Source organism: Sturnira hondurensis, unplaced genomic scaffold (assembly GCF_014824575.4).
Source record: "Sturnira hondurensis isolate 20B ecotype Veracruz unplaced genomic scaffold, ASM1482457v3 Scaffold0024822, whole genome shotgun sequence".
NCBI lineage: Eukaryota > Metazoa > Chordata > Mammalia > Chiroptera > Phyllostomidae > Sturnira > Sturnira hondurensis.
In genome coordinates this window covers 2123963-2268141 of record NW_028097453.1, presented here as the reverse complement: position 1 = coordinate 2268141, position 144179 = coordinate 2123963, and the positions used below count along the sequence as shown (strand labels likewise).

At 44.0% G+C, this 144179-nt stretch overlaps 1 protein-coding gene, 2 long non-coding RNA genes and 1 other non-coding gene across 4 annotated transcripts; 2 read left to right on the top strand and 2 right to left on the bottom strand.

Annotated features, from left to right (window-relative positions):
• Positions 1 to 43130: 43130 nt before the first annotated feature.
• Positions 43131 to 43289, top strand: LOC118982037 (U1 spliceosomal RNA). Its single transcript, XR_005065459.1, has one exon. It is a non-coding gene; the product is annotated as a U1 spliceosomal RNA (small nuclear RNA).
• A 1129-nt stretch (positions 43290 to 44418) lies between these two features.
• LOC118981997 (uncharacterized) lies at positions 44419 to 51785 on the bottom strand. Its single transcript, XR_005065450.1, has 3 exons — positions 49478 to 51785; positions 46917 to 47019; positions 44419 to 44955 (listed from the first exon to the last, which is right to left on the bottom strand). It is a non-coding gene; the product is annotated as an uncharacterized LOC118981997 (long non-coding RNA).
• A 27499-nt stretch (positions 51786 to 79284) lies between these two features.
• On the bottom strand, positions 79285 to 84340 carry LOC118981996 (uncharacterized). Its single transcript, XR_005065449.1, has 3 exons — positions 84023 to 84340; positions 80604 to 80681; positions 79285 to 79629 (listed from the first exon to the last, which is right to left on the bottom strand). It is a non-coding gene; the product is annotated as an uncharacterized LOC118981996 (long non-coding RNA).
• Positions 84341 to 84449: 109 nt separating this feature from the next.
• On the top strand, positions 84450 to 124498 carry SLC16A1 (solute carrier family 16 member 1). Its single transcript, XM_037038898.1, has 5 exons — positions 84450 to 84638; positions 107720 to 107980; positions 114104 to 114247; positions 119523 to 120389; positions 122599 to 124498. The coding sequence occupies exons 2-5, from the start codon at positions 107764 to 107766 to the stop codon at positions 122859 to 122861; spliced, it is 1491 nt and encodes a 496-aa protein (XP_036894793.1). The 5' UTR covers positions 84450 to 84638; positions 107720 to 107763; the 3' UTR covers positions 122862 to 124498.
• The last annotated feature ends 19681 nt before the right edge of the window (positions 124499 to 144179 follow it).

Below are 144179 nucleotides of genomic sequence, written 5' to 3'. Positions count from 1 at the left end.
AGATTCTCGCCTGCAGGAGAGAAAAGCCTCAAGACAAAGGCCCCAGCTTGCTCACTCACATGTGGTCTCCCTCTGGGCAGCAGCCTGCACCAGGCCCTTTCCTTTCTCGCCCCCCCCACCCCACTTCTTTCTTCACAGGAGCAGGTCTCCTAGACTCTGGCAATGGGCAGCTGGCAGCGTGTCCCAGGCTGGTCCCCCAAACCCATCCCTATGGCCGGCCCCTTTCCTCTGACTTCCCAGTGAACTCAGGCAGCCCAGCCCAACTGCCCCTGTTGCTTCCTCTATGCTAAGCCCTTCCTTGTTTCATTGTCCCAGCTCTAATAAATGCATCCTCATAGTCACCTGGACTCTGAGCTGTGAAACCTTTCCTACAGGAAGTCAAGAACCCACACACCACAGCCGGCCCCAGGCAGACCCGCCCAATGCTGGGCCCCTATTCTGTAACAGAGTGTTGCCCCAATATGCCACAGCCAGGCTGGATCCCTGGGCAGAGCACATGAGAATCAACCAATGAATGCATTAATAAGTAGAACAACAAATGGATGTTTTTCTCACTCTCCTGCTTCCTTTCTCTCTTAAATCAATAATAATAATAATAATAATAATAATAATAATAATAAAGACTCTTTGCCAGGTTTGGGATCTCATTTGAGCCTCAGATAATCATGCAGTTAGAAAAAGCAAGCATTGTCTTTCTGTTTTGTTTTGGGTTTTTTTTTTAGATTTTATTTATTTTTAGAGAGAGGGGAAAGGAAGGAGAGAAATATCAATGTGTGGTTGCCTCTTGTGTCCCCGCTCCTGGGGACCTGGCCCACAACCCAGGCCTGTGCCCTGACTAGGCTTTGAACTAGCCAGGGCTCAATCCACTGAGCACACCAGCCAGGGCTGTCTCCTCATTTTGGGGGTGATAAAAAGGAAGTTAACAAATGCGAGTGATTTGTCCAAGGCCACAGTGCTAGTCAAGTGGAACTCTATGGGTCCCAGTGGAACTGTGAATCAGTGTTCTCTCCCTTGCACTACATCCATAACTTTCATATGTTTGTAAAACCGAGGTGTGGGTGTGTATAGGTATAAACACTAAGTGTACAATGTGTCATTTGTGAATGCATATTTGGATCATACCCATGTTCTCCCTGTACTCATACACTGGGTGTAATCTCCGTGTGTAGAACACAATGTGTGAAAAACTGTGGTAGATGGGCCCTGACTGGTGTGGCTTAGTGGATTGGGTGCTGGCCTACAAACCAAAAGTTCGCCGGTTCGATTCCCAATCAGGGCACAGGCCAGGTCCCCAACTGGGGGTGTGAGAGAGGCAACCAGCGGATACATCTCTTACACATCGATGTTTCTCATTCTTTCTCCCTCCCATCCCCTCTCTCTAAAAATCAATAAACATTTTTTAATGTGGTAGATGGCACACGAGACACTGGAGGTGGTTTAAAAGCAAAACCTCCGTTAAGGACACCTTGCAGGCCCTGACAGAAGTGTCAGAGACTAAAAGGGTTGGGAAATGGACTACAGATGAGCTCTCTCATGGTCATGGTGGCAGGGGACTCAAGAGTTGGAGAATTTTAGCTTCAGGTAAATAGTTATAAACCTAGCCGGTAATGCATATGTTAAAGGTTTTGTTTCAGATCCTGCAGAGAAGGCCCATCCTGGCTCCTGGGAAAACAGCCGACCTCTGACCTCCAGGGGCCCTGCTAACTAAAGATTACCACCTGGGGACAAGGGGAGGCATCAAGGCCTTTGTGTTCCAGGGAGAGACAGAGGACCACCCCACCACCTGTCCCTGGGAACAGCTAATGCCCAGGGAAAGAATACTGCAGTTTTTTAAATAGAATTTTTCCTGAATTTCAAAACCCCTCACCATACTTTGTTCTCTGTTGTGTAAACACTGTGTTGGAAAGAAAATGTAAGACGGTCTGTTAGGGTATGAACCCGCCATCTTCTCAGATCACTGGCCGTCTGAGTAAAGCGCCCATAAAGATTCAACCCCTGTCTCTGCTTATTGGGTTTGGTAGTGACAGGCAGCCTGAACACCAGTGTCATTTCCGGTTTCAATGGTTCTGGAACAAACAGCGTGTAAAGGGGGCTACACGCACAAGGGATTTGGAGTCGGAAACACCTGGGTTCAAGTCCTGCCTTAAGCACACAGTAGGTGCTTGGCTTTGGAAAAATAAATTCACCGGGCCCCGAGTTCCTTGTCTGTGACAGAGATAATATCCTCTATCTCATAAGATTCTGAGTGGATGAAATGAGATAATGTACGCAAAACATCTTGCAACATGCCTGGAACATAATACATCTCAATAAATGTTAGTTCATTCTTATTAATTTTAATTATATTGTGGGGGCTAAAAATATATTAATACTTTTCCTCACACCTTATAAGTTCTGTCTGAGCTAATAATCAAATTAACAGGGACAGATTAACAGGAGAGAAATAGAAGTTTTACTGCATGCACATGGGGAGTTCACATAGGCAAGATAATTCCAGAGACAGTGGGGTGACATTGGGTATAGAAGACACTTTTGGACAAAGGAGAAATGGGGGAATGGAGTCTTAAATTTCGGAAGTCAGAACAGGTGTTTTACAGGGAGGTGGGAGTGAGCAGCACACACCTGGCAGGAAAATTCTCGCCAGGTGACTCAGAAACAAGGGTACCCAGGGGGTGTCTAGCTAACAGAGCCTGCCTGAAGCACTGCTGTTTACCAAACTTAATTCAAATTCGGCTAAGGCCACACCCTAAGACCACCTCCTGGAAGCAGGTTTCTCCATCTGAATATCTCACACAGTTAAGGGAGGAGGGTCAAAGGTCCTTTTGGAGTCTCGTTTCTTAATAAACAGCTGAAATCAATGTCCCCCAAAGCAGCTCTAGGACAGCAGGACTTTGGTCCCTTTGACTTGTTTACCCAAGTCTTCGTACTTATTTAGATTCAACGTAATTCAGCTGTACATAAAACCAAGCCTACGACGGAAGAAGAGGCAATAATGAAAGATTAAGCAAGGATCCTCAGCCCTGGTTGCCCACTAGAATCATCTAGTGAGCAGAAAACGAAACAGTAAGGTCTAGGGCAAAGAAATCACAATCTCTGAAGGTGTTGAGAATCACTAAATTAAATAGAGGTTGCCATGAGTGTGAGGTTTTGGGGGCTACTGAGAATTAATGGCCCTTGCCAGGTAACTCAGTTGGTTAGAGCATCGTCCTGATATGCAAAGGTTGTGAGTTCGATCCCTGGTCAGAGCACATATGAGAATCAACCAATGACTGCACGAATAAGTAGAACAATGAATTGTTATTTCTCTCTCTCCCCCACTTCCTCTCTCTCTCTCTCTCTCAGAAATCAATAAAAAATTAATTTAAAAAAATAAATGAGGTTATATGGAAATCAGTGCTTTGATTGAGCAAGTCCACTGTACCCCTGATGTCTGACTGTAGAGGATGGCTGTTGGTTGGCCTGTCTCTACTTCCGAGCAGGCCTGTTTTACACTCGGAGGTCTGCTTACTCCTTCCCGGACTTCAGAGGTCAAGCAGGAGACCCCTGAAAGCTAAGGTAATCATTGCCACTGAGGTAACCATTTATCTACAGCTACTGAGATGCTTGTACCAAAGCTGTTGTCATTGATCAAAGTGACTCTCAGAACTATTGGTGGGAATTCTCCAACGGAGGCGTTACCTTTCCTGCTGAGTGTGAATGAGAAAGCAGGCAGCCCTGGGAGCTGTTTTGGGCCAGCTTGGGACCCCAGAGGGGGTTAGCTGTGGGAGAAACACCAGAGAGAAGACAGGCAGGCATTGTTTTGCTGCTAAATCAGGCCTCATCGAAAGCTAGCTGCCCCTGACTTTCTCACATCATGAGCTGATGAATTCCATACTCAAGTGTATTCTTCTGTTAGTTGCTCTCGAAAGCACCCCATTAAGTATTCCTGTGTAGGTAGCAATAACAAGAGACAAGGAAGCATGCCTGGTGTTTCCTTCTATTTCACAAGAAAATAGCAAATATTTTGCTAGAGCCCCTTCCTGTCACTTCTAAAACCAAAAGCCCAAGGCTGACTCCCCTAAGGAGAAGCAAATAAACAACCAGAACCGTAAACTCCTCCTCTTTCAAAGTCATGACTGCTTTGAGCTCAGGGTCTCTTAAACCTGGAGCCAAAGTCTCAGTTTCTCCTTGTTCGGTTGCAGAGGCGGAGTGACACCATGTCATCCCATCAGCCCCGCAGCTCCGCCCCTGTGGCTCTGCTCACACTCTTCCCATGGCTCCTCAACACCCATGAGGCCTCTCCCGAGCTGCCCCCATTCTCATTGCACCCGGCACCTCTCCGTTTGCTCTTCAAATCACCTGCTTTTCCTCAAATCTGGTGTGCTTTCATGTTTCATTCCTCAGTGCCCCTCGCCTACCATCCTCCTTCCCCCTTCTCGACAAGGCACACCCCACCTATCCTTCAAGGTCCAGCTCCACTTTCCCCATCTTCCTGAGGCGGGGCAGGGGTGACTTCCTTCGTCCTTTTGTGGCACTGGCCACACACCTTTCCTTACAAGGCTCATCACATGTTAGGGTCAATGCGTTTCTATGCCAGTCTCCTCGACAAACCATGGGAGCTTTAAGGGCAGGGCCTCTGTCTTTTTCACTTTGGTATAAAATGATGGCTCAGTAAACTGGTTCTGAAAGTAAGCTCCCAGCTTATTAGCTCTTTCACCTTGTGTAAGATACTTAACTTCTCTTTGCTTCAATTTTCTCATCTGTAAAGTGAAGAGTAAAAATAACATCCATTGTCGGCCCTGGCCCAGTAGCTCCATTGGTTAGAGCATCATCCCCATACACCAAGGTTGCAGATTTGATCCCCAGTCAAGGCACATAAAAGAATCAACCAATGAATGCATAAATAAGTGGAACAACAAACTGATGTCTCTCTCGCTCTCTCCCCACTTCCAGTCTCTCTAAAATCAGTCAATAAAATAATAATATCTATATCTATATCATGGATGACTGTTAGGATTAGACAAGATATTCTTCTAAAGTCCTCTGGCGCCCTGGCTGGTGTAGCTCAGTGGATGGAGCACAGGCTCCAAACCAAAGGGTCACCAGTTCGATTCCCAGTCAGGGCACATGCCTGGGTTAGGGCCAGATCTCCACTACAGGGCACCTGAGAGGCAACTGCACACTGATATTTCTCTCCTTCTCTGCCCCTCTCTCTAAAAATGAATAAATAAAATCTTTAAAAATAAATAAATAAAGTCCTCTGGCGAGTGCCTTGCACGGATGAGTTATGCCGATGCCATCACAACGAATGATGAGACAATTAGACCCATTCTAGTGCCCGCACGTCCTAAGTATTAAGTACTTGCTGTTGGACGTGAGCAGCAACCGGATTTCTTGGGCCAAAGCCCGCTAGCCCGACCCCAGAGAGGCAGCAAGCTGCTCCCTCAGGACTGCTGATCCCAGAGACTTAGACTCCCAGGGAGGAGGATGGAGAAGAGACCTCTGGAAGAGCTTCCAGCTCAGCCTCTGTAGCTCTCCGACTCCAGGCCGACTCCGGGCAGATCTCACAACAGCTTTTCTGTTCTACATGGGGCCATTCAGAAGTTTTTCCAAATCCATTAATTTCTGGGCTCCAACTAGACTGACTTTTTTTTTTTTTGCTTGTGTAGTTTTACTTTTAAAACTTTTATTTTTTACTTCTTTTTTTCCATAAAAATTTAAAGAGCACGAAAAGGGAAAATCAAGTAATTCCTTCCCCAGTCCTAACTTCAGAGGTAATTAATGATTACGGTGTCTTGTATGGTTCCTTTCCCACATTTTCTTTTTGAAATTTCAGCATTATTGAGGTATAACTGATGTGCCATAAACTGCCTATGTGTTTAAAGTTTACAAGTGGGTGAGAGTCGACACAGGCACCTCCACCTGCGAAACCACAACATGACAAAGATAACGCACCTTCCCTCACTGCCCAAAGTGTCCCCATGTCCCTTTGTCGCCCATTCCCAACACTCACCAACCCCGTCCACAGGTGACCACTGGATCTGCCTTCCATCACTGTGGGCTACTTTACATATTCTCGAGTTTTACGAAAATTAAGTAGCACAACAGGTACTTCTTTTGGTCTGGCTTCTTTCATGTTGAGATCCGTTGTACTGTGTGTATTGATATTTCATTTCTTTTTGTTGCTGAGTAATATTCCATGGTATGGATATACCTTACTACGTTTACCTATTAATTATTGATGAACATTTGAGCCATTTCCAGTTTCTGTCTATTACAAACAAAACTGCTCTGAGTGTTGTGCACCAGACTGTGTGGAGGAGGTGGAGGAGGTTTGTAAAGGGGGGGTAAGTGGTGATGGACAGCAACCTGACTCGGGGTGGTGAACACACAGTACACTGGACAGATGAGGTGTTGTGGAGCTGTGCACCTGAAACCTGTATTGTGTCACCCCAATACATTCAATAAAAAAGGATTAAAATAATTAATTAGTGAATTTTAAAAAGATTACAAGACATATAGCGGCCTCATGTGAGTAACTTTTAAAACAGCAGCAGCGACAACTGTGAGTGACGGGAGAGGAGAAGTGGGTAGAGACTGGCAACGCAGGAGCTATTTCTTCTTAGTTCGCATAGCTAACCTTTGCATAAGCTCTTAACATTCGCATTTTCAAAGAGGAGTCACTGAGTTCACTGCACCGCTTGGAATTCACCAGTCCAAGTTTCCACCTAGCACAGTCCCAACTCGGATGTCATCACTCTGGGAGGAGCCCAGAGTGACTCACCAGCTATCCTGAAGACCCATTGCGAGAAACTCTGAAATACTGGCAAGAAACTCCGGGAGGGCGGGGACTTTGGTGCCCACTTTGTTCCAGCAACCTGAGTAGGGGCTGGATGCGCACGTGTACACACACGTGCACACACACGTGCACGCCTGCTTTCTTCCTAAGCGGCTCATGCCATTTTGGGACCGTTCTAATAAGCACCAAGTCTTTCCTGATGTGTAGCAGATAGTGGTCAGCTGTTCTGTCCTAACTATGCCCTCTGGAGACACGTTTTCCCCATGAAACTAAAAATAGTTTAAAATGCAGATCCAGACTCTTGAACCATTTGTGTAAGGCACAGTTTAATTTGGACTAAGGAGGAACAGAGTTTGCCACCACAAAATATGCCTCTTTGGGGTGTCGACTATTTTAAGCCAGTTATTTTTAAGAAACAAAAGACTCAGAAAAACCTTTGACCTTCCCCCTAAATGCCTAAAAGAATTTAGATAGCGGACCTTCTCCAGGACCATACAGAACCACACGGACCCGTTTACACTTCTGAAAGGCAGTGTGCAGAGACGCTGAGCATATGGGCGGAAAAATCTGCCAGATCTGTGTGCAAATCTTAATTACAGCGGTTTGATTTAAAGCAAATGCTTCATCTCATCGTGCCCCAGCTTCGTTTATCATGGAATGACTGTAATAGCCTCCGCACAAGATTGTTGTGGGAATTATACGGGGAAATGCAGGCGGAAATGTTATGCGCATGCACAGTGTCAGCATCATTGACTATCCCAGTTTTTTAAGGATCTTCCTAAAGAATGGCACACCGACCCTTATACAGAGCTCCAGATGTGGCCCCCCCAGGGCAGAATTCTTCCTTTTTTTTTTTTTTTGCTTGTGTTTAGCAGTTATACTAGTAGTAATGGAGACCCACCTCAGGGACTTTCATAGGATTTTCTTTTGAGCCATCACCCAAAAGCTCATACTCATTCAATCTGTCTGTAGATTTAATTCCAGGGTATAATGATATTCTTATTTTGGGGGGGTACTTATTGAAAAATAGCAAGATCTTTTAAAGTCTTGACTCTGTTATCTAATTCATTACATTTTTCTCCAAAATTTGCCATTTACAAATTCCTTTTCACATTCTCAGTCATCTGCAAATTTAAGAAAAATACTTTTTTTTAAAGATTTTATTTATTTGTCCTTAGAAGGGAAGGGAAGGAAAGGAGAGAAGGAGAGAACTATCAATGTATGGTTGCCTCATGTGAGTCCCCTGCTGGGAACTGGCCTGCAACCCAGGCATGTGCCCTGACTGGGAATTGAACCGCGATCATGTGGTTCGCAGGCCGGAGTTCAATCCACTGAGCTACACCAGCCAGGACAAGAAAAATACTTTTTTAAGTCCTTGACAAAAACCCTAAGCAGGATCGGGTCAAAGGTCCCAGATCAGCGCACATGGACACAGGCCATTCAACCCATACAGCCCTGTGAACGGTATCAGAGTCTCATCACGTCTTCCATCCTTTCCTCAATGATACCAACTTACTCTGGAAATGTCTTGCCAAAATCAAGACAGAGTGTAACTATTGAATTGCTGTAATTCGCACGGCTAGTAACTTTATCACAAAATAAAATGCAGATAACTTGATAGGAAACAGTTCTGGAGAACTCCCACTCTTCCCAAGTGTCAACATCTTTGCTTATGAAGTGTCCACAAAACGACCATTTAACACACTATTTGGGGGATCTTCCTCCTGCGATCAGCACCCTACTTCCTGATCTGAGGTTCCAGACTCCGCCATTTTCCCACGCATGACATTTACAATGTTTTCATGTTTCCATCTGACTCCCTTTTATTTTTACCATAACTTCTCAGGAATGTTTTAATGCTGAAATATGTATAACTTTGTGGTCAAAGACAGAAAATTGCTGGTAGACTCATCATCCCGTCAACAAGTTATTTTACTCCACAGAACAGAATTCCCTGAGCGCAGAGGTCATGGGGCTTCTTTTTAAACGCTCGTTTACCATCTCTTTACTCTCTCCGGCTCCAGCCTCTCACCACATCCCTCTTCTGTCTTACACTCACTACGCTAGCCCCTTTCCACCCGGCCACATCTACACGGGCTAGAGGTCTGGTCTCAGCCCTTGCTCAGTTGGCGAAAGAAAAATACAAAATGAATGAACAAAAATCAGACCCAGCCCACACTCCTCCTTGTTTTCTCTCTCCGTTAATGTTGAATTTGATCACTTCCAATTTATTTGCCAGGTATTTGATGTATAATGTATACTGTCTTGAACTGTTTGAACTACCGACATTTAAATAAATAATACCATGTTAATATCTAGGGATGCTTCAAAAATGTATTAACCGGGATTGACTTCAGGCAAATTACCCTCTCTATGCCTCAGTGCCTTCATTCATGAAAACTGAATAACAGTACTGACTCGATTAGGCTCTTTTGAGTATGAGATGAAGTTGTGCGTATGAAGTGCTTAAAATAATGTGCCACACGGCAAGCATCGTGTGCTATTTTATTCATCGCTGGGCCAAGGTATTTGTGTGCATAGCAGGCCTCATGACAGATTTGGGGAGAGAAGAGGGTTTACACTGCAGGAACCCAAAAATGCAGGCTGCACTTGGTCACCGTTTCTTCCCCAGGAGCTTCCCTGCTTATCTGGTTTCAAGCCTCCCTTCCTTTGACCTCCCAGAAAGTCGGTCCACCCCCTCCCCCACCCCCCCACCTCCCAACCCCACCCCCGTTTCACAAAGCAACTGACTTTTCATGCTCAACCCAACTGCAGGCCTTCTCTGAAGAACGAGGCTCATGCCTGCACCCTGCACTTTCCTCAGATGCACGCAGCCAGCCCCTCAGGGCCACTCAGAAACCCCTTTTCCTTTCTCTTTCCCCAGGAGGCCCCAGGAGGGTCAGATTTATTTGATCCAAGAGAGAGATTTATTAGCCCTGGCTGGTGTAGCTCAGTGGATTGAGCACGGGCCTGCGAACCACACGATCGTGGTTCCATTCCCAGTCAGGGCACATGCCTGGGTTGCAGGCCAGTTCCCAGCAGGGGACACACCAGAGGCAACCATACATTGATATTTCTCTCCTTCTCTCCTCCCTTTCCCCTCTAAAGATAAATAAATAAAATCTTTTAAAAAAAGAGAGAGATTTATTTCTCTATCAACTTGCAGTTTGTCACCTCCCTTAGAAAGAAAGAAATAGCAATAATCCAGTCTTGTTTTAGATGTCCATTTGGATCATTGAGACTTAGAAATATTTAAATACATATTTTAACCACATTTAAAATATGTGTTGAACGTTTAAAAAGATACTTTATCTTCCTTAATATTGAATGTCATTTGCAGGCTGCGGAGGCCTTGACTAACAATGGATGTCTACGGAAAAGTGAGGTTTTGAATGTTCTCAGTGTTTCCTAACTCCAAGGAGGAGGTCAGGAAGGACGCAGTTGGCTCATTCACCCACAAACAGAAATAGAACGTGGACTCGGCCTGGATGGGAAGGAAGGAAAGCAGAAGTCGAGGGGGTGCTGCTCTCCTGACCCTGGCGAACACCCAGACAGCGTCCCTTCTGCTCTGAGCTGGCTGCTGTTTCCCCCTGTTCTCAGACAACTCAGAGGGGTGACAGCAAGGTCTCGAAGGAAACACTGAACTTCCCAACACTAAAAGCAATTGGGGGCTCAAGTGATTCACGGAAAGCTAAAAGATAAGACCACATGTATTTACCAGTATTCCCCAAGCCACAAAGTATGTCACACCACATTCTCCTGAGGATGCAACCAAAAATGTCCCAAGCCTTCATTATCCCCGAGACTACAGAATCAGGTCACATTTCAGTGACTCCCAGTTGTCTTCTCTGAAACAGGACAGATCCCTCTATCTCATGGGATCCCCTCTACTTTCTGCTTTGTTTGTGGCAGGAATCCTGGAAGAAGGCCACCATGATCCTGGCGTTTCCTCCCCAAACACATTTGTCCCCCTTGCTGCCGCGCCACAGGGCCACCTGATGCCCTCTGGGGACTGGCTCCTCCCCGAACCACTGCTGCTCACCCCTTGGGGCATCTCTGCAGCCCAGACACAAGCTCCGCACCGCCCTTCCCAAAGCGTAGCTCAGACCAGCAAGGGGGCACGAAAAAGGGAGAAGCCTCAAGTACAGCAGAAGAAACGACACTGAAATGGAGGGAAACCAATCCCGAGGGGGTATCACCGCTCCCCGAGTTCGCTAGTCCACACCCTCCCTAGGGGACCCTCTATCCGAGATGGCTCCAGGGGCCTTCCAGCTGTGCCATCCCCAGGCCCCAGGCTGACAGGGGCCTCGCACTCAATGTTCTGCTGTTGCCCTCTTGAAATCTTAGTCATTTCCGAACAAAAATGAGTGTACTTTCATTTTGTTTGGAGTCCCACAGATTGTGTATCTACTCACACCTTCTCTTTTTTTCATTGAGATAGAATGGACATTAGTTTCAGGTGTACAACATAATGATCCAGCATTCGTGTATTCTGTGAAATGCTCCCCAGAGTAAGTCTAGATGACATCCATCACTACACAGTGTTACCATATACCTTCTATTTGCCGTTTTTCTTCTTAATCCCCTACCTGCCCGTTTGCAGAAACCAGACCATGCTCAGCAACCAAAGTATCTACAGTCACGCCCCTTCCCCTTGGAGTCCTGCTCTCACCCCTGGCACAAGCTGGCTTTCCAGATGCAAGCCTACTCACAATAAGGACAACCAAGTAGATTGCTAACGCAAGGTGAAATTGTCCCGCAAGTATCATAGCCACAAGGTAGTGCATAAGGTACTTTGATTTTAATACAGGTAGATAACAGCATATATCGGGGGCTTATAGAAAAAAACTATCCAAATGTGGTTATCTGAAGATCCAAATATTTGGTCTCACGTGGACCCCAAACCAAGCGAATAACCGAATTCTTAATCTAAACATATCTGGGCTGTGGGACTTGGTATCACGCACATCAACTTACCCTGTGCCTGAGGGTGCTTTGGGGAGAACCAGAGTGCTTCACTACATTCCATCTCCACCTCCACTGTCCATCTCCCCCGTCTCCCCCGCTGTCCTCCTCCTTCCCGCCTCTACCCGTCCTAGCTCCTTTGGGGCAGTTTCAGTAATTTTCCAGATCTGGCCCTGACAGTATCTCCCCAGAAGGGGTCCTATGCTCTGCAGAAATCCGAAGGCTGAGGGGGCAGGGGTGTGGAGGTGGCCGTCTCCAATCAGAGCTGGCAAGGGGCAGAAGGACTGGGAGGAAGTGGGTCACTGCCCTGTGGCTGGCAACAGCCACTGCTGCGCTTGAGCTTTTATTCTGGGAACAAATCTTTGCTCTCTTCACCAGTGACCCACATGAACCATGACTCCCAACAACAATAAAATGGAGCAATAAAGGAGGGCTGAGTCCACACCCTGGGGGTCAGAGCTCCTAACAAGAGAAGGAAGACAGAGAGATACAGAGTTTTCGAGGAGATAAAAGAAAGAGATTCTTTCTACTCATTTTCTCGGTAGAAAATGAGATTTCAAAAAAGTCTGAGCTCTGATGCTCTGCCCCTGGGTGCCTCGACACCAAAAATATTCTATCCTTTTTTTTAAAGCTCCTCTTTCCTACTTTAAACACTCCTTCTTTTCCAGGTGAGGTAAGGGTGAGTAAGAAGGGGGAACCGTGGCTGAAGGGCCAAATCAGGCCAGGAGCTTGGAACCATGGGAGCTGGTGGAGACCTTGGCAGAACCCCACTGTTGGGGTTGGATAGGTTCTGGAAACACCCAGTGAATGGCTACTTCTTTCTTTCCTGCAAACCAGATCTAACCGGATTCTTTTACTGCCAGAAGTGGTGACTTTTTGACCTCTTGGCCTTAGTCACGTCTTCTCTCCCACCCCCGCCCCAGGGACTTTGCCTTTTCCTTGGCAGTTCCAGGGTCTCTGAGGGGCATTATTTATCAGTCGGCAGCAGAGGGCGATCTGGCCCTGGAGAATGACCAGGTCATCTCTGCACCACGTGGCCGGATTGCTAATGACTTGCAGCTCCATCAACATAAAGCTAACTCTTCACAAAGGGACATTGTCACTAAATATTTTCTTTTTCATTCTTGGAAGCTCCACTGCCTTCGCTAGCCCCTCCCCCCTCCCTACTGCCTTCATTCTTGCTCTTTCCTGTCCCAACTTCTTAGAAGAAGCAGGAAATGAACTAGGTCCACAGTGGAGAAAAACAACCTCCAGGGCCCTGCTGAGGAACTGCAGGGAAATGACCAAGAGGCACTGGCAGCTGCGGGGAGCTGTAGGCAGCTGCGTGTGTGTGTGTGTGTGTCTGTGTGTGTGTGTGTGTGTGTGTGTGTGTGTCTGTGTGTGTGTGAGAGAGAGAGAGAGAGAGAGAGAGAATCTAAATCTAACATAGCAGTATTCTCCAAAGTTTAGTCCTCCAATCACCTGATTTAGTAGGTCTGGAGTGGGGCCCGAGAATTTGCATTCTTAACACTCCCAGGATATTCTGATGTTCCCGCCATGGACCGAGTTTTTGGTAGCACCGTTACACATCAAATGCACCGAGTAGATGGAGCAGATCCGGGTTAGGGGCTTGCCTGGATCAAATCCTGCTAAGATGAACTCACCCAGAACAGTCAGTCCAGATCCTAAATCCAGGCCAGGAGACTTCATAGAGGAGCCTGCTGCTGCTCCCTCCCCTTGGAAAAGGAGGGGGAGAATGTATCAACCCAGCATTGTTTGGAGGGGGCTGGTTTTCCAAGGACTGTTTCTGTCATCTCAGCTGGCAGGATAATCACAGCAGGCGCCCTCTTCACTCCTGGGCAGGAGACGAAAAGTCTACCCACATGACCCGACTGTGTTCAACAGCTCATGCCCTCTGGCCTCTGCCATCCCTCAGTGCCCTGAGAACCTCAGAACCTCTAGCAGCACAGAGACTGTGGAAGGAGCTCTTCATTCTCAAGAGAGTTAAGCACGCAAAGGCACTTAGACTGATTCAAGGCTCTGGCTGGTGTGGCTCTGTGGACTGAGTGCCGGCTTGTGTGAACCAAGGGGTCGTCAGTTCCATTCGACAGCCACTCACTTCTGTTCACTCAGAAGATAACAAGACAGAGAAAAGTATCATTGGATACTTCTTACCCCCTCACCCCCATTATGACACAGGCCAAAATCAAGGGGATACTTCTATTACCTGTTTTCACTCTAAGTTTCTCCAAATGGCGTGGTCTTCCATTCAGCAAATATCCTCTGAGCGCCTGTTCCGCGCACGGTCCTGTCCGACCTGGGGGTGTACGGTCTCTGGCAAACCTATCCCTAGGCCTCAAGGAGCCACGTTTAATTGGAGAGAGACCAAGGTGGGAAGCAAATGCACCGACAAGTAGTAAGAGCTCAGAGAGAGTCCCAAACCCCCAAGGCCTTCGGAAGTCAGGGAAGGCATCCGAAACAGAGGGTTGCTCTGAGGTTTGAAGAGGGAACCCGAGTTTACCAGGAGACCAGGAGCGAGGCCAAAAGAAGGTGCTATCTGAGTCTTGGGGTCCGAAGGCAATCGGGGTAGTGCTGAGACACAGAATACAAGGTGCGGTCTGGGATGGGACTCCTTTCACAGAACCTGTGACTTGGGGCAGCTCTGAGCCCTCACCACCACCCCTAAACCAAAAGGGAGAGAGACCGAGGGAGGATCTGTACCATAACCCCACTGAGAGCCGTCAGCAGGCGGTGCTTTCCCCGCTAGGTCACCCTCATCCCAGAGAGACTCTGGGTGGGGGTGGGGTGCTTTTCTCTCTGGAGAGCCACTGCTGGAGCCAAAATAGCCTCCGGGAGGGCGGGGGTCTGAAGCTCAGTTTCTGCACAGGGGACTGTCTGCCTGGCCCAGCGGCTAGGGGCTAGGAACTCTACAGAAAGTGAACCAACCAGGCAGAAACCTCAAAAGGGCCAGGAAGGCAAGTTTGTGAGCACAAGAATGCGACCCTCAAGGACTCCAGAATGGCTCAGGGGACCTTGTAGGCACTGGAGGTTGTGTAGGTCCCCTGGGCAGGGAGCCCAGCGTGCTGCTTGCTCACTGTGACCGTGACCCTGTTCCCTCCCCTGAGCAGGTGCAGGGATCTTTTCCAGGGCCTCAGTTTCCCCGTGTCCTTCCCCGAAACTGATGTGCCTCAGTGGGCAGCACAGCCCTGGCTTTCTTTTCCCACCTTTTTCTCTTGCCACGTTACACACACACAAAAAGTGTACCTCTCGCTCCTCTCAAATCCTGCTAAATGATGCATTGCCCTAGTCTACTAGGGTACAGAAACCACTGGGACACCAAAGGGACAATTCCACAATTATTTCAATTAAGGAACCACACACACCTCCTCCACTCTTTCGCTCCCGAAGAGACAAATTTCCAATAATGTTCACTTGAGAAGTAAAACAATGCTTATTAATTATAAAAATTTGCAACATCTGTTTTGATAAGTGCTACTACTACTACTATTTTTCTAAAACTAGAGCTTTCTGTTATTGCAAATATTTTTAAATGAATTTTAATGTATTTTTGTTGTTGAAAAGCATGCATAATAGCAGATGAGTAAAATGTTTTCAGTTACTAAATTATATTAAGACAAGATTACATGGAAGAGGAATCGAAATATGATTTCAGAGAAAAAAGAAATATAAAACTTTCAATTTAGAGAGTTTAGTGACAAATTAGCTAAATCATGATGGTAATATCAAATTACTGGTATTTACTGGTATTTAAATGAATCCTTTACATTCATTTAGAAGACTCATTTCATAGTCTTATTATATTTATATTAATATTTCCAGAAGGCTAATAATTGTGTTTTGCAACTCTTAGAACTGTTTGAGTATATGATGAAAAATGTTAGGTGTCAACTGTAAAATGTGTAAGTGAGAATCCTGGGGGAAAAAGACAGTAACATTTTTTTTTAAAACTGCTTCCTGTATAGTTAGATAAAAATGTGTGGGTATGTGGTTCTTTAAAACTCTTTTAGAAAGATAAAGGGGAAAAACAGTGCTAGGGTAACGTCATTTCCAGAAAGAGCAATCTGGAAGGGCCGGGACTGTGAACCACTACAGGGTTCTTCCTAGGAAAGGGCCACTCCCCGCCCCCACCCCCTGCCTCCGCCCCGCTCCACCCCCGCCTCCGCCCCGCTCCACCCCCGCCTCCGCCTCGCTCCACCCCTGCTCCCAGCAGGGAACGCAGTTACTCACTCTGGAGTCACAGAGCCTCCAGGAGGCGCAGCCACCACCTGGGTGCCCTGGGGAGTGGGTTTGGTGGGTAATGGGAAGCACTTATGACTCTCCTGACCTCTCAAACCCTCAAACTTTTAAAGCTCATGATCCCCTTTGATTATAAATAATAAACTCTTACACCTTCCTTTAATGTGAATTGAAACAATGTCTGGGATTAAAATATATCTTTTCAATTTGTACTGATATACCTCCTTGGGAAGATCTGGGTTCCTGCAGAATATCATTCCACCCTTTGAACCAACCTGCCCCAGACCCTAATCCAATACACTCTTCTTTTTTAATCCTCCCCTGAAGATATGCCTATTGATTTTAGAGAGAGGGGAAGGGAGGGAGAGAGAGAGAAACATCAGATGTATGGGAAACATCGATCGGTTGCCTCCCATACCTGCCTGACTAGGACCAAACCAGCAACCAAGGCATGTGACCTGTTGGGGAATCAATCCTGCAACCCTTCGGTTTTAGGGATGAGGCTCCAACCAACTAAGCCACATTGGCCAGAGCCCAAGACACACCCCTTGGCTCCAAAAGTGTGTGTGTTTGGCGGGGGTGGGGTGTGTGTGTAACATATGCAGACCACCAAAGATAGCTAGAAAGAGGTGTGAGCCAGACATCCACCAGTAATTAGGCCCAGTGCCTACATATAAGAAGTCTGTCCAGAAAAAGTCTAGCTGTTGTTAATATTGTGAGAAAGGTTTGCACAATTTGTGTGACATCAATGTAACCCGGCAGCCAAGGTGAGTGGACTGGAATGCACATGCATGAACAATGATGACTTCACTGTACTAGTCGTGGGGGGTGGTAGGTGCTGTTTAGTGGGCATATGTACTGCGTGGCCATTGCATTCAAAATGACTGGACAAGTAGAGCAACAAATCTGCATCAAACTTTGTGTTAAGCTTGAACATTCCTCATAGCTTGAACACAGTGGAAACTAGGTGAGTGATTCAGAAGGCTGCAGGTATGGGCAGCTGGTGATTGACAGCTTCATTATGACAACATGCCTGCTCACGCAGCACATCTCGTGCTGGGATTTTTGGCAAAACATCAAATCACCAGGTGACTCAGCTGCCCTACAACCCAGATGTGATGCCCTGCGACTTCTGGCTTTTCCCAAACTAAAATCACCTTTGAAAGAGAAGAGATTTCAGACCCATGATGAGACTCAGGAAAATAAGACAGGGTTGCAGATGGCCATTGGGAGAACTGCGTGAGGTCCCAAGGTGCCTACTTTGACTGAGGTCTCATTGTCCTACGTACAATATTCCTTGTATCTCATATCTTCTTTTTTTTTACACTTTTTAAAAATATATTTTATTGATTATACCATTACAGTTGTTCTATTCCCCCCCTTCATTCCCCTCCACCCGCACACTCCCTCCCCCACCCTTCTCCCCCTCTTAGTTTATAACCACGTGTCTCAAGTTCTTTAGGTTCTATATTTCCCCTACTATTCTCGCCCTCCCCCCTATCTATTTTCTACCTACCATCTATGCTATTTTCTGTGCCTTCTCCCCCCTTCTCCTCCTCCCACCCCCCTGTTTCTAACCCTCCATGTGTTCTTCATTTCTATGGTTCCACTCCTGATCTAGCTGTCCTCTTGGTTTGCTTTTGTTTTAGGTGTGGTTGTTAATAACTGTGTGTTTGCTGTCCTTTCACTGTTCATATTTTTCATCTTCTTTTTCTTATATAAGTCCCTTTAGCATTTCATATAATAAGGGCTTGGTGATGATGAACTCCTTGAACTTGACCTTATCTGAGAAGCACTTTATCTGTCCTTCCATTCTAAATGAAAGTTTTGCTGGATAAAGCAATCTTGGCTGTAGGTCTTTGGATTTCATGACTTGGAATACTTCTTTCCAGCCCCTTCTTGCCTGTAAGGTCTCTTTTGAGAAATCCGCTGACAGTCTGATGGGTACTCCTTTGTAGGTGACTGTCCCCTTATCCCTTGCTGCTTCTAGGATTCTCTCCTTCATTTTAGTCTTGGCTAATGTAATTATGATGTGCCTTGGTGTGTTCCTTCTTGGGTCCAACTTCTTTGGCACTCTCTGAGCTTCCTGGATTTCCTGGAAGTCTATTTCCTATGCCAGACTGGGGAAGTTCTCCTTTATTATTTGTTCAAATACATTTTCCACTCGTGGCTGTTTCCTTCCCCCTTCTGGTACCCCTATAATCCGGATGTTGGAACGTTTCAAGATGTCCTGGAGGTTCCTAAGCCTCTCCTCATTTTTTTGAATTCTCATTTCTTCATTCCTTTCAGGTCGGATGTTTTGTTCTTCCTTCTGGTCCATTCCATTGATTTGAGTCCCAGTTTCCTTTCCATCGCTGTTGGTTTCCTGGACATCTCCCTTCATTTCAATTAGTTTAGCCTTCATATGTTCCTCCAATTTGTGACTGTACTCTACCAATTCTGTGAGCATCCTGATAAATAGTGTTTTAAATTGGGCTTCTGAGAGCCTGGCAATCTGTTGGTTGCTTAGAGTTATTGGCTCTGGGACTTTGAGTTCTTCTTGAGCCATCCTTTGGGCTGTTCATGCCTGTTAAGTAGCAGGAACGGAGCCCTAGGTGTTCCCCAGAGCAGGGCAACTCAGTCGCTGGGTTGTGACGCTGTATATGGGGGCAGGATCAAAGAGGGACAATGGCTTCCCTCTGGCACCCGCCGCCGCGACCCCCACCAGCACTGTAGCCACCACCGTCACCAGGGCCATGTGCCCCGCTCCACGGCCCGCGAGTGTGCCACCGCTGTCAGCCCTCCACCACTGGGTTTGCTCCCTGGGGCCTGTGTGGTCCCTCTCACTGCGCGCGAATGTGCGACCTTGGTCAGTCTGTTCCGCACCCCGACTAGTTCTGGGCTGCCTGCGCTCCTAGGTCTGTCCTGCCTGACCCAGCTCCGCTGCTGGCTCCACCTCTCACCGTCCCCGTTGAACGGTTCGTAGCTGTCGGACTTCCGTGTATTTCGGTTTTCTGGCCTCTGGGTGTGTGTTAGTTCTCCAAAACTTTTGTTGTATGCAAACTTGGTTGTGGGAGAAGGCACAGTGTTTCCACCTATGCCTCCATCTTGGTGGAAGTCCCCTCATATCTTCTTGTATAAGTGCCTTCTTCATCTATTTTTCATAGTACATGGCTGGATACCTTCTGGGTGGACCCTGTACATGTAAGTGCACCAGGACCGGGGGAGGAAGAGAAGTTATATAAACCAAAGGAGAAGAGCAGGGGTGTGGCTGGAGTGAACAGCTCAGAAAATGCCAGCGGCCCTCCCAACCCAGAGCAATAAAGGCATCAGACAGGTCAGAGATGTGAAACCAGAAAGGTGGGGAAGGATTCTTTGAAGGACTTCTGTTCTGTACCTTTCTGGTGCTGTTCTCTTAGTTCTCCTTGTTCTGTAGCTTTCTTACTATTTTGTGCTATTATAAATGATCTCTCTTTCATTCTTGCCAGTCCATCTTTCCTCTCCTGAAAAATAATATGAATGACGTCCCTTTAAAAGGGGGCCGGAGCTGCCAAACCAGAGGAGCGGCCTTGCACGTCTTACTCCTCAGACCTCTGGGATGTTGGAACCTGGCAGGCAACGCTGGGCTGGGCCTTGAGCGGCCCTGCAGCCCAGACAACTGTTCGTAACGATGACAAGAAAGCAGATGTGAATACCAAATCGAAAATTAAAGGCATTCCTTATAATTAGCATCACCGTTGCCCTGGCTGGGTGGCTCAGTTAGTGGGAGTGTTGTCCCATACACCAAAAAGTTGTGGGTTTGATGCCCAGTCAGGGCGCATACCTAGATTACAGGTTCAATCCCTAGTCAGGACACGTACGGGAGGCAACTGATCGACATTTCTCTCTCACATCAGTGTTTCTCTCTCCCTCTCCCTTATCCTCTCTCTAAAATTAATGAACATATCCTCAGGTGAGGATTTTTTTTAAAAGTTAGCAGCCTTGACTGGTGTGCCTCAGTTGACTGGGCATCATACTACAAAGCAAAAGTTGCCAGTTGGTCAGGGCATCTAAATAAATAAATAAATACTTTTAAAAGAAAAAAATTAACATCGCTGTTATCTTATCTGCACCTATAGAAATTACCTCATTTTACTAACAGTCAGAAATTTCTTCCTTCTATTCATGTAATTACTCCCCCTCCCTTACTTGTAAATACCTCTTGCCTTGGCCTCCTACTGGAAACACTATTTGGGTTTCTGCCTGAGTCGGTGATTCCTCAATGGCTATTCTTTTGGACTCCAAATAAACGCGTGTTGCCTTTCTCTTTGGCCTTTTACTTTCAGGTTAACACATAGGGTGTCAGAAGTGAGATCTAAAGTGGCCTCGCCTTCGCAGACCGGGTCCCCTGGAACCAGGCAGCACCAGGCAGCACCAGGCAGGGTGCCTACGGAGCTGCCTTGTTCGTGCTCACCATTTTCAAGGGCCTGGACAGGCAGGAGAGGTTGGGCCATATCCAGGACCTGGATCGGGGACTGGATTTGTTTGGATAGGCTCCTGGCTCCTGGGCTCAGCATTGGCCTCAGGTGATAAAACAAAACAAAACAGGAAAGTCAGAAAGAAGCTTGGAAGCTAAAACTAGGCCCTTGAAATATCAAGCTTGACAGATAATTTGTTAGCTTTGTCAACATTCTATATCCCCTGAGCATAGGCAAATTCATTAAAGTCATGCTCTTTCTGTTTGGCTGACCACTCTCATGTACTAAAAATATCTGGGGCCTTTCTAGTTTATTTCAATGATTACTTCTTAGAGATAACAGGCTTGAAATTCATAAGAATGTGTGAATTATGCAAACTGTCTAATTCTGAGGCTATTAAATCAATACAAAATGATAGTTCTCAAGACTTGATAGTCTCTCTTCAATGCCTATTAAGCCAGAAATTCTTTTTTACATATTCTATCTCATATATAGGGCTCCCTTCCATAGCTCAGCTGGTAGAGCAGAGGGATATAATGATTTCTATCTCACACATAACAATCCTAAGAAATAACTTGAGATCCAGAAGTTATTCAGGCAGTAAGAAAGAGCAGGAATTGCAATCTGCATGGGACCCTCTTCAGAATCCTACCTCCCACACTACCTTAATACCGGAACCGAAACAGGCTTTAATTCAACTCATTAGTCAAAGCTACAAGCATCATAACTCAAGGCAGAATACCCCAAACGTCTCTCTTTCCCTCCATGTTTCCTTCTCTCTCTCTTTCGCCATCCCTTCCTCTCCCTCATTTCCTCGGGTGCCTGCTCTCTCCTTCACTCCCTCCGCCACCGCATGGGGCTCCCTAAACTACAGACATTCGAGCACCCCCACACACGAGGCTGGAGCAGGGATCCCCAACAGTGGTCCAGAACTTCCACTACCCTCACCGCAGAGCTCCGAGGACTGAGAGCTGTTCTTTCCATCCCAGACAAGCCACATAAGAACTGTCTTTCCAGGCTACTCAGATCCCTTTGTTTCTGTCATCAGCTCTGTGCAGTAGGCCGGGGTGTCTTATGGGAAATGAAATTAATTAATAAATTATATTTGCCTGGCAGGCTCAGGTCTTCTGGAACATGAAGACCTACCCCTGAGAGCTACTTAGCAGTGAAAGGTTGGGACTGTGCAGTTTAATCACCAGTAACAAAGTCAGTCTGAAGGATGAACTTCTTCAGTAAACGGCGCTGCTGTGTTGGAGGAGTGAGGTCTGGATTAAAGGACTGATTCAAGTCCTGAGCCTGTCACTTGTTATGAATTGTGACCAAAATCCGAACTTCTCTGGGCATCAGTTTGCTTATCTATGAAATAATAGTCACTATCTCACAGAATTGCTAATGGATATAATGAGATAATGCATTGGAAGTGCAAGATGCCTAACATAATAACTGCTCAATCAGTGCTGTCTTAAAAATTTTTAAAGGACCATAATCAGTCTTGGCTGGAGAGCTCGGTTGGTTAGACCGTTGTCCTGATAACACCAAGGTTGCGGGTTTGAGCTCCGGTCAGGGCACAAATGAGAATCAACCAATGATTGCATAAATAAATGGAACAACAAATCAATGTTTCTCTCTCTCTCTCTCTTCTGCTCTTTCTAAAATCAATAAAATACAAAAAAATTAAATACAGAATAAAATAAAGAGCCACAATCCAAAGCTGGTCTTGCACTCTGACACATGGGTTCATCTCTCCTCCCCCATTTGCCTACCTATTATTTCCTTTTTCACCCTCAGAAGTAATGGATGCTTTGATGTTGAAAATGTCTGAGACAAAAGCAGAAAGTGTAGGCTGGGCCTGGAGGCCATGTGCCCCTCTCTTCACCCGAGTTATGGCTGTGGCCAGCCAGGCCATTGCCAGAGGGTATTTGGGCTCCTGGCACAGACAAGAAAGATGAAGTTTACTCTCTAATGGGCAGCCAAGAGTCATGCTTGGGAAAGAAAGACCCACTCAACTCAGCTGTGGGTGTGGGTGAGTACAAATAGTGAATATGTAAGGGCAGGAGGGAAGTTCTTTTTTTTTTAAAGATTATATTTATTTATTTTAGAGAGACAGGAAGGTGCTGTAGGGAGAAAGAGAGAGAAAAACATCAATGCGTGAGAGATACACCGATTAGTTGCCTCTCAATCCACTTGTTGTGGGTGACTAATCAAGGAAGGCTTTGTGCCTCCCTCGCTGCCATTGTGAGCACACGTTAGCTAGATATTAATAAAGGAAGAGAGCAAAGGAAATCAGGCATTATTAAGTATAATTAACTAGGGAGCATAGGCTTGCTTCCCTAAGAAGTTGCAGCTTCACACACTCCCCATGGAACCATCGGTTAGTCCCCGAAGATCACTGGGCTTGGGGGGGGGGACCAAAAAAAAGGGCGGTAAGCACGTGATCAGTAGGATCCCAAATGGTGATCCTAGGGGGCGTCAGTCTAGCCTGAGAAAAGATGGTGGACCCTCAAAGGCCCATTAAAGCTTGAGAAGTTGGTTGGTTATTTTGAAAAAGCTCCTGGTCCTTCCCAAGATAATACAATCCCAGCTAACAAAGAGCTTCCTCTCTCTCTCACTGGGTAACACAACACACTCTCTGCAGCAGCCGCATGGCCCTGGCAGCTGCCTGGGGCCCCGGCACGGGCTGCGCGGGCTCCGGGTGCAGGCCTGGACACCAGCCAGCCCGGCGCGGCAGGGACGCAGACTGAGCCAGCCGGGTGGCGAGAAAGGCTAGACTGGACTAGCCCTGGCCTGGCACAGAATCTCCGGCTCTGGCCCCATTTCTGGGCCTGGCGAAGGATTTTTGGTGGACTTCTTCCACCCCAGGACAGAGACAGGCTATTGGAAATCCAGGGGCAGTCCTTGAATTTTGCATTTGGCACCACAGATAACTCTTATCACTAGACCACATCCCCCTTTGTGAGTCCCCCAAAATGCTTTTCTCATGACACCCCGAGGACCCCACTCTCACCAGCATCACCCCCACCCCGACTCGAGCACCTGCTCCTTTTATCCCCCCCTTGTGTGTCCGCCACCGCCACAACTGCCACAGACACCGCCTTGAAGCACGACTGTCATCAGGTGGCTCCTCCGCTGAGCACCTGCGAGACCTGCGAACTGAAGCGCAGACCCCGACTTCACACCAATGTGAGCCAGCGCGGGGGCCCGCCATGCTGGCACCAGCTGTACCCGCCATCCTCAGAACGCAGGCTGCGTCGGCCCCTCCGCAGCTTCCTTCATTCTCCACCTGGACTGTCCTCTGTCCCCTCCCATCTCAAATGCCACTCCTCCCTGCGAAGCTTCTTCCCCTGAGCCTCTCACTCCTTCACAGTCTTCCCTGCAAAACTTGGGCTCTTATCATCTGCTATCTGGGGGTTATGGTTCTTTGTAAAACAAATTTTTAAAAAATTTTTAAAAAGAGTTTATTTATTTACGGTTAGAGAGAGGGGAAGAAAGAGAGGAAGAGAGGGAGAGAAACATCAGTGTGTGACAGAAACACCACGGGCTGCCTCCCGCACGCCCCCAAATGGGGACGTGGCCCACACTGTGGTGTGTGTCCTGACGGGGAATTGAACTGATAACTTTTCAGATTATGGGATAATGCCCAACTCACTGAGTCATAGCAGTCAGGGAGTAAAAAAAAAATTTTTAACCAGTTATCAGATTGTTAACCCCTTAAGGATAGGTACAATGTTTTAGTCAGGATAGTACGGCCTACCGGCACTCAAAATGTACTCAGAAAGTGACTGTTGAGTTGAACTAGAGCTGAATAACCTCTTCCTTCTCCATCAAGACCTTACTCAGCCCTGGCTGGTGTGGCTCAGTGGATTGGGCACAGGCCTGTGAACCAAAGGGTCCCCAGTTTGATTCCCAGTCAGGGCACATGCCTGGGCTGTGGGCCAGGCCCCCCAATAGGGGGCATGCAAGAGGCAACCACACATTGATGTTTCTCTCCTTCTATTTCTTTTTCCCTTTCCCCCGCTCTCTAAAAATAAATAAAATCTTTTTTAAAAATCTAATTCACATTTCTTCACCTACCAACACCCCTCCAACCCTCCAAGTGAAACCAAATTGGTTCTATTTTACTGAGCAGGAAACGAGACCTGGAAAATAAAAATAATTGGTCCAGCGGGGGTTGGGTTGGGAATGCAGCAGAGGCCAGTATGCAAACATCCCCACCAACGCAAATCAGTGACTACTCTGCTGGTCCGTCTCCTGCTCAGTCTCTCTCACCTCAGGGCTGCGGTGACAGCCTGGAACGGGTTAGACCCTGAATAGCAACAGCAGGTCTCTGGGCCTGGGGTGAAGTAATAAGTCTCTTTAACTCTCTCCTATGATAGACTTTTTAAAAACGAAAAGAGAAAAAGGAAGTTTAGCCTCCAAGAAATTTACTGCAATGTCAAATGACACACAGCTTTAACATTCAGTGTTTTTCTTCTCTGGAGGTACCCTGGACAGTCTGTCTGCTGTTTTTCATCATATAAATTGCTTTGCTTGAAAGGCAAGTGCAGGTAAATATAGCAGCAGTATCTCTGATGTAATGTTCTCTGACTGGGCCTGAACATGTCCTTGACACTGGCCCTTCCAAAGGAAAGAGGCAAGAAAGTATGTCCTTTCTAGACTGTATAGAAAGAGACACTCCTCTTCCCAGCCATTAGCAGGTATGGGGAAGACTGGTAAGTAATAAAGAATAAAAGGAGTGGAAAATGCTAGTGAGCTGCCGGGTTTCCTGTGCTGGGCCGCCTCTGGCTGGCGCACCAGAGCCAGAGGCAGCCAATGAGCAGCATTCCCCAAGGTGGAGGTGGCCTGAGGCCCTGCCCTGGAAACCACACGCAGCTTCCAGTTCTGCCTGGTGCATTTTGAAAAGGGTCCTGCCTAAAATGTGTTGTGGTTACTGAATCCAACTTGCTCCTCACTCTTTCCAGTCTCTTTTTTTCTTAAGGCAACGACTTCGTGTAAGCCAGAATGAAACTTTAATTTTAAAATGGCCTGGAGCCCTGGCTGGTGTAGCTCAGCGGGACTGAGCGTGGGCCTGTGAACCACACGATCACGGTTCGATTCCCAGTCAGGGCACATGCCTGGGTTGCAGGCCAGTTCCCAGCAGGGGACTCACGAGAGGCAACCATATATTGATATTTCTGTCCTTCTCTCCTTCCCTTCCCCTCTAAAAATAAATAAATAAAATCTGTAAAATAAATAAATAAATAAAATGGCCTGGAATACACATCAAAATGATACTAACTGTGGGTATCTCTAGTGACAGGACTTGGGTGGGTGAGGGAGTGAGGCAAGGGGTTGGGGGCTGGGAGGAGGACAGGGTGGGGAATGGACCGGACCCTGTGCTCTGTGTCATTGGACTCTTTCGCGATGAGAATGACTTAGTGAATTACATGTGTCAATCTGTTAGGTAGGGAAGGGAGGGAGGGAAACAAGGAGGGGGGGAGGGCTAAAGGGAGGAAGGAATTGAGAAACAGCTCACCTGTAATTTACACATGAAACTGGATTTAGACATATTATGAACTCTAAATTACTCCTAAGTAAAACTTCTGTTTTGTAGGTTAACTGTGATCATCTTATTTCTAGTGTCTAGGATAATGTCTCAACTCTTGTTTTAAAAATTTTGCACCCCTAATGTAAAATTTAAATTATGCACCATACATAAACATATAACTTATGCATAAATTATTTATAATTATATATGAATGCCATCTGTACACACATACACACACACTTCTCCTCTGCCTATGGATTACTTTGTTTGCTTGTGATGGCTTGTGTGCTGACCCATTTGAAGACCAAGAGTCAGACAAACAGGGCAGTTCTGTGCCAGGAGTTACTGTACACGTTGACCCGCACAAAGCCCCTCACACGGTGCCTGGCGTATGGTAGTTTCTCTATCCAAGCTAGGACACTTCATTCCACAACCCCCGCCTTGTCCAGAAGAGGACAGGGCTGACCCTGAAAAAAACCTTAATTTGAAAGCACCTGGCCTAGGAAAGTTGGAGCTAAGAAGTGTTAGATACCATGTTGCCAACTCTCATCTGAAGACAGGGAAACTGAGGCCCAGAGAGAGCTGCTAGTTCAATGACGTTTCCAAATCCGCTGAGTGGCAGAGCCGAGTCCCTTAATGAACTCTTCTGAATTTCCACTTGCACCTCTGGCTCATGTCTAAACTAATTACAACGACTAAATTACGAGTTTTTAGGTTAACAGTCTTCTCTTTTCCCTCCTCTCACTGTGTCTGGTTCAGAGCTTTAATTTACACCTTGATGCGCCTGTAGAAGTAAAAGTTCCGAGGAGGTAGACACGCAGTAAAGTCTTTCATAATCAAATCAAACCCTGGGCTGAATGCATCCTGACTTCTCTCAGGTTGTGGTGTGGGTGGTGGGCCGCAGGTGCGGTTAACAGTATTAGCAACATTAACATCACCATCCTCATCAGTGTGGCCTCCCTGTGTGAACTGGGTTTTAGTCATGTGTTTTAAAAGGCTGTGCAGCTTCCTTTGCCCTGGGGGAGAAGCCAGCCACCAGGGGGTCCCTCAAAGCAATACCCAGCAGGCTCCCGATGCTAACTAAGCCCCTCCTGGTCGTGATGGGGAGGACTGCTGGAGGGAAGCCCCAGCCCCAGCATGCTGTGGGGTAGAGCTGTGGGGTGGAGCTCCTGGCAAGGCTTACCTAATTTCCATCTAGATAAACAGAGCTCTCTCAAGGCTTTCAAGCCCAATTTTGAGAGGTCAAAGAAATTAACAGCCCGGGGCCCTGTGTCTGCCTGGTGCCAAACCAACCACATACTCTGCGCTCCAGTTTACTAAGCGCCCCGAGAGGTAAGGAATCTCAGTAACAGGCAGGTTTTATAAAGTTAAAAGAAAACAGAACAAAACGGAAAGAAAAGACACTAACATGGCTTGACAGCTGATGTGTCCTGGACACATCTCTTATCTCACTTTCTCCATGTCCCCTACGACAAGATGCATCTCTGTTTTGCAGAAACTGAAGCTCGCAGGCCCGGCCTGGCCAGTATCCCAGTATCGGACAGCAACGAAGTGGCAGAACCAGAAGTCGAAGCCCCACCCTTTGACTCCTGACCTAGTAAGTGCACCTTCCACAGCCCCACAAGAGGAGGCTGAATCCTGGAGTGTTTTTTCATTCAACTTATTGGAGTGACACTGGTTAATAAGATTATATACGTTTCCAGTGTACATTTCTATACCACATCATCTGTATATTGCATTGTGCACTCACCACCCAAAGTCACATCTTCCAGCACCATGTATTTGACCCCCTCTACTACCCCCCCCCCACCCTCCAGAATGTTTTACGTGATCTGCAAGGTCACAAAGCCACTAAGCGGCCAGGCTGGCATCTGCCTGTGATTCTGATCTCAAGCTTGAGGTGACTATGTATCTAACAAGATATTTTGTTTGCTGATAAAAACAAAAGTGCGGTGGAAGAAAAAGAGATAGCACACATAATTGACCTGCTCAGACTAGGTTAGTTAACTTAGATTGGGGGTGTGGTTTGCCAAAAGAGGTCCCCACACAAAAATGTCACAATATGAGGCCACAAATCAAATAAACAAATAGGGTCTGGCCTTGTCCAGGAGGCTTGGGTAGTTGGAGCATCATCCTGTGCACCTAAAGGCTGCAGGTTCCATTCCCGGTTGGGGCACACACCTACCTAGGTCTCAGGTTCGATCCCTGGCCAGGGTGCATACAAGAGGCAACTGATCAATGTTTCTCTCTCATATCAATGCTTCTCTCTCTCCCTTCTTCTTTCTCTCTCTAAAATAAACAAACATATCCTCAGACGAGGATTAAAAAAGCACACAGAAACAAACTGGGTGACAGGATAGAAGTCAGCACCACTTGCTACTGTGGCACCATTTGCCTGGCAGGCCCATGACCTGGTTTTACCCGACGGCCATTTTGCTCTTCTGAGCTCGTGTCCCCAGGCTCGGAAATTACCGGAAGAACAGAACTACCTGCTCCCTACAGCCACAGGCAGGAGACAATAATGGAACAAACTGCAGCCTCCTGTTACAACACCCCAACAGCCCAGGGGCCTCACAACAACACCCTCCTTTTCACTCCAGTTACAATCCACTACAAGCTCAAAGCCCCAGCCCCTCACTGCTGGTGTGTCTGTGTCTCTCCACACCACGTCCCTCTCCTCTCCCTGAGAGTGGAGAGCGAATACACTTTTCCCCTCTGCACTTTCTCCTCTGCGAATTCTCTCACAGCCTGCATCACTGACCGCCCTAACACTAGGGTCTGAAATGAAGTAAATCCAGGAGTTCATGCTGACCTAAGAACAAAACCCAAATTTCTCTTCTTGGCCTTAATCACGTCTTCAAAACAACAGCTTATTAGTATTTTTAAAGATATTTTATTTATTTATTTTTAGAGAGAGGGTAAGGGAAGGAGAAAGAGTGGGAGAGAAACATTAATGTGTGGTTGCCTCTCCTGTACCCCCTACTGGGGACCTGGCCTGCAACCCATGCATGTGCCCTGACTGGGAATCGAACTGGTGACCCCCTGCTTCACAGGCCCATTCTCAATCCACTGAGCTACACCAGCCAGGGCTAACAATTTATTATTTTTTAAATAAAACAATGCATGTTCATAATCCAAAATTCAAACAACATAATAAGAAAAGTCACTTTCTCTCCCTGCAGTGATACCCCACCCCCTGCCAGCCCACCTGACCATCATAAAATACCCAAAAGACCTGGATTCAACCTAAACAGTTAGGGTTTTAGGTATTAGAAGAGACAGGAATGGAATCTTCATGGGCGCTTTATTCCTATCGTCGGCGATCTGAGAAAATGGCAGATTTGTACCCTCGCAGACCATCTTACATTTCCTTTCAAGCCAGCCTTTTTATAAGGAGCAAGTGGAGGTAACGGATTTGGAATTCAAGAGAAAAAAGTGTAGGTAAGGGATTTGGAACTCAGAAAAGAGGTTAATCAGATAAATGCTGTGGTCCAGCAATTTCCCTAACATCCTTTCATCCATCGACTGATTTTCTTTATCTCTGTCCTGTGTCCAGGTGTCCTGTTTGATTTTCTTTATCTGTGTCCTGGGAGGCTATCACTCCCTGTAACACAATGGCTCAGATGCCACCTTGATTGCCTGTGGTCTCTTCGGGAGCACAAAGGTCAATAGCCTGTGGTCTCCGGGAGTCAGCGTGGGGGCTGTACCTGCAGTTCCTGAAACAATAGCTTTTCACATGCCTTAACTACCAGGCTTATTAACTGTTGCCTTAAACTATTTTGAGAAGTGTGGAAAGATGCAAAGCTTTGTCTAAAATAGATCTGCCGAGGCCTGGCACCCCCTTCCCTTGGGCCTAACAGGAAATTCCTCCCAGTGAGGGGTAATCCCTAAGGTAAGCAAAGAAGGGGGCATTGCTTCCAGAACTTCACAGGAAAAGAGTGACTGCCAAAGTGGTCATTTTGCCTAAAGGCATTTCTGCTCATCAATCTAGTCGCTGTTTTTTCCAGTGATTTTGTTCTCTCCACCCACTTCCTCAGGACAAACACCCTCCTGGGAAAGCTCTCGGGGACCCTCGCTGAGGCAAATCTGATTTCCGGTTCTGAAGTGTAACTTACTTTTCTACAGCCCCCCATCTTCCAGAAGAGCCAGCATGACACAAACAGGTGAAAAGTGAGGCATTTCCAACTAAGTGGCTCTCTCCCTTCCCCAGTGCCCTGTTTCTGACTTCCCGAGAGAGCATCATTTATGAAGACTCTTGCCCTGCGCTCCTTTTGAAAGAAATGGAAGGGAAAAGGTGGAGAAGCTCTCTTAGGTGCTACCAACTCCCCACTGTTGGTCCGGTCACCTTTAGGCTTACAGCTGAAACAGCCAAGGGGGCAGAGCTCGCACCTGTTTGGTCTGTGCCTTTCTAACAGCGAACTCAGGTTTTGCTCAACTTTATCGCTCTTTAAAGATTCCGTCCTGTTTCTACCTGTCTTTGGCAAACTCCTCTGACGATGGCCTGCCCTGGCAGTTACTTTCGCCTTTTCACTTGGTTTTGGTCTCTACTGAAAATGTAATCAGGAGCAATTTCTGCGCCTCAGTGGGCAATTCAAACGCCCCTGCTGAGTCTTTACTGACTTCCATCGTGCCCTATTGAATTTGTTACCACAGCCACACCCTAAAGGATGGTTCTTTTTCTTAATAAAAAAAGATTAATTCCGTCAACAGTCCAGCAACATTAACACAGTTCTAAATAAAAGATAGGAAAGGTCACCTACAATGCAACTACTCCCAGAAAGATAAATATTTATACAGTTTATCTTGTACAATGTTAAGCAATATTTGAAAACAATGAGATAAAATCTATAGGTATGAAAAAAACCATAGTAATTACAAAGTGAATAGCATGATGGATAACAATAATCATCATGCACTACTATGTGTGTATTTTTAAAATATTTTATTTATTTATATTCAGGACATGGTAAAGGTGGGAGAAGGAATGGGAAACATCCATCAGTTGCTTCTCACATGCCCCCAACTGGGGACTGGCCTGCGACCCAGGCATGTGCCCTGACAGGGAATTGAACCAGCTCCCCTTTGGTCCATAGGCTAACGCTCAATCCACTGAGCCATACCAGCCAGGGCTATTTGTGTATTTTTATAGCTATATATCATGCAGGGGTATGTATGCAAATTTTCTTGAAGGACACACAAGACACTGTCCACAGTGGTTGCTTCTGGACTCTAGAAAATGAGAATAGCTGGTAAGAAAAAGGATTTTACTTTTCTGAATTGACTGATGGGCTTGTTAACCATGTGAATGTATTTAATTTAAAAAATACAAACATTTAAAACAAGAGTTGTGCTTGTGCATATTCTTTTGATCAATAACATTTTAAATTAAATGTTATTGTTCACTAATTATGAAATTAATACTCCAAAGAAGTCTTATTACATTTGAAAAGTATTTGAAGTTCAGATTTTAATTTCATTCTATATAAATTCACAAGATTATATAATATTTGACAAATGATAACCAAGCATAAATTAAACATTATTTATTCATAGTTTAATAATTTCAAAGGAAAATTACACAAAATTCTGTCAAAATTTTGCAGCAAAATCTGATATTTGCTTTGGGATGTGATTACGTACTTCAGTGTGTATATATGATACTACGTAGCCTCTCCAAAGGCATCAATGTCTAGAGCAGAAGGGGCACTTAGCATGGACTTGGGCAGCACAGACTCCAACCACATAAAAAATAAGGGTGTGTCTGAATCTGTCTAGGATACCTGATAAATGACTCTCTGGTGTGCATGAGGAATGACAAACTAAAAAATGAGATGAAACTGTTGAAAGGAATCCTCTACCTCTGATTAGACAAAGTCAAGGCCTTGCTTCTTTCTGCCTCTACATATCTGCTCTCACTGTTGCCTTCCATCCTGACCTTGGCTTTGAAGCCCAGGCCAATCTTTGCTTCTAGAAAAAAGCAGCATATCTGCTGATGAACCACGTAAGGTGCACTTTTCTTTCCATGTTCTTTATGAATCTACCTTTTTTTTAAGTGGTAAGTTATATTTCAGTAAAAAAGAAAAAAGATAATTTTCATGCTGGACGAGGAAGAACAAGCACAGGTAGGAAATTTTTAACATGTGCAATAATGAGAAGTTCTGTCTGACTTCCGGCCAAGACAGAGGTATAGGTAGACACACTGTGCCTCTTCACACAACCAAAAGAAGGACAACAACAAATTTAAAAACAAAAAACAACCAGAACTGCCAGAAAATCGAATTGTATGGAAGTCTGACAAACAAGGAGTTAAAGAAGAAACACTCACCCAGACTGTTGGGAGGGGCGGAGACGGGCAGTTTTGGGGAGAGGACTCGCAGCCAAGTGGCAGCTGGTGGAGCAGACGGTCCCACATTTGTGCACAGATAAACTGGGAGGAACAACTGGGGAGTGAGACAGACCACACAACCCAGGGTCCCAGTGTGGGAGATAAAGCCTCAAATCTCTGACTGAAAACACCTGTGGGGATTGAGGTGGCGGGAGAAGATCCCAGCCTCACAGGAGAGTTCACTACAGAGACCCACAGGGTCTTAGAATGTACACAAGCCCACCACCCGGGAATCAGCACCAGAAGGGCCAGGTTTGCTGTGGGCAGCGAGGGAAGTGACTGAAATCTGGCAGAGAGCGGAGCAAGCGGCTCTATTCTTCTTGACTCCCTCACCAACATACAGCGTCACAACACAGCCACGTGGGTTGCCTTACCCTGGTGAACATCTAAGGCTTCACCCCCTGACTATGTAACAGGCACACTGAGACTGAAAAAAAAAAGGTCCAAATGGAAGAACAGATCAAAGCTCCAGAAAAAATACAACTAAGCAACGAAGAGATAGCCAACCTATCAAATGCACAGTTCAAAACACTGGTAATCAGGATGTTCACTAAACTGGTTGAATATGGTTGCAAATTAGAGGAAAAAATGAAGGTTATGCAAAGTGAAATAAAGGAAAACGTACAGGGAATCAACAGTGATGGGAAGGAAACCAGGACTCAAATCAACAGTTTGGAACAGACAGAAGAAATAAACATTCAACTAGAACAGAATAAAGAAACAAGAATTCAAAAAAAGTGAGGAGAGGCTGAGGAACCTCCAGGACAACTTTAAATGTTCCAACATCCAAATCATAGGGGTGTCAGAAGGAGAAAAGGTAGTGCAAGAAATGAAAAACTTATTTGAAAAAATAATGAAGGAGAACTTCTCCAGTCTGGCAAAGAAAATAGACTTTCAGGAAGTCCAGGAAACTCAAAGTCCCAAAGAAGTTGGACCCAAGGCAGAACACACCAAGACACGTCAAAACTAAATTGCCAAAGATTAAAGATAAGGAGAGAATCTTAAAAGCAGCAAGAGAAAAGGAGACAGTTATCTACAAAGGAGTTCCCATCAGACTGTCAGCTGATTTCTCAATAGAGACCTTACAGGCAAGAAGGGACTGGAAAGAAGTATTCCAAGTCCTGAAAGGCAAGGACCTACATCCAAGATTGCTCTATCCAGCAAAGCTTTCATTTAGAATGGGAGGGCAGATAAAGTGCTTCCCAAATAAGGTCAAGTTAAAGGAGTCCATCATCACCCGGTCCTTATTATATGAAATCTTAAAGGGACTTATCTAAGAAAAAGATCAAGAATATGAACAATAAAATGACAACAAACTCACAGCTATTAACAACTGAACCTAAAAAGAAAAACCTGAGCAAACAACTAGAACAGGAACAGAATCACAGAAATGGAGCTCACATGTAGGATCAGTGGGGGAGGGGGAGAGAGGGGGAAAAAGTTACAGAGAATAAGTAACATAAACAGTAGGTAGAAAATAGACAGGGGGAGGGTAAGAATAGTACAGAAAACGTAGAAACCAAAGAACTTGTATGTACGACCCATGGACATGAACTAAAGGAGGGGAATGCAGGTGGGAGGGGGGTGTGTGGGGCGGAGGGGAATAAAGAGGGGAAAATGGGACAACGGTAATAGCACAATCAAGAAAATGTATTTTAAAAAAAAGAAGTTCTGTCACTTGGAACAAATCAAGACTTCCAGTCCCAAACACTGAAAGATAGTGAAAGAAATTGCCAACGTGATTGTAAACCACAAATGGCAATATAACCATTATTGACAGCAGGGAAAGCATAAGAAGGTGAAATGTATTGATCTAGTGTGAAAAAAGGCTTCTTTTAAGGATAGAGGATTGACCATACCTGCTTAGTTTAAAGCAGTTACCTATCTAGAATGTCAGGGGAGTAGAGCCAAGTTGTTTCTCATTATAAATACTTAACACTACTTTAAGATTTTTATCCACATAACACAATAACTAAATTTTACCCAACGAAATGTTTTTCGTATTGTAAAAAAAGAGAGAGAAAGAGACATTAAGAACTATGGCCTGAAAATCTCAGTGATCCCTGGGAGATTAGGGCACGGATTATTAAATGATGTTTTATGAGCATTTAAAGGAGCTGACCCTAAGTGTTAACGTGAGTCCACTAAGGGCGTGTTCATTAACAAATATTAACTGTGCACCTACTGGGTTCCAGCTACTGTGCAAAGCACTAGAGATGAAGCAGAAATCAAAATAGGCCTGTTCCTGCCCGCTGTGGGACTCTCATGAGGAAGACAAATAACAAAACTGACAGTGTAATGACAACCTGTGATATGCGATGAAAGAAAACACAGGGTCTACAGCCATACCACCCTGAACGCGCCCGATCTCGTCTGATCTCGGAAGCTAAGCAGGGTCGGGCCTGGTTAGTACTTGGATGGAAAACACAGGGATTTACGTGAGCAATTAATTAGAGGACGTAGCCTCATCGTGGGAGGGGGCAGCTCGGAGAAATCCTCCTGGGAGGAAGCAGCGAGTAATCTGGGCCCCCAAGCATGAATAGGATTTAGGTGGGCAAAGAGTGGGCAGTGCTGCAGGCAGTCCGAAATCCCAGTGAGAAGGCGTGGGGCAGCGACCAACACGGCAGGTTGGGAAAGGAAGAGGCCGAGGTGGCCAGGACAGTGAACAATGGGGGGGGGTGCAACATGAGACTGTGGACGTGACTGTGGGGTCCCGTCACACAGGCACTAACTGATGTTATTTCCTTTTTTAAAAAATAATTGATTGATTGATTTCAGAGAGAGGGAAGGAGAGAGACAGAAAGAGAAACACTGAGTTGTTGTTCCACTTTGGTGCGCACTCATTGGTTGATTCTTGCCTGCACCCTGACAGGGAATCCAACAGCACCCCTGGCATTCAGGAAGGACACTCTAACCAACTCTGCTACCCGGCCAGGGTGTGATCTCCTTTTTTGAAGTGATTACTGGACGGGAAGTGTCAATGAATACTGCATGGGTACAAAGGCGCACAAATTTGTTTTCAGGGAGACGACTGATCAAAGCACTTGGGGTGAAATACACTTAGTTCTACAACCAAATTCTATCTGAAGACGGCTCACTTCTCCCAAACTTCTGGCCCCTCCCTAGACCAGGACACAACCATCTCTACCAGGGCCACCATGTTTTTCCTTTTCCCTCCCACAGTCCATTCTCGGTACAGCCACTGGAGTGATCTGAAAACTAAATCATTTGAATTATTTACTTACAACCAGTCAGTGGCTTTCCATTTGTTACAGGCCGGGTTCTCTATAGACGTGCAGACTGAGTTTGGGATCCGGAATGTAGATTAGGGCTTAACACCTGTGAAAGGAAAAAGGAGGAAACCAGACTGGATGGAGTGAGAAATCATCGTGACTCAGACCCAACGAAGCTCTGGCCAAGCCTTCGGGGAACCCTGAGAGGAGCACTGTCCATCAGACCTGTCCGATGCCAGACCAGAATGGTGGGGCCCGGAACCTGTGGAACATGTGCTCTGCCCGCCCCCTCCCCCCACTCAAGAATGTGTGCTCAGGCAGCGACGCTCGGCAGCTGAGAGCCTGAAAGAGCCGCCGGCTCCAGGCCGCCCGCTGGCCACGCTCTCCAAGGCGCGGCCTCAAGTCCTCCTTCAAGGGAGCTCTGGGTGTTGCATCTCCTTCTCCATCTCATATCAAATTTTAGGACTTCCAGACCCTAAATGACCCAGCTCCGGTCCACCTCTTCTCCACTTGCTGGGTCCTCGATGTGCTCTAGGTTCACTAGCCTCCCTCCTCTTCAGGGCCTTCACTTGCTGTCCCCTGGGTTGTCCCAGGGCCGCTCTCCCGGGCTAGCATCTTCTACAGCGGTCTGTCTCCCTGTCGTGCTGCCTGTTTTCATTTTCCTTAGGAATTTAAATAAAATTATCTAAATTGTTGTTTGTTTGCATGTGTCTTACTAACTGGAACATAACTTCCATATAAGGGGGTGGATCTGATTTGTTTTGTTCGCTGCTTTATCGCCACGTTGTGCCTGGAACATTGTAAACCTTCCATAAATATTTGCTAAACTGACATGGATAAAGTACAGAAATGTGTGTTCCATGATACTCCGAGTATCTACAGGTTTAGCTAATTGAACAACTTGTCCAAACAATATTGATCAGTGTATTGGGGTCGACCTGCAGGAAGGTCTCCGGTTGGCTGACACAGACCTGCCTGGTCCTGTCACCGGAGTGAAAGTCAGTGGTTTGTGAAGAAAGAAACAGTGTAACCATCCAAATTGCTGACACAAAGCTGGTGGTATTGGTGGCTAACATATTGGATCCAGTTTCAGATGCAAAAGGACCTGAAAGACTATCAAAAATAGAATGGACCGTTCATTGTGGGATATTATTTATAAAACAAACTGTTGTGCAGCAATAAAACTGAGTGAACTACTACTATGGGCAACATGGAGAAACTTCACAAAGACAACACCGAGGGAACCAAAGGAGACACACACAAGAGTACAGACGCATGACTCTATTTCCGCAGATTTCAAACCCAGGCAAAAGTATCCTGTGGTTCTCTTGAGCAAGGAAGAAGGGGGCAATGATTGGGAGGGGCACGAGGAGGGCTTTTGAGGTGCTGGTAATGTCTGTTTCCAGCCTGGGGGGTGGTGATATGGCGGTATTTATTTTGCAGTAATTCATTGATCCGGGCACTTATGACTTGGGCACACTTTTACATGTGTATTATACATCAGTTTTAAAGTCATGAGTCAAAAAGACCTGGGAGATGTATTGAATTAAAAGCTCACCCTGGCTGGCGTAGCTCAGTGGATTGAGCACGGGCCTGCGAACCACACGATCACGGTTCGATTCCCAGTCAGGGCACATGCCTGGGTTGTTCCCAGTAGGGGACTCACGAGAGGCAACCATACATTGATATTTCTCTCCTTCTCTCCTTCCCTTCCCCTCTAAAGATAAATAAATAAAATTTAAAAAATTAAAAAAATAAAAGCTCAATGTGTGGCTCCTGATTTTGTATTCAAGTTTTACTTTTTTGCCAGTTAGGATTAGAATTCCTGGTGAATTGCAGTAAGTAATCTTTATTATATTTTTAAGCACAGTAGCTTCCTTTGATTGCTGTGTCGCTGGGACTTAATCAGAATGCCTGCTAAACACACTGTAATACCCAAGGCTGCAGAGACGTGGGGTGAAAGGTATCTTCACGTGCTGCTGTTGAAATAGAAAATGGAAAGCAATCTGGCAAGAGCTATGATTTTAACAACATTTGTACTCCTTGACCCAGTGATCTCAGTTCTGAGAATCCTACTGAAATAGAAGCACTGGTTTCAATAACACTATTGAAGTAAAAACATCAGGAAACATAGGTGCAAGGATATTTTTGGAGCAGCGTTTTATGTGGCAACACACACAAACTGTAAACACTACGCCTGCCCATCCACAGGGGAATGACTGCCAAGTTACAGTACGTCCACATTTCGGGACATTAAAAGGAACGAATTTGTACTTGACCAGTGGATTTAGAGGGATTTTATACAAGAAATTGTTTTGATTACAAGAGGCAAAATGTAGTCATTTTTTAAATGACAAAAACATCTCTATTGAATATGTGATTATAGGAGTGTGGAGGAAAAGGTTAACAGCTAGGATGATAAAGTAATTGCTGGGGGTGTAAGAATGGATGGGGTGACGGGGAGGAGGGGAGAAGAGTGAGTGAGTCAAGGCGAAAAAAAAAAAAGAATTTTCTGAGAGCTCTACATGAGTCAGCAACCTCAAGTCACAGGTGAAAAATCAAACACAGTCCCAGGGACATTGCTAGACTGCACTGTGCGCAAACCCAAGGACGTAATAACCGTAGTGTACTTCACGCCGCTCAGATCAAACCTAGCATACCATACTAATTTCGGGACACCACACTACACATAAAACAAACAGAAATAAGTGGTTTTTATTGTTATAACAGGAATGGTTCAGAGTCAGGCAAACCTGGCTTCTGATTCCTTTTCAGACATTTACTTAGCTGTATGCCCCGGGCAACTCACTTAACCCCTCTGTGTCCTTGTTTCTGCCTCTGTGCAAGGGGACAGTCATAGTTCCTCTCAGGGTTATTGCAGGAAAATTATATATGTGTGCCAGGACTGGTATCTGGAATAAACTCAATAAAAGAATTAATGTTGTCATTGTTACTAAATAAATATTTACTGTAAAAAAATAAAATTTTATTTAAGAAAAAAACAAACACATAAGCATAACCTTAACTTCCAGAGTTCACCATGGTAACTTTCAAATGTTTGTGCACTTGTTTCCTCGGTGCGATTCTTCAGATCGAGACCTGGTGACGCCTTAACTGGGACGTATTAGCAGCGGCCCAATGTGCGAAGGGTTGGGACACAGAAGGGGCGCAGCTATGCCCAGTGAGGCTCCCAGGAACCGCAGCAAGCAGCCCTACGAGAGCTGCCCGGCACCGAGGTGGGCTGCCCGGCACCGTGGGGAGCTCCTTGAATCACACATAACAAAGTCTTGGCCAGCGACCATTCGTCGGAAGAACTGCCTGTGCTGGACCCGAGGTCAAGCTAAAGACCTTCTAAAACTCTTCTCGCGCTAACATTCTATGACCAGGAAACACTTGCTGGGTGTACACGTACATACTAGATTCGGAGACCTCATGAAGCAATTGGTGTCGTTCCTACTGCAACGTGGGGTGGGAAGGACAACTCCCCACTTGCCCCCCGAAAGTGAATATGAAATCCCTCCTCGCACAGGTCAGGCAGGGGCCTCTCCCTCAGACAAAGGGCGTGCAAGTCCACTGATGACCCCGCTCAACGTGGAGAAAGAGATCCAAGAGAAGGGTGGGCCTGACAGTTTCCATCTTATTGGCAGGTGCTGTTTGTCTGCTTTCTTAACACTCGTGGTCTCTTCCTGAGAAAAATTCCTGATCTTGGCAACAACTCATAGTAATTACTCAGGGGAAAGGAAAAAGAACAAACAAACAAAAAATACATTAATGTGTTTGGGGAAAAATAGGGACATGGCGTTGGTGGAAGAGAAGGCTAATGGTCTATGTCAGAACCACCCAAGTGCTTTTGATGTTCGACCAATATTATCTCACTCAGCTTCCTGCTATAGGTGGATGCAGCTGCGGCCTCTACGGCAGGATGTTTAAAAAGATTAAAGGGAAGCCGTCGTGGGGTTCTGAGGTGGTAACAGCCCCTAGAATATGTATTTTTGGACGTTTAGACTATAAGTTCCTGTACATCCTTAAAATAAACTCAATAAAAGAATTAATGTTGTCTATTTATTTTTCTTTTTTTCTTTTTGAAGAAACAAGTAAAATTTATGTTTCAGTATGGCTGCTTCCTGCCCACCAGTGACACAGAAATAATAGAGCAAAGAGAGGCTGATGGTGCTTCAATCTGATCCATGTTAGTTTTTAATCAGCTTTGACTTTTATCCCTGTATTAGATAATATGGTACCTTTATGGTAGATAACTGTCTAGTGTTTATGGGGATTAAGCTTGTTTATTAGAAAATGGAGTATTCTGCTGTCTAAGCAGGAGAGTTGGGTAGAATACGTGACCACAGTGACTCAATATGAAGTTAAAGAAGCAATTTTGGGTAGAGGAATTTGTGGAACTGAAGTCGGGATGGGCTAAACTGACTCAGGGTTAGAAAAGTCTTCTCAAACATAGGTAACGACTCCCTGTTATTCAAGACTTCCTGCCATGTGGGCTGCTTCTCTTCACTTACACCAGCCCTGGCTGGGTAGCTCAGTTGGTTAGAGCGTCATCCCAATATGCCAAGGTTGCAGATTCGCTCCTTAGTCAGGTCATATACACGAATCAATCAATGAATGCATGAATGAGTGGAACAACAAATTGATGTTTATCTCTCTCCCTCTTTTTATCTCTCCCTTCCTCTCTCTCTCAAATAAATAAATCTTTAAAAGTACATTGGTTAACTAACACCATAAATTTGCACTGGGTATCCAATAACAGGTTTTTTTAAAAAAATATTTTATTTATTTATCTTTAGAGGGGAAGGGAAGGAGAGAGGGAGAGAAACATCAATGTTTGGTTGCCTTTCGTGCGTCCCCTGCTGGGAGTTGGCCTGCAGGGAACTGGCCTGCAACCCAGGCATGTGCCCTGACTGGGAATCGAACTGCGATCGTCTGGTTCGCAGTCAGGGTTTTGAGGTATATTCTCAGAACTTCTCAATAGCCAAGTGCTGGAAGCAGCCTAAGTGCCCATCAGTACATGAGTGGATCAAAAAACTATGGTACATCCACACAATAGAATATTACACAGCAGGAAGAAAGAAGGAGCTCCTGTCCTTTGTGATAGCATAGATGGAACTAGAGAGCACTATGCTAAGTAAAATAAGCCAGGCTGTAAGTGGAACCTAATCAACAAAACAAATAAGCAAGCTAAATATAACAGGAGACATTGAAATGAAGAACAAACTGACAGTAACCAGAGGGGAAGTAGGAGGGGACAGTGGGGAGAAAAGGGGGAAGGGTTGTCAAGAAACATATATAAAGGACACATGGACAAAGTCAAAGTGGGGTAGGATCGAAGGTGGGAGGTAGGGATGATGGCTGGGGTTTGTGGGGAGTGGTGGAGGGAAAATGGAGACAACTGTACTTGAACAACAATAAAAAAAGAACTTCTGACTTTAGTCATGAATAAGCTATTTGTTACTTTCAATTCTTTTTTTTTTTTAGCAGCCTAGGCCCAATGCCTAGTGTATGCCTATGCACTCTCCTTCTTTCTCTCTCAGTGTATGTATATATTAATTTAGAAATTGTTTTGGAAATTTTTTCTCTTTGAAAATAAGTTGCAGACATGATATCGTTTCCCCTACTTCAGAGTGTATTACCTAAAAACAGGAACAATTCTCTTTCATAACCACAGTACAATTTTGAAAATTATGTCAATACTGATTCAGTAATATTGCCTAATCTACAGACCTCATTCAAATTTTGAAATTTCTCCAGTAATGTCTATTATATAGTAAAAGAAAATTCCAGGTCAGATCTTGCATGCAGTTATCCACTATCTTGACTTTAGTGTCTCCATTAACCTGGAAGAGTTTTTCTCCACTTTGTCATCTCTTATGACCTTGGCATATTTGACGAGTTACAGGCCAGGTATTTTGCAAAGCATTTCTCAGCCTGGGCTGTCTGATGTTTCCTTGTGATTAGATTCGGGTTATGCATTCTTAGCAGGAATGCCACAGAAGTGACGCTGTGATCTTCTCGGCACGTAGTGTCAAGAGTCGATTTGTTCCCTTACTGTCGAAAGTCCCTTCAATAACTTGGTGAAGAGCATGTCTCTCACATTTCTGCACTTCAAAATTACCATTTTTCAGAAAGTATTTGAGATCTTGCTTCCCAGAATATGTCATGAGTTTGGTTCAAATAAACTCCTTAAAAATAAAATAATTATTTTTCCCTTTATTGTTGACAAGTATCTTGTGGGGAGACATGCTGGGACTATGCAAATACCCTGTTCCTCATCACCCACCAGCATTAGCATCCACTGATGACTCTTTTTTTTCATGATGACAATTTATTATAATCTGTTGGTAGCACAGATGGATATTACCCTATTTTGCTGTATATAATGCACACCCATGTTTTGTGCACATTATACACGGGATTACACCCATCATACCCATGTATAATGTACATCCTTATTTTTCTCTCAAAAAATTGGGCAAAAAAGTATGCATTATACATGGCAAAACACAGTAATTACCCAAATATGGTTTCATAGAAGTGGCCAATACGTAGCCGTTCTATGGGGATGGCTACATATAAACTTTTAGTTTACATATAAACTTTTAGTTTGATCTTCTTTGAGTATGATCTTTGAGTTTCTTGAAGGTCTGCTTGTGCCGCTCAGTTTCTTTCTGCAGACCTTCAGGACACACGGAACCAAGTCCTCCAGACTCTTCTGAGTACCCACATGTGTCAGCTTAAATTCTCAACACACCTCATCACAGTTGTTAGTCTCTAAATTATCCACATGAACAGTTTAGTTCAGGAACTCTTGAAGACTACACCTGAGAAGCAGCACAGAAATAAAAGGACTACAATCCCATGCCAAGGAGCTCATCCAAGGTAAAGAACTCCCTCCTGATTTTCCCAGCTGGAGGAGACAGAAGGCAGCCTGGGAGCTCTCACAGTGAAGACTGCCCTGGGCCACATTTGATCACAATGACACTATTGTCTGGCAAACCTCTTAGAGTACCATCACCAGGCCGTGGTAAATTGTTAGGCTGTTTTTTCAACAGTGCTAATAGACAGCTAATCTCCCATTCTGATTTCTCTTGCTCCCAGCTGCAGGCAGCCGAAGGAGGACTTGCCCAGGTTAGCAGAGTCGTCTGTGGCTTTGAGCCAGAAGGCTACTAATGAATTTGTGAAAAGAATAAGCCCAAGAGTTAACGACCCTGATGTCATGATAACTCTTCCCTATCTACTGAGCTAACTTGTCACAGACTTGCTACATTTGAACATCTCCTTCCTAAGTTGGTGCTTAATAACATGCACCTACTTTACTGGAGTGGAGATGAAATCTCCTGGTTACATGAAAGAGGTATATACAAGACAGGTAATTCTGAACCAAAGCCAGAGCACAGAAAATCTTCAGCATTACAGGCACCAACAACAGGCTCTCTGCTGGGTTACTGAAAATGTTTACTGGAAGGTAGGCCTCATGAGGGCGGGGAGCTTTATTTTGTTTATTGCTCTATTTGCTATATGAGTTTGCCTGTCTCACAGTAGGAGTTCAAAAAACCTTCATTGAAGACTTACCTAGCAGGGGAGACACCATGACCAGGGAGGTGGTTTCAGGGTGGGGCTTGCCCATTGCACTCCAGATATGCTGACCCGAGATGTCCCCAAATGTGGGAAACTCGACTGCATAATTTGTGTTAGTGGGGAACTGCGTTTGCACTCTCCCCTTTAAAAAAAATGGTAAGCATATCCAAACGTTTTATGGTATAATAGGAGGAAATTAAAATGATTAAATGAGCCCCAGCCTGGCAGCTCAGCTGGCTAGAGTGTTTTCCCAAGACGCCAAGGTTGCGAGTTTAACCCCTGGTCAGGGCACACGCATGAATCAGCCAAGGAATGCATAGAGGGGGGGAAACAAACTGATGCTTATCTCTCTCAAATCAATAAATTAAAACTAATTTAAATTATTAAATGAAATCCTGAAGGAATTATTGCCCAATTATCAGTATTCCATGCAAAATCAGTGAGAATATCAAGAACTTGGAGAAAGGCTACTACTGTAAATGTGGCCTAAAGAATCAAACCTATCTGAAACTAATATAAAATACTAAATGTCAACTGTTATTGAAAAAATAAAGGAGAAACAACCTTCCCCTCCATTGCCAGTAGTTCAAAGGTTGGGGGAGAGGATAAGTCTTGCTAAGAATTTACCTAGATCCTTAAAGGAACATTTATGTGTTTTGGGAGAAGCTAAGCGAGCTGCCTATTACAACAGAAGATTCAGGAGACAAAGTTTAAAAGCAGAAGGGGGAAAGGAAATATGTCCACACAGTATAGGACATAGCACCCCTTACCCACAGGCCTATGTTCCAACCCCTCCACCCCAGGAATGCCTCAAACCACAGTAGTGCGGAACGCTGTACGTACTATGGTTTTTCCAATGCATACACACCTATGCAAAACTTAGGTTTAGAATGAAGGTGGCCTTAGTGCAGCGGCAGACTCAGCTGTACCAGGCCCGGGGCCATGCCTGTAAGACCTCAGCCACCGGGTGACATGGGGACCAGGTGCTCCTGGGAGTGAGGTGATGGTGGAAGAGGGCTCTCCCTCATCCCCCTCTGGCTCCGCAACCTCCACCTGCAGACCCTCACCCCCGTCCCACAGGACCGAACAGCAATGGTGGGGGCACGCGGCGCGAGGCCCAGCAGCAGCTGGGTTTTGACCCACCGCATCAGAGTGATGCAGGAACTTTTACACACCTCACAGGTTTCCTCAGAATGGCCTTCACACACCTCAGATATTTACAGGGAGCTGGATCGTTTCGTCTGAGTATACTGTGTGGAATTTTGTTCCAAAGAACTTCTGTGAACAGTTTAGAAGAGCGGCAAACTTTTATTTTCTTATCACATTGTTTGGCTCAGCTTATGATTGATGATACACCTACCAGTCCAAGTACCAGTGGACTCCCATCATCCTTTGTGATAGCAGTAGCTGCCATAAAGCAGGGATGTGAAGACTGGTCACATTAACTCGGATAACAAAGCAAAGGAGCCCCTGTTCTCCTGTGTACGTTGTTCGAAGTGGTAGCTTTGTGAAACCTCGAAGGAAAAACATTCAGGTGGATGAGGCTGTTCAAACAGCCGAAGATGAAATTTCCCTGCAGGTTTGGTGCTTCTGTCCCTAGATTTACTTGATGGTTCTTGTCTCGTTGCCACTGCTAGTTCGGGTGGAGAAACTAACGTGAAGATCCACGTCGCAGTTCCAGAAACAGCAGTGTCACAAAGAGCTGACACTCCCGTAGCTGTGGTATCAGCAAGCAGAAGCAGGCTTGTACACATTCATGGGATGGAAGATGTTGTAAGACCTCTGGGGCCAGGATGTCATGCTTTGTGGAACTGGATTGAAAAACACAAAAGAAATTTCGGGTGTTGCTGTATGTTAAACACAGGAATGGAAACAGAGATGGCATTGAATTACAAGAGCAAGTCACAGAAATGATCTGGAGTAGAAAAGTCAATGGATACATTTTTGATCATTTATTTCGCAATCCTTATCTCTACAGCCATCATCAGTACTAAACTGAATCATCAATTCTCCCTACATATAGGTGGACAAATAGAAAAAAAGAGAATTCATGTAGATGATTTTGCTTTGAAAGGCTTAAGACCTCTGGGCTTGGCCTATAGACAGTTCACAGCTAAAGAGTATGAGGTAATAGACGCCTGTTCAAAGCCAGGACTGGCTTGCAGCAACAGGAAGAGAAATTGGCAAATGTCTTCCAGCTCATGGAGAAAGATCTGGTATTATTTGGAGTTATAGTAGAAGACAGACTACAAGATAAAATTCAAGAAACTACTGAAGCACTGAGAATGGCTGCTATCAAAGTATGGGGTATTTAATGGAGAGAAACATGAAAGAGCTGTTACTGTGAGTTTATCATGTGGACATTTCCACAGAACCATGAATATCCTTGAACTTATAAACAAGGAATCAGACAGTGAACGTGCTGAACAGTTGAGGCAGCTTGCCACAGGAATGACAGAGGATCACGTGATTCAGCATGTGCTGGTGGCAGATGGGATCAGTCTATCTCTCACACTCTAGGAGCATGAAAAACTTATGGTGTTCGTGGAAATTGTTCCACGTATGGCACCACTGCGGAAATCCAAGGTATGACCTCACCGGAGAAACCTGTAACATGGGCTGTCGGTGATGGTGGTAATGTGGGAAGCATGATACAAGAAGCAAATGTTGGCACAGGAACCATGGGTGAAGAAGGCAGACAAGCTGTAAGAAACTGCGACTATGCAATAGCTAAATTTAAATTTCGCCCTGAATTGCTTTTTGTTCACGGTCATTTTTATCATATTAGACTAGCTACACCTGTACAGTACTTTTAAAAATAAGAATGTGCTTTATTCACACCCTGATTTTATCAGCTCTACTGTTTTCTCAACAAACACTGTATGACGGTGTGTGCCTGACTTCATACAATGTTTTACTTCCCTATCTGTTCTGACGTATAGTCTACTGAAACAGCACAGACTCTCCTGTATCACAGAACAAGCCCACCCTCTACTGAGATGTTAGTGAAAACCACCAACTAAGCATTAAAACTTTTCTTTATTGGACCATCCTGGATTTCAGTTGTGCCTTTGTTTTCTTTTGGGGGGATCCTATTTTTAATGGGGATGACTATATCTCTGCTTGAAAATTGCCAGACACGTGGAAACTGGACATCTGGTACCTTGGTCTTCACAGTCATGGTTATTACCGTCATGGTAAAGGTGACTTCGGCAACCCATTTTTGGAACTGAATCAACCATCTTGTTACCTTATTTCTATTATATTCTACTTTGTGTTTTCTTTAAAAAAACTTTTTTAATTTACTGACTTTAGAGAGAGGAAGAGAAAGAGAAACACTGACTTGTTGTTCCATATATTTATGCATTGTTTTTTTGTTTTACGTCAACCCATAACTTTGATCTGGTATAAAATTGAGAAGATCTTATTTCCAGGTGTTCACAAGTTGCATTACATAACTCGGCATCAGTAACCCTAGAGTTTACCCACCTCCCCTGTCAAGTGAAAAACATGATGTGTTACGTGACAAAGGTCTAGACAAACTACAGGAGGAACATCTGGCCACAAAATTGAAATGTCAATGGTATGCTTGACACAAATTACTTATGTCATCTGTGACAGAGTGACATTAACTTCCCTTCAAAAGGCAGACTCACTGTAGCCATACGCCTGCAATTAGGTCCCTTAATATATGTGTTTATCTCAAGCAGTACAGGGTTAAAACTGAGATTTGAGCAATGATGCAACAGCCATCTCACGCCTCATGACATACCTTCCCACAGATTTCTACGGGTTTAAGTGGACAAGTGTTCCTCCATAGTACATTTTGCTTGAGTGTGACGTCATTCACAGCCTCATCAGAATGCCTTGTCTGTCTGGAAGAGCAAGGAATCCACTTTTGAACATATCATTGCTCATTTCTAGTTGTTCATGGAACACAGTGTCTTCTATAGCTGTCATTAACCATCTGACTGTTGGACTAATGGCATCGTCTCATCTGATAGACCACATATAATCTGTGAATTGTGCATCCAGCTTAGAGTTCAGCACTAGGAACCATACCTTCTTTTTTTAAATAATTTTATTTATTTATCTTTAGAGGGGAAGGGAAGGAGAGAAGGAGAGAAATATCAATGTATGGTTGCCTCTCACGAGCCCCCTGCTGGGAACTGGCCTGCAACCCAGGCATGTGTCCTGACTGGGAATCGAACCAAGACTGTGTGGTTCGCAGGCCCATGCTCAATCCTCTGAGCTACACCAGCCAGGGCAAGAACCATACCTTCTTAATAATCACCTTCCATAATATGAAGCAGCACTGAGCTACACTGAGCTAGTGATATTCTAATGATGTCAGGGTTGACTCCGAGAAGGGACCCACTGCGGGTCTTCCAGACTCTACCCATAAGCCCTTGGATGCCTCGTCCCCAGTGAGCTGGGCGCTGCATCATGTGGGCCATTACTGCCTGCCTCCACAGACGGAGTAGTGCTAGACGGTTGAGATGAGTCGCTAAACCAGGTAGAGCTTGATAGACTGGGGGTTGAATCAGAGAATTCCTCTGAAACCGTTTTTTCTGTACATGGCTTACAGGACTCAGTTAAGAAGGATGTTCTCTCTACCTTTTCCAGAATGGACTGCAGCTGTGATTACGTTGCACCTGTGAATAAACACCTGCTGGAAGTGTATGGCATAGTCTTCACCAGATTTTGTGTAGTTTGTTGTGGAATCAGGAGCACATTTAAGTATATATGGTGTTCATCTTGCTGATAGTGGAACTGAAGAGTTAAAGATTTTAGCTTTAGTCATAGTTGATATGCTTAAGTGATTAAAGCTTGCAGAAAGCTGTTATTCTAGGAACTGGAATTCATACTCCAGGAAGTCAACAAGCAATTCAACCTTGTGTCCTAAGGGTCTGCAGACGATGGCCATGGTATCTGAGTCACTGTGTTCCAGGGAGGGACACAGATAAAGAACTGTTCATCAAATGATAAAGAAGTACCAGGAAAATCACCTCTGGACTGAAACTTTTATCTAATTAACTTTTTTTTCCAGACCCCCTACCTACCCTTTCTCCTCATAAAAAGGTTAGCTTGAGATGAGATATTAAGATGATTTTTAAGGGTACATAACCCACTGTCTTCTCAGATCACTGGCATCTGAATAAAGCACCCATAAAGATTCAATCCTTGTCTCTGCTTACTGGTTCTGGCAGTGACAGGAAGCATGAATGCTGGCTTTTCCAGTTTCACTGCCTAACAGTCCTGTCTTCAGCTGTACTTGGTAAACAGTCAGTCATTATTCCACTGATAATTCCAGGTGGAACTCTATAGACATCTTTTTCCCAGTCTTTTAAGTAGCGAAGTTAGTTCCAGATACTATTCCTGTGATTCTAAACCAGTCTGACAACACTAACAGGTTTTCTGTCATCATACCTATATACCTATTGGCATGGAAGATCGATTACTGCCTGAGCCGCACTGAACTTCAACATGCATTAGGGACTTTCCTGCCTTCAGCAAGTGTTGTCACACAATTGATCTTTCATAAGGTGGAGAATATAATAGTTAAGAAGTTTTTGAATTTATTGATTTTAGAGGAAGGAAAAAAGGGAGGGGGAGAAAGAGATTTATTGTTCTACTTATTGATACATTTATTGGTTGATTTTTGTATGTGCCCTGATGGGGTATTGAACTGGCAAACTTGGTGTATTGGAACTATATTCTAACAACTGAGCAACCTGGCCAGGGCAAGAATATAATACTTTGATAAACAGCAGATGGATTGATCTTAATAGTAATATGAATTTGTCCAGCAATAAAGAGCACGGTGAGTATATCAGTCCCCTACGCACTGCGATCTGAAAGAACAATGGACAAAATGTCAATTGAATCAGGAGTAACAATGCCCATTAGGTGCATCATAACCTCATCCTTGTATCAATCCCTTTCGTATACCAGGTCACCAAAACCGAGTTCCTGGCTTGTTGCTATAATGGTACTTGATGTTTGAAATTTTTCTAATAATGACAGCCCACAAGCAACATTGCTCATTTCAAATACTGCACTCACAATTCCTGGGTATAATGGAGTCATAGGTACTAGGTCAGCTGCAAGAACTGAGGATGTATCTGAGTGATGGGGCCAACAGGCAAGGCGGCCTTGTAGATCTGACATTAGACAATACTTACATTTTCTACCCATTCTTTTAACACTTTCTCAAGCCTTAATAGCTGTGCAATGTTCAGGCAGGTTGGATCAGTAATAAGTGCCATCTACCTCCTTAATGATGGAATAGAAGTGTGAGTAAGCTGGTGAATCATATTCAGAGGTACTCACTTTTCTGCTCCAGCAGTGATGATAGCAACCTGCGATGGCTGTGGACCGGCCACTCCACAGAAGAAAGTAGATGGAGCAACTGCAACCACTGGCAGCCTACCCAACAGAGGTCCAGTAACAGATGAAGTGATGGTGTGGTTCACATCCTTCCGGACTTCTTGGTTTGTTCAGATGGCAAATTCAGTGATATAGTATACACCCTATGATTATTGTTCTCCACGGTGTATGGTCTGCTTTGGCAGTTGCCTTGTGATGAAACAACACATACAAGCTTGGAATAGATATTGGAGAAAATCCCACCAATGCTATCAGAAACACGCGGCATGATCTTAAACAAATTAGGTACTATGGTTCCCTTAAAATACTTCCGTTTTCCATAGTTATATAATCACTTGCCCAACATTCTTCCTTTTTAAAGGTACGGCCCCTCGCTTCTGCATGTTTTCTTATTGATTCCAGCATTCTTCCATAGACTTGTCCTTTGTTCTTGTTCTGCACAGGTAACTATTACTGTTTGGTTGCCATCCTGGTCAAGAATAACACCCTTGACCCCAACCTCTTCAAGAGCTGAAAGTTTTGAGCAAGAGGCCATTACGGTGCGCAACTTTCAACTCACCCCTTCCCCAGCAGAGCCGGCACCGTGTATGCAGGTTCTTACGTCCTCCATAGGCAATCCACCAGGTAACTGACAGGGAAGGTCGAACATACCTTGTATAATAAATGTGGTCTACTTTGGCATAAAGTTCCCTGTCCTAAAGAAATCGTCACATCCAAGAAAGGCATCCAATTCTGCACACAATGCATACTGGACCCCTGATCTACAGTAATTACACCATGATGAGAAATCTATATTGATAACAAACTCATCATGTGTTGTGGCAATATAAGATCATTTTGCAAGAGCATGATTTAACCAGGGAAAAGTCACTGACATCAAATATGTTTGGATTAGTGGTATTACGTGCTCTTTGGTATTAATCTGTTACAACTTGATACACTTGGCAATATAATGATTGAACACTAAAATGTCTCCCCTTTCTCTTAAGTTTTTTCTCCTTAGGAACCAGAACCGTGATACATATTTCAGAAGCCCATTTCCCTGTGCAAAAGGGAGCCAACATTGTGGGAACATTATTCAAATGACCAGCAACTAAAGCTTTGACCAAACGTTTGAAGCCACATTTTGCTAGATATTGTATGGGTTGCTTGTGCTTTTCTCTGTGTGCCATAATGTTACATTCACATAGCCAGTGTTTCCTTGACTCTGTTATGGACTTGTCAGATACTAGATCATTGATATCTGGATTTAGATCTGGGAGGGTAGATAATGTGTCCAAGAAAACATGTTGGCACATTCAAGTTGCAATGGTTGCAATAGTGGGCAGGTCCTGGTAATGAGATTCTGGATGAAGGCGGAGTCCTATGATTACGTAGATGCCCCCTAATATATTCAGCAACCCCTGACTTCTTCTTATGGTTAGTGGAAGGTTGAGCACTGAATTTTGCTGGCCTCCCTTCTATAGTCTTTTGTGGGGACACCAGGCTGAAATCACAGTGATATGAAAATGTTTAGAGTGAAATATGGACTCCACTCTTGAAGCAGCAGCTCTACTGGCCATGAGACTCAGTTTCTATTTAATGAAATTAAGTGGAAGTATGAATGGAACTACCAGGAAGACAGCTTACATAGAGTCCCTACCTATCAAATTGCACTGTGAGTTGTGCAACTAGGGCGCATTTCATGTTCAGTTAAAACTTTATCCCCCTTCCTATAGGGATTTCCTCAAGTCACTCCAACGACTCCCTCGGTCCAACAGCCCTACACCACCTTGTGTAGGGTGGTGTGGAGACGATGAGGCTGAAAGAGAAGTGCGCCCTGTTCCGCACATCATGAGTATGACCCCGGATGGAGCACGTGGCTGGTGAAGGGCATATGGCGCAGCAGGCACCTGGGAAAAGCATGCAATTTCCAACTAGGAGCGGGACCACTGAGAAGAGACATAAACCATTACACCGCTCCTTTTTTCCCCACTTATTATAAAGTACAGAGATCAGGATAATTCTAGCATTAATTGCAAGAAGCCCTGTCCTTTTCATGAGCATTAAAATCATATAAAGGATGCGACTTGTTATTGCCTGGGTAAGATGGCGTAAGCGGGGTGGAAGAAGACTGTTCTTCAACAGCCTTCCCTCAGCCTAAAACAGCTTGGCACATTACTGCTAAAAGAGCTTCTAAGGCTGTAGCTAAAATAATCACATTTCACAAACTGAAAAAATTTTTAACTTCATGATATGTAAAACATCATAGTCTTTCCTGAATAATTTAGGACATGTGAAACACTGAAATGCACAGGCAAACTCATGGACATGTAATTACCCTTCATATTCTTTTTAAAAATTCTTTTAAAATATTTTATTTATTTATTTTTAGAGAGAAGGGAAATGAAGGAGAAACATCAATGCGTCGTTGCCTCTCATGTGTCCCCTACTGGGGACCCAGCCCGCAACCCAGGCATGTACCCTGACCGGGAATTGAACCGGCAACCCTCTGCTTTACAGGCTGGTGCTCAATCCACTGAGCCACACCAGCCAGGGCTACCTTCATATTCTTGAAATAGTAATGCATTGGGTTCAGCGATAAAGGATTAAATTCTAGCACTTAACTATTAAAAAGTAAGGTTTGAATCAGGGGATGGGTCAGACTGCCTATCTTTTCTTTTTCAGTTCTGGATGATTTTTATTGTAATCTATAATGGGATAGATAAAGAACCGAGTGAGTGGGGAAGTCCCTGCTACTTTTTCCTGTTGCTTTCTAATGATTAGATGAGCTCTGGCCAGATGATTCAGTCAGGAAGTTGTTTGCCAGGTGAAGACCAACCCTTCTGAAATTTGTGCCCAGCTTTTCCTAGACCGAGATAAATGCCCAACTGAACAGGACCTTCTATGACTCTCGGAGCATCAGCAATCAGCTTGTAAAACAAGTTGTGTCCATGTTTCTCACATGAAGGAGGCGAGCAAAGGGGAACTGAGACCTCTGCTTTAAGAGTGAAGGTCATTGTATATCCACTTATACTTGAATTTAAAAAAACCCAATGACTACTTAGCAAAATAGTAAAGAAAATATTACATGAATTTGGTTTGTTGGGGATCTTCAGTTTTCCATATTAAATAAAATTACAACTACAGAAAAAGAGGGAAGGCCACATTCCACTCACCAATGTTCCTGTTGTTTCAGCCTAGTGAACTTTTACCCACAAAAGTCTTTCTTTGAACAGTCTAATCAAAAACAAGGTCTTTACATATTTTTTTTAGATTGTTTACCTACAGTTAAACCTTTAAACAGGAGGCCAACTCCCAGCGTTTTCAAACAGGTTAACTTTGGACTAAAGAGATTTTAAAACACTCTGCATCTTTCAAACAGATATTTGAATGATGCCAGCCTACGTGACTTGGTCGGTGCTTCTGAAGTCTCTCCTCTCTCTCTCAGGGAACAAACACCTCAGGGCTGTACTGTGGATTTGAGAGAACGGTGACTTTAATCTTTACCCAGTCCCGGAGTGAGGAATGCAGCTGACTAAGCAGGGCCCTGCAGGTCTGGGCTGCAATGGTTAGATCTGCAGGTAGGAGGGGGAGAAGGGCAGGGGAATTAAACAGCGCCACGTTAGCTGAACCTCCAAGGTCCCTTCCTAACTGAGGGCCTTCTCGTACTTCCCACTCACACATTTGTCTACTGCTCTCAGTGGAGGATCCACGGTGAAGTTATATGGGAGAACAGTTACTATCTTAAACTCTCATTCTTACACTTTAGGAACGTTCCTTTCCTGGGCTTTCTTGAGAAAACTAATGAAGTTCAGATGCACATCTGTCCAAGTGATTCTTCAGTATTTGAGGACCCATAGAGAAGAATAAGAACTTTGGGGGGCACGGAATGAGTGGCAAAACAATGAAAAGAGCCTTTTATAAAACTATGTTTGCAAATTATTATTTTAACATCAAACTTTTGGTAAAATTGGCAGATTGATTTTTATAATGCCACACTTATTATTAGGTAGTATTTCCAGAACTCCTGAGTATTTGGAAAAGAGTCCAAGGACCAGATATAAATGAATAGCCATAAAAAGCACATGCACTTTACTCCCTAGGAGGGTTAAGTGTCCTCACATAGTCATTCAATTGTGTTCAGAATAGAGATTAAGTATACAGAGCACAGATACTGAGAGCAGACAGTAGAGTCTGTTCAGATGGTCTAGGAGACAATACAACTTGCCTGGAGCTATTTAGCCCTGACAATAGCTCTGTTGGTTATTAAAAATGATGAGATACCATTTATTGCGTGCTTATTATGGTCTACTCGGCTGTGTTTTGTGTAGTAGGTATAAATGTTATCCCCAGCGCACAGGTGAGGAACTAAGATACAGATGAAGTTATGTGATGTGCTCTAATTTACGGAAGTTCAAAACCACCTCTGTCAATACTTAACCATTTTGTGTTTTTGCCCTATGTTCCAACTAAAATTTTTTGCTGATATCTTTTTGAAAAAGGTAAATTTATACTTCTTGTTGTCTGATAAAGAGCACAGGGAACTAAATAATATGTCTTAGGACATTTTAAATATAATAAGTATAAATTTATTGGTATTTGAAGAGTAAGTTTCAAGCCCTGGCCAGGTATCTCAGGTTGGAGCACTGTCCCTATAGGCCAAGGCTGCAGGTTCAGTCCCTAGTCAGGGCACATACAAGAATCAACCAACGAATGCATCAATAAGTGGAACAAAAAAAATTGATGTTTCTCTCTCTTTCTCCCTTCTCCTCTCTCTCCAAAAATCAAAAATAAATTTAAAAAAGAGTAATCTTCAAATATTTAGAAATTTCACTTATACAAAGTGGGGCAAAAGTAGGTTTACAGTTGTGAGTACACAAGTTTATTCTTGTACTATTTATTAATTATTGTACTGTCCACGTAAGCCCCTACTTTGCCCCACCCTGCACAGAAAAGACAACACCATTTTTTCACATGTTGGTTCAATGAAGGTTGGATTGCCTGCGTATCTTTTATGTTTGCCTCGACCATGCCTTCCAGAACTCACTCCATTCCAAACTCCCTCACCTCTGGGGTGATCAAGTCCTCACGGTTTGGGACTTTTCCCAGGTTTAGCTAAAAGACCCATACCCCTAAAGACCCCTCAGTCCTGGGAAAATCAGGACAGCCAGTCTCTCTAGCTTCACAGCAGATGTGGGGGCTTTACGGTTGCTTTTGGGTGACAGCGATGGTTATAAATAGGCTCTGAGAAGCACACGCCCTCTCACGGGGACAGAGTGAGAAGTACAGTTTCAGTTTCTGCAGGAGAGCCCCGAGTGATGGGAAAGCTCTTTTTCCTGAAACCTCATTTCATTTTTAGTTTTCTGTCACTTCTGTATGGGTCTTTTGCACTTCCCTAAAAATCCTTCTCAGTGAAGCTTCCACCTACATTTCTTATCCTATTGCTGGCTACTACGTGGAATAAACAGAATCCTTTCCCCCTGAGAACTGCACATTAAATATTTAAAGAAATCAATCCTGCCTCTTGATTATTTTCATCTCCAAACAACATATCTCCTAAGTCTTCAACATTTCTCATATTCTTTTCCCATCACGATTACTCTCTTCTAAATAGTTGTTTGACCATATTCCTCTTAAATCACAATTTCTAGAATTATAATCACTGGAGTAGAGTAAATGTGTCCCCTCCTTTGTTCTAGAATCTGTGCTTCCTTTAATTCAGCCCAATATTTTAGTATTTTTCTTGGCAGTCATTAACACAGATGAAGTTCCTCTTTCCTAAAACTTTCGAGTATTTTTCTCATTTCCTTCTGTCAGGCAGTATCGCTTATCCTGTACATGCAGTTACTCAGTTATTTTTTCTGGCTTGAAGTGCAGAATCTTACATTTAACTCTGTTAAACTTAATTTCCAACCCCTCCCTCCTTTTGAAAATCACCCATTTCCCCCTTTGATTCATTCACAGGTTTAATGAGCATACTTTCATGTTAATGACAAACCTGTTGAAAGGACAAGGCCCTCATTGGCAACCTTTGTTTATATTAACCCATTAATCGGTCTCTAAATACACTAATTTAACCCATTTGTAGTTAACCCAATTTACTAATAACAATACATATTTCCATACTTTACTCCATACAAGACCAATATGATAGGAAAGCCAGAAGCAACAGAAAATTCTTTGTGACAATAAGGCATTTGCTACTTTTGTCAAAGCTGTGAAACTGCTTTCTATATACCATGTCTTCTATGGCTCTCCACTCTATTTATCAGGCTTGGCACGTAAGTAAGCTTTGGTTATCAAGAAGTAAGTTTTGGTTATCAAGAAAGATGAAATCTCTTTATGAACAAAGATTTGTCCTGTTAAGGATGCCTTAAAAATATGTCACTTTCTGCCTGGCTGGTATAGCTCAGTGCATTGAGCACAGGCCTACGAACCAGAGGGTCCCCGATTTGATTCCCAGTCAGGGCACATGCCTGGGTTGCAGGCCAGGTCCCCAGTGGGGTCCATGTGAGAGGCAACCACACACTGATGATTCTCTCCCTCTCTTTCTCCCTCCCCTTCCCTCCCTCTCTAAAAATAAGTAAGTAAATAAATAATCTTTAAAAACATATATATATCACTTTCTCAGTTAAGTCCAAAAGAAGAATTCCAAACAGGCTTAGGAATAAGTATACAGTATTCCAAATTTGTTCTTTTAAAGGGGAAGAGACATTTGGCATTGCAGGCTTTGCCATGTTTGCCAAACAATCAGAGACATTTGACCTAGTAGTCAAAAACGTTAGCGTTGGCCTGGTTCAGCCCCCAATTCCCCTGCTTGCCAGCTGTTTGACTTCATGCGAATATGTCAACACGCAGTGCCTAGCATCTAGTGAGAGCTCTAAAAATAAGAGTAACTACTATTTATCAGCATCATTTTATGTTGCCCACTACAGGTAGACCGAACATGCTGTCTCATTTTCTCCCAACAATGTTATGAAGGATACACTTTGCTTTCCCCAAATCACAGATGAGAAACTTGAGGCACAGAAAGTTTAGGCAACTGGCTTGTATTAACTAAAGAATTGATAATACACCAAATGTATTTGACTCCAGCCCAGGACCCCAAACAAAATTCTCTCCTACCAGTCCCTGAATATAGACAGAACCCTCACTAGGTCCGATAACTTTATGAGTCTGAGTGGGAAGGAGACTGACCACCAGCACATCAGGGAGCTCCTTGATGTCCTCCATGGCATGGAGGACCTTGGCGAGGTAAGGTAAGGTTGGGGTTCTGGCCCCCAGCCCTGGAGGCACAGCAATCCAGTCTGTGAACACAGGGCTGGTGGATTCAGCTCCCACAGTGAACTCGAGCTCCCACAGACTGGTACTCAAAACCAGCATACCAGTTATGATTCATAATGAAAATTATGAATAGAAATAGAAGTGTATCGGCCAGGGGCCAATGCATTCATGTCCTGTGACCAGCACTTGGGAATCAGATGGTAAGAGACAGTTGCTTGCAGAGCATGGAATGAGAAACAAGGGAGTCTGTTTTGTGATTTGAATGCCTGATAGAGGCAAAGCAACCAACTCCAAAGCAGCAATCTGCCTGCCTCCAGAGCTGGAGGCCAGGACAACAGCTGGCCCAAAACACCACCTGATTTGCCTCTGAGATCCTCTTTCTCCCTCGGTTTTCAGGGCTGCTTTTTCTTAAATTTAGGAAAATTTTTTCAGGTTACGGTATAGGTTCTTTTCACAAAGACTTTGACAATAAACTTTGATCCATTATGCATTCTTTAAGGTTTCAATCTAAAAGGACACCTTTAATTCGTCAGAGGGGAAACCTCTCACTGGGCCCCGAAGTACCAACTGTGGCGAAAGTAGACAGGAACCCTTGGGTGGGACTGCCTCTTCCTCTCCGAAGGTTTTGCTGGTTGGCTCTCCACCGTCAGAAACAGAGACTGCTAGCATCGATTTTCGACCATCTACAGAAAACTAAAGGGTAACAGACCCTGCTCCTGTAGCTACTGGAGACACACTGCTTAGGGGAAGAGTTCCACGGCTCTGCAGACTCCCTGGCTGCGTCGGTTCTGGGGGAAGTCAGTGCACATGGTGCAAAGTGATTTTTCTTGGCTCTCTGCTGTGGGTCCAAACAGCTACAGCAATGGCAGTGGTTCCTATGCTCATGCTGAGCTTCCAGAATGTCTGGGAGTCTCCTGCTGATAACAGCAGGAATGCTTGGAACTAGTCAAAGAGAAGGTTGGAAGCCCTACCAGTTAGAGCAGCCAAGACTTAACAGGAGGGCAGTTACTCCCAGAACCTTTGGACCCAGGTCACTGCAGAGGTTAAAGTCAAGGAACGAATGCCTCGCTGCCTGTGTGTACTACCTGCCAGCTATGCACAGCAGAACGCAGGGAAAGAAGAGTGTGAACAAACTCCTCTCCTGCAGGTCAAGGGCTTACGTGTCTTCAGGGAACAAGGAGAAGGAAGGGGATCCTGGGGAAAATTTTTCCAGCTGCCACACTGAGATGGGACAAGAAGTAAAGGCCCTGCCTTTTGAGGCTTACCTTTCCTAGTTCCTTTCTACAGTGCAGAAAGACTCTCAGGAAGACTCAGAACTGGTACACGCACACAGAACACTGGAGGGACCGGATTATGTCCACAGCCTCCCCGGGCAGATTTCTAGATGATGCTGGGAGAGAAGGGTGGGGCTGATCAGGAAGTCAAGCTACAGTTACTGATTCTCTGCACTGAAGGCCAGTGGGGGGATTAGACTGTCAAGTCTACTCATTCAATATATCATTTCTTACCATTTCCTGTCTCTCTCCAAAATTTACACATTAAAATGATGCTCCTACCAGTGTTTGGGGGTTAACCAAGTAGGAAAACTTGGCCCATTTGTGACGCTGGATTCTTGCAAAAAGTTTATTTTCTGAACATTCCCCTCTGTATACTCCCCTCCTGTCTTAATTGGCCCCACCCACCGAGGTAGAGTCCAGATCTTTCCTCCGGTATCTTCGGCTTGGCCCAAGCCTCTGACCCCTCCACTGCAGAGTCTAAAAGCAGGGAGAAGGCCAAAATAGGCAGTCAGGGAAGAGCACAGGCATTCCTGTTACATCTGCTCAGTCTCTCAGCAGTCCTAATGTCAGCAAACCTCTCAAGTTTACAGGCTTGGGCCCGAGACACAGTCTCCCCTTTCCCACTCCCAGTGGAAGGCACGGAGCAAAGACTCCGGGAGGTTGTCTGCCGAGTGCTGACCATCGGAGACGCTGGTGTTGAATGCGGGTGTTCTCCTGTGGCTCTGTTCCGGACGCAGTTCCTCGGGGCTGCTCCCTGGCTCGGCTTGGCTCCGTGCCCTGGCGCTTGTTGTCATTGGCTCTCAGGGGAGTTGCCTTTCATGGCTGCCACGGGGAAGTCCCATTGTTGTTGTTGTTGTTGTTTTTAACACGTAGAGAGCTGGCACACAGAGCCGAAAGACTTCCGCAGGGCTAGGCTACCGCTTTGGCAAGGCTCGCCTGACAGACTGACTGCAGATGTTTGTTGAGCACTTGATGATACGGAGGGAAACAAAGATGGATCAGGAAACAGACTCTCGCCTTGAGGAGGCTACATGCTGATGGAGACAGAGGAGCAACCGCAAATCACTGTAACTCACGGTGGGGATAGAAGGGCAGGCCGGATCACACTCTCCAAACCTAGAGAAGTTGAAGGAGGGCATTTTCACCTGCACGCCAGCAGGCGGATGCCTGTTGATCTCTCTGCTGGGGGAGTCTGATTCTGTTTTTGCCTAAGAAGCCAAAGCAAGGTTAAAAACAAAGTGAACAAACAACAGTAACATATCAAGCGCCAAAAATGCTTTGTAATGTCCCGTGTGCATATAACAGGAGCTCAGAGTGATATCACTCTCTTTTAAATTAATCCAACGCATAGACTGCCACTCATTGCCCTTTCATAGCCAGAGAGACAGAAACTGCACATCCCTTTCCTGTTCCTCAGGCCAACTAACTGGAGGACAGGGTTCAGTACCAGGAATAAAGTTGACTCATACTCTTAGGCTCTCTCTCCTTTTAGAACACACTGATTGAAGACCTGGAATACGATAACATCATCCTCACAGGGAAACAGATGAAGCTGCCAGGGAGAGAAGTTAGGAAGGGAGCAGGGAAATGAGGGGAGGGAATACGAAGTAGTGGCTACTGCACCGCGTTGACAAAGTCCCTTAATCTCAGAAGAAAAAGCTGTTTAAGAAAGAGAATATTTTTCAGGCAGAATGATGGGGATGAGTAGAAGTCCCATATATATGCTGGGGGAATGAGAGTAAGTCTTGTGACAGCATGAATAAATACATATTTGTGGCCTAGTACCAGTCCAAGGAACACAGGTTCAGTCAACTTAAAACAAAATCAACAAGAGCCCGGGCTCTAACAGAATTAGCAGTAAAGACAGGAAGAGGACCTTTCCCCAGGCCACTGAGTAACCTCAGGTCAAGAGGTGAGAACCCCAAACCCAGGAGATGGTCAAAGGTACATGAGAGATTTGTGTGGGACAAGGACACCGTGCCTTTCCCGTGGGTGCACCTCAGAGTGACTCAAGAGAAAGCAGGCAGGAGCGGCTCCTGCCCTGGGCGCCCTCGGTTTTCTAGGCGGAAGGAGTAGGATTGCCATCTCAACCTGCAGTGAATTCTCCAAGCCATTTTTTGGTATCAGTGCCCTTCTACTATTCATAACTGTGAGTTGTCTTTACCTACTATTAAATACTCGCGCTTGTCTTTACAGAAGCTCACCTACAAACTAAGTGAGGGCAGCGATTAAAGCCCTTAAACAAGAAGCCCTCAGTGCTATTGCAGGTTCAGTTCTAGACCACCACAATAGAGCAAGTATTATAATAAAGTGAGTTATCTTTTGGACGGTGGAGGGTCTCGCCTTCAATTTGTAAAAAGTACAATGATCTGTGAAGCAAAATAAAGCAAAGCACAACAAAACAAGGTCTGCCTGTACCTTCAATGCCAACTAGCCCAGTGTCTTACTTAAGAAATATTATTTGATTTGATGTTACAGACACATTGGACTTCAAGGGCCAACAACTACAAGAGCTGGCAATCCATAGGGCTGGTCAAGAATTTCCATGAGGCAAGGCAACGTTGGGCAAGTACCAGGGCACCCCAGTGCAGTGAAGAAGAGTGTCAGATTTTGCAACAGTTCGGCAAACAGGATAGATTTTTCTGGAGTGGCTGAGTTCACAGAAAAACATGTATTGGAATGGCAAAAACTTACCTGTGTTCTCACCTTTGTAATCATGTAAGATATAGTCCTGGCCAGATTTAAATAGGAAGAGGTGACATTAATAAATTTTCTTAGTGCTACTTTAGCATTATGTATAGTACATGCAGAGTATTTTAAAAAGTTAGTATTACTACCCTTAAGTTTAAAATCTTAATAGGAAGTCAATGTGAGTTGACTTTCTATCAATAAAATTAATCAGAGAACAACATGAGCATCACACTAAGTTACAAATTGAATATTACAACAACGCTGTTGGGGAAGGTGTCCTAAAGAAGGTGGCCGTGCGACACCAGGTCTGGAAGCTTCCCAATTTTGTGGGTCTTTGCCCCTCTAAAGCTCCGCAAAGTCCTCTGTCCTGCAGACAACCGAAATGCAATAGTTACTGCTTTAATAGCCCCCTCTCCGCCCACGAGTATTTCAAGACAGCCCTGCCTATGCCTCAGTATGATAACGTGCTTAGCTCTTAATCTCATACCCCTCTAGCCTTTGGGCCTGAATCAATATCTCCAGTTTGTAGATTAAACTTCACTCCCATTTAAAAACTCCAATTCTTCCTGCTAGAAGAATGCGAGGAGATTAGGTCATTACTTCAAAAAGTCAGTTTCAAAAGCAATCAGTCTTTGGGGAGTTTTCTGCCTTATACTCTATTCCCAGAACTAGATTACTTGCTGGTATCTTGTCCTTCCATGAGTAGAGTTATAGGTCTCAAAACTACATCCTTGTCACTGGGGCCCCTGACTTCTACGGCCAGATGTTTAGACACCAGCTTTCTGTGCACCTAAATCTGTTTAAATTATCCAATGCTTATTTAGATTAACACCCTGACTCTTCCATTCATTTTGGACTTAAAACTTTCTGCATGGTCCTCAGGGGATAGTTTTGACACAAAGGTCACAGAGCAGGCAATACACTGGTAACCTAAGGATCTCTTATTTTAAAGGTTTCTGGTCACAAGGCAAACACAATTAAGAGGGTGCAGCTCTCTTATGAGCTCAGAGTCATCAACTTGTTTGCGATCCAGGTACCATAGGAGATTTCCACTTTAAGGAGTGAGGCAATGAAAGGGGTATTTTGTGGAAAAGATTAATATAGTATAAAATGGAGACAGCAAGGTGACAAGCTCAAGACACTATATGACTCAGAATTTATATCAGAGAAAATGAGATAATGCATACAAAGTGCCAAGCACAGTTCCTGCCACTCAACAAATACCAGTTCTCTTCCTTTTACACAGAGATTTTACAGTTCACAAAGTGATTTTGCATCCACGAAAGCCTCCCTAACATCTTCTGAATGAGGTGTTTCCCCCAGAGCAGTGACCTGCCCTCAGAGTAGCCCATCAGAAAAGAGGCAGGTTTGCAAGACACCAGAGCCAGTGCTCTCGCCCCTAAACGCGCAGGCCCTTCTCACCATGCAGGCTCAGGTTAAAGGCCGTGATGGCCTGGATTGGAGAGCTGATGATGGGATGATTGGTGAGATCCTGGGTACCTGAGCTTAGGGGCTTGTTATATATGCTTATTTGTAAAAAACAAAGCACCAATACTTTATCTATTCCAAATGTGTATATTTTCACATTTTAAAGTATCTGAAATTGAGACAGTTGATGGTGTGTTTGGTTGTTCCACTGCTCAGCGTCCGACACAGCTATTGTCTGCTCTTCTGCAAGTCTGCTTGCAGCCCTGATGGCGTCACTGAACAACTGAAACCCACGGACACTTCAGTCAAAGAGATCACTTCGGCACCACTGAGGCAAGGAGTCAATCCCAGTTGATGCCTGAAAACCTTCCACGGACACCTTCTAGCAAGATCAAGAAAGTACTGGCCTCAATACTTGCCGAATAAATGATAGAAGCTTGGAAAGCAAACTCAGGAAAAAACGATGGCACCCCCTTTAAGGAAAGGTGCATCACCAGTGTGCCCTAGTGGCGCAGTGGGGGACCCTGTACTGAAAACAGACACCTGTGACTCAGCTCAAAAGTGATTCAGAAGACAGCCTCTGAATGTGAAGACATTTTGGACTACCTGACCTGAATTATTTCCCTTTCATTAATATACAAGTATGATAGCCCTGGCTGGTGTAGCTCAGTGGATTGAGTGCGGGCCTGCGAACCACACGATCGCAGTTTGATTCCCAGTCAGGGCACATGCCTGGGTTGCGGGCCAGGTCCCAGCAGGGAACTCACAAGAGGCAACCATACATTGATGTTTCTCTCCTTCTCTCCTTCCCTTTCCCTCTAAAGATAAATGAATAAAATCTTTTTAAAAAATTTTTAAAAATATACAAGTATGATAGATGATTTTAAAAATCAATGTTTACATAAACCTAAATAAGTCCTTTCATAAGGGCTGAGTGACAAGAAAGCATTGTGCCATGAATTAACTTGCTGCATTATTTTCTTTCTCAGTGGCATACAAAATAATGGTGGGCCCTACAACTGGTAGTCTCTTAGGTTCAGTAAGAATGGTCATGTTGTATTTGTGTAAATTCTTCAGTTAACAGCTCAGATAGTTAACACATTTTGGTCATTACCATAACCTTATAATATTAGGAGCAAAATATCATCAGCCCATGACTGTGGGAGCAAGGGGTAGGTGGGGCAGGGAAGAGCAACAGGAGAAAAATTAGGACAACTGTAATAGAACAATAATAAAAAAATGAGTCCAAATGTTATCTATGGGAAAAGCAAAGCAGATTAAATAACCCACTCAAAGAGCTATAGCATCAGGGTTGGGACTCAGACCTCCAGAATAGAACTAAATCCTCTTTTCCCTCTAAGATTTCCAGGTTTGTATCAATCCTAGTGCTACTGTTGAGAGAGAGAGAGAGAGAGAGCTGGTGAAAATGAAAACAGTAGTTCAGGATGAATACTGAAAATGCCTCCCTTTTGGCAAGAATCGTTAGGGCTTTAACCACAATAAATCACTATTACAAATAGCCTAGTATTATATCTAGCACATAAAAAGTATCAAATAAATAATAGTTATTGTATTCCTCAGGGTAGTTAATGCTGGCTTTCCTAGTAGTCAAACCCTGAATTCTTCTTTTGTTTTTAATCCTCACCCGAGGGCATTTTTTTCATTGCTTTCAGAGAGAGAGGACAAACCAATTGGGTGCCTTCTTGTATGAGCCGCTCAGGGGATTGGTCCCAGGACCCTTCAGTGCAGGGATGACTCTCCAACCGAGCTACACTGGCCAGGGCGCAAACTTTGAAGTCTTAGTGGCTTAACCAACAAGGTATGCCTTCCACATCATGTATCTAGCACAGGTGGGTGGAGGTTGGAAAGTTCTACTCCACACCTTCACTCGGCAGCCGAGAAGACTTAAGATCCACAATCTTTTAGACGTATTATGTGGGACATGTAGACTTCAAGGTTGCTGTGACAGGGAAAGAAGGGGGGCACATCGGTTCCGTAGCTTGAAAGTGATGCAAGTCATCTCCTTCACAGGCCATTAACTAGATGTAATCACACGACCTCAACCTAACTGAACAGAAGCTAGAAAAAGCAGAGGAGCAATGGAATATTTGATTAGTAACATCTATACCACAGTGGTCCTATAATTGTTCTCTTCAGGGCAAGAATTTATTGATATTTCCAATTATCTTCAATTGTGCCTGGCTTATGTGTTCACTACTAATTATGGAATCAATAAACCAATGAATAAATGGCATCTGAAGCTGGTTTTCCTCATTTCAACAATGAATCTACTCTGAAAACTCGCTAGATCAAATTAGACACTCAAACCCTGGCCGGTGTAGCTCAGTGGATTAAGCACCAGCCTTCAAACCAAAGGGTCACTGGTTTGATTCCCAGTCAGGGCACATGCTTCTGTTGCAGGCCTGGTCCCCAGTAGGAGGCGCATGAGAGGCAACCACACATTGACGTTTCTCTCTGTCTCATTCTACCTCCTTTCCCCTCTCTCTAAAAATAAATAAATACAACCTTCAAAAATAAAAAAACCCCACTAGCTACTCAAGTTCAGGTTAGCATTTAAGAAACATCTAGAGTTCACAAGGAGGTATTTTGTAAGAAATTATTTGAAGTTGGCAAACTCATTCTCAAATGTAATTAGATTACATGACGTCTTTTCTTTAGGAGCTTAATGATTTTTTAAATTGACTAAAATATGAAGGCACAAAACACTCAACTCAAAAGTCAGTGTTGATTTTTGCTTTCATTTAAAAATGAAAACAGATTGCAATCTTCAGAGGAAGAGTTGCACAATTTTCCATGATGATAAGAATTTAGGTTGTAGTGATATGAAAAGGCCAGCACCAGTAGGGTATGGGGAACCGTATAGTAGGTTACTGTCTGCAGGATGAGGAGACACAGAAGGTTCAATGTTGGGTTTCCACAGAGGAATCTCAAAGTGATTATAAGATGTAATTCATCCTTCAGTCAACAGATGTTTTTTAAGCACCAAAAATGTGCAAAGCACAATGCTTGGTGCTGGAATATTCAGACACGAGGAAATAATTTCTACCCTAATGGAATTTAAGGAAGACAGACACTTAACAACCAGCAGAATAAGCATGACATAGGGAAGTGCCAGGTGCTACACTGTGATGAACTGGGGACTTCCTGGTTTTGAGTGGTACAAAAGTAGGGTTGGGGAAAATCTTAACAAATTGATGTTTCAACTTAAATCCAAAGTACAAGGAGGATCTGTCAATGGACAAGTGATGGGAAGAGAATTCCAGGTGGAGGGAATAGCTCGTACTCACAATCCCTACTACGGAGTCACACAGGATTACATAATCATGTAGTGGAGAAGTGGCCGAAGAAAATGTCCAAAGGATGTGAACAAGTGGCTTCATTAGGACCACAGGCCACATTCCTTACCTTTTCGGGCAGGACACACAATTGTCTAAGGTAGACTCTTTCCTGACCCGAAGAGTAGCTGGGGCCATCACTCCCGGAGCCCATCAGGCACACCGAACAGCTAGACTGAGTGCAGAAGTGCAGAGCCCTACACGGCCTTCATGCAGGAGAGGGCAGGGTGGAGGGTGGAGGCGGCAGCTCATCGCGGAAAGCCAAGTGCTAAAAGCAGCTGCGTGTGACATTTCCACCAGCAGTCCCCCCTCCCTCATTGTGCATGAGACACACATCAGATGTTCTGGTTTATGATTTCAGCTTCAGAGCACATACCTTTCGATATCCAAGCTCATGTATCTCTTCCTGGTACTGTGCCTGCTCATTAGCTGAACTCTAAAACTCTTCTGAGAATGGTAACAAAATGCTGAGAATATTGACACCCCTTTCTTGTACCTTCAAGGAAACACAGAATCTTGCAGATTGGTTTAGTCTTGGGCCCAGGTGCCTGCTCTCTGTACTTGCTAGAAGCACAGGCTGCCAAATTCTGTCCAGATGCCGGAACTTTGTGAGGACACAAGGGAACAGCCATGTAACTGCTGTCTTCCCCCATTTACGTCAGCCCAGAGGACAATCTATTCTCTTTCCTTGGAAAGACAGTGGAGGCTGACTCATGGAGGTCCCAGGTAAGTGCCACTTTATCCATCAGACAGTCCTGACCTAGGGAAGGCCAAGCCTTTGCTATTCATATTGTGTTTACCACCCCAGGTAATTAAGGTAGAAAAATCCATTATTTACAAGGGAGATAACAGAGGAAAGCCATGATGAACTTTTGCTTCTTTGATTCAAGAACACAGATCTTGATTTGATTGAGATGTCAGCAACTGAATACACCATTAGATAACAACGAACAATCTCCAGCCCTGGCTGGCCTGTGAAACCAGCCGGGGGAGGCAAGAAGAGGATTGATGTACTGGTGCCTCTGACACATTGACGTTTCCCTCCCTTTCTCCCTCCCTTCCCCTCTCTCTGAAGGTAAATTAATAAAACTAAAATCTTTTTTAAAATCTCCCCCAAATTAAAAGTTCCTGTTATTCTGATCATTTAAAAATATATTACTTTGGAGATTTCCATTAAGTATTGGTGCTGAAGTGTGCAACTTGCTTCTAAAAATGCTCGGTCACGTAGCCTCTCAGATTACTTCCCCAAATTATCTCATGCAACTGTGAAAACCATTATAAAACAAATGTCAAAGTGTTTTCTTTTTAAAGAACAAAATTTCAATAATAAAAAAAGTCTGTTCTAATCTAATTGACAGCTGTCTATGAGCAGCAACAAGGCTACTTGCTTTATTATTTGCTGATCCCATTTAAATTTTTTTTTTTGGTCAGAAATACCTTCATAATCAGGCATTAGACTCACTTATGGGTGATGTGAATGACTGGCTGGCTTTGGAAGGAGCATGCTAAAATTAATAGTGAGGTTATTTCAGGGCTTCTCAGTCCACTTATTCCTCAACTCTCATAAGTTTATGCCTGTCACATTTAGGGCATGTTTAGTTATGTTTAGGGTGAAGTAATCCCTGGTAAATTCATTCAGTCTACAATATTCAAAGAAAATCTACTATATTCATTGTACTGATAAATAAGTCATGATTCCTGCCTTATAATATATAATTTAGCAGAGATTATTATACAGTAGACTGTGAGCTCCAAGGTCAAGTTTTGGGTCTGTTTTGATTACCACTTTATACCCAGGGATAACACAGTGTGTCTCATGGTAGAAGTTCAATAAATATTGATTAAATGTATAGCTGTATGAACAAATACATATCTGACCTTACCCTTCTAATATAAGTGTGCACTACAATCATTGACAACCACATTTTATTTGCAAATTAAAACCACATCAAGCCCTGGCTGCTGTGGCTCAGTGGATTGAGCTCAGGCTTGCAAACAAAGGGTTGTCAGTTGGATTCCCAGTCAGGGAACATGCCTGGGTTGCAGGCCAGATTCCCCAGTATGGGGTGTGCGAGAGACAACCACACATTGGTGTTTCTCTCCTCCTATTTCTCCCTCCCTTCCCCTCCCTAGAAAATAAAATAAAATATTTAACACATACACACACAAAAACTACATCAAACACTTAACATCAGCCATCAATAACTCAGACTTTAGCTCTGGGCCCGCAGTAAGAGTTGATTTTAATTCTTCACTTTTAATAATCAGTCTGTGGCCTTGAAGAAAATGAATGGAACTGGCTGGGGGAAAAGAAAAGATGTAAGAGGAAAAAATATTTAAATCAGCATCATAAAGTTGTATTTAAAGGCTTTACTTCAAATGGGCCATACTGAATATAAGTACAAAGTATTTGGAGGAAGGAGGGCAGATGCTAATCCAAAATAAGGGGGAAAAAGCTATATTACCAAGTTACTTTTTTTAAGATTTTATTTATTTATCTTAGAGGGGAAGGGAAGGAAAGAGAGAGAGAAATATCAATGTATGGTTGCCTCTCATGCATCCCCTGCTGGGAACCGGGAACTGGCCTGCAACCCAGGCATGTGCCCTGACTGGGAATCGAACTGCAATCATATGGCTTGCAGGCCCGCGCTCAATCCACTGAGCTACACCAGCCAGGGCCTACCAAGTTATTTAACACATAGTTTTCCTCTGTACCATAAAAGTTTTCCGATTTAAAAAAGTCTGAAAATTCACTTTTCAGACTTAAAAGAACACAGTTGCCAACTACTTCATTATATATATAAGGAAAAAGAAAGATGAGATAAAAATCCTAGAAATTAGAAAATCCTATTATTGCTTCAATTTTAAACACTACTTATGTGGCCTTGGATAAGTTTGGATTTGAATTTTCGTTAGTAACAAAGGGAATAATTGGACTGAATTATTCCTAACCCATCCTTCAGTTTGGATACTCCACGATTTCGTCTGAGAGGCAACCCCCCCCTTTTGTCATCCTTACTGTTCTGTATGGAACACTCAATCCTCTCCATTTTACTTTTTTAAGTCACTTACCACAGATGTTTAAATGAAATAGTTCTCTCTATATAGCATGTCTGCCTTTTTTTCCCAGATGATCATGGTACTACTTAAAAATTATAAAAATATCCAAATATAAAAATATAAAGAAAATAAATCCTAACCTATAATCTCACCTCTAAAGGGTAAACATTCTTAACATTGAATTATAATCTTCTAATATTGCTTCTATGCCCAAACTTTATGCCTATTTACTTAAAAAATAAAATTGTGATCACTTTGTACTCAGTGTTTTGAAACCCACATTCTTTAATGTTACATCATAAATATTTCCTCATATTTTCTAAAGCATGATTTTTTTCATGGCTGCATTTGTAATCCTATCCATCATCTAGAAATACCAGAAAAGCTCACCTGTGTTAGACACCTAGGTTATTTATAGTCTTTCTTTATTATAAATAATACTGCTGTGAACAAACTTGTACAAGAATAGCTGATTATATCCTAAGGATAACTTCTTATCAGAAAAATTACTCCTGCCCTGACTGGTGTGGCTCAGTGGATTGAGCATGGGCCTGAAATCCAGAGGGTTGCTGGTTCGATTCCCAATCAGGACACATGCTGGGCTTCGGGCCAGGTCTCCAGTAGGGAGTGCGTGAGAGGCAACCACACAGTGATGTTTCTCTCCCTCTTTCTCCTTCCCTAAAATAAATAAATAAACAAAATCTTTTTTAAAAAGGAAAAGAAAAATTACACCTACAATGAATGTATGACAGTGATGGTTTCCAGACACCATGAGGGTAATAAAACTGGTTTTATAATTTGAAGAAACCCCACATGAAAAACTCTTGAGGTTCTGGGTTTTGCAATTCAGAGAAACCTTTGTTGATATCCATGTTTGAATATTAATGAACATTTTCCTGAATTTTGCTTTGGTCACTTGCACTCCTTTTTTGGTTAAATACCAACTCTATTCTTTTGCTCCTTTCCTATCTGTTTACTCCCTTCTTTTTGAGATGCTTCAAATGCCTTATTATTTTTAATGGAGTAGAGTTTACAAGGTGCCCTGCAGATTTAGGGAGATTCAGTTGTATTGGAAAATCAAAATTACCACACTGTAATTATGGTCTCAGACCAAAACTTCAATTCATGTCCTTTTTTAAACAGTTTTCCTTTAGCCTATCCACAAATTATTTTATGCATTTGTTCTGCTTTTTAAATCCCAAACCTACCAATAGAATCATTTTAGGACTCTATTCTACAACATCTTTCCATCAATAGTTTAATAATGAAATATTTTAAATAAAATATATAGACTCAATTAATTTTATGCGTGGAAACATGAATAAATCTTAAAACATTGGTAGGCCAATATAGGATACATTGGATGAACTTGAGCACACTGTAGGAATTTAAATTTTTTTCAATTTTTAAATGTACAGCCTACTAGGATATACATATGAAACTTAGCGGCAAAAGAACAAAGCATTTATATTTAGATACGTCCCTATAATTTGATTCATCAGATTCTGGGGGTAGACCAGCTAGGTAAATAAAAGGTAAACACCTTGGAAGTGGCTACATTCATTAGAACTTTTTATTTATTTATTTATTTATTTACTTACTTACTTACTTATTTTTATTTAATTGTTGTTCAAGTAGTTTTCTGTCTTTTACTTCCATCCCAGCCCAACCCCCCAGGGCTCCCCACCTCCCTCCCATTTCCAACACACCTTAGTTGTTGTCCATGTGTCCTTTATACTAGTTCCTGTAAATCCTTCCCCCTTTCCCCTGAAATTCCCTCCCCTCATTAGAACTTTTTAACAAACAAAAAGCTTTTGTTCTGACAAACAGGGTGCTCTTTAGAGCCTTTAGAAAAACACTAAGCTAGGATCTATGAAAACCCATAGAACCCCCTCACTGGACTCTGGGACTACTGACTGGGTGAGTATTGTTGGTAATTGAACATCAAAAGATCAACTTTTAACATGCTGGCCATGTATGAAATAACAAAGCACATCTTTTTCTTTTGAAAGATTTTTTTTCACTTATTTTTAGAGAGAAGGAAAGGGAGGGAGAAAGAGAGGGAGAGAAACATCACTGTGAGAGAGAAACACTGATCAGTTGCTTCTAGTGAGCCCCCAACTGGGGGCCTGGCCGAAACCCAGGCATGCGCCCTGACTGGTTACTGAACCAGCCTATTGAACCATTTGGTTCATAGGCTGGTACTCAACCCGGTGAGCTACACCAGCCAGGGCACAGAGCACAGAGCGCGTTCCACACAGTTTATTTCCCCCTTACCTTTACCTGAGCTTGTATCTATTCATTTCTGTACACATATCTATTTATTTTCTTTAAAAAGTTTTTTTTACCTTTTGGGGCTTTTTTTTCAGTTGTTTCACGAGTACAACTATTTTTAGAATTTTTTTTCTCGAAAAGGTAAAAGTTGTGGTAACTTTTCTATTCTGTAACAAACACTGTCCTTATTGATTTCCAGGAAATGACTTCCGGGTCTTTTCTGGGGAATGTTTTTAATTTTTAAAAATCCTCACCCAATGATATGTTTATTGATTTTGGTGGGGCAGGGGGCAGAGGGCAGAGAAAGAGGAGAGAGAGAAACATTGAGCAGCTGCCTCTCATATGCACCCTGACCACGGATCAAATCTACAGCCTTTTGGTTTACAGGACGATGCTCCAACTGAGCCACCCAGTCAGGGTGGGAAACATTTTTTAATTAACATTTTAATAATATTGAAATTTGTTGCTTATTATATTGAAATTTATGTAATATACCAAAAGAGCAATAAATATTTACTAGAACCTGTTAAGTGAAATAGTGAGAGGCTCAGAATCACACATACAGTATGCTAGCACTGCATGGAAGATCTATGTATATATTTACACAATGTCTTGAGAAGGATAGAACAGTAACATATAAACATGCTACTGGTAATATTTAGTTGACTCTGGAGAGGTGAGGTGAATGGCTGGGGAACTGGGATGCAAGATTTCCTCCTCACTGTGTATTCCTTTGTACCTTTAAATTTTTGTTCCACCTACAGAAATTAACAACTTAAAACCAGAATTATAAAAGTCTCACTACACCTAGTAGGTATTCAATAATATGGAATGAATAAATGAATGAATGTCTTGAACCTGCGCTTGCATTAATAAAGCCTTATGGAATCCACGAAGTACAGCACGGTGCCGTGAAATGTGCCAGCGGCAGCGAGCCTTCTGCCAACGCCTTCAGGGACACGGAGTGATACAGCCGAGGAAAGCGCTCTGGTTGACAGAAGAACGTTTTTATTATTGGTTCTTGGCTAGTGCTCTAAAAATTCCAAATAAGCAAAGCCGGATTATCCTCCACCCTCTAAATCTGTGGGAGAATGACTACTCACTAGCAAAAACTCCTCTTGTGGTCCAGAACAAAATATATTAACTCTATTATTAAAATGTCAGGTCCCAATCATGCTGCTAAATAGTGAAATTTCATGACTGCATGAAACCAAACGGCTTTTTAAGATCAAAAAGAGCCTGGCTGTTGTGGCTCACTGGGTTGAACACCAGCCTGCAAAGTGAAATCAAAGGTTAGCAGTTCCATTCCCAGGCAGGAGACACGCGCGGCTGTGAGCCAGGTCTCTGACTGGGGGCGTGCAGGAGGCGACTGATTGATATTTCTCTCCCCCTCTTTCCCTCTCTCTAAAAATAGATAAGTAAAAACTTAAAAAAAGAAAAACAAAAATAAAGTCTGAATTGGGGGGCAAAAACTACTATCATTTTCTTAGATTTCTGAATTGAACGAATTTATTGCTTTTTACATTGTAAGAGATAAGAAAGTTTCTTAAAGATATGAAACTATATATAATATACATTATATATGTATATATTAATAAACTACGTATATACACATTCCTATATTTGCTGAGGATGCTGGCCATGACGCACATTTTTCTGGAAAAAATTATGAAAGGTGGAGCACGCTGACTTGAAATCAACATTTTTATTGCATCTCTTACTTCCGTTAAGCCAATCAGGTTTTTACAAAGTGCAAAGTTACTTTAGGCTTTGTCTACCGCTTTACGTCCAAAGACTCTTAAGATAAGCAAAGCAACTACCTGCTGTATATTCTAGTCAAACCTTGGAGACAAACACGCATCTAAACAGTTACCGTTTCTTGGAGTCAAAATAATAAAGGGAAGACATTGGAATTCTAGTTATTCTTGTTGGGGAGGTGAGGGCTGAACTGTGGAATTTATTGCAGCGCAAATTCTTAAAGAGCTTTGCCAGAAAACTACAGACAACCAGATAAAGGTGGTTTTACATTGAGCAATTCCGTAAAATGCTACAAGAGTGCCTGGCACAGAGGCCATGCTGTATAAATGGTACCTGCTACTTATCATCACTATTACTTTGACACTCACTATCTTGAAATAATCAACAAGTTTTTATTAGTCATATATGCAGACCTATCAAGCGGTATATACGATACCAAGAAAAGAAACAATCCCTGTTTCTAAGTTTATAGTTTTACATTTTGAAGGAGAAAAGATAAAAAGTTAAATTGTAAAGAAAAATGGATTTAGTGTCTTTGAGGCAATATCCATTGCTGGTTCAGCTGGAATCCCATATCAAAAGTTGAGACAAGTTCAAAGCCTATTATTCTTTCCCAAAGGAGTTAGAAACAGAGATCACGAATATTTAAAATAGAAACGAATTACACTTTAAAATAGAAAAGTGTAAAAATATTCCACTTTTCAACAATTCTGACCTCATAGAAATTAACTGAGTCAAACTCTACATATATTTTGAACACAAGAATCAAAATCCCCAGGAAGTCGGCACAGAACGCCAAGAGGAAGAGGCCAGGAGGAAGACTGCCTGGAAACCTGCGTACACGGGAATCTCTCTTGCCTTCATTCTCTGTGTGCTTCCACTTCTGAAACCCTTTACTCCTGGATACCTTCCAGTCTACAAAGCAAAGGGAGGAGGGTTCAAGGGATGTGTACTAACTGTTAGGTACTAATAACTGAGAGGCAAAAAAATGTTCTTCAGTGAGTTAAAATTATCTAGCATCTTTGAAAAGGAGTAAGCAAAAATCTTTTTGAAAACAAAGTTCCAATTTCTCATAGAGACCATCCTGGAAAAGTTAACTTTCTAAGTTGACAGGAGGTGATATCAAACTCCTCATTTCAACTTCCCTCCAATCTATAGATAGAAAATCCTTGGGGGATTAGGCCTTTCTTTCTTTCTTTATTTTTTTAAAGGGGAAGTTTTTAAAAATTTTTATTTATTTATCTTAAGAGGGTAAGGGAAGGAGAGAGGGAGAGAAACATCAATGTGTGGTTGCCTCTCACGTGTCCCCTGCTGCGAACTGGCCTCCAACCCAGGCTGTGCCCTGACTGGGAATCGAACCACAATCCTTTGGTTCCCAGGCCCGTGCTCAGTGCCACTGAGCTACGCCAGCCAGGCACCTAGGCCTTTCTAATCTACCTTTAACTTTTCCCTTCACCCCACTTCCCCACGTTCTCTCCTCATGTGGAAAATAAAGGAAAAATTTGTTTTTTGAACCTGAGGAAAAGGTGTCTATATGGAAAATGAATAAATTAGATTATAAAAGGTTTATATGGCTACCCAATACTCTTTCAATAATTTCTGAACGATATGGCTTTTGCATTATCAGTAGACAAGACATTAGCAGTTTAGAATCCTTGAGTTTTAAAGTACAAAGATTGCATACATTTTTGCTTCAGGTGCTTACTACTTCAGAAGGTCCACCAACAGCCATCTCCACGGGTTGGTAAGACTTACACATTCATAATGTTAAAAGAGAGAGAACCCTGGCTGGTGGGGCTCAGTGGGGTGGGTGCTGGTCTCTGAACCAGTAAGGCTGCAGGTTCGATTCTGGGTCAGGGCACATGCCCACACTGCGGGGCTAGTGGGAGTCCTGGTTGGGAGCATGTGAGAGGCAACACAGTGATGCTCTCCTTCTTTCTCCCTCCCTTCCCCTCTCTAAAAAATAAAATCTTAAAAAAATAAGGAGCGGGGAAGAGAGAAATCTAGGTCTTCCAGAGGTCGTAGAACAAGATACAGAATTTAATTCATAAGCCAGTGCTTTTCCCAAAATAATCATGCACCCCCCCCCCTCCAGAAGAGATAGAAAATAAAACACATTGCATCGAGTGTGGATTTGGAGGTGGCCTTCCTAAGCAATTTATTAAAGTGTAAACAGTAATTATGCAGAAAAACTTTGTTAGTGAATATGGTAATTGTGAAATCTTATTAATTCACATTAGTGAGGAAGCTAAACTGGCTCATGAAGAGGTTTGAATAATAGGATTACTAAACTGCTCTCTTGTCAGTCTGCTTCTTTCATCTCCATATTATTCTGTAAACAGCTCACCAGGTAGAAGTGACTCCAAGAAGAAACAGCACATACAAGGGCTGAAGGCTCAGGGCTGACACTGTGAAATCCTGCACTTCCTGCCTCTTATCATCCTCCTCATCCTGATCTTTACTTATCTCAGGATTTTCAACAAAATAAATGAAAATAGCCTAACATTTAGGAGAACAGGCCATTCGTTAAGTACACCTAGGTTTAAACCTCTTGTGAAACTTAGAAGCTAAGTGACCCGATTTATGACTAAGCATAAGAATAGCTCAGTGACATACCTGTAAATTTGGGGACATGAAATGGGATTTCCCCAGATTCTTGGCAGAAAACCACCCTCCCGTGTAGGAGTGTGGTCATGGCAACTGGGAGGCCCCCTAGTAACTCCTGGAGTCTACACCTCTTATTCCACTGGATCCTGTAAGTGGGCTTGGTGGTCCACACAGCCTGAACTGCTCCATGCTATGGCTGAAGCACAGCTGAGCTGTTGCCTGCAGGATGGGGTCTCTCCTGGGTTGATCAAAGGAACGACTACTGAACCAGAGGGGATACATGTGATGGAGCTATAAAGCTCCCACATTACCTTCTCTTTTCAACGGAAAAAATGAGCAGACCCACTACTCAGTCTTGACCTGATGGAACATGAGACGTAGGCCATAGCTAGCCTTCTACCCCGATGTGTTGTCTGTTCGCAACTTATGGCTTTGTGCCTTTTGCTGACCTCAAGTGGTATGCAGCTTTTCTCTAGAATCTGGTCTCTGCTGACATGGCTATGGTAAGTGCACGTAAGACCCAAAAATGAGGTGTGTGTACCTGGGAATGGTGTATTCAGAGCTTAGTGAGAATGACTACACTTTTGGCTTTGGGGCACTAAGACGACCAGCTATCCTGAAGATAGGTAGCATGGAACAAAGAGTAACTCCTCTGCTACAAGATTTTCCAGTTTCTTGCGTCTGGATAACAGATGGTAAGCAGTGAGAAGTATACGTGCACCTGAAGACTTAAAGAGGGCTCTCCGAAAGCAGAATCAAATCAAAGCCCTCAATGACCACAAGTTTGATGACACTAGAGAGCAAAGAACTCGAATGTAAGTGCTTGGCTTGGGTGTGGGGCTGAAGGCTGTCCACTGCACAGGATGAAGTGGGTCATCTCAGTCACTGTGGCTGTGGTGATGAGAAAGAACCACAGGGCTGGGGTGGAAGATACCCACGAATGAAGTTGTAAAGAAACCCACCGGGTCTCTCCAAACTGAATCCTGCTCTGCCAAAGCGACAATGGAAGAAGCTCCACATAGGAACTGCCAGATCTCGTTACTAAGGCCCTTGGTCTGAGGTTAAACGTTTCCTTGGGATCCCTCATAGATCAGCACGGAGACCATGAGGATGACTCAGGAGGGGGCCGCTAACCCTTCCGCCTGCTCCTTACATGCCGCAGCAGGGCCAGGCTGGAACAGAACAGCCTGCTGCGGCATTCGCTGCCCAGCTTCCCGCCTGCCTGCTCCTCACTTTACCTCCATGAGATTTTTTGCCATTGTTGCTTTTCCCTTTTACACCGATTACAAATAGTGTTGAGTTTAATGGATTCTATTTTCCTTTGAGTTACTGAATATTGTGTCACGTAGACATGCCTGTTAGTGCTGTATGGAGGAAGCACTTCATACAGTGCATTTGAAACTTGGATGCCTCGATGGGTATGGACCTCCTTTCACCATACTGCCCATCAATCCTTATCATCTCACACTGGGCCAATGAACTTTGCCAAGTCCTTGGAGACTTTTCGGTCTGAATCCTTGATTTAGATTGAACTTGACAGACTTACAGAACATGAGTATTTACCTTCATTTCTGGGTCTCCAGGAAAGCGTGTCTGCTTGGCTCCTATTAGGCAGTTGTGTGGCAATGGTCCCCAGGTCAGTGAGGAGGGCCCTCAACACTCAACTCCTGTTAAGGCCAAACAAACCCTAAAAAGGTAAAGCGCCATCTTCCACCTATTACCATGTTCCAAGTTTCTCTGTGTTAAAGATTCTTCTTTGAATTATTAATAACATCTACCCTAGTTTCCCTAAAAAAGGCAGCAGGCTAGTCTGTTCCAGCTTGATCTCTGCTGCAGTATTTGAGAACTTTACAGGTTCCCCTAAATAAGGGGTATGGCCTTATTCTATGACAGCAAAAAAAACCCTGAACAGTCCTATCAGAGTACAATTCAATAGGCATAGCATCTGAACTTGCAACCTGTGCAAAAGGTAAGGAAGTGGGAGAGGGGTGTCAATCCATTAACACAGAGCTCAGAAGGGGGGCTGGTAGCCCCTGGACCTCACCCAGGCATGGGTGTCACAGGTACCATGTGGTTCACACTGTGATAGATTCAGGGTTTTCAGAAGTCACTACAGACTGAGTTCTTCATCTAAGCCTTCCCTGTTCTCCAGTGTAGCAGTATCAAGGTCCAGTTGTAACACCCAGGTCAGGCCTTCCAAGCAGGTGACCTAAGAGGTTGATGACCTAAGAGGCTTCCTGAGTCACACCAGGCTTGAGGTGTGGCTATTTGGGAGTTCCAACTGCTGGCTGCTGTTGGTGAAGGTCAAAGTCTCACACTGAAAGAGCTCACAACATGGAGTATAGACCCCAGAATACTCAATGAGCTGTTGAAGAAAGATGTCCCCCAGCTTGGTAGCCTAAGTTCACAACTATCCCATATTCACTTAAGCAGGCACAGTCCCCTGAAGTGCACCTTTCAGTTACAGAGGCAGCTTTCACCGCCAACAGTTTTCAGAATGAATGTTTAGCTCCCCCAGGGGCAGTAGGAACATAGAACAGGGTTTTCCTGAGTCAAGACATTCTTCAAAGTCTATGAATTAGTATCCTATGACATTAACAGTTATAAATGATAATTTCTACTCACAATATTTTGGTGAGAACTAAATAATGACCACTTCCTGATGATTCCAGGCAATACTGACAATTTGACCTTGGACAAGTTACTTAACCTCTACGTTACCTCTGCGTCTGTCTGGAATATGAGGTTTATCAGAGTGCCTGGTTTATAAAATTTTGAGTTAATATGTATTAAATACTTAGATCAATGCCTGACACATAGTAAGTACTTCCTAAATCCTAGCTATCATCAATTTATCCTTATCAGCGGTAGTAGTCACCCACCCCCACCTGCCCAAAATACTAAAGAAAGGAAGGGAGAAAAGAAAGGAGCTCAGGGTTAGCCAAGGTCAAGGAGGTAGGCAGGTCTGGCAAATATGCAGGACCATGATTAGAAGAAATATTTGCTAGAAAGATCCTGCACAGTGATGCAGGTTACAAAGAACACAGGCCCAAATTCTCCCTGTGTTAGCAGGCAACAGGCAGGATTCAAGCCACCTCACAGAGGAATGGACTAGGGGCACGGCACTGGACCGCCGCAGGTGCGGAGAGCCTCAGGCATGCGTTTAAAAACAAACTACACCTTACCCACATGGATCATTCTATAACCTTTACAGTTTAAGCATTACTGTCGGGCTATCATAATTTTTTAGTTCCCCCCAAAAAAACTTCTGTGCTTTTTAATCTGAATTCATTTTAGATCTCATTTTTTTCCATCACTGCACTGTTGTCCATGTTCATGAGTTCTTTCAGTTTTCCCCTCCAGCTCCCACCACCCTGACACTGTTAGCCGGCTCTCTACCTATGAGTCTGTCTTTATTTTGCTCCTTAGTTCATTTTGTTCATTAGGTTCCACATTTCAGTGGAATCATATGGTACTTATCTTTCTGTGACTGGCTATTTCATTCAGCACTGGGTAAAGTTTTTCTTTTCTTTTTTACAGCCAAGTAGTATTCTGCAGTGTAAATGTACCAAAGTTGTTTTACCCACTTATCTTCTGATGGGAACTGTTGGTGGGAATGCAGATTGATATAGCCACTGTAGTAGCAATATAGACTTACCTCAAAAAATTAAAAAATGGAACTGCCTGATGACCCAGCAATTCCATATTTGGGAATTTATCGAAGAAATCTGAAACACTAATTCCAAAGAATATGTGCGCCCCTATGTTCATTGCAGCATTATTTACAACAGCCAAGAATTGGAAGCAGCCCAAATGTCCATCAGCAAATTCATTTTAGATATTTAAAAACCATGTAAATATGCCGTATTATCAGTCATTGCAAATATTTTAAAAATGTGGTAAATAGTACATACAGTATAATTCCTTGAAAAATATGTTATTTGTGCATGAAAATATTCTCAAAAACCCAAAGAAGCAGTAAAGCAAATCCTTGACCACCAAAATTATCAAACACATGAAAAGTCAGTGATTAGAAATAATCATTTTTTACTAATTTGTTATGTTGAAGAAATTTTTATTGCAACCAATTTGTTTTCTACCAAACTCTTCTGCCCATATTATCTCCTGCTTGCAGAAACCCAGAGAAGCCAACTGATTAGAATGCCAGAGTGCAGGCCAGTGAGATTAAAGGAAGAACTGAAACAGAGCAGGAAGGTTAGGGAGGGGCTTGGCGTGCATCGCACCAACGCGGAGTGAGTCTTCCTTCAACAAGTGGCGAGTTCATCTCAGGTCCAGATCCAGCCCTTGGGAAGCGGAGGCACTACACTTGACACAGAACATGAAACTAGAGGAAGATGTTCTGAATGAGAGTTCTCTCCTTTAAAGAAAGAATGTTTTTTTTAGAATTGGCATTATCTCCTTTACCCTAGGTATTTGCCTGGCAAACTTCTTTTTCATGTAAGGGGGACCACCCCCCCTAAAAAAACTGGAATTATCTTCTGGAAGGTGGGCCCCTTGTAACACATGCTTCCCTCACTAGGTGAGTTTTCTAGGAAGGCATCTGCATCAGTGTACCAGCCAGTATTATTGTGAGAGGCTGCGTTTGGCTTCGGTGACTTTTTTTTTTAAGATTCTTACAATGTATTTGCCCATTTCATGGTGGGTGATTTTTTAGCGTACCTGCTTATACTACGCTGAGTATTCAACAGTTTTTGCCAAAAAACCGGCATAACCCCCCACCCTCCCTATTCACCCAACTTCTCTTCCCCAGATGAAAAAAGTCCTCAAAGAAAAACATTTTGCTGATGTGGAAGAGGTGAAACAAAACATGGCAGAAGCACTAATACACATCAAAATTGACAAATTCAAAACTGTTTTGAGCAGTGGAAAAAAGTCTCGATGGGTATATTGCATCAAATGGAGAGTACTTTGAAGGTGAGTGAAATTTAAACATGTAAGATACACATAAATTACTGTTTTTTTTGGTCCCCCCCATATACGGTACAAGAGCAAATTTCATTTTCATTTCCCTTATTAAATTATGAATTGTAAATGGGGGAGTGTTCTTAATTAAGTATTATTGTACTTAAAAAAAATCCTTTCCTGATTATTTGGTAGTATGGAGATAACAGCACCTTCTTATCTCCTACCTCCCAGAAACGATGGAGTGACTGAGAATGTAAGTGAAGCAGTTGAGTTCCAGAGTAAACACTCTGTAATTTTATTATTCTCCTTTTCCACATAAAGCAATTGAGCAACTTTCACAGCTTGAATAGTAACCAGTTATGAATTTTCAAATTTTATATTTTCAGTGCTTATCCCATTACTAGTTTCTGAAGCTATAACTCTTACCTTGAAATCTTCAGAAGTTTTGCTTGCTGAACAAGCTTGTGAACAGTAGATCACCCATGCCTCATCCAGTCTACCAACCTTTAAAACAAAAAGTGAATCTGGGGAATTTTGCGACAAAGACAAAAGCTACTAGAGCAAGCACCATGCCTTCTCTGATTTTGAAAAAACCCATTAATAAATTATTTTTTTAAAGACCGCACTTGTCACAGTAAGATCCTGGTGCCTGGAGATCTCCTCCTTCTTATCACGCCATTTATTAGATGTGTGGCCTTATCTTCTACCCTCTCTGGGCTTTAATTTCCATTTTCATAAAATGTGGGAGGGAGGCTATGCTAAATGACTTTGAACCTCCTCTCAGCTCTAAATTTCTGATTGCATGCTTAATAGCTCATTTCTTCACTGTCTCATGGATCAATCAGACAGAAAACTTAGCAGAAAAGCAAGAATGTTATTTGTATCATTTCATTATTTTTGCTAGCCCACCCACCTACTACTTTTTCAAATAAAAACCCTGGTGTTGCTTTTGATCCTTGCCTCTTATACACTTTATGGACAAATTATAATAATATCAATTTGTAAACATTTGTAGAATGTGTCCAAGTTTTACTAATCACTTTTGCAAGTACTAGCTGATTTGATTATCACAACAGCTCAGGCTGGCCGATGTTACCTTTAATTTATTTGGTAGAGAAACTGAGGCCGGGAATACTTGGGTGAATTAACTGTCCAAAATAACAGGTAGTAAGTTATGTAAACAAAGCCCATACTCTTTCCAAAATAGTACAGTTCCTTCTGGGGGTAGATCCAGATGCTGTGGGGCCTCAGGCATGTATAATTTTGAACATCTTCAAGAAAAGGAATAAAAAACTACAACAAATGCTAAGATACTAGAACGGATTGTTAGGGGTCTTATTAAGCGAGGGGCCTTTAGAATCCAGTTTCATGGTTTTTCATCACTGTACTTTTATTTAGTGCTGACTATATGACAGTCACTGAAGTCAATACTAACTTTATTATCATAACAATCCTACGAGGCAGGTACCATTCTTGTTTGACAAAGCAGAGAACGAGGCTCAGAGAGGTAAAATGAGTTGCCTGAGGACACAGAGCTAGGAAGTGCCAAGGTGGAACTGAGGAAACCTGGCTGCCAGGCCCACATTGTCAATCTGCCACAATCTATGCTTCTCTACAAGCCTTCTTTTGAGGCTTCCTGTGAATCATCTTATTCCCTCCACATACCATAGTTCAGGCCCTGGTAAGTTCCGGTCTGAACCAGTCCTAGATTGTCTCTTTAACTCCCCTCTCCTGCCAACTTCCCTAAACGCTGCCTCCGCCCTAACAACCCCAAAGCACTGCTGTTCTGAGTCCCAGCCACCCCAATGACCCGAAGTGCCTTCCCCTAGGCAATTATAATTCATAAGCATACTTGGCCCAAGATTCTAAACTATCTTCTGCTAACAAGTCGAACTGTCACTGAAAGCTTTTTGTTTTTTTGAAAGAGACCTAGTGGGTGAGAGGAAAGCACATGAGAGCCCTCAGAACTGGGTCCCTCATGCCCACTCCACCACAATCTCAGGTTCTTCATCTGCAAAGCAAATACTTATGGCCAACCCCACAGGGTTGTCTGGATTAAACGTGTGTGCACAGGGGAGGACAGGGTTGGGGCACACGTCAAAAGGTGGTTGATTTCCGCCCAATGCGATCTCCCCAAACAACTCCGAAGCTCTTGGGAGGCAGGGGCCTGGGCTCATACATTTTTGATATTTCTCTAAAATCCTGCCCTGACTGGGTAGTACAGCTAACTTAGTTAGAGAATTGTCCCCATATGCCAAGGTTGCAGATTTGATCTCCAGCCAGAACACATAAAAGAACTAAGCAAAGAATGAATAAATAAGTGGAACAACAAATCGGGTTCTCTCTCTCAAATCAACTTTACAAGAAAGTCCTGGACATCAGAGACACTCCATAATTACACACTTTGGTATGTGACCTTGCTCAAGACCCTACAATGGCTCTTCTGACACAGTCAGATCCTGGACTAGAGTTGCCCACTTACGAATTGTGACCTCTGGAAAGTTACTCAACCTCTCTGAGCCCCGGGTTACTCGTTTGTAAAATGTTAGTACTAGTAGTGAGGCAGGATAGTAAGAAGCTAGGAGAATTTCTGGGCAAGTGGAATGGGGAAACTGAGACAGACAACCGAACAAACTAGCTGAGCAAGTCACAGCCAGACAGGTCACCTCCCTGGAGATAACATCCAGGCCTTGGATATACTTCAGCTCCAGGCCCAGAAAAGCAGCAAAAAGAGGTGGGTGATACCAGGACCAGCTGCAGTGATGAATGACAATCCCCGACCCCACCCCCAGCGCTGACCAATCAATAGAGACCATGAACCTGAAAGAGCACACACCTGGAAAACTGATGCATATTCCGCTAAAGTCCTTACCCTACACCTCCCATAAAATCCCACCTGCGAGAGAACTAAAGCCCTCAAGACCAAGGACCCAGCGCACTCTTCACTTTTCCCTTCTCCTTTTTCTTCCTCTACAGGCACACGTCTCCTAAGCTCTAAGAGACCTCACAAGACTTGCAACCTGGGGACCAAAGGGGCAGCGGCAGCCCATCTGGGCTAACCCTCTGAACCTGTTTTCAAAGTCCCCTCTTTTTCGACTTCTCAGTGAACTGAAGCAGACCCGCCTAGGCTCTCCCCAGTAGATTCTTCTATCCTACACCCTTCCTCATTTCACTGTCCCCAGCTCTAAACTCCTATTGTGAAATCTTTCCTGCATGAAGTCAAGAACCCACATGCTACAGGTCAGGGGGGAGGGGATGGGCAGACCCGCTTTGGGTCAGGTCCCCTTTCCGGTAGCCGTAGCACCTAAGGGTTGTGAAGATAATTCAGGGGAACTGCTAAGGGTATAATCAGCCTTTCCAAATTGTTAGCAATAACAATACTTGGTTCCAAACGTTCAGTGTCCCTAAAAACTACGGCCTCGCCCTGCAATTTCATTTGCCCACCTTTCAGATATACACACCCTCCCCTCTTGGGACCAGTGTAGTCACCCTTAGACCCACTCTGCTGTCCTGACTTCTGTGTTTAATAGCCACCACTCATCAAATCCCACAGGCCAGGGCCTGTAGGAAGAAAATTCCATAAATTCTCTCGTCAAAACCACCCAAAGAGCCTATGAGGTCGGTTCCATTACTGCTGCCGGTTTAGAGAACAGGAAACGACCCCAAGGATTTCCGCGGCTTCCCCGAGGTCAGGGAACTCCAGAGGCGACCCCCACAGCCCGCGCTCTTAACCGCCGCCCCTCCACCTCTCCCCCGCGGTCCCCCCGCGCCCATTCCGACGCGGCCCGGTCCCTCCACTTCCAGGCGCCTCCCCGCGCCTCCGCGCGCGCGCATCGCCCCCACACCTGAGTCAGGCCCCTAGGGGCGCGCGGCACCGGTCCTCGGCGGCTTTCCCCTTTTTACGTCAGAGACCCGGGGTGAGACCGGCACCAGTGTGCCGCACGCGTGCAGGTCTCCACGAACTCCTCGGACGACGGAGAAGCCACTCCCTCTGCGGAGAAGAGGGTCTCTGGCCCCGCCATTGGGCTGGGGACCGGCGCACGGGTCCCGCCGGGCTGCAGGTCACGTGGCGGAGAGGGGGCGCCGCGCGCGCGAGCGAGAGCACTCCCCGGAGCGCGCGCCCGCGCCCGAAACCCTGTGGAGGCGCGAGTGGCAGTTGGAGTGTTAAGTACGGAGGTTGGGGGAGGAGGGGGGGCGGCGGCCGGGAAGGCTGACTCCGCCCCCTTTGCGCATGCTCGGCCCCCCCCTCTTAACCCCGCAGGTTATAAAGCCTCCTCGCCGGCGGGGCCCGACAAAGTGCTGGCGAGCGGCGAGGTGACTAGTCAGCCTCCTGGGTGCTGGAGGGAGTCTAGGAGGCAGCGGGCGAAGGACGCGACCTGGGCCCTGGGCCTCGCGGAGCTCCGGCTGCGCCGCCTCTGCGCCTCGTCACGCACACGCTTGACGCCGGAGCCGCGCATAACGGTTAGTTGGGTAATCGCCCGCGGCGCTGGGTGCCGACCCCGGGGTGCCTTGGCTGCCTCGGCTTCTGGGAGGGAGCCTCGGGCAAGCGGGGACCTTGGTCTCCGGGGAAGGGAGGCGGCCGGGCAGGAGCAAGTGGCCAAGAGCAGCCGCGTGGTCCAGGAGCGCCGCGTTGGGCAAGGAGACCTTGAGGCGCTGGGGACAGCGCCTCTCCCAGCCGAGCTGCGGCCCCCGCGGTCAGGTGCCAGTCACCGGCCTGGCCGAGAAGTTGGGTCCTGGTACCGGTGACCTTGGGGAAGTCGTTTCCCCACTAGTCTTCAAGAGGCTCCTTAAGAGATGCTTTTGATCTGAAAAAGGGACAACGTGGGGGTGACTCACGTGGTGCCTCCAGACTCTCTTGGCCGCATTCTGCTCCGAGGAAAGGGACTCTCGGGCGCGAGTTATTTTGGACTCGTGGCATGCCCGTCCCAGCCTCCTCGGCCAGCCAATCCTTGTCCCCACCTGGTAACTGGCGATAGTGGTTTGGAAATCTGCAGTCCCTGCAGTTCGAGTGGACTTTGCCAAGAGGACAGTGCGGACGGGGGCTCTTTGTCATTCAACCTGTGGCTGCGGCACGCAGCGCTCGTGGTCTTGGGGGGCGACCCTGTTGAGGAATCTGAAGGATAGCATTACACTTGGTTAGATACATGCTTTTTGTTCCAAGTACATCCCTCCTCTTCCACGTGCATTTTAACGTTTCATTTCTTTGTCTTGACTTATTTGGTGCGACAAGCACTTGCTAAAACTAGTTTGTAATTTATCTTAACAAACTCATACGACTTTAGCCGAGTCTGCTTATAAACTAGACGTCTACTGTAGAATGTTTACAAGCTACTTTATCACAACTGCTTCTGAAAATTTTTTCAAACAGCATGGTTTCGAAATAAAATGTGTACACGTGAATGCCCTGATAAAATAAACGTGGGATTAGTAACTACTGGAATGTTGTGATAGGAGTTATGTGAGGACTTGGGAAGAGTGTGAGTAGGAATTAGCCATTAAAAATTTTGATGTCAGCTCTCAGCCTCTTGAGGTGAAGCAGTCTGTGTATCTTAAGCTTTTTAGTTAAGCATTCAATAGTACCCATACATCCAAGGCTTACACCCTGAAGTGCCTTTAAATTGCTATAGAAATGATAAAGAACTCAAGACTTCTAGCCCTTAAAACAGGTAGTGGGTATTACTTAAACAGAAGTTGAGCATACCTTAGTAATTGAGGGTTTAGCTAGATGCTGTTCTTTCATGGGACTGCAGTGACCCTTGTTAAATATGCAAGTTACTGGTCTGGGGAATATTTTGTGAGATTTTTATAGCTGAATAGGTTTAAAGGTTTAGTTGTAAGCTTAACATAATAGGTTATAACATGCCTAAACAGATTAAAAAGGGGAAAAAGATCATAACCACCATAGGATGAAACCAACATATTGGTATTTCAATTGTTTACTAATCTTTTAGCCTTTTAAATATTCACGCATATAATATTAACTCTGGAAAAGATCTTAGTGAACAGGGAGTTTCCCCTATTTTATGGAATAGGAAACTTGAGGTTAGAGAGGGTGTGATTTATTATCCTAGTTTTTGTTTGTTAATGGTTGGGTGGGAATTATGTGTTCTGACTCCAGGTTGGCACTCCATAAAAAAGGGTGTAAATGATTTTTGATATCTGAAAATTGATATTTTGAGTAATAACTTTTCTCAGCTTTAAATCCCTCTTTCCCATTGTGTTTTCAATCCATAATTTGCATTCCCGTGCAGGGTTTAGGTAGTATGTAAATGCCTGCATGGCCTTTCTCATCCGGTTTTGCTGCAGATGAGAAATAGGAAGATGGGACTTGGCTATGAGAAAAAACAGACTAGAGTTGTGGATTTTTAGGTATTTAGCAATTTGTTAACGGCTTATCAGGCACTATGAGAGACTTAGGATATAATATTTCCTTTCAAAGCTTTATTCTCATTCTGAAAGTTTTTAAACCATATTTTGAAATATATATTTCTTCCATCCCTTTTTAGTAAATACTTGTACACACAGTAATTGTTTAATAAATATCTCTTGAGTAAATCAGCATGTCATTATTATTCCCCCTTTGATCCTCATGTCAAATAAAGAATTAAATTGTTTTCTTGTTTAGTAAGGGACAAACTGCAAACGTGTATTAAAATTGAGTATTGTTTGTCTAGTACAGCGATTTTCAACAAGTTTGAAAAATTTTTTAAAACATGCAATACCTGACTCTTTAGTAAGGGGCACTAACTTCTTTTACCTTAGATTGCCAAATTAAAAAATGATAACCAAAACAACAATAGCTATCCTGTGTAAACGAATCAAAATTACACCTATTTTTTGATCATATCAGCAAAAATAAATAAATTTTTTGGTGTGCCACAGAGTTTTACTAATTAGTTTATGTGTGCCATGAGTCGAGAGGGTTGAAAATCGCTGGTCTAGTATTAAAACATTATCCACCATTCACAAATGCTTTCGTATTTTAGGATACATTTCATAGACACTAAAGATATATCAAAAAAGTCAGCGTTACTACCTCAAAATATACTCCGGTTAAACTTACACAGCCCTTTTCACTGCTGACAATGTGCATAAATCTTAAGACTGTTGTCGGTGAGATAATTGTCAGCACCTTTATTAGAAATATGGGTTTCCAATGGGAGGGAGGTGGGGAGCACTGGGGGTGGGCTGGGATGAGAGTAAAAGAGAACTGTACTTGAACAACAATTAAATAAATTTTAAAAAAGAAATATGGGTTTCAAATGAGTGCTTTATTTTCTTGGAAAACACTGTAATTGTTCAATCATTCCTATTTTATCTCCTTCATTAAGCAGTTTTCTAGGTGATAGAGGAAATACAATCATTATACACCAAAGTAGACTGATAATGGGATGTGTATTTCTAATAACAGAGCAAGTATTTCAAACCTGAGGTTCACTGACCTCTTTAGAGTTCCCCTAATTTAGCATAATAAAAGCTTGCACAAAAGGTTGGGAAGCTGTTGAAGACCAGATCTGAAGCAATTTCAAGCATATTTGCTGATGCACCCAAAAGAGGGCAAGAAAATCCCACAGGTCAGTGAAGATGCCCATTGTTTACTTAGTTTACATTGTTAACTTACGGCACTTAGATAGATCTCCTTTGGAAATAGTAATTTTAAGTTATATGAGCATACACTTTCTTAATACCAAGGGAAAATTATTCTGTCTGAACTTGTAATCATTGTATTCTCCCTTTTGCGTTTTGTTCCCTCTCATTTGTGAGATCAGAATCTATAATGATTTGGTACACAAGAGTCAGTGGCCAAAGGATTTATATAATGTGTGACATCATGATTACATATGCTGTGACATGATTTGCATGCTGTGTTGCATCACAGGATCTGGCTAACTTTACACTTACATCGGAAGTGCAGGAGTTAGGAGTGGGAGTCCGTGGGCAATTTGGACCCACGGATTCCTTTGGCAGTTTGGTAAAACCTGTGGAGCCCTTGTCAGAATAATAATGTGTTTAAATGTGTAAGATAAAATACAGTGGTATAACTGTCAAAATATTTTCATTGGATATAATGTGCTTTTAAAAAATTAGATAAGATCTTGTAATAACCACAGTAATTTAGAAGTAGTGATAATTTTTAGCAATTTCAAGATCGCTGTAAGCACTGTGTCAGGATACGAAAATGTGTTCACAGGTACTCCTAATGCTACTATAGTTTGTTGTCTACATTCACAGTTGAAATAAATTCTAAACTGCACTGAGAGACCGATTGAAAGATGTCATTTTTTTTATCCCAACCAAGTTCACAGACTACTTGAATTCCATCCACTATAGAGAATCAATCTGCAGATCCCAGGTTAAAAACCCCTGATAGAGGAACAGAAGAAAAAGTTAATAAAATAAAAACTTAACCTTGGGTATCAAAACTCGGTAAGGCAACTTATAAAAAACACTGTTACTATCCAAGTGGTTTAAAACACCAGAGCACGATCACCTGGATTTTATTCATTCAGTGATCACAATCATAGGGGAGACATTTTTCAGCCAGTGATCAAATATGCAGCTTATAATGCCTGTATATGTTGAGGGCTAGTCATTGTAATCAAATCAGATTCAACAAAATTATGAGTTGTTGGGAGTAGCAAGAGGGCAGTGGGGAAAACCCACAGAGCTGGGTACTGCCGTGCCTGCCTACGTGAGTAGGTGCCGGCCTCACTGTTGTAGATGTGAAGTCCTCTGTCATTGTGTATACTGTGACCCCAAAAGAGAAATCACCATTTTCATAAGATCATTATTGCTGTTTTAATTACTTTTCTGCATGAGACTGTCAAGTAAAAAAATGTCCAAACCGGTAGAGAACTTTTATGAGTTTGAGCACAGAAACAATGGACAGGGCTTGCTTAAGGCAAAGATAAAATCTTCTACTAAAATAGTTATATGCTTGGGGCTTGACCATGACCTGCCCAATTAGGAATTTATGATGAGATTACCCTGTGAGGTTACTTAAAAGCCTTTTTTCATCCACAACTTCAGGGCTCAAAATTTATCATCTAGGCTAGTCTTCCTGACATAGACCCATTATAAAATGAATCCTACCACCAAAAAGGAAAAGAGGGGAAAAAAGCATGGAAAAAAGTTTCAATTCACCTGGGCAAATTAAAGGAAAAATAAACATACACAACTTAAAAAGGTAACTTGGAGCCATAAATTGTGCACTAGCAGACTTAAATCAGTCCAGACAAATACTAGGCACTGGAAAAGCGGTAGGCACTGGAAAGCCTTGAGAAGTTTTTGGTAGAGAAAAGGCACAGTCAGAGCTAGCAGCATATTACAGTACAGACTGGAGAAAGGAGATGGCAGTCCTAAAAGGTAAAAGCTCCCAGACCAATCGTGGCAGCAACCTAAACTGGGCAGCAGTAATAAGAATGAAAAGGGGGGAGGAATGGACATAAGCAACTACAAAGGGGAGACAGGTTTGGCTCTTAACTGCATTTGCGTAGGGCAGAGGATCCACTGGAGAAGTATTGTGATGGCTCAGGTTTTAAGCCTGGCTGTTTGGAAGAATGGTAGAATAAAAGACTAGGTATGGAGGAAAAGGGAAAGTTAAGAACAGGCAGAGAAAATGAGCTTTAAAAAGCAACTTAGTAAGTTTGAAATGCCCAAGAGATAACTGGGAAAGGAGATCATTTATGAAGAGTAGTCAATCTCTGTCTTGAAGGAATGTAAAATCTCTAATATGGTTACAGCTAGAGATTTAGATTTGGTAGTGATTCTGCCAGGAATACTTCCAAAACTATGGAAACAGATAAGCTCCTTAAGAAAAAACATTACAGGTGGCCAACAGACAGAGAAATGCAAATTAAAAGTACACTGAGATAGCTCACACCAGCCGGAATGGCTATCACCAATAAATCAACAAACAGCCCTGGCTGGTGTGGCTCAGTGGATTGAGCCCAGCCTGCAAGCCAAAGGATCCCCAGTTGGATTCCCATCAGGGCACATGCCTGGGTTGTGGGCCAGGTCCCCAGTAGGGGGCGAGCGAGAGGCAACCACACTCTGATGTTTCTCTCCCTCTTTTTCTCCCTTCCCCCCTGTCTAAAAATAAATAAATGAAATCTTTTAAAGAAAATGTTTAAAAAAACGAATGAATAAATAACAACAAATGCTGGTGAAGATATGGAGAGAGGGGAGCCCTTCGGCACTGTTGTGGGAATGCAGATTTGCGCGCTACTGTGGAAAGCAGTATGGACATACTGCCTCAAAACATTAAAAATGTAACGCTTGTGATCTGGTGATTATATTTGGGGGAATTTATCTGAAGAAACCCAAAATGCTAATTTGAAAGAATATAAGCACCCCTGTGTTCATTGCAGCGCTGTTTACTATCTCCAAGTTTGGAAGCAGCCCAAGTGTCCATCAGTAGATGAGCCGGTAAAACAACTAAGGGCCATTTAAACAATGGAATCTAATCAGCCACAGAAAGGGGGGAAATTTTTACCCCTTGTGACAGCATGGGTGGGCCTGGTGAATATTATGTTAAGTGCAATAAACCAATCAGAGAAAAACAAATACTATATGATTTCATTCACATGTGGGGCCTAATGAACAAACTGAACTAACAAGCAAAACAGACAGACAGACAGAAAGCAGGCTGACAGCTCTGGGGGCGGAAGGGGAGGAGGTTGGTTAGTGGAGGAACAGAGTGAAAAGGAAAAAGGACTCATGGACAACAGTGTGGTGATTGCAGGGTGGGGGTGAGGGTGGGGTTAAGGAGTGGAAAAAAGTAAAAAATAAATCTTAACTGTAATAGAATAATCAGTAAAATATAGTTTTAAAAGTAAGTAAAATTAAAACAAAAAGAAAAGACCAAAAGAAATCCTATCAAAGAACAGAAATTCTAAATATTCCAAATACTGAAAGCCATGTGAAATGTTAATAGCAAGTTATAAAAACATTTTAACAAAATACTGGCTTTTAAAGAGGAAGTACTTTGAAACTTTTAGATACATTTTCCCAAAAGCATGGTGTCTCAATCATTTTCATTAAAACACACGAACTTGAACTTGCCCTTCCTATTTCACAGAGAAAGAGGGAGCCTTTACATTAAAAGACATACCAACCAAACGTAATCTATGACTTTGCTTGTACTCCAAATCAAACATGATTTAAACTAATTTAGGAAAATTTGAACACTATCTATTTATTTGGTGGTGATAATTTTTAAAGATGGGATAATGGTATTGTGGTTGTTTTTTTTTAAGAGTCATGTCTTTTAGAGATACAGTGGTACCTCGGTACTCGTCCATAGTTTGCTCTGGAACTCATGATGAGTGCTGGAACCAAGGAGAACTGAAGGATGGAACATTTTCTCTTTGGCGGGGGATGCGGGGTGGGTGCTGGTGTCACGACTCAGATAAGTTCTAGCAAATATGACAAGTCCTGAGCAAGCACTGAGTGCTGAAACATCCCCCCCCCCTTCAAAATGTGACAATATACAGAGTTTGACAAGTTCTGGAACCAACGAGTACCAGGTGTGACTGAGGTAGGTAGGGGTGTAGTTGAAACAGCAGTAGCTCTCAGTTGTGCTCAGAAGTCGCCATTATAAATTGCTTAGGGCGAGGGAGGGACGGAATTTGAAATAATGCCAACAATAAAAATAAAGGAAAACAACTATTTAGAAGGAAAAAATAAGAAAAAACATCATTCTCAATATAACATCAACAAAAAACAGGTCAGGAATGGTTTTGAGTTTTGTTTCCAAACCTGACAAGCGGAGCAGCCCTGGGCAAGTCACATAACATCTTAATGTCTGCATTTGGGTAAATGGAAACAAACACCACCTGCTAAACTCATAAACTCCTTCCTATTTGCTCAAGCTAGAAGCCTGGGAGGTTTCTTTATTTTTATTTGTTGACTTGTGAGAGAGATTTGTTGTTCTGCTTATTTATGCATTCATTGGCTGATTCTTGTATGTCCCCTGACTGGGATCGAATCCATAACCTTGACGAATTGGGATGTCACTGTAATCAACAGAGCTACCTGGCCGGCAGGGGCAGATTCTTTAACTCCTGGCTTCCCCCCATCTCCTGCATGTGGTCCATCATCAGGTCCTGTCTGTTCCCCTCTGTTCCCCTCCCATCATCCCATTACTGTCCATCTTGTCTATCACTGTAGTTTCACAACACTCCATCAGCCTCCCTCCAGCTGGTCCTTTCACATTGTATAGAGTGATGCTCCAAAAATGCAAAATAGGACCATGCTAATCCCATCCCCACTTAAAATCCACCAACTGCTTGAGATTAGCTTCAGGACTATAGTGCCTCCTTAAAATTTTTTTTTCCTAGTCCCCTCCCTAGTTCCTTTAAGTAACTAAGGCTTTCCACCATAAGATAGTACCTATCTCCAACTTCTGCCTCTCCCTCTTTAGCTTTGGTAAAATTCAGACTTTCCAGTGTACCCTGTACTCTGTAGCTTCAGTACTCATGTCTGGAATGCATTTTCCAACCATCACTCCATGGCCTGGCTAGCTCCTATGTGAATCCTTCAAGTCTCAGTCTAAATAGAATTTCCTCTGAAAGGCCTGCTCACATTGCTTGTATCCCCACTAAGTTGGGTCTTTTCACACCTACACAACACAGTATTTTTCCCCATAGGAACCTGTACTTTCTCTGTCATAACAGTCAATACTTTTTTGCAGAGTACTTGTTGTAATTATGTTTATATAATGTATATTACCATGTTGTCTCTAGTCCTTAAAACTTATTTTTATGTGAAACTAAGTATAGAGTTAAATTTTTTTCTCTGAGCGAGTAGTTCAGCTCAGGTTTGTGTAAGAAAATAAAAGGCTTTCTTTGTTACTTCATCTTTTAATGAATTTTAACCTACTTATTCTTCCCATTAGGCTTCAGAATACTCAAAGTAGATTCTAGCAGAAATACCTCCTGTTATATTCAAATACTCATTTACATTCAAAGAAATATAAACAACACAATCCTGACATCCCATCTACTTATAACTTTAATCTGGCCACTGTGTTTCTTCTTCAAACTCTGTAACAAAATGGGTCATGTGTTCACAGACGGAAAAGGCCAACTTAGATCTCGATATGCGATATGCGGCTATGTTTTGGGGTTGCTGTAGAAAACAGCGTAGATAACAGGTATTCCAGAATATAACCTGGAGTTGTGTCAAGCAGAACCTGCCATCAAAGGACAAATCCTCCAACTTCTAGACAAGAATAGATAATGAATCTGCTACTATAAGACTATTATTTTCACCTTGGGGGTGTGTTTAGTCGCTATTGGGCTTCGTTTTTTTTTTTTTAAGTTTTAATTTATTAAGAGCAAGGTTACTGGAGACTTACATTTTTCATGCTGTTTCCCCTTAAAAGATGTTTATTTACTTTGAGATTTGGAGCCATAACCCTCGTAATAAAAGATGCTAAATTGGGTCTCATCATTGTACTCTGTTCTCATGTTTTGCTAGTTGTCAGCTGAAGTAAAAATAGGCTAGTTTCTTAAAATCTCTTCAGAATAAACATTTTAATAGGTACTTCATTATTTTAATGAAATCTTAACCTTTAAGTTGAATTACTAAAGGGAGAAATATTTTTGTTGGAATTTTGTTTGATTATGCTTATACTCAGCAAATTAGACTTAAAAAGTAAGAAGTTTTTCTTTTCCTGATTTTGAAAACTCACTTTCAATTTAAAATGCATGTTAATTTAATATCTACCCTATTATTTATTCTATGGTCTACAAGAAGATTACTTACTTTTTAAAGAAATTATACTAGTGTGGGAGAAGAAATTAGTGAAGTATTAAAACTAACCCTCAACAGGAAAACCAGAACATATTACTGGGACCATACTTCTTTCTCATACCCCCTTGTTATAAAATCATGTGTATGTGGATGCACAGATGCCAGAAATCATTGTCTTACAAGAAGGATTAAAAGTGTTTTTACAGATTCAGATTATTGAACATGACATTGGCTGAGACAGAGAGATAAGTAAATATATATATATGCATATGTACACACGTGTACATATGCATGCATATTCACTACCTCAAGTTTGCATATTAGTTTGATCATTTGCAAATGTGATCAGCTTCATCATTTCTCTATACTACTTATGAAGCTTTAATCTTCATCCCTACGAGAACTACAAGAAAATTAGGATTGACATTTGTGAAATTGGGGCCACAATAGCAGTATCGTGGGGCTATTGCAGAGTATTAAACAAAGTCAGTGTAAATTCATTGGAATTGTGCATCAAATACACGGAGGTGGCAGAAAGGCTGGGAACTAAGGGGCACTGGTTGATAATTTCTTGACTTGTGACACTGTTTGCTTTATTTTAGGGTGGTGAAAGGGCCCTGAGACCCAACAAACACCCTTTATGTCATCCCCTGTCCCTCAGCATGTGCTGCATTGACGCGAAGCGTTGCAGCCCTTTTCTAGATCACAGGTGGTAGGGTTCATCTGTTTCCTGGTGCTCAGCGCTCCGGACAAGTATCTATCGGTTTACTTTCAAGTTGAGAAAAACTTTCAGTAAATTCCTGGTTTGGGTAGAAAATACTCTCTTAGCAATATATATGGGATTTTAGACTAGAAGAAAATGTCAGGTGGACTACAGGGAAGCCTTTTTTCTTTTTTTTACCCTCACCCAAGGATAATTTTTATAGAATTTATTTATTTATTTACTTACTTACTTACTTACTTATAGAGAGGGGAAAGGAGGGAAAGAAACATCAATGTGAGGGAGAAACACAAAGCAGTTGCCTCTTGTATGCACCCCAACCAGGGACCAAACCTACAACCCAGGCCTTTGCCCTGACCTGGAATCAAACCCTCAACCTTTTGGTTTATGGGACGATGCTACAACCAACTGAACAACCTGGCCAGGGATACAGGGAACTATTGAAAGGACAGGAATTACTATTTATTTTGTTCTATAATAGTTCTTTTAACTAAGAATAGCAAAATGTGACATCCTTAATCAAAGTTATTTTAATAAGTGAGGTTATACAAATATGTACAGTTTTAATCAAACTGTAAAATGCATATATATGTAGTTCAAATAGACTTAAGATTTAGTCCAGTTTGCACCATCTCCTGCCACCATTTCCTGCATTCCTATGCATCAGCCTTTTTGACAACTAATACAGCCATGTTATACATTCAGTCACTTTTGTGATCAGATAGAGTTCATGGTTAAAGCTTCTTGAAGTTTTAAATCTAGTTTTGACACTATGGAATAAGGCATTATTCATTTGATGAGGCAAGTCTTAGTGACTAAAAATTGTCACTGCTTTAACTAACTGGGATGAATCAGAGCTGTCAGCTAAGCTCAAAGCTGAATCACGTCCAGCACGTATTAGCTGGTCAAGTCAGAGCTTGACGTGTTCAATAGCTCTACGGTCTGTGTGTGGGTGTCTCACTCCTGTGTAAACATTCTGAATCAAATTAATCTTTTTAGTGGTTCTTTGATTGAAAAATTTCAAGTGCTTTTCTCTTTATACTTCGATGAAGGAAAAACTCGTAAAATTAATTAATCAAGTGCCTGGAGCATTTCTGTTGCATTAGAATCCAGACTGTTTGCTCTAGCAGAATTGAGCTGTTGGCTTTTTATTATATTCACTCCAGAGAAAATTTTAGGAAGTTTGAACTTACATTGTTATCCCACAGAATGAAGGTAAGTGAAATGTCCTAGGACAGAGATCTTTAATCTTTAAACTGGGTTATATTTTGAAGGGAATTCTCCAGATTTTCAGATTCAGATGTACCCTTAACTAAAAATCATATCTCTCCTAAAAATGGATGCCCCAGCTTTTCTGCTTCTCCTCTTCCACTTTGCTTTATCTGAAAGCCCGTACCTCCAATACAAAATAAAGTTACAGCTCTCATTTATCCTAATTCTTATTGTGGTTCAGTGCCCCAATCTAAAAAAATCTCTGCCCTGCCCCGCCTCCCACAAAGAAGGGAATGTTTCAGAGTGTGGGAGTCCCAGAGGGAGAAAGCCCCATGACAGAAATCCAGCGAAGGGTGAGGTCAGAAATATTAGGCCGGGCAGAGCCTTATTTCATTTGGACAACAGTCTCTTTCCTTCTCTATTTTCTAAGTTAGAATTAGATTTCGAAAAGAGAGAGTTAATCACGAGGATGTATATCAACACATTTATTTCAATGAAAATGAGGTACGGCACCCTGGCTGATGTGGCTCAATGGATTGAACGCCAGCCTGCAAAAGGTCACCAGTTCAACTCCCAGTCAGGCAGGGCATGTGCCTGGTTTGCAGGCCAGCTCCCCCAAGTTGCAAGAGGCAACTGATTGATGAGTCTCTCGCACTTTGATGTTTCTCTTACTTCCTTCCTTTACCTCTAAAAAAAAAGTAAATAAAATCTCTCTGATAATAAATTTTAAAAAGTTTTTTTAAAAAAAAAGGAAAGAAAATGAGGTATGGCTTCGACAGAAATCAGTTTTGCTTGATTGTTTTAAAAATGGACTGGCCAATTAGATTATATGGTATTTTCCATAAAATGGGCTAAATCTTTATTTTTTTAATTTTATTTATTGGTTTTTAGAGAGAGTCATCAATTTACGTGTCCCACTTATTTATGTATTCATTGGTTGCTGCTTGTATGTGCCCTGGCTGGAGATCAAACCTGCAGGCCTGGCATTTTGGATGGCACTCTAACCAACTGAGCTACCTGCCCAGGGCTGGGCTAAATCTTTATGGCAAAAGCTTTGATAAATACATTTAAACTACACAGACAATAACATAAAGTATGCCAGAAATTATATATGTTGTAACTATTAGGCTTAATATCAAGCTGCACTTCAGTAGGTGCACGGATAAGCTGTGGTCCATCCAAACAGTGGTTCTTCAGCACTAAAAACAAATGAGCTGTCAAGTGAGGAAAAGACATGGAAGAAACTTGCATGCATATTTCTAAGTGAAAGAAGTCAGCCTCATAAGACTGCATACTGTATGATTCCAACTATTTGACATACTGGAAAGGGCAAAACTATGGTGACAGTAAAAAGACCAGGGGTTGCCAGGGGTTAAAGAGGAAGGAGGGATGAACAATGGGAGCACGAAGGATTTTTAGGGGCATGAAACTACTTGTGATACTATAATGGTGGATCCCTGTCATTATAAATTTGTCCAGACCCATAAAATGTACAACACCCAAGAGTGAACTCTGAGGTAGATTTTGAACTCTGAGTAATCATTTGTAATACAGGGATATGCATACTAGGAGTAAAAGTTGATTTAAGACTAGAGTTCCAAGGAAAAGAATATTATTTCACATAGGGAACAAGCTAAGGATCGTTGGATGGGCCAAGTGCCTGAGATCAGGAGAAGCCAGCAGTGCCAGCTGTGCAAACGGTATTCTTTGACAAGAGAGAATTATGCTTCAGGAGACTAGGATCACTGCAGTGCTGGTGAGGGTGGCAGTGACTTGGAAACGTCTGCTCATACTGAGTAAACCTCTTCTAAGAGGAAACAGAATGTATATTCTCTGTTCCTCTAGGAACGTCAGCTTTTCATCGGCCGTCTTGTGTTTGCATATAGTCATGTGCCACACAAAAACATTTCAGTATGACCTGTGGTCCCAGAAGATTATAATGGAGCTGAAAAATTCCTCTTACCTAGTGACACCATAGCCATCGTAATGTCACAACGCATTACTCGTGTGTTTGGTGGTACTGGTGTTAACAAATCTGCTCTGCCAGTCATGCAAAAGTTACCAAGTTTGCTCTAAAACAGTATGTGTGTCAAGCCTGCAGCAGCGTGATACATCCATTTTCCTGCATTAACTGTATCATTTTCTCTTGTGCTTGATTTAATCTCATGTTAATTTTGTTTGTCATGGCCCCTAAGTATACAGAATCCACTGCTAATGTTTCCAGTAAGAAGCCAAGCTAAGTGAGTGACCTGGAAATGAAATTACTGGTGATTAAGGACTACGAAGGTGGAAAATAAGTGATGGTTATTGCCCGTCCCATTCCACCATAGATAAGATCTTGAAGAACAAGAACAAGGTAATGGAAGCTGTTCAAGGATCTGCTTCATCAAAGGCAGTGACACTGAGAAAAGTTTGGGAAGGTTGTATGCCAAACAAGGAGAAGCTTCTAATAATCTGGATTGAAGACCGACACAGAGGTGTAGCTCCTCTCAGCACCATGACAATTATGGCCAAAGCAAAAAGTTTGTTTGAGCTGTTTCAGAAAAGGCTGGACCTGACTGCAGTGTTGAATTTACTGGTGGTTTAAACAATTCAGGAATCATTATTCAGTCCATAATGTGAAAGTGGGTGATGAGTCTGCTAATGTTGTGAAGGAAGTTGAGGAATTTTGGAAAATCTAGATAGCTGATTGTGGAAGAAAATTACTTGCCAGGACAAATACACAGTGTGGCTAAAACCTCCCTATTGTGGAAACAGATGCCTAAAAGGACTCTTACCCATAAGGAAGCCAAGTCAGTGCCAGGTTTCAAGGCTTTTAAGGACAGGATAACAGTTTTGCTTGAGAGCAGTGTTGCAGCTCGAAATCTTTGTCATCTGGCACAGGGAGAACCTCAGGGCCTTCGAGCATATCAATGAGCACACACTGCCAGTATTCTGCAAGAGCTGTAAGAAATCACGGGAGTGACCCAGCTTCTCTTCCAAGATGCCCTACTGAATTGCAGTGCCAGCGAAATGGAGAAGTACTAGCTGGAGATTAAAATATCCTTCAAGACTTTTCTTATTGGTGAGAATGCTCCCAGCCATTCTCTTGGTGATCTTCGTCCCAATGTCAAAGTGGTGTTTCTTCTTCCAAATACTATCTTATTGATCAACCAATGGATTAAGGAGTTTACAGCTGCATTTATGACCTGAGGAGCACCTTTTCCCAAGCTACTGCTGCAACTGAGGACGACACTGATGTAATTCTGGAAGGGTTACATCTCTAACTGCATCAAGCACCTTGGACTTGGGGTGACGTCACAAAGGAGTGTATGAATGGCATATGTAAGAAGCCATTCAAGAGATTCATCTATGACCTGAAAGATTTGCCGAGGATGAAGAGGTTGCAAAATTCCACAAGGCAGTGGTGGAAATGGCAAACAACTTCAACGCTGGTGTGGGTGAGGATGACCTAGAGGTGGTCCCCGGCAATGACTGAGGGCTTGTTGGAACTGGAACGGGAATGTATAGCTGAAGAACAGGCAAGAGAACAGAAAACTGCCGAAGAAAAACAAAGTTCATAAGAAAATTCACAGTGAAGGGTTTAGCATAAGTTTTTGTAGACCTCAATAAGCTCTTATAAAAGTTTGAAAATAGCCCTGGCCGGTGTAGCTCAGTGGATTGAGCCTGCAAACCAAAGGGTCACTGGTTTGAATCCCAGTCAGAGCACATGCCTGGGTTTTGGGCCAGGCCTCCAGTAGGGAGCATGCAAGAGGCAGCCACACAATGATGTTGCTCTCCCTCTATTTCTCCTTCCCCTCCCCCTCTCTAAAAATAAATAAATAAAATCTTTAAAAATTAAAAAAGTTAGAAAACACAGACCCAATACTGAAAGGTTTGCATTAATAGAAAACATTATCTGCTTACAAGTAAATCTATGATTTAAAAAAAAAAAACAAAAACAAGCAAATCACCATGGATAGATTTCTGAAAAGAGTGACACCCGCTCAAGGGTCCTTTGGGGACACTCCAGAGACATCATTATTGGGGACAACAGCTCCGTGGGTGTGTTATTGTCCCTGAAGACCTTCCAGTGGGATAAGGTGTGGAGGTGGAAGATAGTGGTGATCCTGCCCTATGTAGACCTAGGCGAATGTGTCTTTTTTTTTTACAAAGTTTAGAAAGTAAAAAATAAACAAAATTTTTTAAAAATAGGAAAAGGTTATAAGGATATAAAGAAAATACTTTGTACAGCTGTACAATGTTTTTTAAACTATTATGTTAAAAAGTTTTAAAAATTTTATAAAAGAAAAATAATAGTAACCAAAGGTCAATTTATTGAAAAAAGGGGAAAATTTTAATTTAATTTATTTATTTATCTTTAGAGGGGAAGGGAAAGAGAGAGGGAGAGAAATATCAATGTATGGTTGCTTCTAATGTGTCCCCTGCTGAGAAATGGCCTGCAACCCAGGCATGTGCCCTGACTGGGAATCGAACCTCGATCCTTTGGTTCACAGGCCTGCACTCAATCCACTGAGCTACACCAGCCAGTGCTGGAAAAAGGAAAAATTTTAAATAAATTTAGTACAACCTAAGTGTGCAGTGTTTATAAAGTCTGCATTTGGTTGGGCGTTGTCCCACAGAGTGTAAGGTCTCCAGTTCCATTCCTGGTCAGGGCACATGCCTGGGTGGCACGTTTGTTCCCTAGTCAGAGTGTACATGGGAGGCAGCCAACTGATGTTTCTTGCTCACATCGATGTACGTCCCCCTCTCTTTATCCCTCCCTTCCCCTCTCTTGACAAAAGAAGTCTACAATTATGTACAGCAATGTACTAAGTCTTCACATTTACTCACCTTTGACTCACTGACTCACCCAAAGCAGCTTCTAGTTCTGCAGGTTCCATTCATAATAAATACCCCATCTAGGCATACCACTATCTTTCATACCATATTTTTAATGTACCTTTTCTATGTTTTTTTAATTCTTTTTTTTTAAAGATTTTATTTATTTATCTTTAGAGGGGAAGGAGAGAGGGAGAGAAACATCAATGTATGGTTGCCTTTTGTGCATCCCCTGCTGGTAGTTAGCCTGCAAGGAACTGGCCGGCAACCCAGGCATGTACCCTGACTGGGAATCGAACCGCGATCGTCTGGTTCGCAGGCCCGCGCTCAATCTATGTTTAGATATGCTTTAATAGAAAAATACCATTGTGTTAAAGTTGCCCACAGTATTGAATACAGTAACATGGTACACAGTTTTGTAGCCTAGAGGCAGTGGGCTATTTAGTACAGCCTACGTGTGTAGTAGGTTGTACCATCTGTTTATGTGTAAGTGCTCCGTGATGTTGGCACAACGATATCACCTAAGGATGCATTTCTCAGAATGTGTACCCATCATTAAGCAAAGCAACCATGACTGTATTACTTAAGTATATGTCTATAAACAATATAATACTGTTTTGCATGATTGAAAAATTTATATAAATGGTATACTACATCTGTCTATGGATTTTGGAAATAGGGCTCGGCATCTATTACATCCTCTTTTCTAGTGTACGTTGCTATATTGCCCAGGCTTTAAAGCTAAAAACTACAAAGAAACAAAAAGGATAAAAACTACATTTCCCAGGTTCCCGTGCAACTGTATTTCTGGATTTGATTTGAGTTCTGCTAGTCAAATGCATTTGTGTGACATTTGTAGGGCAGAAGTAGAATAGATGTCTCTATGTCTAAGCACTGGCTTTGAGATCATGAGACACATAGGACATGTGGGATCCATTTTGATGGTGCCTTCATAGGAGGCAAATGTGGTTTTAGGGCTTTAGAGCTATCAGCAGACATTAACAGCCCCTAATTGTGGTGACTTCCTGATTTGGATGATTGTCTGATTTTGGCAGTTTCTTATCTTGCTGGTTCCCTAATTGTGGCAGTAGTGGTCTGACACTGGAGTCAAAGGCTTTCTGGTTATAGAAGGAGCACTGGCTTGAGTAGTGCTTTGGAAAGCTTCGTGGGTCCAAGGGGCAAATGTTAACAGTCAAGGGCTTCAAGAGAGAGAGCTCTGATAACATCCTGTTCTTCAGGGCTAGGATTCTAAAGCGCTGGGCCGTAGGACAAAGGGTGAATAGGAGACAGACTGGTCTGCAAACGAACCATGTGACCTCTAAAACATCTTGACCCTTGGAATGATGTTCTTAGAGATTTGGGGTTTACACAACCCTAAGTGAATGAAAATCTCTGGAGAAAGATAATGTCTTAGGCCTTGAATTCAGAGGAACAAAAGGATGGAAAACACAGAAGAGAAAGAGTAGATACCGTGGGAAGGTCCCGCCCACATCCTATTGGAGTCTCAGAAGAGTGGGAAGAGAGAATGAGGAAGAACCAATATTTGAAGACACAGTGGCGGAGTTTTTCAAAATTGATAAGAATTCTGTTTTGTCACTGTGATTATTTATGTAACCTGTATTTTCTCAATAGTTTTTTTTAGATTTTATTTTTATTTATTTTTAGAGAGAGGGGAAGGGAAGTAGAACGAGAGGGAAAGAAACATAAATGTGTGGTTGCCTCTCATGTGGCCCCCACTGGAGACTTGGCCCCCAACCCAGGCATGTGCCCTGACTGGGAATCGAACCGGTGACATTTTGGTTCATAGTCCGTTCTCAGTCCACTGAGCTACACCAGCCAGCATCAATAGTTGTTTTTTAAGATTTTTCTCTTTATTTTGTTGGGTTTGTTTATACTGTATGTTAATATTTTTCACCAAGTATATTTCTTTAGCCATTAACCCTTGAAAAAATTGCCTTTCCATTCTCTTTTTCCAAAGTCCCATTAGATGTGTGCTGGATCCTCCCAATCTCTAAACTCTGTGTTTCCAAACCTTTTTCTCGTCGCTTTATAGTATAGCTCTCCACTGAATTCCAACTTTTTTCTCCACACCTATCCTGCAGGTTCAGCGTCTCCTTCCAGCAACCTATTATTAATTTCATTGAGTATATTTTTCTAGACATTTTGTTTCAAATCAATTAGTTGAATTCATTTAGTCAAATTACAGTTGAACCATATAGAATATAGTGTTACATCTAGCTTTTTACACTTAATATAATGCTTTTTAAAGAAAATCCTCACCCAAGGCTATGTTTATTGATTTTAGAGCTACAGGAAGGGGGAGAAAGAATGGGAGGGAGGAAGGGTGAAACATCTACTGGTTGCCTCTCATACATGCCCTGACTGGTGAGTGAACAAGCAACTTTTTGGTGCACAGGACAACGATTCAACCAGCTGAACCTCCTGGCCAGGGCTTAATGTAATGCTTCTGCGATCCATCTGTGTTCTTGCATGCACGAATAGTTCCTTTTTATTGCTGAGTAGTATTCCATTGTATGGCTATACCATGATCTGTTTATCAATTCACTTGGTGGATACCTGATTTATTTTCAGCTTTGGGCTGATAAGAATAAAGCTAGTAGAGCATTCTCATTTAAATATTTGAAGGTATACGTTTACCTAGCTCTTGGATAATACCGAGAAGTTTAATGACCAGGTCATATGTTAAACATATATGTAAATTTATAAGGAACTGCCAAAATGTTTTCCAACCTGGCTGTACCATTTTGCTTTACCACCAGCAATATGAGAATTCCATTTGCTTTACATGCCCACCAACTCTTGGTGTTACCGCTCTTAATTTCAGTCATTCTAGTAGATGTGTAATCTCACTATGATTTCAATTTGCATTTCACAAATGACTAATAATTTTGAGCACTTTTTATATGCTTACCACCTGTGAATCTTCTTTGGTTAAGTATCTGTTCAGATCTCTTGCCCATTTTTTAATTGGTTGTTAGTCTTTCAGCTGTTGAGCCATAGAAGTTCTTTTATGTTATTGATATGTGTTTTGCTGGATATATGTTTTATACACACTTTCTCCCAATCTGTAGCTTGAAATCCAATTTATAAGTTTATTTTTAAATCCTCACTCAAGGATATGTTTACTGATTTTAGAGAGAGGTGAGGGGTAAGACAGACAGAGAGAGAGGAACATCAATATAAGAGAAATATCAATCCAGTACCTCCTGTAAACCCACAGCCTTTTGGTGTATGGGATAATGCTCCAACCAACTGAGCCACCCAGCCAGAGTGCAATTTATAAACTTTTGGTAGAAGTGCTTCAGTGTGCCTTCAGAAATCGTTGTCTAGTTTAATGCCCAGGCTGGTGTAGCTCAGTGGATTGAGCGCAGGCCTGTGAACCAAAGGATCCCAGTTCGATTCCCAGTCAGGGCACAGGCCTGGGTTGCAGGCCAGTTCCCAGCAGGGGATACATGAAGGGCAACCACACAGTGATGTTTCTCTCCCTCTCTCCTTCCCTTACCCTCTAAAGATAAATAAATAAAATATTTTTAAAAAAGAAATCTTTGTCTAATTTAAATATTGAGTCTTTCAAACCATGAGGATGGATATCTATTTAATTTTTTTATTTAATTATTTTTCAAGTACAGTTTTCTGTCTTTTACTCCCATCCCAGCCCACACCCCCATGCTCCCCACCTCCCTCCCATTTCCACCCCCCTTAGTTGTTGTCCATGTGTCCTTTATACTAGTTCCTCTTCTATTTAATTTTTAAATTTCTTGGTAATAATTGGACTTCCAGACAAGATGGAGGTATAGGTAGATACACTATGCCTCCTTGCAAAACCAAAAGAAGGACAACAGCATTTAAAAACAAAAAACAAAAAATAATAAGAACTGCCAGAAAGTTGAACTGTATGGAAGTTTGACAACCGAAGAGTTAAAGAAGAAACATTCACTCAGACCGGTAGGGACAGAAAGGACACAGCAAGGCAGTGGCTGGAAGACTGGGCATCCTTACGTTTGCATGCAGATAACTGGGAAGCAAGACATACTGCGCAATCCAGGGTTCCAGTGCAGGGAAATAAAACTTCAAAACCTCTGACTGAAAAAACCTGTGGGGGTTGCAGCAGTGGGAAAACTTCCAGCCTCACAGGAGAGTTAGTTGAAGAGACCCACAGGGTCCTAGAACATAAATAAACCCACCCATCTGGGAAACAGCACCAGAAGCACCCAGTTCACCCAGGGGGAAGTGACTGAAAGCTGGCCAAGAGCTGAGCAAATGGCATTGTTCCCTCTTGGACCCCTCCCCCACGCAGCAATGTGGGTTGCCCCACCCTGGCATATACCTAAGGCTCCACTCCTTACAGTGTAATAGGGGAGCTGAGACCAAAAATATATGGCTCTAATGAAAGAACAAATCAAAAGCTCCAGAAGAAATACAACAAGTGATGAAGAGACTGCCAGCCTATCAGAGGCAGAGTTCAAAATGCTGGTGATCAGGGTGCTCGCAGAAATGGTTGCGTATGGTTGAAAAATGTAGGAAAAAGTGAAGGCCATGCAAAGGGAAATGTACAGGGAACCAACAGTGACTGGAAGGAAACTAGGACTCACATCAGCGATTTGGAGCAGAAGGAAGAAATAAACATTCAATGAGAACAGAATGAAGAAACAAGAATTCAAAAAAATGAGGAGTGGCTTAGGAACCTCGAGGAGAACTTTAAATGTTCCAACATGCAAATCATTGGTGTGCCAGAAGGAGAGGAGGAAGGGCAAGAAACGGAAAACTTATTTGAACAAATAATGAAGAACTTCTCCAATCTGGCAAAGGAAATAGACTTCCAGGAAGTCCAGGAAGCTCAAAGAGTCCCAAGGAGGAACACACCAAGACACATCATAATTACATTACCCAAGATCAAAGATAAGGAGAGAACCTTAAATGCAGCAAGAGAAAAGGAGACAGTTACCTACAAAGGAGCTCCCATTAGACTGTCAGCTGATTTCTCAAAAGAGACCTTGCAGGCAAGAAGGGGCTGGAAAGAACTATTCCAAGTCCTGAAAGACAAGGACCTACATCCAAGATTACTCTATCCAGCAAAGTTTTCATTTAGAATGGGAGGGCAGATAAAGTGCTTCCCAGATAAGTTCGAGTTAAAGGAGTTCATCATCACCAAGCCTTAGTGAATGAAATGTTAAAGGGACTTATCTAAGAAAAAGAAGATGATCAAAAATATGAACAGTAAAATGACAACAAACTCACAACTATCAACAACTGAACCTAAAAAAAAAAGAAAACTAAGCAAACAAATAGAACAGGAACAGAATCAGATATGGAGATCACATGGAGGGTTATCAGTGGTTGGGGGGGAGAATGGGGGAAAAGGTACAGGGAATAAGAAGCATAATTGGTAGGTACAAATAGACAGGGGGAGGTTAAGAACAGTATAGGAAATGGAGAAGCCAAATAACTTATCTGTAGGACCAATGGACATGAACTACGGGGTGGGGGTAGGAGGGGGGTTGCCGGGCAGCAAGGAATAAAGAGGGGGGAATAAAACAACTGTAATAGCATAATCAATAAAATATACTTTAAAATGAATAAATATATTGGTAATATTTTGTGGTTTTCAGTGTAGATACCTTATACTTCATCTGTCACATTTACTCACATTCAGTTTCTTAATGCTACTGTAAATGGTATTTTTTTTAATTTCAAATAATTGTTATTGGTTTATAGAAAGTTGATTTTATTGATGTTATAGGATGAGTCCTAGTTCATTTTTAGTTCTGTGTCTTTTTTGTATATCCGTTAGCATTGCCTACATAGACAATTATGTCATCTGTAAATAAAGACAACTCCACTTCCTCCTTTCTCATCTTTATGCCTTTTATTTCTTACTGGCAATCACTGGCTAGAACCTCCACCACAATGTTAAGTAGAAGTGGTTATGCTATGTCCTTGTTTTTCGGGAGACCCCCCACAGGCTCTTTCCTTGCTACGTCTACAATGTCCATTGCGCTGAATTGTTTGAAGTGTTCAGACATGTTGGAAAGAACAGTAGTTAGGAGCTGACTGATACCCAAGTACTACACTGTGGAGCCGGGATTGTGTTTTAGACTGAAGAATGTTGTAGCCAAGAGTGAGCTTGTCATCTGTGACCTATAATATAACCTGCATGGAGATCATTTGAAATGAACATGCTAACATACCCCTGTAGGATAAGTTATAATAGAGGGTGGATGCTGGGTTTGAATAAATTAAAGGAGACCTATATGAGAAAACAGGTAGACGGATCACCAAACACTGCCATCTTCTCCTTATTTGTAATCTACCAGAAAGTTTCATTTTCTAAACATGCTACCCATTATTAGGTGGCTTCAAAAAAAGGGATAATCTTTTATTCAAAACTATCATCTTTTGACATAGTCTTCCAACCCATTAAATGAAATGTTTGTGTTCAAAATGATCTATTTTGCAAATTGTTATATATCTACTGAGTCAGGTACCTACATCCTGATACTTTAAGTCAGCATATAAATAAGAGAAGGTAAAAGGAAAGTACTGAAAAATACATTTTGGCAAAGGGGAAAACGTACAAAGCCTATATTGAACTGCAGAACTTTTTTAGGGTATGCGTTATATGAATTTTGCAAGCAGATAAGTTAAAGGAGGCATTCAGTCAATTCCTCAAATTGTCAAATTGAATAATTTGAGGAATTACTAACTACTAAAACAGGTAGGCTTATTTGGAATATAAAGGCTACATTTATTGAAAAGGATTTATTTTAGCCGTGGTTTCTTACATAGTGAGGAGCTATCTTCCTGTATGCTACTAGAAACTGTGGGCAGTACCACAGCATTAAGACTTTCTGTGATAATATCCTTAGAAGACAATGTCTTTTGGTAAGGGACACTGAAGAACAATTCGGTGACTCAAGAGCTTGGTGTGATGGGTGGGTCGTTTGTTGTCGGCAGTGCTAGGTGGGAATGCTTTATTGCTGACATACTACTTTAATTTTATATCCTTCAGATACTTGGATTTGAACTGCATTTTGGAATTCATCTACCCTTAAAATGCCACCAGCAGTTGGAGGTCCAGTTGGATACACCCCCCCAGATGGAGGCTGGGGGTGGGCAGTGGTAATTGGAGCTTTCATTTCCATCGGCTTCTCTTATGCATTCCCCAAGTCTATTACCGTGTTTTTCAAAGAAATTGAAGGAATATTCAATGCCACCACCAGTGAAGTGTCGTGGATATCCTCCATCATGTTGGCCGTCATGTATGCTGGAGGTAAGTGCCACTGGGGCCTGCATTTTTAATGGTCATTTTATGTCTCATTCAGGTGTTTTGATGTGTTATTTCTTCAAGCTTTATGCTTTGAGTGATATTTTTCATTACCATTAGCAATGACAACTTTTGCTCTGTTTGTTCCACTATAGTAGCCTGAAATAGAAATGAGAAATTGTGATTTGCTCTCACTACCACTGAACTTTAAAAAGCTCTCAGAAAAATTACATACGCACAACTGATTTTTCTTACTGTTCTCTGCCAAACTCTTGAGATGTAAACATAAAGATTTTTTTAAATTGATGTTGGAAAATTAAAGTCAATCAGGTCAACCTGACTAGCTAATGCAAAGTCCTAGATAAAAAACTTTTCATGGTGTTAGAATTAAAGAATAAAATCTCCCCCTTCTTCCTTGTGATATTATTGGTCTTAAAAGCATTTCTTTTTTTTTTTTAAAGATTTTTATTTATTTATTTACCTTTAGAAGGGAAGGGGAGAGGGAGAGAAACATCAATGTATGGTTGCCTTTTGTGCATCCCCTGCTGGGAGTTGGCCTGCAGGGAACCGGCCTGCAACCCATGCATGTGCCCTGACTGGGAATTGAACCGCGATCCTCTGGTTCGCAGGCCTGTGCTCAATCCACTGAGCTATACCAGCCAGGGCCTTAAAAGCATTTCATCTGCACCTTAAACTTAAGTTTTATCATTTTTCCCCTTCTGCCTTGACATAAGAAGGAAATGTGGAGAGTTTAGTTAGTGCTGACTTAATAACATCATTTTATTCCCCCCCCAAAGTCTAAAATATTTATTCTCTAGCCCTTTACAAAGTTTCTGACCCCTGCTCTTTATTTCCTTCTTTTTTAAAAGTATATTTTATTGGTTATGCTATTGCAGTTGTCCCAGTTTTAACCCCTTTGCCTCCCTTTACCTCATACCCCTCCTTCCCCCCAGCAGTTATCTCCTTAGTTCATGTCCATGAACTAAGTTCTTTGGCTTCTCCATTTCCTATACTATTCTTAACTTTTCCTTATTTTTTCTCTACCAATTATGCTTCCTACTCCCTGTACCTTTTCCCCCATTCTCCTGCCTCCCCCGCCCCACTGATAACCCTCCAAAGGATCTCCACATCCTTTTCTAGTTTGCTTAGTTTTTGTTTTTTAGACTCAGTTGTTGATAATTGTGTCTTTGTTGTCATTTTACTGTTCATATTTTTGATCATCTTCTTTTTCTTAGATAAGTCCCTTTAACATTTCATTCACTAAGGCTTGGTGATGATGAACTCCTTTAACTCGAACTTATCTGGGAAGCACTTTATCTGCCCTCCCATTCTAAATGATAGCTTTGCTGGATAGAGTAATCTTGGATGTAGGTTCTTGCCTTTCAGGACTTGGAATAGTTCTTTCCAGCCCCTTCTTGCCTGCAAGGTCTCTTTTGAGAAATCAGATGATAGTCTGATGGGAACTCCTTTGTAGGTAACTGTCTCCTTTTCTCTTGCTGCTTTTAAGATTATTTCTTTACCTTTAACTTTTGGTATTTTAATTATGATGTATCTTGGTGGGTCCTCTTTGGGTCCAACTTGTTTAGGACTCTGTGTTCTTCCTGGACTTGTATGCCTATTTCCTTTGCCAAATTAGGGAAGTTTTCTTTCATTATTTTTCCAACTAACTTTTCAATTTCTTGCTCTTCCTCTTCTCCTTCTGGCATCCCTGTGATTCGGATGCCGGCACTTTTGGAGCTGTCCCAGCGTCGTCTTACTCGCTCCTAGGTTTTTGAATTCTTGTTTCTTCATTCTGCTCTGGTTGACTTTCTTTCTTTCTTATGTTCCAACTCATGTATTTGAATCCTGTACCCCTTCCCTTCCCTGTTGGTTCCCTGTAGGTTTGTCTTTATTCCACTTAGGGTGGCCTTCATTTCTGCCCTTAGGCTTTTGCTGTACTCAGGGAGTTCTCTGAGCAGATCTCTCATCAGTGTTTTTTGCATGCTGCATTTGACTGGTTGGCTGTCTCTGTTTTGCTTAGGTCTTTCTCTGGGGTTTTGTTCTGTTGTTTCGTTTGGGCCATATTTCTTTGTCTCCTCCATTTGGTTGCCTCTCTGTGTTTGTTTCTGTGTATTAGGTAGAGCTGCTCTGACTCTGTCAGTGCACCTGTTAGGCTGTGTGAGGTGGAATTTTTAGGTATTTGCTGAGGTGAGGCAAACTGCTTCACCACTTAGTGACACTGTATGTGGGGGGAGGGGTCAGAGAGGGGAGAATGCTGCTGTCTGGCTCCTGGAGGCTTGCTCAGCACTTGCCCTGTTTCCAGTCACTTCCCCCCTTCCTGGTTTGCTTTGTTTCTAATTTTTATTTATTAGAAAGAGAAGAAAGGAAGAGAAAGGTCAATTTTTTGTTCCACTTATTTATACATTCATTGGTTGCATCTTGTATGTGTCCTAGTGGGGAATCGAACCTGCAACTGTGGCATATTGGGACAACACTCTGGGTTGCCTGGCCAGGGCACAGCCAATTTTTATTAGGCACTACATACACATTCCACACTAGATTATGTGTTGTGACAGAGAACACTCACCTTGAGCCTTGCCTTTGGGAAGTTTACGTGTATAACCCTGTTGAGACAATAACATAAACTCATGAAACAGAAATGACTTACAACTAAATTAAGTACATAATTTCACTGCACAGAGAGAACAGGTGACCTGGTTGTCTTTGAGATAATTTGGGTGACTGGGAACAGGTGTGGTAAGACTTTTTTTCTGCTGTATATACCTTTTGAGCCTTTTAAATTTTGAATATAAGCCTGCTTTGTTAATTAAATGAAGTACTTTTTAAAAGAATGTAAGTGCTTTTAAAATACAAACTCAGGCCCTGGATGGTGTACTTCAGTGGATGGAGCACGGGCCTGTGAAGCAAAGGGTTGCCAGTTCAATTCCCAGTCAGGGCACATGCCCGGGTTACAGGCCAGGTCCCTGGTGGGGGACACATGAGAGGCAACCACACATTGATGTTTCTCTCCCACTTTTTCTTTCTCCTTCCCTTCCCCTCTCTCTAAAAATAAATAAGTAAAATATTTTTTAAAAGTACAAGCTCAGGACTCATATTTAAAAGGAACATTGGGCATTATCTAGGTTCTGAGAGCTCATAATTTTGGAGGCCTTTAACTCCATCTGCCAGGATTTCTAATCAGGTTTTGACTGTGATGGCTTGAAGAAATTGGTATAAAGATTATCCAGAGATACTCCAGGCGCTGGGTGTAACTTTAAGCTGACTACAGTCCAAAGGTTCACTATCGCAATTCCAAGCTGCCAAAGAACTTGAAAGCCACTTGCATTTTGCATCAAAAGTAAGTGATGTCAATTGTGCTAATTGCACATGATACTTTTGGGGGAAAATTGTTCCTCCTTTGTCCTCAGCCAGCGATAACTAGCACATTTCTCCCAATTTTGTTATAATAGGCCTATGAACTGTATCCCTCCCTATTTTTAATGATAGCTAATTAGGGCCATCCTTCCTGAAATAACTCTGAAAGACAAATTGCCTCTTATGAGCCTTGTGGCAGAATTTTTACTAAATGGGTTATTTTGTTTTGATTGGTTCCTAAATAGTATGTCCCCTAAGAATTATCACTTTTACAACTGCCATAATCCTTTAACTTGTGCATTTGGGCCACACCCTCAACACTAGTATGCTTTGAGCTGTGAGAGATTTAGGATTTCTTTTGTAGAGCTTTGGTTCATAGATACGAACCGATGCTTGTTAGAGTACTTTTTAGGGGAGAAGATCTTAGTTGCCTGCCGATGGTTTGTTTACTGGCTTGAGTTGTTTCCTGGTTTTCTAACATGAAAGTGTAAATCTGTATATGTTTTCAGTCCTACAGTGATGGCATCTTAGCTTTTCCTCTCTAAAATACTGGAAACTTGACAACATTAACTTAAACATCAAAGAGTCAACAGTGTGGCAATCTTTTGATCTTTTAAATTCTGACTATACAAAATTTGTTTCATGAGTAATTTAGGTGGAGATATTTCATTCTTTCACCTTACACAAGCTATCAATCCAAACTGTAAATCTTAACTCTTTAAATCTTAAAGATTTAAAGAGTTAAATCCTCAATCCAAACTCTTTAAATCTTAAAACACTGTAGTGCCATTCTAAATACTACCATTAGAATATAATTAACTGCAGAATTTTCCATAGTATTTATGGAAATATGTAAACATATCACCAACAATATGTTCTGATTATATACATTCTATATATGTTTTTTAAAATAGACTTATCTTCTAGGGAGTTAAGTGTACATAGTAAACCAAATAAGGTCATAATTTACTGTGCTGATAGAAGAGAAATAAGATTTCTATGGTTTCTGCTTTACAACTTAGTTCCAAAAATACAGAATGCATGTAATGAATATGAAGAACATGGACTACACTTGTAATTTGGGTCTCACTAGCTTTGTGACCACACAAATTCAAACACACCCTTGTAGTGACCCTTTCTTATTTACAGTCCTCTGTTGGGTTAGCCAAAAAGCGTATATTGTTTTTTGCATAAAATAAAAGACATTTTCATTTTTACCAATAACCTTATTGATTTGAATATAATTGAGTATGTCGGCTGTCTCCCACGTGGTATACGTTGATTGTTCTCAGTTAATGTTCTGATTCGATGCTGTCAACTTCAGCTGGTCTACCCGACCATGGAGCATCGCCCAGTGAGAAATCTCCAGGACAAAACTTTGCAAACTGCTTTTGACACATTTGATCAGTCACAGCACCTTCTCCACACACTGCACAAATCTTTTTTTGCATTTCAGTTGCATTTTATCTTTCTTGAAATAATAAAGCATTATATGCTGAAAATGTGTGTATTTTTCCATCTTCAATATTAAAATGGCTGCATAAAAATTCACCAACTTTGATAAGTTCTTTTTAAATGCACACCGATATGACAGCTTTCACAAGACAATCTAACAAAATTGTTTCTAATTAAGTTAAAAGATAACTATGTGCTACTAAGGCAGTCTTATGGAAAAAAAACAAGTGAACTTTTGGGACAGACAGTTATGGTGTGATGTAAACAAAGTTTTCATTTCCACAAGTGAATATTCATGAATTAGAGACATAAATAGTATAAATAAATAAAATCCAATGAATATTTTAATTTGTCATCAGCAAATATTAGTCTGTAAGAACTGTGTTGTGTTATAGCTTTTAAACCATTGTTTGCTTTGGATAAGACTTTCTTAATAATTAAGACAAATTCGGAAATGGGGAATTACAGATTACACCTATTGGTAGCAAATAAGAGGACATGTGAAATGCATAAAATCTTTTTCTTCTTGGCCTTTAATAATTCATTTTTATTTGGCTCCTTCTCTCGAATTCAAGATAAACCTTTCTTTTTTGTATGCATCTGTTTACCCGAAGAAATTTAATCTGGTTTTCTTAGATAGCACTCCATTTCCTACCCTCTTCAGGCATTAGACACAAGGATATTTTGGCCATTATCTGACTTAATCTTCTACAAGCACGTTTTTTCACAGTATTAGCCGACAGACAGTGGTAGCATGGGCATGGAACCAGGTTAGCTCTAACCTGACATAATTCAGTTCAGTACCTGAGACATATAGATGTAACTACAAAGCTAAACTTGGAAAAAATAATTATGTATTTTTGTCTTTTTAAAAAATACAACACAAACCACATTTATGATAGTGTAAATAAACCATGTAGGATATGATGGTTTAATTTTGGACAGACCTGCTAAAATATCTCCTCATATCGGTGTGCCTTTCCAAACATTAAACCCCCGTATCCTAGACACGCCAAGAAGCCTCTGCACACCCATTTCCAGTACGTCGTCGGCCTGTTGTGCCTTACAAGAGAAGGATTAAGGGTTTAGTCTCTTACATTTTAGTAAACTCCCATCCAAGATACACAATCTATGGTGTTTTTTAACCTCTTTATTTTCCCATACACAAACCTCTGACTATGAAGGAGTTAAAGAAAGCAATTGCCTTCTGTTGTACCATTTATTTTGGAGCACTTGTCATTTAGTGTCACTAACGCCTTGCGTAGATCTGAGGGGGTAGGTTCTTTTCCTCCGTACCACTAAATTTTGGTTCTTTCTTAGGTCCTATCAGCAGTATCCTTGTGAACAAGTACGGCAGCCGTCCCGTGATGATTGTTGGTGGCTGCCTGTCCGGCTGCGGCTTGGTTGCAGCTTCTTTCTGTAACAGCGTAAAGGAGCTTTACGTGTGTATCGGAGTCATCGGAGGTGAGTTGCTGTTGGTTCGTTTTCAAGCATTAGTTTATTGCCGGCTATTTGGTGTTCACCTGCAACTGTCTTTGAGATCTCTTGTGAAATTTCTTCCTCATAGAAGTTACTTGATTATTATTTTAAAGAGCGGTAAATACATTAAATGTACTGGAGACAATCTTAAAAAAATTACTGTGATACAGTAGTTGTTCATTGTTGGATGAATGAATGAACTGAAAGAGATGATTGCATTTCTTGTCCTAAGAATAATCCGCGGTAGTAGATGAAATGAGTCTGGCAACTTGTTGCAAGGGTGGTCACTGGTTCTAATTCTCTCTCCTTACCTCTTCCTGTCATGGGGAATGGGCTGCTATTGGAGGAGGAGAGTGTTCAACACAAAGCAAGAATTACTTTGTAGAATGTCTACGTACATTTCCGAGGGACAGGATCGTCTTGGTAATCCTTCCCCACTTTTTAATGGCCAAAGACTACTCATAACGCTACAATCCAAAGAACGTGACTGTCAACATTTTGATGTGTATCCTTGCACACTTCCTTCTCTGCACAAATAAATTTTAGAACAAAAAAGGATCAGATAACATGTTTTATAGCCAGTCTTTTTCCACTTGATAGATTATGCACATCTCTCATTAAATACTCTACACGTGATCTTAGCCAAAAGGCCGAGAAGCGATGATCATTAAATATTCTGATAGAAAACTTTTAATCTCTGTTATCCCCATCGAATAGATATATGCCATAATTTTATTTGACTCTTAGTTACTTATTGAATATTTAGGCTTTTGGGGGGGTTTTTGCCCACTATTATTAGTAAATAGTATTATGTTGATAGTCCTTTGTAAATATGAATATTTTCTTAGGATACATTTGTAAAAGTGGAACTGCTACGTTTTTATTTTTTAAAGATTTTATTCATTTATTTTTTTATTTTTTTAAAGATTTTATTTATTTATCTTTAGAGGGGAAGGGAAGGAGAGAAATATCAATGTATGGTTGCCTCTCATGAGTCCCCTGCTGGGAACTGGCCTGCAACCCAGGCATGTGCCCTGACTGGGAATCGAACCACGATCGTGTGGTTCGCAGGCCCACGCTCAATCCACTGAGCTACACCAGCCAGGGCCCAATGTTTTTTAAATACATATAAGCTAAATTCCCATCCAGAAAGGTTGTATTTATTTATAAAAATTCCATTATAATATATGAAACAGGATATACCCTTGACAATAACAGGATATTATCTCTCTTAATCCTTGCCATTTTAACAGATGAACAATATTTCTCAGATTTAATTTTCATCCCTTTACTAGGAAAGTAAATATTTTTGTTTGTGTCTGTATTTTTTTTTTAAGAAATGCTTATTGACCACTTAAGTGTTCAGTTCAGTATTTTTTTTAAGATTTAATTATTCACTTTTACATAGGGGGAGGGAGGGTGGAAGAATGGAAAACGTCATGTGTGGTTGCCTTTTGCATGCCCCGCCATGGGGACCTGGCCCGCAATCCAGGCATGTGCCCGGACTGGGAATTGAACCAGGGACCTGTTGGTTCATAGGCCAGTGCTCAGTCCACTGAGCCACACTAGCCAGGTCTCTGCCCATTTTTTAATTGGATTGTTTAAGTTGTCTTTTTGTTTGCTTTTCTGGTGTTGGGTGTATAAATTTTGGGTACTAACCCTTTATCAGATGTGTCATGGGCAAATTACCTTCTCCCAAAATCATACAGTTTTTGTTTACATTTGACTGGTTAATTCACTTAACATGATGTTATAAAGGTTCATCCGGTGGACTTCTGGCCAAGATGGAGGCATAGGTGGAAACACTGTGCCTCCTCACACAACTAACTTTAAAAACAACAAAATTTTAGTAACAAAAATGCAGCCAAAACACAGAAAATTAAACTATATGGAAGTCTAATAACAACAAACCTTTTAGCCAGACTGGCGCAAGCAGACCAAAATATAGCTCAAGAACAGCTCAAAGCCCCAGAGCCTATAATTCTAAGTGACCGAGAAGTAGCCAACTTTTCAGATGCACAGTTCAAAACACTGGTGATCAGGATGCTCACAGAACTGGCTCACAGAACTGGTTGATTTTAGTCACAAATTAGAGGAACAAATGAAGGCTAAACTAATTGAAATGAAGGGAAATGCTCAGGAAACCAATAGTGATGGAAAGGAAACTGGAACTCAAATCAAGGGAATGGACCAGAAAGAAGAAAAAAATGACCAAACAGAAAAAGTATGAAGAAACAAGAATTAAAAAAAATGAGGAGAGGCTTAGGAACCTCCAGGACATGTTTAAACATTCCAACATCTGAATTATAGGGGTACCAGAAGGGGAAGAGGAACAGCCACGAGTGGAATACTTATTTGAACAAATAATAAAGGAGAACTTCCCCAATCTGGAAAAGGAAATAGATTTCCAGGAAATCCAGGAAGCTCAGAGAGTCCCAAAGAACTTGGACCCAAAAAGGAACACACCAAGGCATATCATAATTACATTAGCCAAAATGGAAATGAAGGAGAGAATCCTAGAAGCAGCAAGAGATAAGGGGACAGTCACCTACAAAGGAGTTCCCATCAGACTGTCAGCGGATTTCTCAAAAGAGACCTTACAGGCAAGAACGAACTGGAAAGAAGTATTCCAAGTCATGAAATCCAAAGACCTACAACCAAGATTACTCTATCCAGCAAAGTGTTCATTTAAAATGGAAGAGCAGATCAAGTGCTTCTCAGATAAGGTCAAGTTCAAGGAGTTCATCATCACCAAGCCCTTATTATATGAAATGTTAAAGGGACTTATCTAAGAAAAAGAAGATGAAAAATATGAACAGTGAAAGGACAGCAAACTCACAGTTATTAACAACCACACCTAAAACAAAAGCAAACTAAGAGGACAGCTAGATCAGGAGTGGAGCCACAGAAATGGAGATTACATGGAGGGTTAGGAACAGGGGAGTGGGAGGAGGAGAAGAGGGGAGAAGGTACAGAAAATAAGTAGCATAGACAGTAGGTAGAAAATAGACAAGGGGAAGGGCAAGAATACTATGGGAAATACAGAATCTAAAGAACTTGTGACACATGGACATAAACTAAAGGGGGGATGGTGGGGGAGGGGTGTGCAGGGTGGAGGGGAATGAAGGGGGGGAATAGGACAACTGTAACGGCATAATCAATAAAATATATATATTTTTAAAAAGGTTCATCCACTCCGATACAGCATGTGTCCAAATGTTGTAAGGCTGAGTAATATTCCATCACATGTACACACCACATTTTATTTACCCACTTGTCAAAAATTACTTCCACCTTTTAGGTATTATGAGCAATGCTGCTGTGAATGTGGGTGTACAGATACTCTCAGTAAATATCTTACTGTTGCATCTTGTTTGAAAGAAACCTTTAGTCTTTTCCAATGTTTTTCCATCATTAAATGTCTACAATTTTCAAGTATTGAAATTTTCAGTCCATGATTTGTCTTATATATTATTCTTAGAAAGTTATTTTCCACTCTAAGATTATGAAAATATTTGCCTACTTTTAAAAATATGCCCTTTTAAAAAAATAAGTAAATAAAAATATGGCTCCCCCCTTTTTTTTACATTTAAAACTTGTGGATGAAAAACATTTAACATAAAATAAGAGGAACAAAATATTTTGTTCCCACATGATTAGCCAGTTTATTCATTTACTCTTCAAATACTCTGAGCAAACAACCATATTGTGTCGGGCACCGTCCTGGATGCCGTGGGGCTAGAGCAACACTCAGGCCAAGTCACAGTCTTTAATGAGAGGAGGCAGCCAGCACCACGCACAGACATGTGGGTGAATAAGGGAAGGATCAGGCCGGGACGGATGCTGTGCATGGCCTCAGCATGAAGTGTTCGGACAGGGAGTACTGAGTAGTCAAAGGATGGAAGGGCGCACTTCAGAGATGACCTTAATAGAGGTCTGAGGAACACCATGAAACTAGCTTTGTGAAAATGTAGGGGAAGACAGGCCCTAAGTCAACTGCATGCTTATTAGCACAGGTCAGAATGGTCCGGTAACTAGCTTTGTGAAAATGTAGGGGAAGACAGGCCCTAAGTCAACTGCATGCTTATTAGCACAGGTCAGAATGGTCCGGTATGAGCTCAGGGAGGGCGGGAGGGAGGGCCAGGATAAAGGTCATGGATAGAAAGCCATTAGCAAGTTTGAAATAGGGGCACTCCCTGCTCGGGTGTATTGGTTTAAGCCTGTGTGAGTAGCTTAAACACAAATGGTAGGGAGCAAGAGGGGCAGGAAAAGCATGTAGAAGTTATTTATTTGTACTAGCACAATTTATTGAATAATTATTTCTGTGGTGATTTAAGATGTCACTTTTGTTTAACATTAAGTGTTTATACATTTCAGGTATGTTCCTGAACTTTGTCCACTTTCAGTGATCGGTGTTTACCTGTCAGTGAGTCAGAGGGAGCCACACTGTTCTAATAATGATCAGTAGCTTTTAGAAGTCCATTTAAATTAGTCTCACTCCTCCTCTTCCATCACCAAAAATTTTTTGGTTGGCTCCCATGTATTCTCTAAGTATGTGTTAGGGTCATTTTACCTCATCTACAACATGAAATACATTCACATTTTCATCGGAATCACATACAATTTGTGCATTCATTTGGAGAATATTGACATCTTGACAATGTTTTATTATCCAAAAACCTTATGTGTGTCATTTTAATTCTCCAACATTTCAGGAAATTACAGAATTGTAGCCATGATTAATTCTAGTATTAATTTCACAACTTATGGTTTGGGACGCTATTGTAGAGGGGCTGATTTCATACTGTATTTTCTATTGTCATACTGTTTCCTCTCTATTGGATGACAGCCTACTCTGTGGTCCCTTATAGTTATTGGTGATTTTGCTAGATTTGACAGATATTCACCTTTTAAATGATATAAACAATAACAAAAACACCTACTGTTTATCAAGCATTTACCACATGCCAGGCACTGGGTGCTTTGTAGCAGTGCTGTGTGCCTGTCCCCACATTAGGGAGCAGTCACAGGAGGGACATGTCCCATGTGTGTGACATCACACAGACAACGAGTCCTGATGCAAGCTGTGGCCCCACGTAGTCTGGACTTAGAGCTCCTAACACATCCTTCAGTAATGCGGATCTTGGCCTCCTTCCATTACTTACACCTTTATTTTAATTTATTTGCCTGGTTAAGTAATTCCGAGTATCTCTCTGACACTGATTACAGCATGTGATTCTTTTTTCCCACTCCTCCCCAGGTCTCGGGCTTGCCTTCAACTTGAATCCAGCTCTGACCATGATTGGCAAGTACTTCTACAAGAGGCGGCCACTAGCAAATGGACTGGCCATGGCAGGCAGCCCCGTGTTCCTCTGTACTCTGGCCCCCCTCAATCAGGTTTTCTTTGGTATCTTTGGCTGGAGAGGAAGCTTCCTGATCCTTGGAGGCCTCCTCCTGAACTGCTGCGTGGCCGGGTCCCTGATGCGACCGATAGGGCCCCCACCAGCCAAGCTGGAGAAATACCACTCTAAAGAGGCCTTTCAGGAGGCCGGAAAGTCTGATGCGAAACAAGTGGCAGGTGATGCAAACACAGACCTCATTGGAGGGAACCCCAAAAAGGAGAAGCAGTCAGTCTTCCAAACGATTAATAAGTTCCTGGACTTTACCCTGTTCACTCACAGGGGCTTCTTGCTGTACCTCTCTGGAAACATGATCATGTTTTTTGGACTGTTTGCCCCTCTGGTCTTTCTGAGTAACTATGGCAAGAGCAAGCATTTCTCTAGTGAGAGGGCTGCCTTCCTTCTTTCCATCCTGGCCTTTGTTGACATGGTAGCCAGACCGTCTATGGGACTTCTAGCCAACACAAAGTGGATAAGACCTCGAGTTCAGTATTTTTTTGCTGCTTCTGTTGTTGCAAATGGAGTGTGTCATCTGCTAGCACCTCTGTCTACCACCTATATTGGGTTCTGTATCTATGCAGGAGTTTTTGGGTTTGCGTTTGGGTGGCTCAGCTCAGTATTGTTTGAAACACTGATGGACCTTGTTGGAGCCCAGAAGTTCTCCAGCGCTGTGGGACTGGTGACCATTGTGGAATGCTGCCCTGTCCTCCTGGGGCCACCGCTTCTAGGTACAGTACTTCTCCTTATCTCCATGTTAACATAAGGCAGGCAGAGACTGGGAAGGTGACAGGAAGCAGAGAGCAGTGAGCCCCTCGCTGGAGGAGAGCAGGTCTCACAGGTTTCTCCACCCCCAGTGCCTGGCACAGCGTAACTGCTCAAATACTTACAGGGTGGAATTAAACTGAGCCATCAAGCTAAGAGGGGAGTAAAATATTTTTACAAATGGCATTGTTTCTTAAAATGTTTCCTCTCTGTAAAACATACATGCTTATTATAAGAAAACATGTAAAATACAGCTCCACCTCTAAAATACCAGTCGTAATTGCATTTTTATTAAATAATAATGGGGTTTATTTTAGTAATAATAATAATAGCTACCATGTAAAGTCACCGCGTACTGGCCTGTTTTCCGTACCCCCTTTTACCTCATGAGACTTCGCGAGCTCCTACTTCCTAAGTGAAGAAACAGAGGATTCGCAAAGTGAAATAAGAGCTTTTGAGATCTTGCTCCCTGGTATACATCATCAGCTTGGCTCCAATAAACTCACATAAAAATTCAAACGACAAAAAAATAAAGAAAAGTGAAATAATTTGCCTTAAATCATACGGCTAGTAATTGGGTAATTTGGGGACTATTTCCTAAGGTTATTAAGTACTTCATCTTTTATACTGCCAGCGCAATAGATAGCACTTGGTGAAAAGTAATTTGGCCTCTTCTGGATGGAACTCATACTTTTTCCTGCCGTACCCAGTGAGTCGCCAAATCTTGTCAGTTTCCACTTCCTAAATCTCTCTCTAACATACACATTTCTCCACTGCAGCACCTCCCTTATCCTTGCTTTCTACCTCTGACTGGTCTCCCTTTATCCACTCTGCTAGCCTTTAATCTGTTTCCTTCTCTACAGGCAAAATTATCCCTGCAAATGCAAATCTGATATTTCAGCTCATTAAAACTCTCACCTTGTTTTCTAGAGTGGTTTCCTGTTATTCTTAGGGTGAAAATCAAATGCCCTAATGTGGCCTTCAGGGCCCACCTCCCTCCAGCCTCATTCCCACCCCCACCCCCACCCCCACCCCCACCCCCACCCCCCACGGGTCTGTGTTCCCCTTCAGCAGCCCCGCCCTTCTCCCTTCCCTGCACTTCCTGGCCTGCCTCCTACCACCTGCCTTTGTACTTCCTGTTCTCTGCCTGGATCCCCCTCTCCCAAGTAGCTCCTTCCTCCTGTAAGTCTGGGCCTTACTTTACTCTTAAGAAACCTTCCTGGCCCTGCTGACTGATCCCAACACTGTTTTCTGCTTTCAGACCTTCCCGACAGCACTTGTCACACTCGGTGTAATTATTGAGAGTAACACTCTTCTCCTCCACTAAAACTGTAGGTGTAATCTTTGCTCACCTTTCTCCTCAGGGCCCCACAGACTCAGCGTCTGGTGTATGGAGAGGCTCAGTAAATACCCTTACTCTGAGCAAGTGATGCTCCGAGTTAGAAACACATGGAATCATATTTGAGTTGGTTCTATGGATAGTGTAGAGTAGGGTTGTCCAGAGTTGATTCTGTGAGATGCCAATCTGATGAAATACTAATGAATTTTACTATAACAAGGATTAACAAGGATTTTGTAATAAAAGGGCAAAACAAAAGCTTGGAAACACCAAGTTAAATAGATCTCTTTACTACAAGACCTTGCAAAGCCCTCAACATGCTAATAATATACATTGTGAATCTGTAATAGAAAAGAATAAGCTATGCTATTTTTTCAAAATATTTGACTTTGGGAACATTAGGGAGGTATCCTGTAGCACAGAGGTTACAGTTGCAGCTTCAGAGTCAGACTTCCTGGCTTTAGAGCCAGCCTGTTACTGACTTTGTGACCTTGGACAAGTTACTTAAGGCTCCTGCACAGTAATGACAGAATCTGCCTGTTGTGAGGACTGAGCACTGTGAATGCTGGATGGTACTGCTGTTAGGTAGTTTTTAACACAGGACGAGTGAAGTTGTTAACAATAACAATACGCAAGGCCATCCAGAGTCCAGTGTGGCATCGTAAAGAAAAGGGCAGATCACTTGTAGCAGTTCCTTTGCAAACTAATTTGTCGTTTGAGAATTGGGTTGACATCTTTCCGCGTAGATCTTTGAGCTTCATTTGGGACCGGGTATTACTTTTATCCACATAACTATTTATTGGTGGTTGTTTTCTGTCTTTTTTGGACATCTTTAGGTCGCCTCAATGACATGTATGGAGACTACAAATACACATACTGGGCCTGTGGCGTCATTCTCATCGCTGCAGGCATCTACCTCTTCATTGGCATGGGCATCAATTATTGGCTTGTGGCAAAAGAACAGGAAGCAGAGAGGCAGCAGAAAAAGGAAAGAGGGGAAGAGGCCGGTGTTGATATTGAGAAGCCAAAAGAAGTTACCAACGCAGCAGAGCAGAAGGGCACAGAGGGGAGCCCCACGGAGGAGGAGAGTCCAGTCTGAACCACGGGGCTGAAAGGTGAATGGGGCAACTTGTGATCCAAGATACCGGAAAATGTTCTGCTGGCCTGCAACCTCCCAGTGGTGCTCAACGCAAGTAGTGGGCATTTGCATGGAAACCCTGCCGGGTGTTCCTGAGGAAATTTTTCTTTCACTCCTTACCATTATCCCAAATTTAAGATGCCATATCCTTTGGGGAGGGAGTGGTTGGCAAACAAGGGAAGGGAGTTGGATTTTTTTTGTAATCTTAGCTTTTAACAGTGTCATGAAGATTTAATACGTGCCTTAAGTTTTAGTCTTTAGAATCTTTAGGGAGCCTTAACTTTTTAAACCATTCTGCTGAATTATCTGCATTCCGATACAAAGAAAAATAACTTGTTTGAAGCAAATCTAAAATTTAAAATTAATCTTGCTTCAGTGTTACTTGTAACATATTGTCAGACATTATTACCACTGAAAGGTTGACTAGGTGGTTGAAAGTTTTATAAAATCCTGGCGAAGGTGTTTTCCCAGCACCAGTAGTTGCCTGGCATACGTATGTGCCTGCCTGCTATGTATTTAGGGAACTTAAGGCATAAAACCCTGCAAATACCCTGGCTATTCTAGACACGTTGTACTCCCCGACACCCTTCTGGTATCTCTTCTTAGGATGCTTAGTAGAAGCCCAGTTCTTGAGTTCATTAAATTACTATTTTCACACCCCTTTTCAAAGACTTTTTCTGTGTGTGTTTATAGATCATTGTCCCTTTTGAGATCACTAAGTATTGTTTTTCCACTGTAAAAATTAGTATTAAAATATACAAAACTATATATTTGTGCCTCCTTAGTAAAGCCAACATATATCTAATTAAATGTAGACAGATGTTTCAAACAGCAGCTGAATTCAGCTTACATCTTTCTAAAACCTCAGTTAAACTGTGAGACTTAGAATCTTTTTGTTGTTGTTCTCCCTGGAATTTTCCCCCTTTGATTCCTAGTGGTTCCATTTATATCTGTGTCTAGCTTAGAGCTGTGTGAAATATTCAGTCTTGGAGTGTTTAGGTTTTGTTTTTGTTTTTTGTTTTTTTTTAATGCCTGCTAATTAAATATAGTCAGAGATTTGGCCTCAGGCAAATGTGTAAGGATAGGATTGGGAGGGACGCTGCTAAGTATTTTTAGTTCAATAAATAGCTCCCTTCTTCTGAGACGTTCTTAAAGAAAATTATGTTTTGGTTAGAATTACTGGACACATTCTTAATCTCCCCACAAATATTTTGACCCCTTTTCACTTATTTGAAAAGTAGAGAAATGGATTTAGTATAAAGATAGGGGGGAAGAAGGACCAGAATAAAAAGTAAATATTTTTTAACCTAATACCTTTTAAATTGAGGCAGAACAGTAGTAATAGACATTCAGTGAATTATATATTGTATTCAATGTATTTTAAAGTATTGTAATTGACAGAGTGAAAGTATAGATTAAAAACTCTGTATAAGAAGAGGCTTGCTTTTCCAAATAAACTTTTTTTTCCTTTTTTTAGAAATGCTTCTTCCTACAAATGTTTTATTTGAGGGAAATATTACTGTGTTTATTTTCATTACTAAGATTCAATTTGACCCTTGCTAATATTAAATTAAATCATCCAGTTTATCTGCACTGGGCTTTGTGTATATGGTTTATTTTTACTTTTTCCTTTCCTCTTTATTTAAAGGCAAGCAAGAGGGTAATTTTGAAACAGTCTCTCTGGAAGCATCCAGAGCAGTTACCCATAAGGACACAATGAAAACTCCCCTCCTCTGCCTGAGGGTCATGGCAGGGGGAGGGGGCGTTTAGGGGACAAGCTTCGCTCTGGTCCGGATTCTGCTATTTTCCATGGACCCGAGTCCATAACCTACCTCGTGCCTCTTTCCCCTTCTATAGAAATGAGGATCACTGTCAGTGAGGGGATATAAGCAAAGGAAATGGGGGAGGGGAGGAGAAATGAATAAAGTGCATGTGTAGGATTATTTTCCTCTGTCCCATTTGCTGAGCTAATGTTGGTCTTTGGTCAGTAACCGAGTCTCGTTAGTGAAGGGAAGGGTCTGTGATGCAGATTGATTACCACTCACTAGAAGGAAAGTTTCTAAAGCCGCTATATTGGAAGCAAGAGTTACAAACTGGCTCAAAGCTGGGACAGAGCTGGGACAGAGCTGTTTATCACTCAGTCTACCCTGACTTTCTCCCACTGAAGATACAGGCTGGAGGGATTCATTAAGTTTGGGTAATGAGCCAACACTGAAACCCAACGTGGGTCTACTCTGTGCCTCTACTCTGTGCCGTCTATTCCCGGTAACAAGCAGCTGATCCGCTGTTCAACAGTGTAGCCCCTGAGGCTTTCGGATCCGGTCTGGTGTGCCTTGTTTTATTCCAGTTCATACAGTTTCAGTGGCTGCTTTGGGGAAATAGGTGTAGGCAGAGTACCCGCCTTTCTTTTCTCTGCCCTGCACCCTCTGACAGTCTGAGGGAACACACCCGGCTCTTACACCGTCATAAGGCCCCAGAAGGCTTCAAGAGTAACACGCTGGAACCGGTCCCAAGTCGGAGCTGGAAACCGGCAGGTCTGAGGATGCGCACCGCACATCCCCCAGGCCACACTCCGTCTGGGCAGCCTGCATGACCTTGGCTGGCCAAGGTCAATGCATAATTTGTGCAAAAAGTTGAGGGAAGGATGATGAGTAGTACAAATTACAGAAAATTCAGAGAGGTATTTTATTCCTGATGTAATCACATTGATGAATAAGCCTCTGGATTCCTGGGTTGTCTGAAATGGGAATTTTATGTTTGTACCACAGATATATATGTTAGTGCAGAGTATCAATCCTGTATTTTAATAAGGAAAAATAGCCATTTAATATTTTTGTATAAGCCAATGTTGTGTTGTATTGATCTTCAGATCGATAAACTGGGTATTGGTTTGTCTGAACAGTCTGAATGTCTGGATCTCACCTCTGTAGCAAATGGGTCACAGTATAATAATAACCTTAACAACCAACTGTGTCCCTTCCCCCACCTTTGGTTGGGAAGATCAGGAAAGGTTAACACCAAATCGCCCCCTGTGCAAATGGCCTGTTTGAAGAGGTCAGCGATGGACTGTCACTATGAAAATTCTTTCAGTGCCTGATAGGAACCTCAACTCAGGTGGCCTGACTTGCCCAAATGTGAACAGGTAAGCCAAGCAACTTCCGAAGAGCAACTAAGGCGGGGCTGTCACCCTCACTGTCACCAGGGGCCACACCAGCCTTGCGGTTGCCCTCAAAGGGCCGGATGTAATGTCAGGACTGTATAAACGTACCTGCTCCTTATCAGTTAAGTGAGAGCCCTGGGCTGCCGCCGGGTCGAAACAAGGTGCCGAGCCGGATAAACAAGGTGGAGGGTGGGATTCGGGGGCCTTGCGTTTCCTTTCCACCTGTGATCTGAGGGGATTCCAGGTCCATCGTCACTCCGGAAATGTGTTCCAGCTTTAGAGCTGAAGACCCAGTCACCCTTTCCTCCACTCAGCCTGGGCTGTGGCGACAGAAGCCTTCCCACAAGAGTGACTGGCAGGGCGTCTCTCTCCTCCGTGCGACAGCAGTGGTTTACTTACTTATGTTGCTGGCTTTACCCGGGCTCGCCGGAGAAGGCTGGGGCAGCCAGCAGAGGACTCGCAGCCTGCTGGCTGGGTCACAAAATGGGCGCACAGGTTCAGAGCGAGGCCGGCTACAGGACCTCAGGTTCCCCAGCCTCCCTGAGCCTCGGGTTTTTTCTTCCGTGAGGTGTTGGTAATAATTAGTATCAACCTCCCTAGGGTTGTCAGGAAGGTTAGTTATCTGTCACAGCACATGTAAGCAAGGGCTTACTAGTAAGTGTGAGCATCTCACTTTTAAAAGTCAAAATAATAACAGCAGTAATAATACTGGGTAGCGCAGCTGGTTAGGGCACCGCCCTGCCGCCACGGCTGCTGGTTGCGGGAACCCTCAGGGATGCACGCCGAAGTGGGACGGCACACTGATGCGGCTCCCTCTCTCTCTGTCCCACCCCGTCCTTCCCTCCCTCCCTCCCTTCTTTGTCTAAAAAAGTCAATTAGAAATTTTTGGTAAAAAAATTGAATACTTGAGGGAAAAGGGAGCTTTTCTAATTCCTAAGACGGACCCCCACTTGCAGAGAGTGCGCAAAAGACCCTTGAAGACAAGAATATTAGCTAAATGGTCACCTCCTTTTTGGTCAGACCCCCCTTTAAATGAATAGAAACGTAACGACTCACAGGCTGGGGCACGCATGACCAGCTCCTCCAGGAAGGTGGGTTCGAGTCCCAAAGCCCTCGCTCTGTGTGCTCCTAACTCTGCTCACCCCGCAGCAAAGGGACAGGGGCCCAACGAGCAGACAGACTTTCCCCCTCAATGTCTGATGATTCTAGAAGAGAATCATCCAAAATACCACTAGTAACCAATCATGATTCCGGCTCTCTTCCCCCAGCGATGTTCTGAAATGCAAACTGAAAGGCTGATGAGGTTTTTATTTTCCATACTACACACTAATAACATTTAAATTATAATCAGCTGGTAGCTGAATAAATTGGCATGGCATTGGCAAAGCAATTTTATAATCTGTGTCAAGTTACCATTACTTCACATTTTTTTACTTAGAATTTCAGGCCAGGAAAATTACGTCTGGCTCTGGCTGGTGTGGCTCAGTGGATTGAGTGCCAGCCTGTGAACCAAAAGGTCTCACTGGTTCGATTCCCAGTCAGGGTACCCACCTGGGTTGCCAGCCAAGTCCCCAGTTGTGGGGTGCAAGAGGCAACCAACTGATGTCTCTCTCTTTCTCTCTCCCCTCACCTCTATCAAAATAAATGAACAAAATCTTTAAAGAAAATTATGTCTTTGAAATTATTGATTTATTTGAAAAAAACCCTAAAATGTGTATCAGTAACTACTCAAATGGATCCGTGTGCAGGAAACACTGTACGATGCTAAATGAAAGAGGAGGTTGTAGGCCACTGTGCTGTGTGTCCATGAACTTATGTGTTATACGTAACACAGCGCCACACAAGCATGGGGAGAAAAGGTCATGCACGCCTGCTGATCATTCTGTGAGCCTAGGAGAGTTGGGGGCAACTTGTCTCCTGTATTTTCTCCATTTTCCAAATGTTATTAATATGATGGTTACTTGTATACTAAAAGAAAACATTTAATGTAGCACATACTCTGGTTGACAAAGGAAATAAAACACTACATTCGATAAAGAAAATGAAGCTGATGGTTATTACAAGCAGGTTACTTTGTTTCTTCAAGAGTCGTATCTGACCAAGGGAGGTGGGCTGGAGCACAGCAGTCTCAAGTTAGGATTTCGTCACTCAGCTACAAGTGCACGTTGAACTCGGGAAGCCAGCGTGTTCAGCAGTTACCCAAGTCACGGTGCTGTGGTCCTAAATGTTGTCTTACTGGAGTCAGCGTCAGGAAAGTACACACTGTGTCACACACAGACACACACACAGAAAAGCCAGGGGTAGAAACTGCCTGTCTGCCCATCTATCTGTCACTCGTTCATTCACCAACAAGCATTCATCGGGCCCTTAGTGTGTCCTCAGCACGAGTCAAGGCTTTGAGAATCCAGCCATGAAGGAAACACTGAGTCTGCCCATGGTTAAAACAAAGAAACCGTGAGCCAAATTGGGGTCACTTTTGTTAGGGCCGTGCCAGTAACTAACCACAGTTTCAGCTTCTCCCCATGTGGAATTTTAACCCAATCAGCCTGGAATTTCTTGATCAATGCCCGTGAGGCAATCTGCCTGAAAAGAGCCGGTGTCCGCCAGGAGGTGGCCTTGCCTGGAATCCAGTCTGTTAACTTCTCAGTTCCACCCTCTTTCCGCCTATATAACCTTTCATTTTGTACAACTCATCCGAGCACCCTTTCAGTTGTTAGATGGGAAGAACAGCTTACTAGAGCCAGTTAGACGTTCAAATTTACTTGGCTGAATTTTGGGTTTTAACACCATGCTCCTTACAGTCTGGAGGGGGAGCACAGTGCACGGTCGGCAATAGCAGTGTTCGGGACACAATGGTGGCCATGAGGCCAGCCTTCATTCATTCATTCATTCACTCGTCTAAACAGTGTTGGAGTACGTCTGATGTGCCCATCTGCTGGATGGAGGGGACATAATGGTGAACAAAACCCAGCCCCCGGCACCCACAGCTTCCAGGGTGGTGGGGAAGGGTGTGTGGTGGGTGCTGTGAGGGGCAGCGCGCCCGCGATCTCTAACACAGCACCAGGAGGGCCTAAAAAGGAGATTCCCGAGCCAGCTGATTTCTGTGAGTCTCCTGGGTAAACAATGAAACTACTGTGAGGACTAAACATGGAAGTACACAGCATACTGCAGACGGTGGTTTTAAAAGTGAAATCCGGATCTCCTCGAATACTCTGCAATGCACTATAGCAAGTGTCAGTTAAATCACTAACCGGAACAAGACGGAAGAACTGGTCATGTCTGCGTAGCTCATCAGAGTTCACAGAGGCCTGTCAAGTGCATCCATTCATCTGGTTCATGCAAAACCCCAGGTGGGTGGGTAGAAAGAGGGCCTGCCTCTTTAACGGGGCCTCTTCCTCCCAGGCCATCTATCTCCCTGCCGCCCTCAGAGGAGAGGCAGGACTGCAGGCAGCTCTCGGCTGCAGGCTGTAGTGCATGGGAGTTGGACACCTACGGGAATGGGAGAGGCTGAGTCCTGGGAAATCTTGGAAGGCGAATAATAACCAAAGGAACCACTAGGTCCCTCACCCAAATGAGTAACACGGTCCTATCCCCCACAAATTCACAATCTTACAATCCTTTTCCTTGGCTTTGGGATTCGTAATGGGATTTCTTCACTCGGGGATTTCCTCTTCTAATATACTTTACTGATTCCAGAATTAAAAGTTTGCATTTCCTGAGCTCGCTCTGGCCCAGTCCCAAGAGGAAGTGGCCAGTAGCCATGAAGAGGCCAGGAGGGGAACTGGGCTGAAATTTAAAAATCACCTGGTGTGCTAACAATCTGTACATGCATAATTACCAGGAGAAGGCTCAAGATGTTCGTCATCATCGTGGTTTGTCTTTTTCCTTTCCCCGCATTGCTTTTTTCCACGGAGCCTGGTGCTTGGTGCCCAGCCCCACGAATACACGCTCGTCAGCGTGGCAGCTGCAGCAGCTTTCCGACAACAGCCCTGTCCCTTTTCAACTCCAAGGGCCGTCTTGATTCTCAAAGGCTAAGAACAAACAAGAACAGGCCTGCAGCGGGGTTTCCGAGAGAGGCTCTACGGAGGGCTCCTACACTTCCCCCTGGGCCCCAGCCTTCCCCCCGAACCCATGTACTTCCGCAGCTGCCCAAATGTGTAGATTAAACTACGTTACTGTTCCTCCTTTCCACCCCCCTCCTGTTCTTTTCCCTGGCACAGGCTTGGTTTCTCTCTTGTTTAAAGATTTTATTTATTTGCTTTAAGAGAGATGGGAAGGGAGGGAGAATGAGAGGGAGAGAAATATCGATGTGTGAGAGATACCGACCAGCTGCCCCTTGCAGGCCCAGACCTGGCCCGAAGCCACACCAGCCAGGGCCGGGCGTGGTTTCCAACCGCCCCTGCCTCTGTTTCCACCACCTCCCGTCCTGCCTCAGTAATGCTGCCAAAATGATTTCTCTACAAAGGCCAGATCTCACTTCTGGTTGGAGTCACTCAGCATCATCCCATAACCAAAGGGCTGCAGGTTCGATTCCCAGCCAGGGCACATCCCTAGGTTGTGGGTTCGATCCCCCCAGTCTGGGCATGTACGATCCCTGGCCCGGGCGTGTATGGGAGGCAACCAATTGATGCTTCTCTCTCCCACTGATGTTTCTCTCCTTTCCTCTCTAAAAGCAATGAAAAAACGTCCTTGGGCAAGGTTAAAATAAATAATAAAAAGGCCAAATCTCAGCCCTGGCCAGGGGGGCTCAGTTGGTGAGAATGTCGCCCCAATGAATGCATAAATAAACGGAACAATAAATTGAGATTTCTCTCTCCAAAAATATAAATAAGTTTAAAAAATGTTAAAGCCCAAACCTCTCAGTTGCTTGTATAACTCTAATAAAAACAATAAAGATAACAATACAAACCCATCTAATCATGTCACTCCTCTGCCTAAACTCTTACAGTTTGGAGGTAAAGTCCAAACTCCTCAGCTCGGCCCACAGTGCCCTCGGATCAGTGGCTGCTGGACTCTCCGGTCTTATCTGTGCTGCCCTCTGCCCACGCCCCGCTCCACGGGCCTCAGAACAGACCTCTCTGCCCTCCTACATGCAGACCCCTTGTGCCCGCAGACCCCTCCCTCCCTTCTCCACGCCCATTCGTCCACCCTTGGAGACGAGGCTCACGTGGCCGTCTGCAGCCTGACCTGACGCCCCGGTCTGTTCTCGATTGCCGTTCTGTCTGCAGCACGGGCCGCGTGCGGGTCTCTGTGTCAAATCCCAGGTCTGGGCACGAATTCCAGACCAGTTACTAACTCTGAGTCAGGCAAGTTACTCCCCTGCAGGACTTGGTTTCCACATGTGTGAAGTGAGACCAGCAATAGAAGGCCTCACGGCGTTGCCTTGAGACTTACATTAAGCAAAGCCCATAACACCCCTGGAGCAGCGCCTGACACAGAATAAATGCTCAGTAAGCGTTTCCACTACCTCTGCCTCAGACAGCTCTGACCGCTGTTACAGGGTAACTTTCAAAATGGTACAATCGTGACTCTCCCATAGATAAAATGAACACGTAAGTTTATACAACTCATTAGTTAAGGAGGGAACCAGTAAGGTCTTAACAACTGTTTCAAGTGAAAACTGGACCTATTCTCTTCTGGCCAAAATTCGTCCACTCTGACACAAACCAAAACAATTGCATCACACGTAAGACAGGAAACATCTGCACGCCCGTGAGCCCTCCACAAGTTAACATCCACCTCTGCAGTTACAAAACGACCCAGCAAAAGAGGACCCAGTGTGCAGACCCTAGAGAACTGGGGAATCTGGCACCCCGGACAATGGACACGCAGCCCTCCGCCGAGAGCGCCCAATAGTCCTCTGCCGTTTCTAAGTCGTTCACTGTGTGTTCTAGCACCACAGTGGACTGTACTCAGTCGTCTGCATTTGTAAACCCTACCGGACAGTGAGCTTCTTGAGATGAGAGGAAATGACACGCACAGTGAGAGATCCCGCTTGACTGCAGAGACTGGGGAAGCTTCTGTAGGAAATGGGCGGAGAAAGAAAAGGCTATACTTGGAAAAGGACATCCAGGGAGAGCTGTGTGGGGGCCTCTGCAGACCCCACCAGTAAGACTGAGTCGCACACAGACACACGCCAGGCCCTGGGCTCAGTGGGGAAAGAGGTGAAGTCTGGTCTCCGTTTTTGAGAAGCTCTGTCTGCTCGGGCAACAGAAAGATCACAACGCTATCAAACGTGGTGTGATGAGGGCCCGAAAAACCCAGAAGCCGAACGTCAAGGATTTGAGGACAGAGTTGTTCCCAAGCTCAGGCTGCCGAAGACAGAGGACAGCCTTCGAGCCTATGGGCGGCCTGGAGAAATGAATGAGAAGTATCTGCTCTACACCCATCGGCAGACTCACTCCCCTTCCTTCCTGGTCGCTGGGCTTTTGCTGGCAGACGGGGAGCGGTGAGAATTAATGTCTGATTTCCCTCCGATCTCTCGGAATGGAAGTCCTCATTACCGGCAGAGGCCACCCTGCAGCGTTCCCAGACAGTCACTTGGGGAGCCAGCACACACAGTCATTGCGCAGTGAGTGGTGTTTATATGCTGAAAGGCAGTATTTTGAAAGGAGGACTAATCAACAAGGAAACTCAGTGAAATGTGTTCCCCCCTGGAATGTAAACTCCATGAGGCAGGGAGTATGTCTGAAGACGCTTGTTGTGGAGAGCACTCATGTGCTGAATATACAAACGAATGAATGAGAGAGAGGACAGACGCACGGGCCACCCTGCTCAGCCTAAAGACTAGTGACCTTTAAATATCTGAGGCACCAAACAATTCCCCCGGCTTCCTTTGCTCCTCACTAGGCAGTCCCTTGGCCTACCCTGTACTCTCACCTGCCCAACAGGAAAGAACATGCTCAGCAGACTGGCGGGAACACTCCAACCTGAGTGCTGGCCACAGCCACCCACAGATTCTGGTACACATTGGCCTCGGATGTGTGTCAGGACCCCAGGCTCCCTTCCACCCTGACAAACTGCCCAGACCACATCTCTGTTGGTTCACCAACAAGGCGCCGCCCAAGTTGGCCTCCAGACCCATGGGCCACCTCACCTCACCTCACCACCCGCCTCTTTTGGACTCCACACTGATCTCTGTAAACACTGCCCATCTGGGTTGGCAAACCCGGGCCCGACCATCAGAGGTACTGACGTGGTACCCAGACACCTGGGTTGTCCCATCTGCATCAGCCCCTGCCCTGGGGACAGCCACCAGGATCTGGAGCTGCTTGTGCCTTAGGAAGGGGCAGACACCTTGGGAACCTGCTCAGGCCCCGCCCTGGATCAGCTCAGGGTCTGAGAGCCGGCTGGGCCTCCTCCCACACCCAGCACACCACACCTTCCCCAAAGCAAGATGGGGTCCCAGGCTCTGGGCACAGAAACACCTGGCTTCACACAGCCTGGCTCCACCGCCCACTGGCTGTGTGGCTCTGTGCCTCAGTTTGCTCACCCAGGACATAAGGAGAGTGAGAGTCCCAGCAGCCAGAGCTCAGTGCAGGACACGGTGACGATGAGATACAGAGGGTTAGGTGCTTGTGGGGCAGCTGGAGGGACTGGGTGGGGAGGGGAGGCTGAGTCTCTGGAGAACCTGCTCCCTGGGCCTGGGCAGGAAAGGAAGCTGGGCACCTGAGGTTGCCACTGGCACTACTGAGTTCCAGGGTGGCTGGCATGGCTGTGATCTGGGGAGCGGCTGGGGGGCGGGGGTGCACGCCGGGCACGCTGCAGGAGAAGGTGCATGCCCGTGGGACCCTGCTTGCCAGAAGGGAGCGGCCAAAGCAGGAGGAAGGGGCCACCGGCTCCTCCACCTTCCACATCCACGGGAGGGTCTAAACCTTGGATCACAATGTGCACCCAGCCCACCAGAGTCTGTCTGGAAAGTGCAGCTTCAGCTTTCTGCCCCCAAAGGACAGGACACAGGTGGGAATGGGTCCTGGGTGCCCCTCAGCTGCAGAAGGGTCCGTGGCACTGGTGTGGGGAGAGCACCCTCACAGCTCCTGGCTCACGGTGCCTGTGCGGTGGAGGTGGGCTCCCAGAGCCCTGCAGTGGTCAGGGCTCCGTGCCTGCCATGTGCCAGCACCAGGCCAGGCCCCAGGACACACAGCAGCGGGCACGACAGGGCGCTCCCCTGGAGAAGCGAGGAGACTGGGGACTGTACAGAGGAATCACAAGGGAAAATGGTCAGTGTCTATCACACGAGCCTGGGAGCTCAGCGAGCTGGGCGGGCAGAGAGGGGCAGCCAGTCATGAGGCGGTCCCGGACGGCTTTCCAGCAGTGCCCTGGATACCCAGTAGTACGGCATCGGAGGCTGGAGGGAAGAACCAGAAATTAACCGAACTGAGCGGGGGGAGCCGAGGGGTGTGCGTGTGTGTGACGATGCTAAATACCACCTCAAGGGAGCACACACGTACACGGAACCCTGGCAGATGAAGGGTGCTTGGCACTGCCCACAGGTGGACAGTTCAGCCTGACCAGGACACAGACCCGTGGGTGAGAAATGAAGCTGCTGAGCAAGGCAGGGCCACGGAGGCCACTGTGGGCCAAGGGGAGCTGCAGCAGGCATTTGGCAGAGAGAAGGATAACCACCATTCTGGTTCCAGAAACGCCACTCTGAGGCGGTCTGCCGGTCAGCTGAAAGAGGGCACTCCGGAGGGGCGGGGACCCTCTGCACTCCTGGCCCTTGGTCCCAGGGTGTGGCCCACCCCCAGGTTCCCTGCCTCTGGACTGAATCCACAAAAGCCCCTTCCCTCCCATCACCTTCATGGCCGCACACATCTGAGGGCCCCCAACACTTACTAAGCAGCTATTCTGTGCCAGGAAGCAAAGAGGCTTCTCGCCTAAGTGAGTTTTAACTGGGCAGCTGGAGGAGGCTTGGAGCAGGGACGGACGTCGCAGGCGCACAGAGAGAAGGTAAAAGCCACGGACACACAGCCTACCTTCAGGCCCCCTCTCCTCCCCGAGCACTGGAAGAACGTGACCCCTAACCCGTCACCCCCATGACAGGAAAGGTACAAGGGACACCAGCAGGGCCTTAGACAAAGCCCCGGGGCCCCTACCCTCCACGGGAACAGGCAGCCCCCCCCCCCACGCCCCCAGTCTCCTCCTGCTCTGCAGGTTCTGCATCCCCTCCTCTGTGAGACCCCAGAGGGGACCCTGCTGCGGCCACCAAGCCAATTCGGTCCTTGGATTAAGGCACTCTTCCCAGAGGCCCTTGTCCCATTACTGCCTGGGTTGCATATTGACTTCCTGTCCGTTCACTCTGACGGTCGTGCGGGCAAATCACAGGTCTGCTCTTCTCTGGGCTGAGGCGAGGGGGCTGGGTCAGCCAAAGCGGGTCTGGCCACTGGCAAACAGTGACAGGAACGGCAGTTCCTACTGACTGGGCACTGCAGTCTGGACTCCTAAACCGTCGACGTTCTGCAAAGTGGTTGCTGTTCCCATTTGGCAGGTGAGCTTCTGTTAGGTTGAGTAATTTTCTCACTAAGGTCACGTGGCTGCTAGGTGGCTGGGCTGGAATTTTAATCAACCCAGGCCTGACGCGGCGCCTGCTACTTAATGACCACACGAGGAAAGAGAAGGCGCTCTCTCTGCCTTCTGAGTTCCTCTGGCTGGTCTAATAACCAAGTTAACACGACGAAGGAATCAGAGGAACAACCGAATTCATTACGTCCGTACCTACGGGGGCCCCAGAAGGACACGGGACCTCAGGACTGATCGGGCAGCGACAGCAGCTGAGACGCCGCAGAGACTGGAAAGCAAAGGCTCGTGAACCAGTGTTGGCTGTGCCGTCCTTAACAACGGGGCTCAGAAGACAGACAGATGGACAGGCCAGTGAGCAGGACTCTGACCAAGGGGGCCAGGCAGCTCCTCCATGCCTGTCACACTCAGTTCACTGTCAAGGACAGTTCTCTGTGGTGACAGCGTCCTTCCTGGAGCAGGGTCTCTGTCCAAATTCTCTTAGGCAAAGAGGGGAAGGTCAAAGTTTTTTTTTCTGAGTCTTTTACTTTAAAATAACCAACTTAAAATAATACTGCAAAAGCCGTATTTGGGGGGTGGCAAGCTCTGCTTCCCTTCACCTACACAGTCACTGAGCCTTGCTCCTGGACCCCAACACTCCCGAGAGTGGCCCCACCCCAGAAGGCGGTTCTCTGACGTCTCCCATGGCCGTTGGGCTGCACCCAGGAACCGAAGCCCCTGGGAATGATGGGGTGCACTGACCCGAGCCCAGGCCACGGAGGTAAGGTCTGCTGGGGAGGAGGCTGGGCGAGGACGGAGACCAACCTGAGCCCTGCGAGGCTCTGTTCTCCGTCTCCTCTCCCCAGCGGGGGTCGCCTTGGCTTTACAGCACCCTGCTCTGGTCCCCGTGTTTCAAGACCCCAGGACACCTGGGCTGCTACTCCTCTTCCTAGACTGGCTCTGAGAAGCTCAAGACTCTGTCTTCACCCTGTTCCGGGACACTGTCCGGGGCCTCAGCCTGCTGGCCTGAGACTGCCACCCTGGGCTTACGTTCCACCAACCCTAATGCTCTGAAATCCCCGGCTGAGACGCCAGGCCAGGGCACAGAGCTCATTCACGTGCAGCAACTGCTCTGTGACCACAGTGGAGCGGGGAGGAGACCGGGCCCCTGATCGCTGTTCCCCATGAAGGGAAGGAAAGGCAATTTTCCCTTCTGAGTTCCTGGCTAAGACCCCTGGACTAAAAGCCAGATTAACAGGAGAAGAATGAGCAGGTTTGTAGATATTTACCTCATGTGTACATGAGAAGTACCCGGGGAAAATGAGTTAATTCCCCCAGGTGGCCTAAACCAGCAACTTAGATGCCATCTTCAGCTAAAGATGGGGGTGGGGAGGTGGAGTGGAGGGGAGGCCTGTCGTGCAAGGTCACCAGGAAAAGCAGGGTAAACGGGGGGGGGGAGGGGGGGGTCGTGAGGGAGACTTAGGTCACCGCCCCCTCCACTGGTAATGCTCCCTTACAATCTGAAGTCATTTTCTCTTCCTAGCAGAGAAAGGGAGATACCCTCACAAATTAAGGTTTTCTTTATAAATATAAGTTCCCCTTCAAAAGCGTAATCTATGCTCCGTTTCCAGCACTTCTACTGGGTCTGCTGTTTCTCAGAATAACCATTATGCCCGAGAGGCAGATTTCAGAGTGGCCTATTCTGCTACCCCCAAACCTGGGCTCCCCGCACCGCGCAGGCTGCTTTCAGAAGAAAAGATGTTCTGGTCTAAGATGAGACCTTGGGTGTCTCTTGGGTCACCAGACCTCTGCTGGGCACTGCCCCCCAGGCACATCGGGGTCGCAGCAGGCCCCCACGGAGCAGCAGCCCGGGACAGGCACGGGCCCACAGCCAGTCACTGTGCAGCCTTGCCCATGCGGGTGTTTTCAACAGCCTGCACGAGAAGGCCTGGGGACCCGCAGTCCCACAGGGACATCCCCACAATGCAGTCCTACTGGGCCAGGCTGAAGGCCGAGGCTTCGGCCCCCTCCTGACTGGGGGTTCCTCTACTGGGGAAAGCCAGCTTGCTTCAGGTTTCCCTTCTTGACAGCACCAGGCCCAGGCCTGGCAAGCTGGAACTGCCCCTTCCCACACACACCCGCCCCCCGCCCTCCACTGCGTTCATGGAGAAACCCACACACCCACACCCACACCCCTATAGACAGTCACTCCCAACACAGGACACAGGCGTACCACTCACACCTCAACAAACGTTCCCCGCCCCCTGGCAGGCAGCCCTGACATGCAGAGGCATGGATTCCTCAGGGCCTGAAGCCCGCTGTGGTCGCCAGGGGGACTCCACACTGGCCCTCAGGTCTGCACCACACAGGAAGCCTGGAGGGAGGGGCACACTCTCCCGCCTGCCCTCCTCCCAGCCCCCCTCCCCATCTCCCTTACACTCGGTCCTCCACCCCGCCCGCAGTGGGGCAGCGCCGATCGCCCTCAGGTGGGTGAGGCTGGTCCTGCAGCCCCGCCACCGGGATCCCAGGCTGCCCTTCTCCTGGCGTCCTCAGAGCTGTCCCCCCCAACGCGTCACGGGGGCACCTCAGCCCCCGTTCACTACCGACTGGCCTGCCTCCAACCTGGACTCCCTCCTTCTTTTATCTCAGAGTATTTTCTAACACATTTTAAAATACAATATTCTGTGCATATAAAAATGCATTTTACAAATGGTCTGCCCCATCAAGAGGTAACCCTGTCCTAAATTTCCTATTTTCCCCTGCTTTCTCTTCTTTTTACCAAAAACTCTTATGGCGGTAAAATACACATAAAATTCACCGCGTTAACCAAGGTTCAGGGGCAGGAAGCCCCTCCCAGGGTTGAGCAGCCGTCGCCGCCACCCGCCTCTGGGACTTTCCTCGTCATGTGAACCGAGACTCTGCCCATTAAACAGTAACTCTTGTTAAACGATAAACGGGGCACGGTGACATTTTTAAAGAGTTCATCTGAGCAGAAGTCCATTTAAACTGGGCAGCTTTCAATCCAGCGAACAGGAAGGAGCTGCGAGGAGCTGCACAAAGTGACAGACTTGGGGGGGCAGACGGGAGCGGGGATGAGGAGGTTATAGTGTCGGAAAGCAGGCTGCTTGTTGCAAAGTCCCCGTCCCTCAGGGGATGGCAGGGAACTCGGGCAGGTGGCTCCCGACTGACTGGTTTAAGATCCCATTGCTGGGACAGCCAGTGCTGTCGTTAAGTGACGTCTCGGTTTGGTGACCGACATGGAGCTCAGCATAAGCGACTCCATTTGGGGCCTGTTGTCTTGTTTGTAACACTTTCCCTTCCCACCTTCCCCTAGGCCCTGGCAATCGCCACTCTACTTTTTGTCTCTGTGCATCTGACCACACTAAGTATTTTTTTAAAGATTTTTATCTATCTATTTTTAGAGAGAGGGAAAGGGAAGGAGAAAAAGAGAGAAACATTGATAATCAATCAGTTGCCTCTAATCCGCCCACAACTGGGGACCTGGCCAGCAACCCAGGGATATGCCTTGACTGGGAATCGAACCAGTGACCTTTTGGATCACAGGCTAGCATCGAGCCAGGGCTAAGTATTTTATATAAATGGAGTCATACAGTTTTTGTCTTTCTGTGATTGGTTTATTTCACTTAGCATAGTGTCCTCAAGGTTTGCCTGTGTTGTATATGTGTCAGAATTTCCTTCCTTGTTAAGGCTGAATAATATTCCACTGCGGCCCTGGCTGGTGTAGCTCAGTGGATTGAGCGCTGGCCTACAAAACAAAGGGTCGCTGGTTCAATTCCCAGTCAGGGCACATGCCTGGGTTGCAGGCCAGGTCCCCAGGAGGGGACACATAAGAGGCAAGGATTAATAATGTAAAAGTTAATAAGTAGAAGCCTCAAAGTGAAAAAAGAAAAGCCAGAAGGGGACCTCTCACGCCCTAGGTCACAAAACAGGGGTTTCCCCTTTGTTCACAGCTCTTCCTGACCACCCCCCTCCCCACTGTGAAACAGCCTCCCTCCCTCGTTTAGCGGATGTGCGTGTGCCCACCACGGCTGCCTGTTCCGGCCTGCAATTTCTCGTTGTTCCCAAGGAAACCCATTTCGCTGCACGATCAGCAACATTCAAGAGGATACGAGGACAACGCTTCCACTGGTGTCAAGTGCCCGGGAGCATCGCAGAGTTCAGCTCATCCGTTAATGAGGAGGCCCTGACACTGTAACCAATTCTAAGATCCTCACGTGCACAGTCAAATAGGAAATACTGAAATAAATCTGCGAAGAGTTGCAGAACTGGAACTGCCAAAATCGGTCAGTAGCCCGAGAAATCAACTGAATTCCAACTGTGGAACAGTCACAAATAGCATTTCTCAGAAAAGAATAAGCTGCTTTAGCCCTGGCTGGTGTAGCTCAGTGGCTTGAGCGCAGGCCTGAGAACCACACGATCTCGGTTCAATTCCCAGTCAGGGCACATGCCTGGGTTGCAGGCCAGTTCCCGGCAGGGGACTCATGAGAGGCAACCATACACTGATATTTCTCTCCTTCTCTCCTTCCTTTCCCCTCTAAAGATAAATGAATAAATCTTTAAAAAAAAAGAATAAACTGCTTTACTATCACTTTTTGACAAGTTAACTTCTATCTGCCCCTGCGAAGCTATAAAACAGCCTCGTCGAAGACAAACCAGGCAGAGACGACCTGATGACGAGCTATCCAGGCGAGGACGCCCGCCGAAGTTCAGAGTCTTGTGATTTTTCCCTCACGAGATAAAAATACGAGTGTTGGTCTCTGATTCCTTCCAGCTCTGACATTCTCGGGTCCTGGGCCTCCATTTGCGGATAAGACAATGGAGGCTCAGCTTGTGGGTGGCATCACGGCAGTCGTCCCCTCTCAGCGGGCCCCACCAGGGTCCGCCTCCTGCTTTCCCCCTTCTCCCAGCTCAATGCAGGCAGATAAAGACAAGCACCCTCCGTCCCCTCTGCCCAGCAGATATTCCTTTTGGAAAAGAAGTGAGTTTCCTCATTCCTTCTCCTGTCCTGGCCCAGAGGTAGGACCCTTATCACACTGACTTTATAGGACTGCAGAGTGAGGTGCTCCAAGGTGAGCCTCGATGGGGTGCAGATTCCTCTGAGCGAAAGGCAACCAGGACCCTGCAGGATCCAGACAAGCTTCTGCTCCCTGCTGCTTCTACATAAACACTTCCATGTAGAAGACTTGAACTTGGGAGCCTGGCCCAACATAAGAGCTGACCAGAAAGGACATTTTACCTGTGCACTGAAATACATGTCAAGGTCAACTGCTAATTACTGAACAGGTTACCTCTGCAGTTGCCTTCTGAAGCCCAAGGTTCAGTACCTCATCCCTAGCTCAGGATGTCTTTCACGCTTCAGTACCCTTTTCTACCTCTGAACCTCGGGCATGTGGGGCCTGGGATGCTCTCGTGGATGCGAGGTTCTCATCCATGGGCATGCAGTTAAACTGGGTCGTCTTCTCCTGTTACTCTGTCTCATGTCTGTGGGATTAGAGCCGTGAGGGTAGAAGAAAGTACCCGCCCCCCAACACACACACAACTGACCCCACAACTTGAAGTATGTGATGAATAGCACGTAAGTCAAAACCAGCCTAATTAAAGGCACTTGAGTTAATAAACGCCTTCCAATCCATGCAGGGAGCTACCACACTCGGAATAACAAAAGAAGAAAAGCCATTACCTTGAAATGTCTGGCTGCTTGCTCTCTGGGCCGAGCTCTGTGAAGTCATCATTGGTATTACGGGGTATCGGAACCTATCATCCCAGCAAGTCACCCAGCCTCACTGCTAGTCACCCACGCGCAGCCCTCAGCCCCTCTGACGCCGGGATGTTAGGCATAACTTTCTGGGTTGTCACTGTTGTTTCACTTTTAAGATTTACTGTCTCAGCAACTCTCAAATATTCAACACAGTACTGTTAACTGTGGTCAGTTTATTTTTCATTTTTATTTATTGATTTTAGAGAAGGAAGAAGAGGGAGAAGGAAACTTTGATTCTGTCGTTCCATTTCTTTATGCACCCGTTGGTTGATCCTGGTATGTGCCCTGAGCAGGGACTGAACCCGCGACCCTGGTGTATCAGGATGATGCTCTGACCCACGGAGCCACCACCAAGCCAGGGCCAGCAACCTTCTGTTTTTAGTTCCCTTCTGTCCCGCTTCTTGTGAGTGCCCCTCCCCCGCCCCAGCTCCTCCACTCCATCACCAGGTTTCACCCCAGCAGACTTGGGGTTCATTCTTTTGTTGCTGTGAACTCCAAGGAGCCTCATGGAGTTTTCTTAACTCTCCACTCGGCTCACTCTGAGCTGGCCTCTCCTCTCCAGGGGGAAAGGTGAAGGTGCCTGGGGGGCGTGAAATGGGATGAAGAATGGGGCTGTGAGTTAGGGGGTCAGGAAGAAAAGTGACACGCCCGGGACGACAGAGCTTGGCTGCGGCTGAGCTACGGAGCGGAGGGTGGGGAGGGGAGGAGAAGACAGAGAAGCTGGGAGCTCATGGAGAACAGCTGAGGCTCTGGCTGATGTCCTTCTAAGGGGGCAGGTCGGTAGGTGGGGTGCGATGTATATGACTTTTCAAGACTCCAGTGCAGTAAGACAAAGGGTGATTTCCCTTTACCTACCCAATATTCTGATTAAACTCCGCAGTAGATTAAAGATGGCCACAAATTCTGCTCCTCCCCTCAGAGGTAGAATCGACTTCCCCATCTTTAAGTCTGGCCTGCTCTTGTGACCTGCAGAAGGGACACCGCAGGAACCCAGAGCTCGGGCCTCGGCTCTCTTGCCACCTCTGCTTTCTTTCAGAACACAGCCTGCAGACTGCCAAATAAAAAAAAAAGCAAGTCTGGCCTCCTGGAGGGCAAAAGGTGTGGGGACCCACTGCGACGGAACAGTCAGATTCCGTAAGGCAAAAAAAATTTGAGCTATGGAGAACACATAAAGAAACCTTATCAGAGCTGCCCGTATCTGACTAAAGCAGTGACTCCAGAAAATACCATTCCCCCTCCTTCCTGGGAGGTTCCTGTGAATTCAGAAGCCCCGGGGAAGGGCTGCCCACACTCCCACAGCATCTAAAAGCCCAGAAGAATCTTCCATACTTTCCCACCGCAGTCCTGATAATGACCCCCCTTTTGTTAAATATGTACCTATATGTCTATTCATCTACATGTCTACCTACACCTGTAGCAATGTCTATCATTTATTACAGGGAGCGCCTATGCACATGTAAATAAACCTTGTCTATTCTCCTGTGAACCTGTATATTGTCAGTCAATTTGCAGGCCCTCACTTACTAGACCCAAGTTGGAAGAGAGAGAGTTTTCCTCCCAACAGAGATGATAGGTTATGCAGAAGAGGACAGAGAAGCCACCGTACGACCAGCCTTGAGGATCCAGACACGTGGAACTTCCGGCCCGGCAGCTGAATGTACCCACATGAGAGCCCAGGCAAGACCAGCAGAACGGCCGGCCAACACACAGAACTGTGGGAAATAATACTCATTGTTTCAAACCACTGAGCGTTGGAGTGGTTTGGGACACAGCATTACATAACCAATGAACTCATTGTTTCCACTTCTTATCCGTGCCCTATACTTTCTTCATTCTGCTTCCTGTTTGGCGTGCCCATCACAGCCCTACCTTCTGACTAAGATTCTTTACTTGACGGAGCTTTAGTCAGGCTCCTGAACCTTCTCCTAGGCCCAGCTGTGCACATCTTTGTGAAATCCAGTTTTAGCAAGAACCCAGCTCAGTCAGTTTAGCAAGAAGCCCCCACCATCGATACCTGCTCATCCTTCATGCCTGACAGGCCCCTTTGCCCCCACCATCCCCAGGTGATGTCTGATCGCCCTAGCCTGTCTGCAAGAAGAATCCTTTAAGTCAGTTCAGCCAGAAGCCCCCTTACTCCTAATATTCCCTCCTGTGATTTTCCACCCACTGACCCAACCCTACTCCTTGGCTATAGCTCCCACCCACTTGCCCGTGCTGCATTCGGAGGTGAGCCCCACTGAAAAACCCATTGTAGCCATCCCCATGCCCATCAGGAGGGTCCTGAGTGAAGTCTGCCTTACCATGCTTTTTTTCAAGATTTCACTTATTCATTTCTAGAGAGAGGGGAGGGAAGGATGAGGGAGAGAAACATCGATGTGTGGTTGTCTCTCACACAGCCCCTACCAGGGACCTGGCCTGCAACCCAGGCATGAGCCCTGACTGGGAATAGAACTGGCAACCGGTTTTCAGGCTGGCACTCAATCCACTGAGCCACACCAGCCAGGGCTGCCTTACCATGCTTTAATAAGAGTCACTGAATAATTTTTTTAACACTTCACATGTTCAACTGTACTTATACCCCAAAGCCTAGACCAAAGAACCCCACCACCAGGCAGCAACCCCCAACTCTCCAGTCAGAAGAGACATCTTGCCCTTGGTCAGGTAGTTCAGGTGTTTAGAGCATTGTCCCAGTACGCCAAGGTTGCGGGTTCAATCCCCAGTCAGGGGTCATACAAAGAACCAATGACTGCATAAATAAGTGGAACAACAAACTGATCTATCAATAATTTTTTAAAATTAAAAAGAAAAAAAGACGCCCTGGCTGGTGTAGCTCCATGGATTGAGC

Excerpts from the sequence above, each read along its gene's own strand:
- SLC16A1 (XM_037038898.1), top strand. The coding sequence starts at position 107,764 with ATGCCACCAGCAGTTGGAGGTCCAGTTGGATACACCCCCCCAGATGGA. Across the intron at positions 107,981-114,103 it reads GGCCGTCATGTATGCTGGAG|GTCCTATCAGCAGTATCCTT; the intron begins GTAAGTGCCACT and ends GTTCTTTCTTAG. Across the intron at positions 120,390-122,598 it reads CCTGGGGCCACCGCTTCTAG|GTCGCCTCAATGACATGTAT; the intron begins GTACAGTACTTC and ends GGACATCTTTAG.